Source organism: Microcebus murinus, chromosome 16, assembly GCF_040939455.1.
Source record: "Microcebus murinus isolate Inina chromosome 16, M.murinus_Inina_mat1.0, whole genome shotgun sequence".
In the NCBI taxonomy this organism is placed as follows: domain Eukaryota; kingdom Metazoa; phylum Chordata; class Mammalia; order Primates; family Cheirogaleidae; genus Microcebus; species Microcebus murinus.
In genome coordinates, this window is record NC_134119.1 from 37,180,767 (window position 1) to 37,302,662 (window position 121,896).

General features: G+C 40.5%; 1 protein-coding gene and 1 non-coding gene across 2 annotated transcripts; both read left to right on the forward strand.

Annotated features, from left to right (window-relative positions):
* The first annotated feature begins 21,621 nt into the window (after window positions 1–21,621).
* On the forward strand, window positions 21,622–21,811 carry LOC142861410 (U2 spliceosomal RNA). Its single transcript, XR_012912651.1, has one exon. It is a non-coding gene; the product is annotated as a U2 spliceosomal RNA (small nuclear RNA).
* A 3,593-nt stretch (window positions 21,812–25,404) lies between these two features.
* On the forward strand, window positions 25,405–115,417 carry TOP1 (DNA topoisomerase I). The gene is made up of 21 exons (XM_012754691.3): window positions 25,405–25,720; window positions 26,041–26,065; window positions 55,798–55,900; window positions 69,126–69,249; window positions 70,438–70,493; window positions 72,381–72,476; window positions 73,488–73,563; window positions 76,701–76,801; window positions 84,728–84,843; window positions 88,453–88,574; window positions 89,439–89,561; window positions 91,655–91,842; window positions 92,789–92,933; window positions 104,445–104,588; window positions 105,497–105,682; window positions 107,209–107,277; window positions 107,835–107,949; window positions 109,034–109,161; window positions 112,220–112,314; window positions 112,564–112,713; window positions 114,116–115,417. Exons 1-21 carry the CDS (start codon window positions 25,688–25,690, stop codon window positions 114,216–114,218), a joined length of 2,298 nt encoding a protein of 765 aa, XP_012610145.1. The 5' UTR covers window positions 25,405–25,687; the 3' UTR covers window positions 114,219–115,417.
* The last annotated feature ends 6,479 nt before the right edge of the window (window positions 115,418–121,896 follow it).

Sequence of the window (121,896 nt, forward strand, 5' to 3'; positions counted from 1 at the left end):
CATCTCTACCAAAAAAAAAAAAAAAAATTTAAGGAAAAAAGCTAATATTAACTTATTTTAATGCTTTCTGCATTTTTGCTGTAAAAACCATCTCCAAGGCCAAAGGAATCTGAGAAAGGTGATGAGATAAAAGGCATTGTACAAAAAAATCGCATTGGTTAATACTTCAAACTGCATAGAAACAGACACTTAGACCAATGGAACAGACTAGAGACCAGAAATAAATCCATGTGTCTACAGCCCAACTGATTTTCAACAAAGGTACCAAGAATACACACAATGGGGGAAAGGACAGTCTCTTCAATAAATGGTACTTGAAAAACTGGATGCCCACATGCAGAAGAATGAAACTAGACCCCTCTCTCTCACCATATATAAAAATCAACCCAAAATGGACTAAAGACTTAACTGTAAGACTCAAAACTATGAAACTAGTAAAGGAAGGCACTGGGGAAATGCTCTTGACATTGGTCTGGGCAAAGATCTTTTGATAAGACCTCAAAAGCACCAGCAACAAAACAAAAATAGACAAATGAGATTACATCAAACTAAAAAGCTTTTGCACAGCAAAGGAAACAATCAACAGAGTGAAGAGACAACATACAGAATGGGAGAAAATATCTGCAAATTATACATCTGACAAAGGGTCAATATTCAGACCGTATAAAGAACTCAACTCCATAGCGGAAAAAAACAAAAACAAATAATCTGATTTTTAAATGGGCAGAATGGAAGTTGGCCAGGTCACAGCAAAAAATAAAAAAAAATTTCTTAAATGGGTGAAAGACCTGAATAGACGTTTCTCAAAAGTAGACATGCAAACGGACAACTGATTTATGAAACAATTCTCAATTTTACTAATCATCAGGGAAGTGCAAATCAAAACCATAATGAGATATCACCTCACTCCAGTTAGAATTACTATTATCAAAAAGAAATAAGACTACACGTATTGGCAAGGATGTAGAGAAAAGATAACTCTTATACACTGTCGATGGGAATGTAAATTATTACATACATGATGGAAAACAGTATGGAGGTTCCTTCCAAAATCGAACATAAAACTATCGTATGATTCAGCAATCCCACTACTAGGTGTATATCCAAAGGAAATGAAATCAATGTGTTGAAGAGCTATCTGCACGTCCATGTTTACTGCAGCTACTATTCATGATAGCCAAGATATGGGATCAATCTAAGTGTCTATCAGCAAATGAATGTAGAAAATGTGGAATATATACACAATGGAATACTATTCAGCCATGGAAAAGAATGAACTTCTGTCCTTTGTGACAACAGAGATGAAGCTGGAGAACATTGTGTCAAGTGCAAAGAGCTCAGCACAGAAAGACAAATACCGCACATCTCACTCATGTGGAATTTAAAAGCTTGATCTCATAGAAGTAGAGACTAGAATAGTGGTTACCAGAGGCTGGGGAGGGGAGTGGGAGGATGGGAGGAAGTTGATCAGTGGGTACAAATTTAGCTAGGAGAAATAAGTTCTGGTGTCCTATTGCACAATAGGGTGACTATAGGTAGCGATAATGTATTCAAAATAACTAGAAAAAAGGATTTTGAATGTTCTCGCCACAAAGAAATGATAAATATTTGAGGTGATGGATTTGCTAATTACCCTGATTTTATTATTGCACATCGTAAGCATGTATTGAAACATCACATCATCCCCCCAAAATATGTACAATTGTTGTGTGCCCATTAAGAATAAAATAAGGGCCAGGCGAGGTGGCTCACGCCTGTAATCCTAGCACTCTGGGAGGCCAAGGCGGGTGGATCGCTCAAGGTCAGGAGTTCGAAACCAGCCTGAGGAAGAGTGAGACCCTGTCTCCACTATAAATAGAAAGAAATTAATTGACCAACTAAAAATATACAGAAAAAATTAGCTGGGCATGGTGGTGCATGCCTATAGTCCCAGCTACTGGGGAGGCTGAGGCGGCAGGATTGCTTGAGCCCAGGAGTTTGAGGTTGCTGTGAGCTAGACTGACGTCATGTCAGTCTCAAAAAAAAAAAAAAAAGAATAAAATAAAACTTAAAACTACTACAAACTATATTTTTTTGGAAGGGGATTATTTTATTTTATTCACCTTTTTTTTTATTTCGGCATATTATGGGGGTACAGATTTTAAGGTTTCAACAAATGCCCCTTCACCCCTCCCCCCACAAGTCTGAGTCTCCAGCATGACCATCCCCCAGATGGTGCACATCTCACTCATTATGTATGTATATACTTGCCCCCCTCCTCCTCCCACCTGCCCAACACCCTGTTACTGTAGTACCTATGTGTCCACTTAGGTGCTGCTCAGTTAATACCAGTTACAAACTATATTTTTAATTGAGGCAAAATTCACATAACATAAAATTAACTAAAAGTACAGAGTTCAGTGGTATTGGATACATTTAAAATGTTGTGCAACTTCCACACCCATCAAGTTGCAAAACATTTTTATCACCCTAGAAGGAAACGCCATACCCATTAAGCAATCATTCATCATTCTCCCCATCCCCAGTTCCTGGAAACCCCTAATCTGCTTTCTGTCTGTCTTAATGTACTAATTCTGGATATTTCATATAAATAGAATCATACAATATGTGACCCCTTATTTCAAACTATTTCTAACCACACATTTACTGAGCTCTATTACGTATCAGGCACCAGTTAAGTGCTAGAAGTAAGACATGCTCCCCACCTACATGGGCCTTACTACACAGACATTATTCAAAGAAATACATATGAAGGAAATCAAGGAGGATGATAAAAAAAAGAAAGAATTTAAAATGTATAAATTATAAAAATTAAAAAAGAAATACAAATACTTAGCTATCTAAGTACAAATGTGTAAATGCTGCAGAGTTGAAAAACAGAATCTCTGGGGAAGGGAAAATGAGGGAGAGTGATCCAGTTTGGGGAAGGAGGGACAGCTTCTCCGGAGAGGTGACATTCAAACTGACCTCCAAAGAATGAGTAGGGGTGAGCGTACGGCCATACCACCCTGAACGCACCCCATCTCGTCTGCTCTCAGAAGCTAAGCAGGGTTGGGCCTGGTTAATACTTAGATGGGAGAATGAGTAGGGGTGAAACAGGGGACAGGGAGGGACAAACCTTCTAGGGCAGGTTAGGGGGCCAGCAATGAAAGTAAACAGAGGAGTAATGAAATGATTTGGGCTTTTTTGTTTTTGTCTTTGTGGGGTTTTTTTTTAATCGACTAGAGTTTATAGTTTATATTAAGGTTCATTTTGTTTTGCTTTGTTTTGTTTTGTTTTGCTTTGTTTTGTCTTGTCTTGTTTAGAAATAGGATCTTGCTCTGTCTCCCAGGCTGGAGTGCAGTGGTGCAACCATAGCTCACTATAACCTTGAACCCCTGGGCTCAAGTGGCCCTCCCACCTCAGCCTCCCAAGTAGTTTACACTACAGGCATGCACCACCGTGCCTGATTAACTTCTTTACTTCTTTATTTATTTTTTTACAGATGGAGTCTTACTGTGTTGCCCAGGCTGGTCTCAAACTCCTGGCCTCAAGTAATTCTCCTGCTTGAGTCTCACAAGGCTCCCAGGCTCATGTGCTGGGATTACAGGCATGAGCCACAAGGTTCACTCTTGGTGTTGCACAGTTCACTGGGTTTTGACAATTGTATGATGACATGAATTCATTATTACAGTATCATACAGCATAGTTTCACCGCCTTAAAAATACCCTGTGCTTCCCCTATTCATATCTCCCCTGCCCACCCCCCTTCCCAACACCCACTGCTGGCGACCACTGAACTTTGCGCTATCCTCTGTAGTTTTGCCTTTTCCAGAATGTCATATAGTTGGAGTTATAGAGAATGAAGCTTTTTTGGACTGGTTTCCTTCACTCAGCCATATCTATTTAGGACTCCTCCATGAGTTTTCATAGCTTGAAATCTCATTCCGTGTGTGTGTGATAAAATAAATATAACATGAAATTTACCATTCTAAGTGTACAGTTCAGTGGAATTAAGCGTATTCACATTGCTGTGCAAATATCACCACCACCCATCTCAGAACTTAGCATGTTCCTTTTTACCACTGTCTAATATTCCATTGTATGGCTGAACCACAGTTTGTTTATCCATCCAACGGATGAAGGATGATTTGTTTTTAAATAAGACCACTGGCTGCCATGTGGAGGACAGACTGGAGGAGGTTTAGGAAAGAAGGCAGGGAAGCCAGAGATGTGGCTACAGCTGTCGTCCAGCCAAGAGATGATAGTGGCTTCAACTGGGGAGGTCTCCGTGGACGTGTAGAGAGGTGGGTAAACATAAGAGCATGAGCGGGAAGGCACTGGCAGGCCTTGAGGACAGATTGGACATGGGGCTGAGGGAGAGGAAGGAGTTAAGGATGAGGTGCATCTTTCTGGCTTGGGGGACTAGGTAGATGGATGGTGGTTTTATTGACCAAGATGGGGAAATGTGGAAGGAAGAACATGTTTGGGAGATCAGAAGTTCAGCTTTGGATCTGATGTCCTGAGTTTGAAGTGTCTGAGAGACATCCAAGCGGAAATGGGAAGTGCCCTATTGCACGTCTGGAGCTAGAGCTCAGACCTCTCTCTCTCTATCACTAAACAACCCACCCCCACCTTTATTTCTAGTCCTGAACAGGTCAAGTGTCCTCCAACAGGCGAAGTTTCCCTTTGCCAGAAACCTTTCTTCCCCAGATGGCTGCATGACTAACTAGCTCCTTCTAAACATTCGGGTCTCATGTCAAATATCACCTAACCAGAGAATCCTTCCCAAGACCCAAGCTAAAGTCAATGTACGGAGTGAGCTAGGGATCCACATTGCTCAGATTTTGCTGTGCCAATGTTGCATTAAAAAATAATAATAATAACTTCCAGAAACTCAGTGCTTACAACAGTAAACATTCCCTTCTCACCCAGGGGTTGATGGGTCAGCTGGGCTCAGCAGGGCCCCCCCTGGGCTGAGCTGGGCTGGGCTCCAGGCTGTGGTTGAGCACGTGGCTGACTCACATGTCTTCTCATTCCAAGTCCAGGCTGAAGGAGCCTCCACTGTCTGGTATTTGTGGTTCTCATGACCAGGGACAGTTGCTCAAGAGGGATAGATGGAAACACTCCACCTTGGAGCTAGCCCTGCCACTTCCACGCATATTCTCTTGGCCAGAGCAAGTCACATGGCCAAGTGTACTATCAACAGGGTACGGAAGTCTACTCCTGCCATGGTGGGGAAGGCTGGAGAAAGTAAATATTTGCTGAACAAAAATGCAGTCTACCAAAATGACCTAATTCTTTTTCTCCTAGGTGGCCATGTTTCTTGAGTAATCCCTCTGTACTCTTACAAAATGCCATCGTTTATAAATGAATGAATGAATGAATGAATGAATGAATGGAGGAATGTGCTTTTCAAGGCAGGAAGATTATCCCCACTCTTCAAATGAGGAAGCTGAGGCTCAGAGAAGGGAGTGACTCACCCACGATCATAGAAACCACCTGTGGCAAGCCCAGCCTGTCTAGCTCCTTCAGTTCAATTCCCTATACACAGTGAATAAAGCAGGAAAATGCTATTTTCTGGGCATCGAGGCCATGTCACCCATTCCACCCTTCCACCGAGGCTTGGTTGACAGACACACAATTAGGGGGCAAGTACACCAGAGGCTCTCTGTGCCAGTTCGATTTCAGGTTTCACTCTGAAACCAGGTAGGACCTTGATTTGTCATTTCCTGGTCTCCAAGCCTCAAATGTTAAGTACGTGTTGAGTGAGTCATTGGTACCGTGAAGGTTTTAGTTGCTGATTCAGTGTTCCGTGAATTTTGCATCCTGCCCCAGCTGTGCCTGCCCCTAAGGTACAGACAATCAGTCACCTCTACTTCTTCAGGGACCTGCAATGTTTAACACAGAGTGGGGCACACAGCGGTACTCAAAAATGACATATAGGCATAAGAAAAGTCTAGAAGGACATGCCTCAGATAAACAGTGGCCAACTCTTTGAAGCAGGCTTACTTAGGACTTTAACTCTCTACTTTAGGTCTTTATGTAATATTTGAGCAGATCACAATGAGCACAGGTTGCTTCTGTAGGTATGAGTACAGGTATGCTTCTGATTGCATAAGTTGCCATCAGAGAGGGGGGGAAAAAAAGCATTCTGGAAATATCCTGAAGTTCTTACTAGCACGCAAAAAGCCATTACTTGCTGGATGGTTGGGAAACTCCTGAAAATCATCTTCCTCCAGAATCCTACTCCCACACATTGTTAGAAGCCTGTTTCCAGAAACACTGAGTCAATTCCCAACCACTCCTTAAAGTCAGTGAGCCAGTGAGCACCTACCGCACGCCAAGTGCTGAGTGAGCCACCAGGGTGACAGGTGACAGGCAGGGAAACAGGTGATAGCCAGAGTCAGCAAGGTCCGCATTCACTTCATGGCTGACAGGGATGGAACTAGACCATGGGCCAGACAGTGTGCTAAGTGCTCCACATGGATTATCACGCTTAATCTGCACAACAAGTCCATGAGGTAGGAGCTATTATTATCCTGTTTGACAGCTGCAGAAACTGAATTGCAGAGAGGCGAAGGAACTTGCCCAAGGTCACATAACTAGCAGATGGTGGAACCGACATTTGATTCCAGAGCCCGTGCTCTCTGCAGCTACCCCACGCTGCCTCCCGCTGGGAACTTGCCCAGATTCCACAGGCAGTAAGTGACAGAGTCAAAATTCAAACCAAGAATGGTCCATCAGCCTCCAAAGAATATCCTCTTAGCTGATACGACATCCTTCTCCCTCCCAACCCCGTCCATTTCTGGATCCAACACCAACACCCTGGGTGACCTCGGGTGGCCTCTCCGAGCCTCGGTTGTCATGGCTGCACAATAGAACACTGCTCACCCCGAGGAGCTGCAGAGAGGCTTGGTGAGAAGAAAGTTCCTCCCGTGGAACATGGCTCAGTAAAAATACGTCTGTGTTCTTTCTGCTTTCCAGGAGTTCAGTGCAGTTGGACAAGTGGACACAGGAGCAAGCCTGTCCGATGAGCTCTGTCACTGATGTTGCACTCAGGGCTGGGGGCAGGAAAGGGTGAGAGTCTGGGCACGGGATGAGAGGGCAAGTGTTGCTGTGTGTCCAGAAAACTCAGCTAAAGGAACATTGGAATAAACAACTCCCAGGAGGAGGGAAGTTTGGTTCGTCATCTTTCCTGTTTTCCTAGCCTGGCCCAGGTCCAAAACCTCTTCTTAATCTTGTCAGGGCTCTGGCCCTCTGCCCCGGGAAGGAGCTGCTAGGAGGCTCCAACGTGAGCCAAGTCTTCAAGGAAGTGAGGTCTGTCTTCTGTGGGTCAAGAGAAGACAAGAGAGGAGGGGACAGAAACAGGGAAGGGCCCAGTGGAAAGACCCCTCCTTGAACTAGTGGAGAAACTGAGGCATAGGACAGAGCGAGGTTGATGGATTGTGCTGGTGGTAGAGTTGGGGTGAGTCACCTGTCCTCCTGCCTCCCAGGCCAGAGCCTCTCTGCTGCATGTACCCATCACTCACCCCATTCCTGCTCTAGGACTACCCAGGTGGGGGGAGCTGCTTTCACTCCTCCTTTCCTACAACTGCTTCCAGAAACATCTCCCCCGCCCTGCACTGGATGCACAGATGTGGGTCCCGTGGGCACTGGAGGAGGAAGTAGTAGCTTCAAAGACTTGAGTTGGTTTGGCCATGTGGGAAATGAGGGTGATCGAGCCTCTCAAGGAAAGAACCAATGTTTCCTGAGCACCTACTGTGTGTCTGCACAATGCCAGGCACCTCCAACATGTGACATCATCTAGTCATCACGCTAACTCTGAAAAATAAATTACATCCCCATTTTGCAAATGAGGAACCTGAGGCTTATGGGGGAGATGTTGCCTGCCTAACTCTACCTCCAGCCTCTAACTTTCTTCTGAGCTCCAGACCTGGTTATCCACTTCCTCTTGGGCATCCCCATTTGTATACCCCACGTGCTTCTCAACGTCAGCATGAACGATCCTGAGCTCATCAGCTCCCTCCGCCCCCACAGACTTCTGGTTTCCCATCGTAGCCGCACTGCTGAGAAGCCCAGGTATCAACCTTGACTTGGCTCTCTCCCCATTCCTATCTCCAAGTAGTAGCCTAGAACCAGTGGTCCCACCTCCATTTCCCAGACAGCGGCTTTCCTTGATGCCAAAGTGGGTAGCATAGCCTAGACATTCATCATCTCACTCCCAGATGACTCTGGCAGCTTCTGAAAAGGCCATTCTGCCTCCAATTTAGCCCTCACCATCCATGCCCCACCCAAACATCACGGTAATCTTTCTAAAATGTGAATCTGCCTAGTCTCAAACAACTGAAAACCCTTCAGTGGTTTTTCAATGCCTTTGAGGTTAAACTCTTTACACGGGCTTACTAGGCCCCAGACGTCTTGGCGGTGGCTGCCCTCTCTGCTGTCACACTGGGTCACTACCTGCCCTCTGCCCCACAAGCCTTGGACATTCCGGAATGCTCACAATTCCTCTTTTGCGTCAAGGCCTCGGCACGTGCTGTTTTCTCTGCCTTTGTCTGGCTAACTCGTCTCATCTTTCAGGTCTCAGCTTAGTCACCACTTCCTGACCTCCCCCTCCTAAGCTGCATAAGCCGCCCTTCCCATGAATTCCACAGTCCCCCTGTACTTCCTGCACTGGGTTACCCCCTCACCCTCACACGCCCCTGTCTAGGCCAGCAAAGCCTTCTCCGGCAGCACAGACTTTCCAATGGAAATACAAATTACGCCGTATGCGTAATTATGAATTTTCTAGTAGCCACATTTTAAAAAGTAACTGTAAATAGATGAAATTTACTTTTTAAATTTATTTTAATAATGTATTTTAACTCGATATTTCAAAAATAGTGTTTTAACATATAATCAATATAAAAATTATTATTTTATTTTATTTTTGTACAAAGGCTTTGAAATCTGGTGTGTATTTTACACTCATAGCACATCTCAGTTTGAACTAGCTACATTTCAAAAGTGCTCAATAGCCCCGTGTGCTAGTGGCTACCAGATTAGACAGTACAGTTTTAGAGAATGCTTAAAGCTAACCGGGACATCAATTCTGAGGACTAGGCCGGGCACGGTGGCTCACGCCTGTAATCTTAGCACTCTGGGAGGCTGAGGCAGGAGAATCACTTGAGGTCAGGAGTTCGAGAACAGCCTGAGCAAGAGTGAGACCCTGTCTCCACCAAAAATAGAAAGAAATTAGCTGGACAACTAAAAATAGAAAAAAATTAGCCGGGCGTGGTAGCGCACGCCTACAGTCCCAGCTACTCAGGAGGCTGAGGCAGGAGGGTCACTTCAGCCCAGGAGTTTGAGGTTGCTGAGTCAGGCTGACAAGCCACGACACCAAGACTCTGTCTCACACAAAAAAAAAAAATTCTGAGGACTGTTCATAGTGACTCTGGAAAAAAGGATTCGAAGTCAGAAACATCTTTAAAACATTGACAAAGTGAAACAGGATCTTTGTGCTTCAGGAGCTCTGGAGACTTCTCTGTGGTAATGTGAGATGTGACACAGACCAGAGAGCATGTAGCATTTCCTCAACTTATTTGAGCTCAGAGCTCTATTTTCATAAAGCATTTCTGGGGATTAGTGTCCAGTGTTCTTTGGCAAATGTTGTTTTAGCCACATCCTTAAACTCAGTAGAGTTTAACCCACGACCCCCACCAGAAGAACTTGGGGTTCGGGAAGCCCACCTCAAGTGCCTCGGTATCTGAAACCTGATTACTGAATTGACTAATTAACTAACTCTGGGGGCCACATAGGTCAGGACTAGAATCAGGGAGCAAAAATTGCAGCACAAGTGAGCTCAAACAAGAAGAGTTTTGTGTGTGTGTGTGTGTGTGTGTGTGTGTGTGTGTGTGTGTGTGTGTGTGTGTATAAAAGCTTAAAACCAAATTGCCAGATCTGTCTGGAAAATGCAATGGGTGGCCTTGTGAGATGGTGATTTCTCCTTCACTAGTGATCAAGAAAGGACCAAGGCTGGAGTTCAGTGGCTCTTCCCCAGAGTCTCTCATCTCCCTTTTCCAGAACCTACAAAGGAAGAAGAAAAAAAGCCACAGTGGGCAGAGAACTTGAGTGTCAGAGGAATTAGTCAGACATGTTCTGGGCCCTTTATCAAGAACACACATTGGGATTCTGGAGGTTTCAATGGAGGATGTTTACAGCCCAAACCTCTCTGAGGCTGTAGGTTCTTGGTTCAGTTCAGAGGATTCTTGATCCATTTCATATACAGCCAAAATCCAGTCAATGACTAATTGAATCAATCAACAAAAATGTGTGTCTGTGTGGAAGACAAGAGGATGGTCTGTTTCTTTTAAAATTGCTGATTTTGTGGGACAAAAACCAGGTGAGACCAATCTCTGCTGTTAAAAGTCATCAGGATAGCAGTTACTTGTAGGGGAATGACAGGAAGAATATGGGGGCTTTGGGGGCTTTGGACAATCTTCTATTTCTTATTTTGTGCAGGTTACAGTTCGTGAAAATTCATCAAGCTTCACATTTTTTGATATGTGTGCACTTTTCTGTATGTATATTACATTTTGATAAAAAGTTTCAGAAATTGCTTTCGTGATGATATATTACTTTATCACAATAAGAAAAAAAAAGTGTGACTATGATTAACCTAACCAAAATCATCAGGCAGGTCTGTGATGCACTAGGGAGGAAGAAATGAACCATCAGCCAGGTGCTTTTCTCATATAGCGTCCGAGCTGCATTTGTGCTCGCTCCAAGGGCAGCTAAAGGTTAGCCCTGCAAGAGGCCCCTGGCCATCCAGACAGACAGCAGATGGAATCAGATCCATCATCTTAGAGCCTCCAGGTACCCATCCATAGGATACTTGGAAGTACCTGGAAGCTGAGGCCTTTAAAGGTTGGGCTCTGTGTCTTCGTGCCAAGCCCTTCATGCAGGGCCTGGCACAAAGTAGATGTTCAACTAAGTGTCCCTTTCCTTCCTCACACCTGAATTTCAGATATGGCAGTGCCAGAAATGCCAAGGCCTGCTGTGAGAAGGGACTGGAGTGCCCCATTTAGGCCTGGCAGGGATCACAGAGGCTGGCACAGCTGGGCTGCAAATGGAAGGGGAAATGAAACCCCTGCATAGCTCACATGTGCTCATGCAACTACAAAGAAGCCTGTGTGGTCAGTTTTGAGAGCACATGGGGGAGAAAGAGGGAGCTTCAGAGACGTTGGGGTGGCGGTGAGGAAGATGGGTTTCAGGTGGTGAAGATTGGGGGAGGTCAAAAACACAGCAGTTAATAATAGAGAGCACACCATCCATGGTGCAGAGGAAAACAACCCTGGGCTGGCCAGGCACAGTGGCTCGTGCCTGCAATCTCAGGACTTTGGGAGGCCGAGGTGAGCTTGAAGGAGTCCCGGAGCAGCCTGGGCAACATAGCAGACCCTGTCTCTACAAAAAATAAGAAAAATTAGCCAAGCGTGGTGGTACGCATCTGTAGTCCCAGCTATTCAGAAGGCTGAAACGGGAGGATTGCCTGAGCCCAGGAGTTTGAAGTTTCAGTGAGCTATGATTGCACCACTGCACTCAGCCTGGGTGACAAAGCGAGAACCTGTCTCAAAAGGAAAAAAAAAAAAAGAAAGAAACCCTGGGCTTACAACTTTGTGATATTGGCAGAACACATTACCAAGCAGTTCTCTCATCTGTAAAAGTGGGACAATAATAGTTCCTTCCTCTTGGGGTTGTTGAGAGGGTAAAATCAGTTGATGCGTGAAAAACGTTGTACAAATCTGTTGTTGCTGTTAATAATAACGGTATCGATAATACAGTAGGAAGAAGCTTCTGCTTCCTTCTGAAAAGAGACCAGGTAGACTAATTTGGGAGCCAAAAACAACCAGAAATCTAGGGGGGAAGGGAGAAGGGAACTAGAGACCACCCAGAGAAAAGTTTAATCTAGGTGCATCTGAACTTTTATGCAAAATGCTATGTTTAAGTGTATATGTATTTTTTGGAGGGAGAGGGCCATAGTCCCCCATCAGCTTCTCAGTGGAGTCCATCATACACACACACACACACACACACACACACGCACGCACGCACGCACACACACACACACTCTTTTAGGAATTAACATACCTAGAGAAATGAAGAGCCAAGAGAAGGAGACAGATAAGACAGGAGGCCCACAATCATCCATGCATGGCATGAGCCACCTCCATGCACCTAAGACATGGGGCTGGGGGCTGCGGACAGCATGCAGAACAGAAACAGAAGCAAAGGAGAGTGTTCGCAGGAATGAAGACTTAAAGGAACAAGCTCACTCACAGTGGGCGTGGAGTGGGGCTTAGCCTAGCTATCATGTGGCCCAGATAAGGCTCACAGAGGCTGGGGGGGGGGGGCTGGGTGAGTGGATGGATGGGCGGGCAGGCAGATGGACCCAGCAGCTAAGGATCAGGGAAACTGGAGAGGCACACTGCAGATCAGGAGGGAGGGAATTAGAGAGACCTTGACTGTATGTCTGGGGAACTGTGGAGGGATGGAGTGGAGAAATGCTTTCTGGCATGGTGGGAAAGTGCTGTCAGCCAGCGTATAGTTCTTCCATCTGAAATACTTCTGACTCTACGAGTGAGGATTTGCAAGAAGGCAATCTGTCAGGGAGAGGGACTTGACTGTTGGCTCTGTAACTGTTTTAGGAACACCATGGGCTCAAGTAGTGTGGACAGAGACTTTGCTATTAGACAGTTGTGGGTTTGTACCCTGTCTGGCCATTTCATTCATTCATTCATTCATGCAACAAATAGTTCTTAAGCACCTACTATGGGCCCAGCTTTCTACCAGATGCTGGAGACAAAACAATAAATAACAGGTGGTCTCTGAACTCAAAAGTCTTACATCTAGTTGGGGAAATGAACAATGATAGTGCAATATGATATGTGCTCAGACTGGGGCCATGCACAGATTGCTCTGGGAACAGAGAATAAGAGCACTTATACTTCTCCAAACCTCAGTCTCCTTGTCTGCAAAATAGGAATCATGTCATTCGTTACTAGGAGTCTCCTGGCCCCTGCTTGACACATGTTAGGAGCCCATTGCAGCCCATAATTAATTCATTTATTCAACAAATGTCCATTGAGCACCCTATATGTGCCAGGCACTTTTGTGGATGGTAGAAATTTAGCATTAAAATAAACAGATGAGAATTGCTGCCTTCATCAAAATTACATCCTAGTAGGGGGGAAACAAATGATGAATAAGTAAAATGTTTAGCAGGCTAAATGGTGACATGTACCTTGAAGACAAATAAAGCAGGGATGAAAGGAGGGTAGGAGGTTGTAATTTTAAATAGAGTAGTCAGGACAAGTCTGACTCAAAGGGAGCTATTTCAGCAAGGATCTGAAAGGGGAGAGAGACTAGGCCATGGAGATATCTGGGGAAAGGACGCACCAGGTAGAAAGATCCACAAATGCAAAGCTTGAGGCCGCAGGGTGAGGGACAGGCATTTTACAGCAACCAGGGTGGCTGGAAAGAGATGATCCAGGTGGACAGCACCAGCAGATGCGGTCAAGGGAGGCCTCAGAGGGAAGCAGGTAGGGCAGGGCCTTACAGGCCATTGTGAGACTTCGATTTTACCCTGCATGAGATGGGAGCCACTGGAGAGTGTTGAGCAGAAGAGTGACAGGACCTCACAACTTAAAAGGATCACTCTGTTTTAAAGAATCACTTGTTCTGAGTACATACTACGGGATGACAAGCACAGAGCAGGGGTTACTAGCTAGGAAGCTCCTGTATTAAACCAAGTGGAGATGGTGGAGAGTTGGGCTAAAGTGGAAGCAAAGGGAGTGGTGAGAAATGTTTAATGTCTGAATTTTTTTTTTTTTTTTTTTTTAGAAACAGTCTCGCTCTGTTGCCCAGGCTAGAGTGCCGTGGCATCAGCCTAGCTCACAGCAACCTCAAACTCTCCGGCCCAAGCAATCCTTCTGCCTCAGCCTCCCGAGTAGCTGGGACTATAGGCATGCACTACCATTCCCAGCTAATTTTTTCTATATATTTTTAGTTGGCCAATTAATTTCTATTTTTAGTAGAGACTGGGTCTCGCTCTTGCTCAGGCTGGTTTCAAACTCCAGACCTTGAGGGATCCACCTGCCTCGGCCTCCCAGAGTGCTAGGATTACAGGCACGAGCCACTACGCCTGGCCTAATGTCTGGATTTTTGAGGGTGGTGTCAATTGGATTTGCTGAGAAACTGGATACAGAGGGGAGGCAGGCAAAAAAAGAAAAGAGTCAAGGATAGCTCAAGGTCTTGGTCTGAGCTTTTAACTATGATGGGGAAGACCAAAGGAGAAACAGGTTGGGAGGAAAAATAGAGGGAGGAAAGATAGATAGAGGCACGAAATGTTTAAGAAGCCTGTTGGAAATCCAAGAAGAGGTGTTGGGTAGGCACCTGAATATACATGTCCAAGGCCTGGAGGCAAAGTCCTGATTATAGATGTAAACTTGGGACTTTCCAGTATACAATTGGTATTTAAAGCCACAAGAGAGTATGGGATTTTGGCTGGGCGTGGTGGCTCACGCCTGTAATCCTAGCACTCTGGGAGGCCGAGGCTGGAGGATTGCTCGAAGTCAGGAGTTTGAAACCAGCCTGAGCAAGAGTAAGCCCCCGTCTCTGCTATAAATAGAAAGAAATTAATTGGCCAACTAATATATATAGAAAAAATAGGAACACCATGGGGTCAAGTAGTGTGGGCATTAGCTGGGCATGGTAGCACATGCCTGTAGTCCCAGCTACTCAGGAGGCTGAGGCAGGAGGATTGCTTGAGCCCAGAAGTTTGAGGTTGCTGTGAACTAGGCTGACGCCACGGCACTCACTCTAGCCTGGGCAACAAAGTGAGATTCTGTCTCAAAAAAAAAAAAAAGAGAGAGAGAGAGAGAGTATGGGATTTTATTAATCCCATACACTTTCAATTTGGAGGTTCCCAGGCTAAACTTGAACATTCCATAAGGATTTATGCAAATATTTTCCGTATGTTCTGTCTCCCACTTCTTTTTTTGTTTGTTTGTTTGTTTGGTTTTTTTTTTGAGACAGAGTCTCGCTTGTTGCCCAGGCTAGAGTGAGTGCCGTGGCGTCAGCCTAGCTCACAGCAACCTCAAACTCCTGGGCTCAAGCAATCCTTCTGCCTCAGCCTCCCGAGTAGCTGGGACTACAGGCATGCGCCACCATGCCCGGCTAATTTTATATATATATATATACATTAGTTGGCCAATTAATTTCTTTCTATTTATAGTAGAGACGGGGTCTTGCTCTTGCTCAGGCTGGTTTCGAACTCCTGACCTCGAGCAATCCGCCCGCCTCAGCCTCCCAGAGTGCTAGGATTACAGGCTTGAGCCACCGCGCCCGGCTTGTCTCCCACTTCTGAACACAAATGCTTATTGGGAAGGGAAAAGTCCCCAGAAAAAAAAAATCAATTTAAAATAGATCGTGGCTGGGTATGGTGGCTCACACCTGTAATCCCAGCACTTTGGGAGGCTGAGGTAGGACGATTGCTTGAACCCGGGAGTTTGAGGCTGCAGTGAGCTATGATCATATCACTGCACTCTGCCCAGGTCAACAGAGCAAGACCCTGCCTCAAAAAAAAAAAAAAAAAAAAAAGTAAAATAAAATAGATTGTGATACCATTTCCTTCACAAAACAGGAGGAGAGCCAAGTTCTGAGTCAGTGGGAGGATTTGAAGTCTTCAGCATCATCTTTCTCCCATCAAACCCTTGAGGCTGGGCTCCCACAGAAGAGTCTTCCTGGCTTCCCAGCCCCGAGAGCTCTCCCTCCAGGTCCCAGAACACTGTATTGGAATTGATGGCGTATTTGTCTATTTCCTCTACTGGACAGTGGCCTCCTCCAGATCAAGGCTGTGCTGAATTCATCACATACCTACCAGCGGGGTATGGCACCAAACAGGCATCAGGGACTGTTAGTGGCACTTCAGCGCCTTGCAGAATCTGATAAAGCACATCCACCTGGCTGGGTCCTGAGGGTCTCTGTCCAGCTGCACCTCCAGAGCTGGTGTCAGTGCTGCCAGGCCTCTTTCCTGCCACCCACCGCTGATTCTGGAAAGGTAGAGACAGACCCTGCAGGCCTGGGCTCTGCTCCTGGGGAGAAGAATATCCTCAGGGGCCAGGATAAGCCACCCAGAAAAACTAGTTCTCTCAGTCGATCCTCAAGCTTGAGTCCCAGTGGGAAAGGGCCCGGCCCCTGCAGGTGAGGTTGGAAGCAGCTTAGAGGCAAAGAAGGTGTCTCCTCTGAAGGAACCTCCTCCTTATCTGACTCGGAATTCCTGACACATCAACTGTGCTAGCATGTTGTCAATGGGGTTGGGATGATCCCAAAGGCTCTGAACTAGAAATCACCAGACCCTCTTATTATACATGAGTGTGTCTTGCCCATCGTTAAACAAGCAAACAAAAGCCTTCTCTTAAGCCCAGGCTACTCCAGTTACTGAGTTCTGTTTCTCCTCCTGATTATAGCTAAACTTCTTCAGTGACTTGTCTGAACTTGCTATCTGTATTTCCTGACCTTCTACTCACTTCCTAACTCAGGCCCATCCTTAAAATAAGGCTGTCCTTCCAGGCCCTCCCAAATGACTTCATCTAGTCTAATTACTTCAGGTACCACCTTGATGCTGACAACTTCTAATTCCGCTCCTGAGCTCCAAGCCCATGGATCTAACTGCCAACTAGACATCTCGACTCAGCTAACCCAAGACACTTCACACTCAACATGTATGAGCTGAACTGATCACCTTCTCTCCAAAGCAGGTCATGCCAAGTGCTTCCTCTGTGAATGCACTTTCATCCTCATCCTTGGTTCCTTCCCACTCCCTTTCCCTGATATAAACAATCAACCACTGATATATCAACCCTATGTCACGAATATCCCACGAACACATACACTTCTCTCCAGGCTCATGGCTTTTTGGCTGATCAGAGTCATCATCATCATCACTTGGCCCAGATGGTAACAACTTTCTTAACTGTGGTCTAACAAGCCTCGAGTCTTGATTACTATAAATCTATTTTTTTTTTTTTGAGACAGAATCTTACTCTGTTGCCCAGGCTAGAGTGCCATGGTGTCAGCCTAGCTCACAGCAACCTCAAACTCCTGGGCTCGAGCAATCCTCCTGCCTCAGCCTATCAAGTAGCTAGGATTACAGGCATGTGCCACCATGCCTGGCTGATTTTTCTAAATATATTTTTAGTTGTCCAGCTAATTTCTTTCTATTTTTTTTAGTAGACACGGGGTCTCGCTTTTGCTCAGGCTGGTCTTGAACTCCTGAGCTCAAATGATCTAACTGCCGAGGCCTCCCAGAGTGCTAGGATTACAGGTGTGAGCCACCACACCCAGCCTCCAAATCCATTTTCTATGGTGTGGGTAATATTTTCTAAAATGCATATTACTTATGTTTTGCCATTGTTTAAAATTCAAAGTGACTTCCAGTGCTCTGAAGATAAATTGCAAACTCCTTAACTCAGTTCAAAAGACCCTGCATGAGCTGGGCCTTGCTTGCTCCTCCAGCCGTATGTCTCACTACTCCTCTTCACCCTCTACCCCTCAGCCACACCACATCGCCAATAAACCATACACCCCCCAGCTTCCAACCTTTGCCATCTATTCTCTTGTCCTCTAGTGCTCATTCCCCTCACTTGCCTTCTCTATCCTCCCAAACCTGTATCTGACTGCTTTCTGTTTCCATTTTTGGCCCTAAGCTTAAATTGTCATTTCTATTGGGAACCTAGCCTGACTCCTCAATTCTGGATGGCAGCTCAGCTCTGCTAAAGGGCTCCTACAGCAAACACACTGTACTTTCCCACATTCAGTGACAATTCCTTGTTCCCCTGTCTGTCTCGTCCACCAGGTCTAAGGTCCTTGAGAGCAGGGACTTTGTCTTTCAAGTTCACAGCTGAATTTCTAGTTCTAGGCATCATAGCTGGCTCATAGTTGGTGTGTGTGTGTGTGTGTGTGTGTGTGTGTGTGTGTGTGTGTGTGATGTGGGAAAGCTGGTGAAGGGGCCAGATGCAATGAGAGCCCAGGGATGAGGGGTAGATATTATAGAGGCAGGTCCTGGACAGATTCCATACAGATAGTAGCCATTAATGGGATGAGCAGGGCAGGATCCAGGGTTAACCCAAGAGGATCCAAGTTTTTGAAGCTGAATGACTGGGAGAGGTAGAGCTATCCACTCTGCAGGGGCCCTGAAGGGAAGGGAAATTTCAGGGAAAAGTTGAAATAGGACCAGAGGGATGTGGGATCATTAAGTGGACACAAGCAATAGGCCTAGAGATAAATATGTCTGTAGTTGTAAAAAGAAGACAAGGCTAGAGGCATGCAATTGAGAGGCTACCTATAGAAGTCAATGTAGAATCCATAAAGCTAAGAGGAGAGTGTGCGTAGAGAAGAGAAGATTGATGATGGAACCTTTGGGAATACTTAAATTGTGCTTGGAGAAGAGGAGGAGGCAGACAAATGGCATTTGGAGAAGCAGAAGGAATCCCAGGAGAATTAATGGTCGTGGGGCCAAATGCACAGGATCTAAAGAATGTGCTCATCCCCACCATTGAGTGCTGGAGGAAGGTAGAGGAGTATTGGGCTCCTCTATTTAGGAACTAGGAAGTCCCTGAGAACAGGAGCCGGATGAACAGTGTTTAAGGAATGAGAAATAAAGCAAAATAATAATAATGATGATAATAATAAAACCAGCAAGTGTAGACTGTCCTTCCAAATATTTCAACAAGGGTGAGGGGAACCAGTGACCTAAGGACAATGTGGAAGGCAGGATAGAGGTTCAGAGACTGGGTTCCATAGTCAGACTGTGGGTTCAAATCATGGCCCCACCACTCAATAGCTGCACGACTTTGGGCAAGTTAACTTTCCTAAGCCGCAGCGTCCTTGTCTATAAAATGGTCACTGCAATGATTAAATGAGCTAGTGTATGTGAAGCACTTAGCATCAGGCAGAGCACGTGGGAAGTAATCAGTTAAGTGAGGTATTATTTTTAACAAAGTCAAGGAAGGAAAGTGGGATAGGGGAGAAGTTGCCATGCAGGAGGGAGAGAAGATGCTTGAGCAAGCCATGCTCTGAGGAGGTGCGGGGATGGGATTGAGGGCTTAGAGGGCTTGTTGGGAGGGAGATGGTTTCAAAACTAGGCCTTGGCTAAGCAGTCATTTGCCGATTATTGAGTGAGGCAGCCACTTCTGTTCCATTTTCTTGGGGAGTCAGGCTGAATTGTCTTGGGGTTTCTCTCATTCCTAGAATCTGCTGGTATTCCCCAGAAGCCCTGGTTTCTGCCTCTCTGCCTCCCACTGCCCGCTGGTTCTCCCACTGAAGGCAGCTGGACTTGAGCGGCAGTGGGACGCCCCAGCGGTATACACCATGAGAGGGAGCTTCAGCTGCTTCCTGACTTCTCCTTGGGCTGCACCCTGGACACTGCCCCAAATCCTGCTGTGCCCTTCACAGCGTGCATTTTCACAGTCATTCCACACAACCTGCAATGGTTAACGATGCTTCTGAAACATGTGCAGTGGGCTCCAGGGGCCTCCTAGCTAATCCGCCTGTATCCAGAGTCAGCTCCACCAAATGTCCCCACTCTGCTGCCCATGGTTGTTCTGGTACCTATCCAAAAGCCTGTCATAGCTCTCCCTGTGGTAGCTCTGCTGTCACTGGGAGGGCCTCACTCCCTTCCCAGCCTCATTCTCTGGCACATCTTCACATTTGCCCCCCCCCCCCCACGGCTCCCTCCTGACCACACCTATGGCTTTGCATGCATTGCTTCTCTTCCTGCAATATCTTTCCTTCTCTTCCACAGGGCAGCCCCTCCTCACCTTTGAAGAACGGCATCCAACTGTAAACCTTTCCTAATATTGCCCGCTCCCCCACCGGTCAGTTGGATGTGCTCCCCACTCCAGAGTTCCCATAGCAACTGGTGGCTGGCCACCCCTTCCCTGTTATTCTTTGTACCTTAGAGTAATGGTTGGGGAATATGTCTGTCTCATTATTGAACTAGCAATGCCTCCAGAATGAGGATTAGATCTTATTAATATTTATATCCCTAAGGCGTAGCATTGGACCTATCTACCTCATAGTACCTATTATACCTTCATTCCTCAGGGAAGACTGGTTGAATGAATAATTGTCCTCACCACAGAAGGGATGTCTTCTGGCAGGAAGACAACAGACATACATGAAAGTAGACTCCCTTCCTTGCCCTGAGCCACATGGCCAGGATCCTATATCTTTGTTGCCAGACTGCCTCTCATTCCATAATTCAAGGGTTGCCAGCCTTCCTGTTGGTTCTGTCCTTTTTATTCCACAAATGCCAACCTTTCTGGTTGTTACTGAGATCACCAGCCTGAATCTCCTTTCTGAAGCACCAAGCAAGTTCTTTTCTGAGGGTGTCCAAATCTTGAACGGGCAGCAGACCCTTAGACATGGGCAAAGAGAGCTGCTACAAGACACCATTGCCAAAGAATTGGCAAAGTTGAGAATGTGCCAGCATCAAAGGGTCAAAATGTTGGAGGGGTGCTCAGGTGCAATGACATGAAGGGCCCAGAGTTGGGGCCAAAAGGATAACAGAGGCCTGGCGAGTGCCCACGAATCAAGTGTAGACTAGGACCAAGCCATCAGAGTGCAATTAAGCAAAAGGGGGGGAGACTTTTTTTTTTCAGAAACAGAGTCTTGCTCTGTCACCCCAGCTAGAGTTCAGTGGCATCCTCATAGCTCACAGCAACCTCAAACTCCTGGGCTCAAGCGATCCCCCTGCCTCAGCCTCCCTAGCACCTGAGAATATAGGCATGTACCACCACGCCCAGCTAATTGTTTCTATTTTAGTAGAGACAGGGTTTTGCTCAGGCTGGTCTTGAACTCTGGAGCTCAAGTAATGCTCCTGCCTCAGCCTCCCAGAGTTCTAGGATTACAGGTGTGAGACATCATGCTGGGCCTTTCTTTGAATTCTTATTGTTCTTTCAATTCCTTCCTCAGAATTAAAAAGGAAAGTTCCTAACCTAATCTGTAACTATTTGAAAGCACCAGAACAGGAATGCAACCAGACTTCAGTAGAAAGGAACCAGGGTCTTGAACTTCATCAGTCTTCTATCTTTCATCTCTTCTCCTCCCCCCACCCCGCCTCATTCTCTTCCCATCCCCCACCCTACTCTCTCACTTTCTCTGGCCTTCCTGACGACAAGCACAGCCAGGAGCAGCTCCCTAATCTACATACTATAGATCCATCCACAAGAAGAGAGACCAACCACTCTCTTCTCAATTCTAGAGGCTCAAGGAAGTTAATCTGAGTGGCTCAGCTTGGGTCAAGTGCCCATCCTGGTCCAAACAACTGTAGCCAGAGGGACAGCAGCACATTTGGGCATTTGTGTACCTTGTTCCTCCATAACCTTGCAGTCTGGGGAGAGCATACAGATGGACATGTCCCTGAAAAGCAGCGGTTGTTCAGACAACCATACAGGCATTCAGTTCCAGGAGACAAGAGTTGAGCCAGGTTGATAAGAATAAGCCCAACAGAGTCAGAAGTGAATGGATAAGAACTAGATCCTGGGCAACCACCAAGATCAAGAGTGTCAAGTTCCAGTCTTTTCAAAAAGCCCAAGTCTCATCACTTCTAGGCCTTTTGGCTAAGTTCATGTGTGGTATCTGTTCTTACCAGTTTAATATCTGATGTGTCCTCTAACCAAGAGCAATATAGTAAATGAATTTGGGGAGCAGGGAGATGGAATAGGAGTTTGCCCTGTCCACTCTATGCATCTACCTAGTATTGCAGTACCTCTAGTGCTCTGCTCACCCCCCTTACCCCAAAAGCCCAAGTCTCAAGAAGTAGTCTGGAAAAAAGGGTTTCCAGGCGTACACATGTTTTGGAGACAATGCACACCAAGATCCTCTTTTCAAGAGACACATATGTATTTGTATATTGGAAGACTCTGAGAAGTTCTCTGGGAAAAGACCTGTTGAACTTTAAAACATAACAATATATGTATTTGTGCATGGAGCTCTTCTTTTTGTGGAATATCTATAAATCTCTCCACCTTTCACAATGCATACTTTGGAGACAGGCCCACACCATCAGCTTTCATCTGTTAGTTATTCTTATGGGAGTTGGGAGGGTCCATGAGTGAGCAGTCTTGATTTAAAGCAGTGTTTCCCAAGCCTCATTTATTTGCCCTGTAGAATTTGTCTTATGTGTCCCCTCTGTGCTATTCTTGGATATTTTAAGATAATCAATCAACCACCTTTTTTTTTTTTTAAGCCTCATCCTAAACAGTTGTATCCTGAAAACTATGAATTTGATACAGTGGTTAAACATTTTTTCTCATACATATTGAAATCGATATATATATCTATTAAAATTTAAAAGTTTGTGCATGCATTACCAATAATCTTCTCAAGTACTAGGACCAAGCAAGTGGGGACACTGGCCTGAAGTGGCAGGAATCAGAAAGTGGCCATGTGGGTCTGGGTAAGCCAGTCAACCTCCAAGCACAGCCACTCATGCTGACAGAGAAGTTAGGCCTGTGACAAGACTGCCCAGATACCTGCATGTCTCTCTACAGGGACCACTCTTGGTATGCCATTCTAGAAGTTGTGCTCTGTTTTCATGCCTACCTGGTCTTTCTCAGAGGGACCTAGAAAGCAAATGCAGATTCTCCCTGGGCACTGGGGATTAGGAGTGGAGTAGTGGCAGGAGGCACTGTTATTCCTGAAGGCAGTCCTCAAATTATCCTGACCTAACTGCAGCAAGCAGTGGGGAGCCAGATGCCTCCCCTGCTGGCTGGGATAGATAGATGGGAAGACTATGCAGAGAGACACCAAGAGCAAGGCAGACTGGCTCTGGCCACTTGCTTCAGAGAAACAGCATAGCTTTGGAGTCCGGTAGACTTGAGTTTGAATCCAAGACTCACCACTTAGTAGCTGTGTGCCCTCAAACAATTTTTTTTGACAGTCTATTAAATATCCACAATTATCACCATTGTCCGGATGAGGAAACTGAGACTCAGAGAAGTTAAGCAACTTGCCTGAGGTCACACAGCTAATAAACAGCAGAGCAGAATTCAAACCTAGGTTGTGTGCTGCTAACCTACATTACTCTGCTTCCACTCATTCACTGACTGTGCACCTCTTCTATAGGAGAGCCTGGCTGGGTACTGGGAATCCAGTGCTGGGCAAGGTCCTCACTGGGAGATAGACATTAAACCACAAATTACTCCATTAGTTACTTAATAACAATTGTGATAAGTGTTACAAAGGAGAAGGGCTATGAAAGGCACTTGACCTGCCAGTGGAAGCTGGTTGGGGAGTGTGTGTGGGGAGCACTTTGAGAAAGTGATATTTGGGTGGATCTTGAAGCATTCACAATAACCCCAAAGTGTTTACCACTAGTTGTGATAAAGATGATGGTCCATGGATGAACATTTTTAGTATTTATTTTTAAATGATTTCATGGATATTATTACTTAGGATGGAGGTAAACAGAAAGGGGCTCAATTAAAATGTTATATAATAAGGCCAGGCGTGGTGGCTCACACCTGTAATCCTAGCACTCTGGGAGGCCGAGGCGGGTGGATTGCTCCAGGTCAGGAGTTCAAAACCAGCCTGAGCAAGAGCGAGACCCCGTCTCTACTATAAATAGAAAGAAATTAATTGGCCAACGAATATATATAGAAAAAATGAGCCGGGCATGGTGGCACATGCCTGTAGTCCCAGCTACTCAGGAGGCTGAGGCAGGAGGATCGCTTGAGCCCAGGAGTTTGAGGTTGCTGTGAGCTAGGCTGACGCCACGACACTCACTCTAGCCTGGGCAACAAAGTGAGACTCTGTCTCAAAAAAAAAAAAATGTTATATAATAATAGTGGAAGTGGGCTGGGCGTGGTGGCTCATGCCTGTAATCCTAGCGCTCTGGGAGGCTGAGGCGGGCAAATTGCTTGAGGTCAGGAGTTCAAAACCAGCCTGAACAAGAGAGAGACCCCGTCTCTACTATAAATAGAAAGAAATTAATTGGCCAACTAATATATAGAAAAAATTAGCCGGGCATGGTGGCACATGCCTGTAATCCCAGCTACTCGGGAGGCTGGGGCAGCAGGATTGCTTGAACCCAGAAGTTTGAGGTTGCTGTGAGTTAGGCTGACGCCATGGCACTCACTCTAGCCTGGGCAACAAAGCAAGACTCTGTCTCAATAAATAAATAAATAAATAAATAAATAAATAAATAAATAAATAAATAAAAGTGGAAGTGGTTATAGATGTGGTAAAATTCACAAAGGAGATAATGGTGAGAGTTGTGTGTTGAAAAGATCACTTTGCAACTGCTGGAGGGCATTTTGGGAGCAGGCCAGCATGGAAGCAGGGACCCCATTACGACCATATTATATGAATCCAAGCAAAAGGTAATGCAGACTAACAGGTGTACGGGCAGGGGAGAGAAGTAGATGGATTGAGGAGATGCAATCAGCTGGGCTAATGAGAAATGAGATAGAGGAAGATGTCAGGGTGGAGCTTTTCTAGCTAAAGGGAGATGAGTTTGGCCCTGGAGAAGCTTGTGAGGCATACGAGTGTAGATGTCAGGTAGGTGGTTGTAGGTCACTTATCTTTGAGACAGTTTGACTTTTATAAAATAGGTGACCTTACAGAGCTATTGTGGGAATTCAGAGCTGGATACACAGTAGATGCCCCATAAATGGCAGTTCTCCTCCCCAACTCTTCTCCTCCACCTTCAATAAATAGCATGCCAGGGATGAGCCCTGTGAAGCACCAGGCCGGTTTACCCGGAGGTCCAGTTCCCTTTGGTCTCTTGGGTGCTCAATAAATATTTGCACAATGAACCCATGAACCCAGGCCCTTGTACACAGCTGGAAACTGGGGCTAAACTGAACACTTGGTTGAAAAACTAAAAAAATTTTAAGAAGTGGGCGTGGAATAACGCATAAGTTGCAGGGCCTGGACAAAGGCTGGGGAGGGTGCTCCTCCCGCTGAGCGGCCTCAGGGCCAGGCTCCCGAGTGAGGAGGCGCTGGTGAGAGCTCTGGGGTCCCGGCTGCCACGGCATTTGCAGCTTCGAGGAGACGCGGCCGTGGGACACCAACCCTGCCCTTGCCCCGCTGGGTCCCGCCGTGGCCTTTAAAGGCCCACCACGTGGCCGCGTGGCCAGCCCGGGTCTGGAGGCGGCGTCCGGACGGCGCCTGCGCACTGCCAGGCAGAGGGGTTCAGAGTTCCGAGAAAAGGCTCCGGGAGAGGAAAGGAAGGTTGCTGCGGGTGGGAGGCTGTGGGAGGAGTCGGCTCCTTATGCAAATCACAGCCTCGCGCGCGGGCCGGGGGCGGGGCTTGCGAGGCAAAGCAGGAGTCCGCCTGTGGAAGCACGAGGGGGCGGGCCGCAACCCTCGGCCTCTTTTCGCGAGCGCTGACGTCGCCGACGTCCGGTTTAAAAGCGGCCGCGCAGGCGCAGTGAGCCCAAATGCGAACTTAGGCTGTTATACAACTGCTGGGGTCTGTTCTCGCCGCCCGCCCGGCAGTCAGGCAGCATCCCCGCTACCGTCGCCACCTCAGCGGTTCCAGGGCTCCTCGGCCCGCCGCCGCCGCTTACCCGCGCCTCCGCGAGTCTCCGGAGCCCCGTCCGCCCGTGTGCGTCTCCCCCGCGCCGCCTCGCCGCCCGCCGCGCTTGCCGCTCCGGCCGACATGAGTGGGGACCATCTCCACAACGATTCCCAGGTACGGCCCGGCCTGACCCCGCCGGCCCCGGCCCGCGCCCGGGCCCTCCCGCGACCCCGGCGCAGGCCCCGGTCACGGCCCTGCCTCTTTGACAGGCCAGAGTCCCCTGCGAGGGGCCGCCCGGCGGAGGGTAGCGGCCCGCTAGGCCTCAGACGGAAGCTGTGAAGTTACAGTTTGGGGGGTGGCTGCCCTCTGGGGCCGTTCCCGGACCCCCTCATTCCTGGGGGCGCAGGGTGGGCCAGGCCCCTGGCCGCGCGCGCTCCCCGCCCGCGGGTTAATTCGCCTGATGTTTCATATTTTCCCTCTTTCTCTTTTTCCAGATCGAGGCGGATTTTCGGTTGAATGGTGAGTGTGTCCCCCGCCCCCACCCCGGGCCCCCAGGCCGCCGGCCGCCTCCCCCGCGCCGGGCCGGTGCCGGGCAGAGGACAGACATGGCGTCCCAGAGACTAAGTCCCGGCTCCTCGCTCACCGGCCCCATTGTTCCCATCGGGCCGCCTCTGGGCCCCCTTTCCGGGGACCCCAGCTCCCCCAGATCGCGACCCTCCCAAGAGGGGGCAACTGAGACCCCGCGTCGCCCGCCGCCGGGCCTGGGGCGGCCTTTCCGGGCCGGGATTCCTCCCGGGAAAGTCGCCTTGTCGACGGTCGGGACTTAGTCTCTGCGCCATTTTCTTTTTCTCTCTCCTCTCCTTTCTGTGCCTGTGTCTCTTTCTCTCCCTCCCTCGGCTCTTTCCTTGAGCTGCCCAGAAAGAGCTTTCTGCGGAGCAAAGCCGTATGAATCGCAGACCTCACCAGAGAGGGAAGACGGGCAGACTGAATTATTATTGTTTTTTTCCAAATAGAACTTTATTTTGGGGGTTATTCCTATCCTGCTTCATGTTTGTTTCCTTTTCTGCTTCCAGAATGAAAGATTTCCTTAGGCAACTGTTGATTTTGGGAGGTAGGGGTGGTACGATGTTTAAGATAGGAATTATGGCTCTAAAACTAAAGCCACCCTTTGTGGAGTTCTTCCTGTTTCCAGGTTGTTTTTCCCAAGTTGTGTTCTTTGCGAAGGTAGTAGTAGTACCTCCCTTCCAAAAGTTTGCAAGTTCTCTATGGGTCACCCCGTGTAAACGTTAGGTTACTTGAAAATTAAAGTATTAGTGACAAGAACTTTTCATTGTGCTTAGGTTCCCAAGGCAGTGCTTTTTTAGAAACGCCCAGGTTAGTGTACTTGTCAGGAAGAAAGGTCGTTGAGCATCTTATCCTGGACCTGGTGTGTTGGCCCTTTCTTTTGGGCTGTAGGGAGGAAAAGAAGATATTATTTATTGAAACAAAGAATGGCCAGCACCCACCCCTGCTTCCTGTTCATTCTTTTTCAGAAGCCACTGTTTTTCAGGAATTAAAAGCTAGATCACTTTTCCCACATCTTTCTGTTTTTGAACCCTTTTCAGTCAAATCAAGGCATTTATTCTTTGAGTATTTCCACTTCAGTTACTCAGGGAATATTCCCCCAGTGAAAAGCTTACCCTTGCAGGCTTTTCAACAGTCCTGTTGAGGGAGAAGTTACCCTCTGTACTATGCTGGGAATTCCCACTGATTCTGATGGTACATAATACTGCTCAATTGAGTTTGGGTTCCGGGAATCTCTCCAATGGGAGAAGCTGATGAGTTGGTTTTCTGATGTTGTAATCAGCAGTCCATCGTGTTAGCCTGCTCTACTGAGAGCAACCTTATGTTCACATTTTGAAGTGGGGCATCCAGCAAAAGATGGTACTCAGGCAGGAGAGAATCTGATTAAAGTAATGGCATTTCTTGAGCACCTAGTATGTACCAAGCTCTGTGCTTAGTGCTAGAGCTGAACCTGCAATCATAACACTCCTCTTACTCACAATTCGGTCTATTGAGGGAGACGTAATTAGTTAATTATAAGGTAGATGCTGGGGCATATGTGTACCCAAAATGCTTTGGGAGTATAGATGACTTAATTTTGGTGGTGGTGGTGGTGGGAAAATTTCTCAGAGGAGGTGACTTCTGAGCTGGGTGTTGTACAAGGCTAGGTGTAGAGAATTGTCAGAGATTGGAGTGTTTAAGTATGTTTCACCAACCTGTCAGGATCTTTAAAGAGAGAGGTGAGGCCACTACAGTTTAGAAAACCACAGAGTATATGAATGTTTCTTTGGGATATGGGGGCAAATACAGGATGTAGCAGTGAGGATGTAAGAAATAGTCCCTTTGACCTCTAGAGGAAGGTAGGATCTTAATACAAAAAGTGTTCTTTTGGGATTCAGGCTGGGCTGAGTAAGTTATATATTTAGTGATGAAACAAAGTTTAGCCCTTTCTCATGAGAAAGTTAACTTCAATGGCTTTCATGTAAATTATACAAAGGAACGGTCACATATGTGAATGATTGTGGACTGGGTAGATTATTGGTCGTTATTGGCATTTTTATAGAGGCTGAAGTAAACTGCCTATGTTGATTTTCAGAATACGTTGGTTCACCTTTAATAGCAGTAACAGCTAATATTTATTGAATACTTACTATCTGCCAGGCATGAATCTGTGCTCTTACCATGGGTCATCTAATTTAATTTAATCGTTGGAAAGACCCTTATGAGTTAGTTACTGTTATCTCCATTTTATAGATGAGGAAAATGAAACTTTCAAGTATTTACTAGCTTTACCCAAGGGCAGTGAGTTAGGCACTCCAAAGCCCTCTTGAGCTTATTTAGCCACAATGCAATAGTGATTACTATGATACTAGCATGAAGAAATTAAAAGCCACACATCTCTACTTACAGAACTGAAAAAGAGAGAGGAAAGGAAGGATTTAATAGTTTGCCATTTGCTTTTTATCTAAACCTTCAAGAGAAAAAACGCTTTTGTCTCCTGCTACCATAAGCATCTTACTCTGGAGTAATGATCTTTGTGAATATTGTCTCTAGAAGATGATTAACTGATGATTGATTTATGTAACTATGAAAGACAGTTTTTTTAAAAATAAAAATCAGTGTTTAATTATACTCAGACATGTCATTATTGATCTTTGTATTAAGAGGAGTTTGCTTAAGCATGATTTTAAGCGGACCTAACCCATCTTACAGATTAACAGTACAAGTTCCTATATTAAAATCAAACATCTCTCATTTTGCCTGCCCTTATCCCCTAAGATGTAAAAGTTTTTTCCCCCTTTGGAGCTCATTTGTTACAATATTTAAAATTGTAGCTGTCTGTATGTAATTTAGAACATTGTGGCCCATAGTTAACTGCTGGGAAAATTTGTCATTTGTGAAAATCTATTTATGTTTAAAATATTGACAGTGAGTTAGGAATTTCAGGAGCAAAAACCATAACGTCTCTTTTACCTAAGTGAAAAGACTTCCTTTCTAAGTGTTGCTAGCACTAACTATAGTGGGGCTGAGTCATTTAATGTAATGTACAGGCTGCCTAGGTGTCTGTAGAATTGATAATACCAGATTGGGGTGTTCGTGCTTCTTTTGCTCTTTCAAGGACTTGAAGTTTTTGCCTGTCTACTCTAGAGTTAGGGGGCTTTTCTCCCCCACTCTCCCTCTATAATGACATAAAAAACTTTTGATTCTGTCAGTGTTTATTCTAAGAAATGTTGTAGGGGATCATAGTTTGACATTATCTTGTGTTGATTCTGGTTAGCTTAATGGATTCAAATTGGAGAAGGGGAATTAAATATGAATTATTTCTGATGCTTACAGATAGTTATACTTCTGTGCTATTAGGTATGAGTTGGGGTGGGCAGTGGGAAGACTGATGATATGGCTATCTGAAAGTTTCCATCACATTTTTAAAACCAAAAACTGATGACACCTCCAAATGAAATCTGGAACATTTTTAAACTCAATCAGGAAATACTTAAGCATTGGGTTCCAGTATTGTCTTTTCATACACTGCATCTGGATTCCTTGAGGCACCTTCTTAAAATTTGTGAGCTGCTAGAATCTTTATACAACATTTTTGACATGAAACAAAACAGTTGCTCATCAACAATTTTTTTTTTTTTTTAGATTACCAGCATATCAGACCTCACAAACAAATTCTGGGCTCAAATGTTCCTGGTAAAACAAGAAAATCTAGGATTTACTAAAGGAATCAGAAATACCTCATGGCTTAAAAAGTGAAAACTAGATAATATTGCTAACTGTCACCAACTCCTACTTTTTATTGGTTAAGTAGATAGAGTAAAATGGAAAATAAGAACCTAGGGTCAGTCCCCAAATCTCATTTTAACCAATAGCAGCAAAAAAAGAGAATTGAGTCTGACCTTTTTCTTTGGTGTCATCATAAAGATGGGGAATTCAGAGAGTTTGAAAGAGATTCATTAATTTGTTCTGGGTCATAGCCAATTAATACCCATTTATATGAATGCTAGGAGTTCTTAAATAACACAACTTAAAGCTTGTATTCCAAAATTAAGCTTCGAGGTTTTTTGTTTGCTTGTTGTCAGTGTGTTTGAGGATGAGGAGGTGCAAAAGATGTCTGTTTTTTGAGACTGTAAATATGTTAGACAAAACTTTGTATTGTATATTATAGTAACAGTTGTCCTCTACTGCTAATGATATGGGAAATGATTCTGTTGTACTTTCTGGATGTGTATCATTTTATTAATAGGAATCTTCATATTATGCTGAAATTGTGTCATATTTGTTGGGTGTGAATGCATATGTACATCATGGATCTTTAATAACTCTTGCCATATTTTTAGTGCAGAATAAAACTGATTTTCTTTAAACCCGAAGTCACTTTCCCAGCAGTGTGTTTTGTGAGGGATTCCATCCTTCCCATATAAAACTGTTGAACTCCAATAAAGTTCTAGGTTAACTTGGGAAAATGGATTCAAATGTAGTTACTTTCAGTGAGGCTATGAAATGAGTATTTGATGGGGACCCAGAGGTTAAAAAAACCCCTCTTGAAAGAATAACAGTAGTTGATTGATTGCATTTGAAGGTGAGTCAGTTGAATGAATTTTCTGTGTTCAGTGGTTTCGATTATCTGTCTGTCCCTTAATTATTATGAAACCACTAACTTTGCATAGTAAGGGCACTTGGGCAAACAGTTGAGAATTCGGCTTCTTAAGGTAAAGAGTTTAGGATGGGAGAAGTTCCAAACTTAAGAAATGAATGAGGTATTGTGTTTAAAGGAAGCTTCAGATTGTGTTTAAACTTCAAGTAATAATATTTGGAACAAGCCTTTCTCCCTGTTTCCATGCCTCATAAATCTAAAGTTTTGAGCAGCAGCTCTCTATCCCCATGGCTCCAGGCAAATAGCTGCAATAGGAAATCTAAAATAAAGGCTGTGGGCTTGGAATAATTAGCATTTTGCCGCCACCCCCCCCCCACCCCCCCCCCCGCCCTCCCCTCCATGCATCTATCTAGGTGCAGGCAGTGTGTGTGGTGTTGATAGCATAGGACTGGGCACTGTGGAGGGGGATGAAAAGGGAGGGGAGGATGGCATGATGGGCAAGGCTTGATTAGGTGTGGAAAAGCTTATGGAGGAATATCCGTTAGATATTAATGGTATTTTGGTATTACAGGAAATGTCTAATAGTTTGCTGAAATGATTTAACAGTAAGCAGATATTGTTGAACATGATTTTTATTCTGTGTGTTTGTTTAAGAAAGATGATGATATTTATCTTTTGAACTGGGAGAAAAGTGATGTTGCTGGTATCTCAAGCATATGTCAAGCATCTCTGTGTGTATCTGTCATTTATGTCTCTAAGTAAAGAAAACTCCAAGGGATGATAGGCAATTTAAGTTTTATTTCTTTTTGGTAGGTATTTTAAATTTGTTGTCTTAAGTTTTTAGTTCCACTCACTTATCTTCTTGCCACTTTCATCTTTATGTACTGTACTGGACAATTTTTGTGAGATGTATAGTAAATGTTCTTTATATCTCCCTTCTACCCTCCCCATCAGATTTGGAGTAGGGACGCATCTCTACCAGGCCATTATTTCCCCTCAGGGCCTTTGAAATTAACATCTTTGTTTCTGTGGATTCAAGGAACTTAAGAACTCAGTTCATTATCATTCCTGAGATACACCTAGATAAGCTCCAACAAAAGACTTTAAAGCAATCAGCATTATTAGGGACTTCAGCCTTATTAGGGACTATCTCTGTTGTTATAAGTGCTGTTGTGGAGAACAAATTTAGCAGCTTTGTGGGTATTTTGACATTTTCCTATATTTTAAGAACAAAAACCAGTCAACCCATGGTCCCCTTATTTTTTGTGTGTGTGTGTGTGTGTGTGTGTGTGTGTTTTAAAGAGACTGGGTCTCTCTCCCTCTGTCACCCGGGCTGGAGTGCAGTAAGGAGATGGTGGTTCACTGCAGCCTGGTTCACCGCAGCCTCTGAACTCTTAGCCTCAGGCGATCCTCCTGCCTCAGCCTCCCCGGGAGCAGGGACTACAGGCACAAGGCCACCAAGCCTGGCTTTTTTTTTTTTACTGTGTTACCCAGGCTGGTCTCAAATTCCTGGCCTCAAGCAGTCCTCTTGCCTTGATCTCCCAAAGTGCTGGGATTACAGGGGTGAGCCACTGGCCTGTATTATTATTATTATTTGAGACAGAGTCTCACTTTGTTGCCCGCGCTAGAGTGCAGTGGCGTCAGCCTAGCTCACAGCAACCTCAAACTCCTGGGCTCAAGCAATCCTCCTGCCTCAGCCTCCCAAGTAGCTGGGACTACAGGCATGCGCCACCATGCCCGGCTAATTTTTTCTGTGTATTTTTAGTTGTCCAAGTAATTTCTCTCTGTTTTTAGTAGAGATGGGGTCTTGCTCTTGCTCGGGCTGGTCTCGAACTCTTGAGCTCAAACAATCCACCCGACTCGGCCTCCCAGAGTGCTAGAATTACAGGCATGAGCCACCGTGCCTGGCCTGTATTATTTTTCTTAGCCCAACCTAGCAAAGGTAGGTGCCTAGGAGCTTTCTTGGGGGGAGACATCCTTGGTTGTTTGGAGTTTACAAAAAAAAAAAAAATTCTATGTTGAGAATTAGTCCTATACCAGGACAATGCACCCTTTTGCCACTTAGTAAAAGTCCAAATTTTAACCATGTATGAATACCCAGATTTATAAAGCTTCATGGGCATATTATTGATTGAGTAGGAGACTATAATCTAGTAGGCTTCGGGATCTGTGTCATTTGTGAATCTTATTGGCTAAGACCACTTAACCCAACTCTTACAAGGTAGCCCCTTTATTTCTTTGTGGGCAGCTATCTGAGCTTTTGGTTCAGCAAGTGGAAGGGGAAGTGGGAGGAAGGGAGCTAATTTTGAAAGCTTACTAGGCACCATGTTGTATATGCATTAAATTGGAATTGTATGGGGGTAGTAGATTGCATAGGTAATGAACCAATAGAACCAGAGACCAGGAAAGGAAACATTTTTTCCTTTTTACCCATCCTTATATTCCCCTTTGGTAGCATAGTGCCTTGGTCCAGATTCTAGAAACCCTATTCAGACTGTACAAGTGTTACAGCCCACCCTTAATTATCTGCTAGAAGAGATAGGTTGGACCTCTTGTACTTGGAATGTTAGGTCTACAAGAAATGCTTTGGTGTTAAGGCTGGAAAGGGTAGGGTGTATGTGGTGAACAGGGAAGGTCTGGGGAAGTATGCTCTTGTGGTAAAATGGAAAATTGGATTAGAATTCAGAAAAATCTAGATAAAAGTTACTGCTCTTACTAGGAAACTTGGCCTGGCCACTGAACCTTGTTTTCTCATCTATAAGCAAGGATATTTCTATGCTTTTACACGCTAGTGAGAATTAAATGAGTATATGAAAGTGCTTCTCTGCCTGTGTTGTAAAATTTACACTTTGATCAGACAGCTTCTACTCCCAAATGGATCTTTATCTGGAATGTTAGGTTTGAAATAGTGATGTTAGTGACCTTGTCCTCCACTGATATTCCCTGTTAACTTTTTAAATCTTTCTGACATTTACACAGTGAATTGTGGCACGTAGCTATAGAGTTGTTGAGTCTTTACCTACCTGAACTGCATAGCTTCTGCTTATCTCTTCTAATTATGAAGCAGTCACTGGTAAAATAAAAGGTGTCTCCATATTTAGATTTGGCCTAGTAAGAGCCAAATGTATATCTGGTTCCTTGTTTTCTGAGAATAAGTTTAAGGGAAGGTATTGTTGCTGAAAGAACTTCTAGCAGTAGAGAAGATGGGCTCAGAAACGAAGGAAGTCTATTGATGTGACTAATTTCTCAGCCATTTAGTAGTTTATGGATTTTCTATTAAAGATGCCCAGAACCTTTTAGATGTATTTAATAAGTGAAATGTCAGGTTCATTATTTGTGATTTTTTTTTTAACCACGAAATTCAGTATATCTTGTGTCAGCATATGTTTTCAAAGGCTGTTATTTTACTTCTCTCCAAAACATTTTTAAATCAAGGAGAGAAAGCACTTGAGAATTACCTTAATTTTTCATTTATTCAAATGGCTGTTTAAGCGACCAAGTCAACTTTCTGTGGAGTAGTAATTCTTGAGAATAAGAATACCTTAAATAATAAAGCTAACATATAAAAATTTAGTAGCAAACTCCTTGTAGTCAGTTGTGTGAGAGTATAGGCATTTGGGAGAGTCCATATGAACTCTTATGAAACTTTATATGAAAAAATTGATATAGTCAGCAGAAATTTCAGAAATGGCTCATAAGTCTAATTATTGCTGAATATTGAATTGCCCTGAATTTGTTATTTTGGAAGTGGTACTCAAAGGAAATAAACCAGAGTCATTTAGGAATATGTTCACTAATGTCCATTAGATTAAGCCTTATGGATCTTTGTAGAGATCTTATGCCACTGATCAAAAGGATTATTACAGAAGAATCATAGTAGGCCCAGTCTTCAAAATTAATACTCAGTTAAAAGTAGGCCAGAGAAAATAATTTTGTAGTGTAGAAATTACAGGATAGGATCGAATTTTAAAGAATCTTCAAAGATAAAGTCTTCAAAAGATAAACATTTCAGGAAAGCTGGGTTTAGTGGCTTGTACCTATAATTCCAGCTACTGAGGAGGTAGAGGTGAGAAGATTGCTTGAGTCTAGGATCAAGCTGGACAACACAGTGAGACCCCAATCTCTAAAAAAAAAAAAAAAAAACTGGGTGTGGTGGTGCCCACCTGTAGTCCCAGCTACTTGGGAGGCTAAGAAAGGAGGATCACTTGAGCCCAGGAGTTTGAGGCTGCAGTGGGCTATGATTACATTATTGCATTCCAGCCTAGGTGACAGCAAGACCCTGTCTCAAAAAAAAAAAAAAAAAATCTCAGGAAAATACAGTACTTAAAGTATACAGGGGAAAAAACTTTGAGAAGATGAATGTTAATGCTACATAGTTATATTGCCCTCAAGGAGTGTGTCCACAATATTGAGGTGGTATTTAGAGGTCTTCAAAGCTTGGGCCTCTTTCTCTTCCATTTTTCTGTGTTACAGGATGTGAATAGCCTTTTTGCCCCTGCAGCACACATACAAACATAACAGAGTCAAGAGAATTCAAATTTGAGTTCTTGAGCTTTTGCTCTCAATAGCTAGGTCTTTGATCAAGTTAATACCAGAGCCTTAGTTCTTCACCTGTAAAGTAGGTATAATACTTACCTTACAATATTGAGGATTAAAGAGCATTTGAAATTACTTTATGAAAAGTGAAAGCTTAGAATAGAATTTTTAGTTTTTTGCTAATCTTAAAAAAAAAAAAACCAAAAAACCAACCCAAACACCTTTTTCAGACATGGCTTCATTAGTCTTTTGTACAAATGGAACATTTTTTTTTTTTTTTTTTTTTGAGACAGAGTCTCACTCTGTCGCCCCGGGGGGTAGAGTGCCATGGTGTCAGCCTAGCTCACAGCAACCTCAGACTCTTGGGCTCAAGCAATCCTCCTGCCTCAGACTCCCAGGCAGCTGGGACTACAAGGCATGCGCCACCATGCCTGGCTAATACACACACACACACACACGCACATACACACACACACATACATATTTTAGTTGTCCAGCTAATTTCTTTCTGTTTTTTTTTTTAGTAGAGACAGTGTGTCAATCTTGCTCAGGCTGGTCTTGAACTCCTGAGCTCAGATGATCCACCCGCCTTGGCCTCCCAGAGTGCTAGGATTACAGGCATGAGCCACCACGCCTGGCTGGAACATCTTTAATTTCATTAAAATTGGGGCATATGGTAATATCTGTTATGTGATTTTACCGAAGTGGGAAGGGTCACTAGTGAGGCTTGAGTGTGATACTGTTGCTGTGACTCAGAGCCTGGCTCAGGAGGGTACAGACTTGCCTTACTTCATGGCAACTTCAGTTGTCCAATGACAAGCACCTGCTGTGTACAAACCACTTTGTTTTTCATACCTTAAATTACAGAATCTTTGGCAGTGAATAACTTTCCTCCCTTCACACTTGGGGTGGTACAATATTTATAAATTTCCTTAGGAAGCTAAAAATTTCATGTTTAGTTGTAAGTGAGAAATTTTAAAGTTGCCATATTTATTCACACTAACATTCAGAAAGTGAATTATCTGTAACTACTGGACACAGATGAACAAGAGAAAACCATATGACTCTCAGAATAAACACTTTGAAGTTAGTAAATTATAGGTATGTACACTCAACTTCCTCTGTTGAGATTTTTCATTAGGCCTCACTGTAAAGTTGCCTGTTGTACCAATGTGAATGGGGACTAGAGGTAATTTCTGACAGTTAATATACTTCACTATCAGTTCAAGAAAGTGATGTCTCCCATTTATTCCCAGTCTTAAGACATTTTTTTTCCTTAAGAAATTGTAAACCTGGGACTTTGTATTTCGAAAGATTTCTAAACTCTTAGAACTATTATAGAAAATTGTTTTTTAGTACATCTATGCTCACTAATCCTTTTCACCTGGAATAGGAGAAAAGTTTAAGGTCTGTGTATTTATTTCCCATTTTCTTTTTTTTAATCAAACACCTATTAATATGTTGCATGGATTTTAGAAAAGTAGTTTTTAAGTATCCCTGAACAGGTAGATTGTTGTTAGTGACTATAAATGCTCACATTTTGTGCTAGAGTTCCATGTGACAATAGCTAATTCAAGTATTTGAAAAAATTTAAATCCTGAAAGTGAATTGACTGAGATAAATAATTTGAAATCACTATCTTCACAAATTTGGTGAACTAAAATCTTAGAGATTTGACTTAGTACTTAACGTTCTGGGAAACTAATTTTATGAAATAGTTTAAATATTTATTTATTAGTGCCCCTTCCTTAATTCATGGAGTATTTTGATATGGGCAATATATGAAAGCTGTTAAAACTCCTCACAGGAGGGTGCAGTGTACATAGTGGTATTACTTGTAATGATTTGAATACTAGAAAAGTGATTAAGTGTTAGAGTTACTGTATTTTAGTCTTACATTCAGTGCATTTTTGCAGGAATGGATACAATGTTGGTAGTTCTTGCTATTTAAAATCAGAAGTGAAGAAACAAGAGCCTCCTGAGGAAATGATTGTACCTCAGGGTCTACTTCTTAATTTTTCATGCTTCCACTTAACCAGGAGAGGAAACAAAAGGGAGAGAAGGAACGCAAGCAAGCTGCGAGGAATGCAACTGCTGGCTTGTTGCACTTGATTTCCAAACTGAAAGCTCTCTGAGGCCAAGCACCCAACGCCGAAAAGTAAACTTGAGAAGTATTTATTGAAATTTTGATTAAATTTATTTTCAATTTATTGAAGATCTGATTTTTTAAAACAGGTCTCCTACAGTAACCCTCTTTCCCTATTTTCCAGAAATAAAGTTCAGAGTTTCAGTGTGTGTTCTTGTCCTCCAGTTCTTAAGATCATGTTAGATCCAGCTCAAGCAGTAGTCCAGTCCTTTTACCCTGGAATGAATGAATGCCTCTTAGTCTTTAGAGTTTGGTACGGTTTAGATAGTTACAACCAGTACTTCTCCATTTCACTACATATTTTTGGGAAGACACTGAGTACTATGAACTTCTAGGAGGTTAGAAATATCTCAGAGCCTGCTTCAGTCTCCATTTCCTTTCCAGGGAAGTCTGTCTAAAGTTACCACCTAACTCCAAGCCAGAAGTAACCACTTTTCTCTGGCTTTCAACTGTCCCTTTGTTATTCTCTCTTAACTTTCATTCTAAAGTAGTCTGTAGGAATTATGTGTTTTGCTTACTAAGAAGTGGGCAAGAGCATTGTCGCATCCTATATGATCAATACAGATGCTTTCAGCAGATGGTTTAAGTTGTTAAATGAGAACCTCTCTTTCCCCTAACTCACTGGCTACTTGAAGATCAAGTGAGAAACTTTGAGAGGTTTACAGTAAGTTTTTATTATTCTCAAGCGAATATACATAAGAATAACCTAGGAGTGCTTGGCTAAAATACATATTCCTAGTCCTATTCCTAGAAGTTGACTCTGTAGTGTAGGGTACTAAAAATCTGTATTTTTAGTGTATCTTCAACAATCTCAAATGATTCTGATTAATGCAGGTGGCCCATAGACCTCCTTTAGAGAAACTGATCTATGTGGACTTTACTATCTTATTTGGCTACAATGTGTATTTTGTTTCACTCAATTAAGGTATTCCTTCAGTCAAGTTATAAAGTTTACAGGATATTTTTAAAGGAGCAGAACAGTGTTTTTCAATATATGTTTATAAAAGCTTGATACTTAAACTCTAATTTAAAAAGATAGCTTTTACCTTTCAGTGAGCATTTACTTAAATAGCAGAGATAGTTAACTGTCTTTGCAGCTGATTTACTATGTGTCTCATCAGAATTCTAATCTTTTCTCTTCATGTTTAACAAGCCATTTAATTTTGGTGTCATCTTTTTGGATTGGGTGACTTAGGTGGAAGCAGTAGAAAAGCTTCTTGTATTCTTAAAGAATATGTGTTAGCTCAGTAGAAGTGTGTTCAGGCTTATTCTTTCTACAACTAGTCACCCAGAGAATGGCCCATGCATTTTAAGCATAGTCAACAGGGATGCTTTAGACAAAGAAGGCCTCTTGGTTTAATTAGTAATAGGATACATGAAACAATGTATCAACATACTTGACATCTTTATGACCAGACAAGGTGTGGAATTGGGGGGTGTTTTGAGGCCCCTAGCTGTATTGGAAACAAAGGCAGTTTGGCTGAGCTGTGGATTCCTATGTAGTATAGGCAGGAGATTTGTAGCCACTTTCACTTCTTCCCAAGCATTAAAGGCTCACTTAATAGAAGCAAAGGAGGACAAGCCTGCAGGAATGGGCCTGCCCTAATTGAGCTGGCCCGAGAAGGTACATTTTCAGGTTAGACAACTCCTTTTTCCCTTTTAAGTTCTTCCTGGGAAAGGAGATGTATTTGCAGTGTGGGGATGTCCTTGTGAAAACATGACTCACTGCAGAGGAGTATGTGAAATGCAAGGGCCCATCTTAAGGGTCTTGTGCTGCTTAATTATTTTGGAAGCAAGAGTAAAAAAAATCCAGTGTTAAGTTTTGCATTTAGAGAACAAAGGATGAGATATTAGATATGGGCTATGTTTGCCATATTCCTGAAGCTTAAAATAATTGCTCTATCTAGGTTTGTCTTACACCTTAGTGGACTAATAACTTCATTTGAAATGTTCTCTGAGCAGGCACTTGTTGAGGGTCTTATTCTCCAGAGTCAGTCTGCTTTTGAGATGGCCAGCTTTGCCCGGCAAACTTCTGGCTGACCTTAAGGAACTACACAACATAGTGCAGTGCCATGTAGGGGAAAGGTCCTTGACTGGGCTCCAGCAGGTAGAGTAGAGAGTGCTAGGAAGGAGAGTGTTGAATTGCATTCAAGTTTCTAGATCATTGCTGTCCAATATAACTTTTTGTTATTAATGGAAATGTTGTATATCTGCTGTACAATATGATGGCTGTTGCCATATGAGGCTTTTTTTTTGAGACAGGGTCTCGCTTTGTTGCCCAGGCTAGAGTGAGTGCCGTGGCGTCAGCCTAGCTCACAGCAACCTCAAACTCCTGGGCTCAAGCAATCCTGCTGCCTCAGCCTCCTGAGTAGCTGGGACTACAGGCATGCGCCACCATGCCCGGCTAATTTTTATGTATATTTTTAGTTGGCCGATTAATTTCTTTCTATATATAGTGGAGACGGGGGTCTCGCTCTTGCTCAGGCTGGTTTCGAACTCCTGACCTCGAGCAATCCGCCCACCTCGGCCTCCCAGAGTGCTAGGATTACAGGCATGAGTCACTGCGCCCGGCCCATATGAGTCTTTTGAGCCCTTGAAGTACGGCTACTGTGACCAAAGAGCTTAGTTACAGTATTTCGTTTTACTTAATTTAAATTTAAAATAGCCACAGGTGGCTAGTGGCTACCATATTGGACATTGCAGCTCTAGATGAAACTTAGTTAAGACCCAAGAGATTGAGGTTTAGATTTTTCTTGGAATATGGGTTGGGGCTCTTGGAACTTAAAAAATCCAAAGACACTTGTGACTTTGGTGTGTTATGAGTTTGAATAACAGTCTTCCTTCTGTATGTCCACATAGTCTTATCCTGAATGGCATGCCAAGAAGTTCAGGCAATTGTCAATTTTACTTGACCCCTTTAGTGTTAAACAAAGGTGAAAATTTAAGGTCCTTTGGATGGAAATAAATTCTAATTATATCTCAGCAACTCTATGAGGTAGGTTGTGTTTATTTTATAGTCGACAAAACAAATTAACTTAAGTTTACATACACCTTTATGGATCAGTGTTCTTTAAAATGGTTGGCATTAGCCCACAACTTCACTTGAAATTAGTTAGTTGCCTGCAACAAGAAGTTAATTTACGTTTGGTGAGTTGTAATCAGTAATAAGTGAATGTCTTTAAGTAGTAGAGAATCAAAGATTTTCAGATTACCAAATAGCACCCAAAAGGCTAACTCATGCAAAGTGTTGCTTGTAATAATAAAAGCAGATCAGAACTCGGCTTCTGTACCCCATCTGGGGTCATCTCATGTGCATGCTCATGGCTAGTTAGGCTGCATCTTATTTTTAAGTATTCTGACCCACAGTTAGCTAGACATATATTAATCTGATGGAACAAAGTAGAATTGTAGCCTTGGGCCTCTTTGAGGACCACTGACATATGAGGTCTTAGATAACAACTTCAGCAAATTGCTTAAAGATTAGACATAGATCCAGTTTTCTCCAGGTTTAATTTCAAATTGTGATCAGCTTTTAGGAGGTTGGAGGAGAAAATGAATAGGGGCAAAATAAATAGTTGACAGTTGAACATTTGCTATGTCCCAGGTAGTATCTCAAGTAAGAACATTTGAGTGATTCCTGAGGTGATTAACATTACTATCTCCAGTTTACTTTTGAAGAAACTGAGGCTCAAGAGTTTAAGGTAACTGGCTCAAGGCTGTGTTTGTAGCTAAATCACAGAGCAGGGATGCTAATCTAGGCCTATCTGATGCCACAACCTGTGTTAATTGTGACACAAAACAAGGTAAAGGGGAGCCTTGGCTGAATCAGTTGCCTCCTGGGAATTCTGAGCTGTAGTGGCACTAACCATCAGACTAGGGGCTCTCATCTCTTCATTTATGATGGATCTTTAGCAGACTAATATCAGGCTCTGCTGCATTTTAAATTAATGCATAATTTTTTCCCTATTAAAGAAAGCTTGCCTGCCTATGCAGTAAAGACCCCCAATGGTTTATTTTTTAGCAGTTCAGCTTGTGCTTAGAGCCAGTTATTCCAGAAATCAGTAAAACCTATTTATCTGAATATTCAAGAAAAAGGATCTTTTTGTTAATTAAGGATTAACTAGAAACCCCCTTATTTTATAAGAACCCTGAAGCCTGCTTATTTACTAAGGAATTTCATCAGAAGGGGTTAGCATTTTGTGAACAAGTATGATGATGTTCCCACTTCAAGGAGGATAAATAACATTTAACTAGCTTGCTGCTTAAGAAGCAGAATTAGCAGTGAGCCCAGCAGTGGCCTCCCTTCAGAGTTCTTATTTATGTGACTTATTTTGTCTAGTTTTGCGCAGCAGAGGTAGATTTTAACCACTTTCAAATCAAGTTGATCAGTGGCCATTTGTGGGCTGTTTGAAGGAAGAAGAGCAGTGGGAATGATGAGGCTTAGCATGGACATCGTTTAGCAGAGAGCTTAGGACTTAAAGAAGAGTTGTAGGTAAATGTTGGCAGGGAATGTTCTTCATTTACACAGTGAGCTTTAGAAAGGCGCCTTTCTTCAGGAGACACTGGGGATAGTTTCTGTCACTATGCAGTGTTCTGCAGACTGCATGTGCTTTTGAACAGCCCAGGGCTAAGAATGGTTTTTACTTTTTTAATACAGGAATATGCCACATTTCTATCAACAAGGGACCACATAAACAAGGATGGTTCCAGTTCTCTATGATACATTACCACATTTTTACTGTATCTTTTCTATATTTAGATACACAGATACTTACGATTGTGTTATAGTTGTGTACAGTATTCAGTACACATGCAGTACAGGTTTGTAGCCTAGGAGCAATAAAGCTATACCTGATAGCCTAGGAATATAGGAGCCATACCATCTAGATTTGTGTAAGTATATTCTATAATGTGCACAAAACAACAAAATCACCTAATGATACATTTCTCAGAATGTAATTGGAGAAAAAAATTGAAAGGGGGAGTATTATTTCAAGACACATGAAAATTACATGAAATGCAAATTCCAGTGTCCATAAATAAAATTTTATTGGAATGTGTCCACGCTCATTCATTTACACAAAACCTATGGTTTCTTTTGTGCTACAGTGGCAGAGTTGAGTACTTGCAATGGAGATCGAATGAGTCGCAAGGCCTAAACTGTTTACTACCTGGCACTTTACAGAAAAAGTTTGCTGACCTGAGTGCACTTGTGTATATCACAGGAAGCTCACAGGAGTCTTCACGTTTAGCTTCCAAAGGGATTTGGGTCCCACTAGCAGGACTCAGTTACCCAACTCTAAGCATAGCTCTACCCACTGGTGTCCAAATAGCAAAATGTCTATTTTAAAGAGCCTGATTACCCCACTGCTTACCTAAGTTAGGGGTAGCTGTGTCACCCCTTAAGTCCTCAACATTTTTGGCACCAGGGACCGTTTTCATGGAAGACAATTTTTCTATGGACTGAGGAGGGGGGAATATTTTTGAGATGATTCAAGCGTATTACATTTATCGTGCATTTTATTACTATTATTATTACATTGTAATATATAATGAAATAATTATACAACTCACCATAGGTTGGGGACTCCTGCCTTAAGTAGTTCTTCTTTCTTCCTCTCAAACGGGTTGGAAGAGTATCAGGTGAGAATAACATCTTTCTTCCTCAATTGTAGAGACAAAGTAGTCTCAGTGGTGAATTAAAAAAAAAATCGCTGGGGGCTGACTCAGTACCGGTCTGCCTGCCTTTTAAAGGAACAGAGAGACCCAACTGAATTAGCAACTGAAAATAAAATCAGTAGCATGTTCACTTTTGCCTGTGACTGGCATTTGGTATTAATTATTACTCAGAGTTCTTGGGGACCAAGAAATAATCAGGGTTTTCCAAAATATAATTGTATATTATAGTCACCTGGAGACTATGATGTATTTGTGTTAAAATATATCTGGGGATGAGTCCAAGTACTAGAGCTCATACACAGGAAAGTTTGAGAACCATTGCTCTCAAGCATTTAGAATTTTTCCTTTTACCTAAATCCATTTGGACCAAAATAATTTTTAAAGTTCAAAGAATTTTTGAGAATGGAAGTGTAAGGGATTAGTAGAGGTCATTTTACAGATTAGAAAACTGAGACCCAAAGCTAAGAAGTAAGTTACCTAAAACCCCACCAGGACATTGCATTAAAAGAATGGGAGTTCTAGGGATGTCTTATTACTGTTAGAAAGTGGATTTGACTTTTAAAATCTGTCATTTAGTCCTTGGTATAATGCAACAGTGGAACAGTCTGTTCTAGCTCTAATTGTGTCTAGAATCTCCAGATCAGAAGAACACCTCATAGGTTATAAGGTAACATATACTTTTTTGACAGACAGTTTTGTCCATCACTTAAGTCTGAATTCTTTTTTTGATTTTTAAATACAATTAATTGATCCCTGGAAACAAGAACCAGAGGAAGAAAAGAAGATGAACTTGAATTTAAAGAGCATAAAGGAAGGGGTAGAATGGAAGAGAATGTTGTAAAATAAGTGAAAATAGGACGCATAGACAGGAAGGGGCTGCCAACAGACAGATTTAAGGTAATTGTAGTGTTGTTGTAAAAGCATAAAAGGAGTCAAAGAAATTTAAGTGCAGAAGCTCACTGGAAGAGAAAACATCCTCTGACCATTTAACCTTTTTTTGTCTCAATTTGAGGCATAAAGCTGACAATAGGCTGCTTCATGTGTGTCTTTTCCATGGCAAGGCCCCTAAAGATAATAGCTGCCCATTAAGCTTACACAGCTGCTGTTGTTGAAGAACGTAAGTAGATTCTCTTAAGTGTTTTTAAGTCAGTTTGTGGGATTTCTTCTGACCATGCACGCACTTTGGAAATAGTGATAGGTTTTAGAAATTTGAAATTGTGTTGCAGAGCTAATAAAAACAAAATTGAAAATGCTGGGAGTTTGAGCAACAATGAGTTTTTTAATGCAGTGTACTTCTAAGTTTCTGATGATTTCAGAAGTTTCCCAAGTATTGTATATTGAGGAGAAAGACTTATGCACTTTGTAAAATAACTGTAATAAGTTTAACTTGGCCTCTATAATTTCTTATGAGGGTCTTTTTGAGCTATAATATTAGAGTCTGATTTCTGGAACTTGAGGGAGGAGGCAAGTCTAGTGAAACTTGGACAGTTATGGAGATCCTTTTTTCTCCCTTCCTTTTCAGTCACTCTAACAGCTGCTACTGTTGGGAAGGGTTTGGGCAGGTATTTATGCTTTTTATAAAACTTTATGAGGGCTAACTCAGCTTTGTTCCCGAGCTGTGTAGTCCCTCCCATACCTAGAACAATGCCTGACACAGAGTTAGCACTCAAATATTTGAGCAAATGAATATTGCAAATCCCAACTTCCTTAAGGAGAGAAAAATAATTACTTCTGTCTGCCATCTTCTCAGCTGGAGATGGGTTTTTGTTGTATTAGCTTGAGAGTACTAGGTCCCTAACAGGGGAACCCTGTTAGTTTCAATAATGAACATGTCTGTCCATGACCTTTTGTGCAGCACACATTTGGGGACAACAAATAATAATTTGGACTTTAAATATCAGAAGTTTCTAGTCTTTTCTCTCATTCTTGACTTTTTAAGGAGTTTTCTTTAGAGCTGAATCCTCCCAACATTTCTGTTTCCTTTCAAATTCCAGAGCTCCTTGAGCTTTTAGCCAGGAACAGCCTCTGTCTTGCTTACTTTGAAAGGCTATTATTAACTATGCACTGGAATTTTGGAAATGTTCTTATTGAGAATTGCTGTAATATAGTGATAAGGACTCTTCTGTGGGGCTACAAATTAAAATCAGGCACCATTAAGATGGATCACAGACTGCATTTCCTGGATTGAAACTGAACCAACATTGGTAAAGTCTGAATTTAGACAGCTGTTGGGGAGAGAGAAGGGCAGAATTCTTTTCACTCCTCAACCCGTTCCTCCTTTAATGGTGACAAGTTCTCAGGCTTCCTGACTGCTTTGAGTTTGTCATTAAGTTCCTGGGGAGATTCACACACCCTGATAATGACCGCACTCCTGGGTGCCTGTCTTTATCACTGGAGACCAGCTTGTTATCTGCCCTAGACAAAAACAGTCTTCTTTTAAAATTATTAGAATGTACTGGGTGTAGAGTGTTAAGTAGAAATGCTGATTTTGTTTAAGCTCCAGCTTCTGGGGATGGTAATATCCGAAGGTTTGATAGGAAGGAAGGAAAAGATGCAAGGATTTTTACCCCAGGAGAAGAGTTTTAATAATGAGGTGATAAATATTCTCTTTAAATGTTTAATTTCTTCACCAGTGTGTTGACTCAAATGGTTCCGGTGTTCCCTTTCCTAATGTACTGGTTGTATATTTGTATGTCAGAGAGGAACACAGATTATCTTTGACAAAGGTTGTGTTGTGTGTGAGTGCCTTTTTCGGAAAGGCAGCTTTAACTCTATTCCTCACCTCTATCCACCAAAACTTGACTTGATGAATGTCTTTGGTAGAGGAGTATATCATATTATACAGCTGTTTTAGTCTCAAAATCTGTCATCAAAAGGCAGCGTAAAGGAGTCTGGCTCAACACATGCGGAGAGCCTCCTTTATGCCAGAAAGCTCTCTGTCTTTGTTGATAAGAAAGCAAAGGACTCTTTACTCCTGCCTTGATCTGATTATGCTAAAAGCTTTAAGGTCATGCAATAGTTGATAAAATGATCAGTATACTTTACTGATTCCTTAGTCTTTCTCTCTTAAGAAAGTGTAAATGTTTGTGCTTGGATTGAGTTTAGAGACCCTAGGTAGAATAAAACTGGCCACACTGTTGGCCCACCTACTGATTGCAGCTAAACTAATGCAAATGTGCTTCTGCTAGGAGGATGGTAACTGGTGTTAGCATCCCTTAAAACCTGTAAGTTCTTTAGGCTCCCAGAGTAGGCTAAAGCTTTACTTTCTTCTTTGAAAGTGCTTTTCTTTCCTGGGTCTGAGTACAGGAAAGAAAATCAGACAGCATCTTATTCATCCTTGGCTGGTTGGGCAAGGTCAGTAGGCATGGTTGCTACCTCAAATGCATATGTAGTACCTGAACTCTTAAGTTGTATGAAATGATTGATTAGGCTCAATTAGTTCTATGTAAATTAATCACGAGGAAGGTTAACAAATGGTTGTACCTCATTGATAAAAGTCAACTTGTTTATAATTTCGTGGAGATTAGCCAGTAATTCTCTTACCACTGTATACAAAAATTGAATGATTTCTAAAATAAAATTTTTTAAGATCAGTTAAATTTTGTGACCCAGTTTCTTCATCTGTAAGAGAGGTGAATTTACTAAGGGCGCAGGTATCTAGTAGATGATGAGCAGAAATTTAATGCTCTTAACCACTGGTCTTTGCTGCCTTTTTATAGATCTAGTAGTTAATTGACTTTTCCCAAGGTCTCGCACTAAGCGACAGAACAAGGATTTCATGTCAGATCTTTTTCAATGTTGTACCAGTCTGCTTTTCCCGCTTCTTTCAGAGATCCCTTCAATTCTGCACTGCTGTATGATGTCTCTAATCACATTAGGGTTAGGCCATGATCTTTTGTGTTCTACCTCATCATGGGTGAAGATGTTTAACAAAGTGTTTCATGGGTTTGGCTACTTTGCCCCCATGTAATTTGTGTATGTGTTTCGTTTCCCTATGGAGAGTGAACTTTTCATCTTTATGCCTGGTTTGACACTAATTTGGCCACTTGGGGTTGACCCTGTCTGTACTTGGTTTCTTAAGCCTGCAGCTTCATTGTCATCTTGGGATTAGACCAGCTAGCAGGGATTTTTTTAACAGTTAGATTTTATACCTAGGTATTTTGTTTCCATTCTATCCAGTGGATTAGGACTCCAAAGGTACAAAGAAGTATTAATAGTATATCTATAACTTTAAAAAATGGCTTGGGGGACACATGGCTTTAGGGAGGTAAATTATTTTTTAATATACTCCTGAGAAGAATCAACTCCACTATTTCCTGGCTGGCAGAAGTGTTATCTCACTTAATTTTGCTGAGTCGTGAGAGGATGAATATTTCAATAATGACAATAATAGCTAGTTGGCTTTTGTGGCTTCTCTTTCTCTTATTTTAAAAGTTTATAGTAAATATTTATTTTTAGAGACAGAGTCTTGCTGTGTTGCCCAGGCTGTTCTGAAACTTCTGAGCTTGAGCGATCCTCTTGCCTCAGCCTCTCCATTACTGGGACAATAGGCACGAGCCACGGTACTTGGCTAATTTTTTTTTTTTTTCCAAGAGATGAGGTATCCCTATATTGCCCAGGCTAGTCTTGAACACTATTTCTTACTGCAGTGTGGCCCATGTACCAAGAATACCCTTTCACCTTCCTCTGCCTTGCTAATTCTCTCTTAGCTTTTAGCAAGACTTAGCTCATCCTGCCTCCTCCAGGAAGCCTATGTTGTCTCCTTGCTGTCTCTCCTGGATCCAGGGTCTTTATTTCCTCTTCTTCGCTGACGGAACCGGGCTCTTTCACCTCATTATATTACTCTTCACTTGAAAGCAAAAGAGGTAGTTAGATTCAGTATTGTTACCCCTAAAGCTTTCTCTTCAAATGCATAAATTAGCTACTATCTTACTGAAAAATAACAGCAGGCCAGAAAATTTTGCCATCATGTGAAAGATTTGGAGGTAATGGCACCCACATGCTTCATGTATAGACATTTGGGAAAGTGTCTATTACGTTTATAAAAAGTTTGCATAGTTTCTAAATATAGGAGCATCATGATATAATACAAACACTGTTACTTTAATGTCAGTCATTTGACATTTGAGATTTTAAGGGGAGGAAAATGATTTTAATCCAATTTAGCAAGTCTAAGATAGAAAGAGGGGTTCTTCCCTGCTGATTTAGTTTTTTATGCCATCGTGTGTGTGCGCGCGTGCACGCGTGTGTACACACATATATACCAGCATAACTTTTCTGCCCTTTTTATTGTAAAAGTAATGCTTATTTAAAACATTTACATAGTCAGTACGTTTACAGATGTGTCTCTGAAAGTTGAGAATACAAACATTCTGTTAGAATTCTTCAAAATATTCTCATTTTCCTAGAAATATTTTTCCTTAACCCTTTTGTATTCCCTTAATCTACCATTCTGCATTCTGACTCATTTCTTTCCCTGTCACTTGTCCTCAAAAGTACTGCCTCTTATTTCACCATCCACTCATTCTTCCAGACACACCTTGGAGGTATATTTGCAGGCTAAATTCCCAGACATGGGATAGATAGGTTAATAGAGAGAGTGTATGAGTTATTTTTGTTAGATACTGCCAAATTCCCCCTCCATAGAGGTTGTATCAACTAGAGGCAAAATGTTTTTTAGATTTGATGGATTCAGTAACATCCAGAGTTATGAAAGTTAGAGGTGATATATGTAATACTGCTTTGCATAGAATACACATTTATAAAAGATAGCTATTATTATCTTTTGTGAAATGAAGATATTTCCCTAAGAGTGGTAAGAAAATTGAGTAAGACAGTGTTTGTAAGTACCCTAGCATGGTGCTGGCACTTGTATTAGTACCCTTTTCTCCTGTGTACCTTGGGCAGTGGCTGTTTGAGTTCATATTTTAATTACCTTATTGGATTGTAAACTCCTTGAGGGCAGAGTTCATGTCTAATGAGTCTTTAGCTTTGGACTTACAGATATATTTGATGGTTATAAATTGAATTAGCCCTCAGAATATAATTCTGAATACAGTAGTAAGAGGATTCCTTGCCTTTTGTACATTAACCATCAGGTATGCTACCCATCAACTGTTCCTACAGTGGGAAAAGATAACACTTTTCCATTTGTCATTTAGAAGTTTCTTTACTTAAAAGCTGTTTTAACCCTGGGGAACACTGTAGATAATAACAAAAGATGTTGATTCCTGTTTTCTCTATTCATTTGCTTATCTATCCTTATGGAGTAATTCTAGTTAAGTTATAGTGAAAGTTGTGAAAAGTCTTCCGTTTTCTTAAGGCTGCCTTATTTCAGGGGTCTTCCTCCCATGTCTTCATCTAAAATTTTCAAATGCTAGGAATTGAAACCGTTGTTATCAGAAGCCATAAGGTGACCTGAATTCACAATGAATGAAGTTTTCTGATTTAATATGCAGTGGTTTATATCTTTGATTTCTTACCTATCAGTCAAGTTCAATACAGTTCTTTTTGCATTTAACAGATGCTTGAAGTGGCAGGATCCTTTCTCCAAAACATTTTAAATAACAATATCTATTAGATGAATTCCAAGGGGAAAAGATATGTACTAAAAGTAATCTTCAAGGCCATTAGTATGCTCTCTACAAACAAATATTTTCACCATGAGCGATATATTAATAGATCTGTGTGCCCTTACTGGCTTCCCTTCTTCACTTACTGGCTTCTCTTCTGACCAGCATCTTTAATCAGATGTCCTACGGTTACCTTAGATACAATGTGACTTTAATTAGGCTCATCATTTTTCCAGTCTTTTTCCTTTTCTGTATCTTTATTCTGCACAGCCTTCCTGTTTTTGCCAAGGCCCCTTGTTCTCCCAGTCACCTGGACACAGAGACATTGAGGGTTCTTTGATTTTCCCCTGCATTAATTGTACTTAGCAGTGAGTTCCTGGAACTGAGTTCTATTTCTGTTTTCCTAAACATGCTTTTACATTTTTTCTTCCTTCTTAGTCCCTTTGCCGTCACTTTTCTGTAGATTGCTTTAAAAACTTCTAGTTTAGTTATTTAGCTTTTTACCTTTCTGCACACAGTGCCCTTCAATTAATCTTCCATAAGTATTGCTTTTATTTTTATTCCTTCTTGTTGTGGCTCCTTGTCATCCTTAGAGTAGAACACCCTGACTCTTAGGTTAATTTTATCTTTTAAACTTTATCTTTTACTGCTCCTTAACACAAATCTTCTCTCAGAGCTGGGCTAGTTGTCTTGCTGTATCCTCATATGATAACAAAAAATAAAGGACTGGAAGGGAGGGAGCTTAGAGATAATGTTTAATTTTTTATTATGGAAAGTTTCAAGCATACATATCAGTAAAGAGAGTAATGTACTGAACTCCCTATGTATCTATCACACAACTTCAATAACTACCAACCTTTTGTCAATCTTGTTTTATCTATCCCCGTATCCCCGTATCCCCCCTCAAACCCCACTCCTTGTATTTTGGAGCAAATCCAGACATCATTTACCCTGAAGTACTTCAGTATTCATCTTTAGGGTTTATTTAATCTATTAATTTACACAGTGCAGATTATCTCTACAGTTTCCCCGTCACTGGGTTATTTAGTATGCTTAAATGCTTTTGTTTTTCAGGAAACACCCTATTCTGTTTGTGGGGGTAGTTTTACTTTTGTACTGACCCAAATTTGCCTTGCTACCATTTCTCCTTAGAAGTGCCAGGCTGCCATGTGGAGTGGTATTGAGTAAATTTATATAATATAATAACAGTTTAGATATTTGAAGAAGTTGCCATGTATTATACTTTTTGGTACCTGTCACTGCATATGTAGCACGTGTAATAACTTCTTTTTAAATAGGAACACCTAGGGTTCAGATCTTTCACCTAGCTCTTATTTATATCAGTGGGCTTATTCAGCCATAACTCTTAAGTTTCTTACCAGACATTTTGGTTTTACATATTTTTAGATAGCAATTGCTTTAAAAGACTTGGGGACCTGGTTTTAAAATCAATTTTGAGCCAGGCAGAGTGATGTACCTGTAGTACCAGCCGCTCATGAGTCTGAGGTGGGAGGATCCCTTGAGCCCAGGAATTTGAGACCAGCCTGGGCAACAGAGTGAGACCCCATCTCTAGTTTTTAAAAAAATCAGTTTTGAAGTTCTATACATTAAAAAAAAATACTAAATGTTACTGGCAGCTTGGTTATCTGAAACCTACCTGGATTTACTTTCAATTTATCTTTTACTTAGTTTGTTTTTCTTTAAATTTAGTACTTTTCAGTGACCTAAGCTACGTTTCCCTTATGTACACTAGTATTGCCTAAATTTTTAAAGGTTGGTAGTCTTTAAAAATAATATCTTTTATTGTAAAAGCAATTTGTTGTGGGGAAAAAATTGGAAAGCAAGATAAAATATATCCACAAAAACTCAAGTTGCACATAAACTTACCCAAATTTAACTACTTTTAATATTTAAATTTCTGTATTCTGGTCTTTTCCATATGTATTTATGTGTTTGTTGAATTATGCACAGAGTAATTTTTTTTAAATATTATGTTCCTGCCATACACGAGGGCCATGTTGATTCAGCATTTTAAAATTATAGATTTGAGACTTTTAGAAGTTGGAGGGTTATGTTACTGCATGAATTCTGTACACTGCATGGAAGACAGGGTTCAAATCTTATTTCTGACACCATGTAATTTTGTTTTTCACATCTCTATGTGACAGGAATTTCCTATAGCCAGGGGTATGTTCATGAAAGCTTTTATTTCCCCAGGGCCTGGGGTAGACTAGATTCTCAACAGATTATTCCAAATGTGGCTTATTTTGCTGTGAGCTAGGAATGGGATGAATATGCATATCGCCTGCACATTATTGGTTATCTATTGCTATAAAAAATGTTAGTTACCTCACAATTTAGTAGCTTAAAACAGCAAATGCTTATTTTCTCACATAGTTTCTGTGAGTCAGTTATCCAGGAGCAGTTTAGCTGGATGATTTTGGCTTTGGGTCTGTCATAAAAGTACAGTCAACACATTAGCCAGGGCTGCAGTCATCTGAAGGCTTACTTGAGGCTACAGGAGACACTACCACGATAGTTCATTCACATGACTGTTGGCAGGAAGCTTCAGTTTCTCAACACATAGGCCTTTCCGTAGGGCTCTTGAGGGTACATAGATGGTTTCTTCCTCTTTCCCAGAGGAAGATCTGATGTCTGATGCCTTTTATGACCTAGTCAGAAGTTGCATACTGACATTTCCACTTAATCCTATTTGTTAGAAGTGAGTCACTAAGTCCAGGGGAAGGGAATTAGGCCCTACCTCTTGAAAGGAGGAGTATCAAGGAAACTGTGGGACGTATTTTAAAACTACCACACATGTTGGATACTTAGGCTTCCAGTTGATTCATATTCAATATTGGGGTGACTTGACTCCAGTGAGCTACATTTTTAATAGGCCTTTGGGGTAATTTTGATATACCCTAAAGTTTGAGAGTTGCTGACCTAAATAAGTGGAGAGCTACCATGTTCATGTATCAAAAGATAATTGTTTTTTTTTTTTTTTTGAGACAGAGTCTCACTTTGTTGCCCAGGCTAGAGTGAGTGCCATGGCGTCAGCGTAGCTCATAGGCATGTACCACCATGCCCGGCTAATTTTTTCTATGTATATTAGTTGGCCAATTAATTTCTTTTTTATTTATAGTAGAGACGAGGTCTCGCTCTTGCTCAGGTTGGTTTCCAACTCCTGACCTTGAGCAATCCGCCTGCCTCGGCCTCCCAGAGTGCTAGGATTACAGACGTGAGCCACCGCGCCTGGCCTACAATATTGTTTTGATGTCTTTTCTTTCCAAATTGTCCTATGAACACAAACTCCAACTGGCTTTTTTTTTTTTTTAAGGAAATTGACAAGCTATACCTAAACCTTATGTGGAAATGCAGAAGACATAGAATAGCCAAAACAATTTTGAAAAAGAGCAGAGTTAAAGTCTTTATATTACCTATTTCAGAACTTATTATAAAGCTGCAGTAGTCCAGACAGTGTGCATTTGTGTAAGGGTAGAATAGAGTCAAGAAAATAGACCTGTGTTATATGGTCACTTGATTTTCAGTAAAGAGGTCAAGGCAATTCATTGGAGAAAGGACCATCTTAAAAAAAACAATAGTGCTAGAACAACCATATATCTTCATAGATAAAACAGTGAACTGTGGCCCTCACCTCTGTAAAACTACTAGGGAAAAAAAACAAGATGATAGAAGCTGAAGCAGGAGAATCACATGGGCCCAGGAGTTTGAGACCAGCCTGAGCAGCATAGTAAGACCCTGTCTCACGAGAAAAACCAGGGAAAGAGAAAAAATCTGTGTGACTTTTGGTTAGATTTCTTAGGGCATAAAACATATAAACCATAATAGTAAAGATTGATAAAATGGACTTCATCAAAACTTAAAACTTCTATTCTTTGAAAGACACCATTAAGAAATTATTAAAAGGCAAGCCAATGACTGGGGGAAAATATTCACAATACATGTAGTAAACAAAATTTGTAGGGCAAATGCAATGACTCATGCCTGTAATTCTAGCACTCTGGGAGGCCAGGGTGGGAGGATTGCTTGAGCTTGTGAGTTTGAGACCAGCCTGAGTGAGAACGAGATGCCCCTCCCTACTAAAACTAGAAAAATTAGCCAGGCATCATGGTACACACCTGTAGTCCCAGCTGCTCAGAAGGCTGAGGCAAGAGGATTGCTTGAGCCCAGGAGTTTGAGGTTGCAGTGAGCTACAATGATACCAGTGCACTCTACCCAAGGCTATAGAGTGAGACTGTCTCAAAAAGAAAAAAAAGGCCGGGCGCTGTGGCTCACGCCTGTAATCCTAGCTCTTGGGAGGCCGAGGCGGGCGGATTGCTCAAGGTCAGGAGTTCAAAACCAGCCTGAGCAAGAGCGAGACCCCGTCTCTACTATAAATAGAAAGAAATTAATTGGCCAACTGATATATATATAAAAAATTAGCCGGGCATGGTGGCGCATGCCTGTAGTCCCAGCTACTCGGGAGGCTGAGGCAGAAGGATCACTCAAGCCCAGGAGTTTGAGGTTGCTGTGAGCTAGGCTGACGCCACGGCACTCACTCTAGCCTGGACAACAAAGTGAGACTCTGTCTCAAAAAAAAAAAAAAAAAAAAAAAGAAAAAAGAAAAAAAAAGTTGTAATCCAGAACTCTTAACAGCTTAGTGATAAGAAGACCAAAAAATTTTTCTTTAATGGGGGAAAGATTTAAGCATATACTTCACCAAAGAAGATATGAGTGGCCAAGAAGCACATGAAAAGATGTTCATGATTAAACATCATTCATCTAATCCTCAGAAAAATGAGAATTAAAACCACAGTGAGGGCTGGGCGCTGTGGCTCACGCCTGTAATCCTAGCACTCTGGGAGGCCGAGGTGGGCGGATTGCTCAAGGTCAGGAGTTCGAAACCACCCTGAGCAAGAGCGAGACCCCGTCTCTACTATAAATAGAAACAAATTAATTGGCCAACTAATATATATATATGGGCATGGTGGCGCATGCCTGTAGTCCCAGCTACTAGGGAGGCTGAGGCAGGAGGATTGCTTGAGCCCAGGAGTTTGAGGTTGCTGTGAGCTAGGCTGACGCCATGGCACTCACTCTAGCCTGGGCAACAAAGCGAGACTCTGTCTCAAAAAAAAACCACAGTGAGATAGCACTACATACCTGCTAGAATGGCTAAAATGAAAGACTGATAATACCTGATGATGGTGAGAATTTGTAGCAGTTGGAACTCCATAGAGTTTTTGATGGAGATATATAATGGTATAATGACTTTAGAATAGTTTGGCAGTTTCCTATAAAGTTAAACTTACACTTTTCATATTACTAAGCAATTTCACTCATAAGTATGTATGTACCCAAGAGAAAGGAAAACATATCTATAGAAATTTGTGTATGAATGTTCATTGCAGATTTATTCATGATAACCAATGAATGGAGAGACAACTCAAGTGTCCATCAGCAGATGAATGGATACAGTATATCTGTATAATGGAATACAACTTAGTAAATGGAACCAACTATTGATATACCCAACAACATGGATGAATGTCAAAAATGTTTTTCTGAGTAAAAGAAATCAGACACAAAACAGTAAATTCTGTATTATTCTATTCATTAGAAATTGTAGAAATCTGTACAAATCTGATCTAGAGCACTATCAGATCAGTACTTGCTTTGGGCAAGAGGTAGAAAATGGGAACTGACTGGGAAGGGACATCAGGGAACTTTCTGGGGTGATGGACTTGTTCTAAATTTTAATTGTGGTGAGGATTGCACCTGTGTATATGTTTGTCAGACTTATCCCACTATCTCTGAGATGTATATACAGTTGCCCCTCTGTGAGGCATTCAAGACTTACCACTTTGTATCATTTATAGGTTATGCTTGATAGTACAAGGTCTAAGGTGAAGAATGCCAAACTGTGGCTTCCTTTCACGGTAGAATTGGCTCTAATTCCTTCATTCCCCCACGTGTTAGTAACACATGTCTTGGTTTTAGAGGCAGGGTAATGGGATGCCTTATCTGGCCTTTGTGAAATCTTCCCTTCCAGTGGAATGTGCTATTATGGCTACCATGCCATCTGGATCATGCCATTTGCTTTTTGACCAACTTGTCAAGGTAGGTGGGCAGAAGACAATTCATGACTCCTTAACTGACTCTTCTCTTATGGTTGCAGATTCTCATAAACACAAAGATAAACATAAAGACCGAGAACACCGGCACAAAGAGCACAAGAAGGACAAGGAGAAGGACCGAGAAAAATCCAAGCATAGCAACAGGTAAGGGTTGAGTCAGCAAGTTCCTCATTCAGTGCATTGCCCATTTCTTGGCTTACGTGGAATAGGCCTTAACTTGAGCCACAGGTAGATAGTATGGATAGCAAAGTAAGCAGAGCCTGCATTTGATTCTAGAGTTGCTAAGAGGATGACCTTGATAATTCAGGCCTTACTTGGGATGGCATTGATAAGATAAAGATGTACAAAGCAAGTATGGTAGATTTCCTTCTGATATATACCTTATTAAAACTATAGTTTTTCACTAAGTCACCGAAGGATTCATTGTTACATATGATGGCATTTGATCACATGTCCAACAAGCTTACCTTGATAAAAGGTGACTGAATTGGTGACCTTATCTTCTTTCTTCTTTTTGTATTTTAAGGGATATACATTAAAAATCCTTAACTTGGACTTCCATGGTCTGTGAGCCCCTGAAACTGTATGCAAAAGGTTGAGTATATGAGATTTTCCTGGAGAGAGCACTCCCAGCTTTCATCAGGTTATCAGAGGGCTCAGCTTCCACAGCTCCCACAAAAGCCAATGATCACCAATATAAATGAAATTCAGTAGTGCTGCCTTCTGAGATCCAAGCCCCAGAAAGATGTTTTTCTTGTTCATTTTGCCCCCATTTTTTGGCACAGGAAGCAAGTGGTTAAAACCAGTCATTGAAAATGAGGACTTATACTTCCATTTTGATTTAAAGATGGTGAGAAAGCCTTATGGTGTATTCCTATTCCCATAGTGGCCTGAGCTTTGTTAGGAGGGAATAAATGTCTCCATCCTAGAGTTCCTTATGACTACTTTATTAGCTTATCTTATTGTCTGTAGACAATTTAAAGTGAGAATTGTTTTCTAAGTCTGTTCTTTTTATGAATCATTAAAAAATTTTAAATACTTTTGATGAATTCTGTTTATGAATCATTAGAATAAATCAGAATAATCAGATTGATTTTCTTTAGTTTAATGGGAACATTTCTTCAGGAATCATCTACCATGCCTGTGGTCTTTTTTTCCCCAACATTCACTCATGTCTTATCACTTGATCATCTAGTTTCCATCTTTATTACTCTAGTGCAGGAGTCCTCAAACTACGGCCCACGGGCCACATGCGGCCCTCCTAGGACATTTATCTGGCCCGCTGGGTGTTTTTGCCACCGCTGCCTGTCCTGCTTGGCAGCTGACTTGTCCTGGGCCCACAGTGCGCATGTGGAATGTGCACCACACTTTCCAACGGCCCTCCAGTCTGAGGGACAGTGAACTGGCCCCCTGTTTAAAAAGTTTGAGGACCCCTGCTCTAGTGAGTTTAATCTCAGTAGTTGAATCCAGTCTGCATCTTTTCTAGTTTACAGTTGTCTATCCCATATTAATATCTACCAAAGTAGATTTGAAAGCAAAGAATATTGTGAAGGATAAATAAGTCCAATTCATAATGATAAAAAGGAACAATCAGGAGTATATAGCAGTTATAAATGTTTATACACTAATATCACAGCCTCAAAATACATGAAGCAAAAACTGATAGAACTGCAAAGAGAAGTAGACATTCATAATTATAGTCAGAGATTTTACTACTCCTTTCTTAATAATTGTTAGTGCAAGTAGAAAATCACTAAGGATATGGAAAACTTGAACAACATCAACCAGCTTGATCTAGTTGACATTTAGATTTATTCTACCCCAAACCATTAGAGTACACATTCTTTTCTTTTTTATTTTTTTTGAGACAGAGTCTTGCTCTGTTGCGTGGGCTAGAGTGCCGTGGTGTCAGCCTAGCTCACAGTAACCTCAAACTCCTGGGTTCAAGCGATCCTCCTGCCTCAGACTCCCAGGTAGCTGGGACTACAAGTGCACACCACCATGCCTGGCTAATTTTTTCAATTTTTAGTTGTCTGGCTAATTTTATTTTTTATTTTTTTAATAGAGACGGGATCTTGCTCTTGCTGAGGTTGGTCTTGAACTTCTGAGCTCAAGTGATCCTCCCACCTCGGTCTCCCAGAGTGCTAGGATTATAGGTGTGAGCCACCAGGCCCGGCCCATATTTTTTTCAAGTACACATGAAACATGTGCCAAGATAGATCATATTCAGGGACCTACCTTCCTTCTTAAAACCCACTTCCCTTGGCTTTTATGCCTCCATGCCTTTCCATCATTCTGGCCACCTTTTTCATCTCTTTGTGATGCACACAATGATTCTCTAAGTCTTTGACTCTCTTCATCTGCTACCCCTTTTGCCCTTTTACCCTATTTCACATCCCATATCCCATCTTGTGAACTTCTTTTCAGTTCCTCAAACAAAGCATGCTTTATTAATATCCCTGGACCTTACAATATGCTGTTGCTGGTTCTGGAATACTTGGTTGCTGTCTTCATAGCATTCTTTTAGTTGCAACTTAGACTTGACTTCTTCCAGGTATCCTTTCTGCCCACCTCCTCATATTAAAGGCCACTCTGTGTGGTCTCTGGCACCCTGAGTATGTCATAGTAGTTACCAAGTTGTGTTCATGTTGTAATTATCTCTTTAATTTTCTGTTTGCCCTACTGGGACTCTAAGATCCCAGAGAGTGGAGTTGGGGTTTTTGTATTCATTTTACATCTTTAAGGCTTAGTATGGTACCTGGTAGATAGCTGTAACTTAACTAGTATATATTTATTGAATCAGTGAGTAGATGACCTATGGGTATACCAATTCCCATGTTCTCCCTTCTTCCTTCTCACATATTCTTAATCTTCTGTAGGATAGTTATCAGTTTACTCTAGTTTATCCCATTTTTCAAATAATTTTGTGTGTGTGTGGTAAAATATATATAAAATAAAATTTACCAATTTTAAATAGCATTAAGTATATTGACAATAATGTACAACTTTCCATTTCCAGATCTTTTTTTGTCCCAGTCTCTGAATCCACTACACAATAACTCCTCTTTCTCTCCTCCCCCATTCTAATTTCTTTTCTACTTTCTTTTTCTTCCTTCTTTATTTACTATCTTTATTAATTTGTTCTATTCTAGGTATGTCATATACGTAGAATCTATTTGTCCTTTTTGTGTTTGGCTTATTTCCCTTAGCATAATTTTTTAAAGATTCATCCATGTTGTAGCATATCAGAATTTCATTCATTTTTTATGACAGAATTATTCCATTGCATATCTGTATCATATTTTAAAAAATCCATCTGTTGGCCTGGTGCGGTGGCTCACGCCTGTAATCCTAGCACTCTGGGAGGCCAAGGTGGGCGGATCGTTCAAGGTCAGGAGTTCAAAATCAGCCTGAGCAAGAATGAGACCCCGTCTCCACTAAAAATAGAAAGAAATTAATTGGCCAGCTAAAAATTTATAGAAAAAATTAGCCGGGCATGGTGGCACATGTCTGTAGTCCCAGCTGCTTGGGAGACTGAGGCAGAAGGATTACTTGAGCCCAGGAGTTTGAGATTGCTGTGAGCTAGGCCGATGCCATGGCACTCTAGTCCGGGTAACAGAGCGAGACTGTCTCCCCCCCAAAAAATCCATCTATTGGTGGATACTTGAGTTATTTCCACTGTTTGGCTTTTGTGAATAATGGTGCTATGAGTATTAGTGTATAAGTATCTGTTTGGATCCTTGTTTTCAATTCTCTGGGGTATGTATCTAGGAGTGGGATTGCTAGATCATGTTAAAACAATTATTATTCTTCTGCTTGCTATGTTTAAACTGTGCTTAGTTGATGTGACATGTGAAAAAACATACGATAATCTTCGACCATAAAGAACTTCATCTGAGGAGGGGAAAGACATGCTTACAGATCCGATGTAGAAATGCTGATTTTTATGTTCCGATTATGGTGGAGGGAAAGAGATGTTAAAAGTGGCAAGGGCTCTGGGACATAAGTTTGTCCCTGCCCTGTTTTATCAACATCTTCTCTTTAAAAAAGAAAAAAAACAAAAAAACAATGTGATTTTGGTATAGGTCCTCATCCTAGTCTGTCCACTTAATTCTTATGATCTTGGCTAGGTTACCTAATCTTCCATAACTCAGCTTCCTCATCTTCATCTTGATACATGTTTCAGAGGGCAGCCATGGGAATCAATAAATACAAGAGCTCTTTAATTGTGAACTACTCTACAAATGTGAGGAGATAATGTTATACATCTATTAAAAGCATCCTTTCCAAGATTATAGCAAATTGAAGAATTTAGTGTATGTACTTTTATGTCTTTACATATTATCTTCATTTCTAAACACAGTATTTGAGAAAATAATAGTCCATTTGCCAAGAGGCATTGAAAAACCTAGCCTACATTTCTGTTTACATATGACTAAATCTAGCTCTGGATCTGTAATTCACATGTGAGTAAGTTTACCAATTTAACTAGATGATGTGTTGTAAACGAACTTTCAAGTACTTCCTGTTTTGACCTACTGACACAGTACCCTCTCACAACAAAAAGCAAGTATATTGGTTATATTCCAGCAAAATCTTACATATTGTGATCCTTTTTGAATAACTTCTTGATCTTTCTAACCAAGCCTAGCTAATTTTGTGGTCATCTGTTACGAGAAAACAAGTGTTTCTCATGTGTTTCTGTGTCCCTCCCTTCTCTACTAGATATTTGTCAATCATTTATCATCAGGTTACACTCAGGACCCAAGTCCAGGAGGCATCTTAGTCTTCTGTGCAGTAGCAGTACGGCAGACTTGGAGAGTCAGCAAATGGGAGAACAACAGCCTTTCTGCCAAGACAGAATGGGGCTATGGACCTACCTCCCAGGAGATCCCATGTTATTAATTTGTTTTCCCCTTTACTATCCTATTCAAGTGCAAAATAAAGGAGATGAGCTCATTTCATTTTGTCTCCTCTTTGTGAGGACGGGAGTCTGAGGTACGTGCCCAAAGTCACACAGCAACGTGATAGCAGAAAGAGGATGATAGACCAGGGCTCCTGAGTCCCTGTTACATTATTTCGTCCAGTAAAAAAGAAAAAAAAAAGTCTCCATCTGTAAGGAAAGTTAGTTGTGTAGCCAAACTATCTTTTTAAATATAAGCACCCTCCCTCTAGTATGCATGTGGTAGGATATTCACATTAAAAAAAGTCAGCATCTTAGGCACTGCCTCTGTTTCATCCGGCCCCAGCTCTGTAAAATTTTTGGCATGGAAAGTATTAATCTCATCAAATTCTGACCCTGTGAAAACCCTGTCTCTTGACTTCCTCCTGTTTGGCCTATAACACCACAGGAAGAACTTACACCAGTGTCAAAGATAATTTCTTCAATTATCATTTATCTTTGACACTGCTTTCTGTTAGCATTAATACTTCACACTTCAGATCTTTTTAAAAAATATATAAATACTCTCAAAAGAAACAAAAGAAGTACTCTTCTAGATGCCAAGGAATTACTGGGCTTGTAGGATCTCACCAGATAACCTCTGTTAAAGGGTTGCGTACTTAGTCATAAATTATCTTTAGATTTGTTATATAAAAACATTAAAAGCAATTTGGAGAAGGGGGGCTTGATTTTAGATAATAAGAGATTATCATGTGAAAAATGGGATTCCTCCTTCTAGTGTTTGACTGTATCTCTTGCCAGTTTTAAACCTGGCACTCAGACTGGAGTGACAAATTTGTGGAAAGCAAGAAAAGACAGAACACTACTGCTGTGAAATAGCTAGGAGAGTACTTTTCCAGCCATATTGGCAGTGCTAATCTTTACTGTCAGCATGAGAAACATCTGAGAATAAGGATGCTTTTGGCTTCTGCTTTCCCTTCAGCTCCAAATCCTACCTGAATTAAAATTCAGAGAATGTAGTAATTTAGGAATATGCATTTGAATAAAGCATTCAATTTCTCAGATTAGGGGAGAATTTTTTTGAAAGAAATCACATTTAAAAGATGTGTTTGCTCTTTTCCTTGTGAGTAGTGTGCCAAACCTCTCCATTTGTCTACATGTCCTAATAATTAGCTTGTCCTGGGAGAAATGAACAATTAACATTAGCAGGCAGAGAAAGTTGAGTAGTTTAGAAGTAAGGGAACTGCATACCACCACCATTCACATGGGAGTCAGTGTGATGTATTGAAAACAGAAGTTGAGAGGCCAGGTTCTGTCATTTACAAGCTAGGGGCCCTACCTAATCCAAACTACTTAACTTCTCTAAGTCTCATTTTTTGTTTTGCTCAAGTGTTGACAACAGTACCTGCCCTGTCAAGCTTTCAGGCTTGTTCATGTGCATGATAGCACATTGGAAACTACTAAAATACTAAATAATTGAGATAATGATGGTCATGATTATCACAAAACCTGATAGAGTATCATGCAGATAAATTGGAACTTTTGATTTTGGTAGTTGAGTCTAATTCAGTGGTTAGTTATTGATTGCAAATATGTTGGGGCCATGACATTTTCAATTATATCTAGCCTTATTATAGTGAACCATAATCATTGTTTTTAAGATTTCCTGGTGGAGACAGCATTGAGCTAGCCATTGAAAGATGGTTAAGATCTTGACAAGGGAGGGTGATAGTTAGAAAGAGGGGCATTCCAGAAAGTGAGAAAAGCATAAGCAAAACATAGAGGCATTTTATAGTATATGCTTTTGTTCAGGTGGATGCCTATTATACACAGGGTGTGATAGTAGAAAATGAGGCCTAAAAAAGTGGCTTGAGGCAAAAATATTAAATGCTAGTTCAAGAAATTGGGACTTGATTCCCAAGGGAGCAAGAAGCCATTGGAAATGACTGAGAAAAGAGGATATAGGACTTAGCCACAAATGACATGACAGGGTCTAAGAAAAAGGGTTCCTATTTTGGATAACTGGGTGGCTGTTTATGTTATTAATAGAGATAAGGAACTTAGGGGAGGAATGGGAGCTCAGAATTTGTATTGTTTTTGGCATCTGTGGGCACATCCTTTTATCCTCTCTGGCCTGAAAACAAAGATTAAATAATTTCTAAGATTCCACTCAGTTTTGATAATTCTATAAAACTCCAGAGTCATTGTGATTTTTGTTTAGTTACCCTATAATGATGATGGACATTAAGAAACCTTCATTTCTTCAAACCTTTCAGGAGTTGTACGCTTTTCCTAGAGTACAAGGCAAACTTGTAGTTATCTAGAATTTTTAATTTAACAAACATTTACGCTTTAACTGCTTTCATTGAAAGAGCCATTGATTTCCCTCCTTCTATAGCTTTGAAGCTCTCTGCTCTCTCAGGAATCTCTTGTGATCCAACCAGCTGTGACTTGTAGGGTCTGCTGCCTTGAGTGGGTAACAGGGCTGTTAATGGCCAAGTCCTAGTCTCAGAAGATAAGGAGCCTCCTTCTAACCCCTTCTTTTTTACTTTATTTGGGTCAGGTACGTGACTCTGGAGCCAGACTGCCTGGGTTTGAATCCTGTTTCTCTCTTGTTACTTAACCTTTCTGTGCCTCAGTTTCCACAACTGGAAATACCAATTTTGTTATGGGGATTAAATGTGCTTAGATGAGAGTACCTGGCACTTGGTGCTATTCAAGTATCTGCGAAATACTTTTATTAGTGATAGAGAACAGATTTAACACATTAACTGCCATGTGAGTTGTATTTCCCTCATGCTAGTTTTGAGCTCAGGGTCTCGTGAAGCATATAATTCATGTCTCTTCACCTTGGGAGCCATGAGAACTATTTTTCAAGTTGCATATAACTCATGCACAGAAAACAATGAAAAATAACAGATTTTCATTAAATTAGAAAGGATCGTTTTGTTTTCAAATTATTTATTCTATTTTTGTAATAGTGGCCCCAAGGAAAAAATTTTTTTTCTGGTGTGGCAGTCAATGTATTAAATGGTTTCCCATAGCCAACATTCTAGCTTCTCAGAATATCAGACATGGGTTTGTTTGTTTTCTTTTTTCCTAACGAAACAATAAATGCTTTGCCAGGGCAGAAGGGAAGTACTTCCTGGCTTCTTGCTGCCATCTCCCTCCTGTACCTTTCTTCCACTCTCCTGCCTAAGTGCCTTAGAGAGACCCTGGTCAGTGTTTTCTGTTACCTGCTTATCTCCAATGAGAGTCACAGATCAAAGGTTTTATCATCATCACTTTAAAAATAGTGTGAGTTACTTTTTCCTTAGTGGAATTTAGCTAATAGAAGCACATTTCAGGCATGAACACTCTAGAAAGAAAGATGGCTTTGAATCTTTTCCATTTGTACTCTTCAGGGAATCTTATTCCCCAAAACTCTGAACCAAGGAGTCAGCATTTATGCATAGCTAATAATTGGGTGTTTTCTCTCTTAGAGTTCTTAATGCCTGTGGACTAAATTCATATTTCATCCAAAAGTGTGTCTATGACAGATGTTTCAGGAATGCTACCATCTATGTTTTGGCCTTCAGCATATCCCAGACTATACTTGTTCTTAAAATGTATGTCCAATCTTTGGGCTCCTTCCTATGGTTTTACTAATAAGCCTTTCTTCCATGTTGTTATTCTTATTTAGCCCCACTAAAGTTTCTTTAGTATGCAGTTAGCTGTTCTCCAGCCTCTGAACTAGCCAGCATTGATTGCTTCAGTGGTATTTTAAGCTTATTTTGTGACTTTGACATAATGTGTATGGAAAAGTAGCAGAACCAGTGTAAAGACAAGGGCTGGGCACATTGGTTCATGCCTGCAGTTCAAGTTCTTTTGGAGGCCTAGGCAGAAGGATCACTTGAGCCCAGGGTTGAGACCAGCCTGGGCAACATAGTGAACCTTCTCTCTACAAAAAATAAAAAATTAACCAGGCATGGTGGTGCGCACCTTTAGTTCCTCACCTGAGCCTAGGAGTTTGAGGCCACAGTGAGCTGTGATTACACCACTACACTCCAGCCTGGGTAGCAGAACAAGACCGTATCTCAACGAAACAAGAAGAAGAAGAAAAAATCTATAAAGACAAGAGTAATGTCTTTTGAACCAAACAGTCAACAACACGAAATTCTTTTATGCACTGGTCAGAATTTCCATCATCTCACTATCAATGGAAAAGATGCAGCTCTTTAAGCCACCATGAAGGTCAAACTCATCTTAAGCCTTTTGGAAAAAGACTTACATGTTAGAAAATCTCTAATGATGAGTCAGCCTAACTGACCCCACATTGGCTCCATTTTCTACAATGGCCAAATCCTGTTTCTGACTTTTATGGCACAACCTTGGACACACTTCTGTATCATAGGACTTTGTTTGTCCCCCCGTGCCTCTGTTACTTCTTTCAGATAGATTTTCAGATAGATTTCTAGGAAAGAGTAGCAGTGGGGCTTCCTGTTTGCCAGTGCTCCTGCCAGTTTGGAGGTTATGGGTGAGGGTTGGATTCCTGGGTACTTTGCTTTCTATTTCTGGAGGCAGGGACAGTTACAGTACCTGAGAAGTAGAGATGTTAACATTGTGTTCAGAGTCCTGGTAGGGCTTTAGAAACCCAAATTTCTAACAGTCTTCCATATAATGCCTGGTACCACAAACTGTCGTTAACCCTAAGTCACCTGAGTTCAGCTAGTATAAAAATCTAAACCTGCTCTCTTAGGCCTAAACAATTGGGAGTGGAGGAGAGTTTGATTTGGTTTCCTTTGGAAAGTCAGGATGATAGCTCACATTATGGACTTTGTGATTTATTACGACCTACAAAGGGAGTTACTACGCTAGCAGGAACTTTGAATTTCCTGTATAGATTTCCCTCTCGTTAGTAGGCAGAGGAAGTATCATTGACTTTTTTGGCTTTCCTGAAAAGGCCTGGATACTGTCTTGTTGCCTTGTCATTTGTTTTCTTTTCTTTTTTTTTGAGACAGAGTCTCGCTTTGTTGCCCAGGCTAGAGTGAGTGCCGTGGCGTCAGCCTAGCTCACAACAACCTCAAACTTCTGGGCTCAGGCAATCCTACTGCCTCAGCCTCCCAAGTAGCTGGGACTACAGGCATGCACAACCATGTCCAGCTAATTTTTTCTATATATATTAGTTGGCCAATTAATTTCTTTCTATTTTTTATATAGTAGGGATGAGGTCTCGCTCTTGCTCAGGCTGGTTTCAAACTCCTGACCTTGAGCAATCCTCCCGCCTCGGCCTCCCAGAGTGCTAGGATTACAGGCGTGAGCCACCGCGCCCGGCTGCCTTGTCATTTGTTGATTCCTTTCCCCTGATCTCTGTTTGGTGTAGTAATGAACAGCAAAGCTAAAAATTGGAAGGCTATTGTAGTTGACCGTGCTGTGATTGCCAAAAGACCAGAAAGCCAGTTTTCTAGTGAAACAGACACTAATAATGTCCTAAGAATTGCTTTCATTGAGAAAGAGAATAAAGGAGGTGGTGGGTGTGGAACGGAAAGGAAGATGGAATGTTCCTGAACTTAGATCACTGAATTAGCCATTTATAGTTTAATGGGGAGGCAAATGAAAAAAAGAAAAAGAAAAGCAATCTTCAAGATTTTATTCTTTCAAGTATCCAGGGTCTCTATTCTGGAAAGTTTCTACTTGATGGTACAATACAGTTACGACAAAAATACATCAAATCTCAAACTCACCGTGCACTTGTCTGTAACACCAGTCAACCTTAAGTGGTAGGTATCAATTTAGTGGAAATGTAATGGTGTCAAAGTAGTGCAAGTTACTCTGAACTTGGAGATGGAAATACTAAATTTAAATCCCAACTTTACTTTTCTCTCACATTGTAACTTTGAATAAGTCTTTCAACCACTGTCTCCTCTGTTTGTAAGTCTGTATACGGGGATATCAGAAGTGTTGTGAGTATTGATTGAAATAATGTATGTGAAGACATCAGGTACAATGCTTGCTTAGAGAGAGTAGGGTTGTTTATTTTCATATTTGGTGGGAGGTATATATATTCATCCATCAATATTCTGGATTTAATTATTCCCTGATTTTTTGCTTTTAGGCAAAAACTTATATAGATGAATATTAATTTGCCTTAGAGTTTATTTTAACAAAACAAAACAAAACTGAAGTGCTTTTATAATGGAATAGTAAGCTTAAACATTTTGCTGGTAATATCCAAACCATTGTACCTATGATACATATGTGTAAACTCCTGAATAATCAATTGCAATCTCAGCAGCCTTGCTATTTCATCGTTCATTCTAAAGCAGGAAAAATTAATGAGAACTGGTAGTGAGAGTGCTAATGCAATTGGGAGACTTTTTTTGAAAACTAAAGAATACATTTTTTGGTAAAACATTGCATTTTGGTATTAATATAAACACAGATTTTGGGAACACATGGAGTAGAATGACATCATACTGATGCCAGGAACAAAAAGCATGGTGGGAAAACTTGGTTACCACATGCATCCAGGATGCTCTGGCCTCTTGAGTTTTAGTTCAGTCATATAGAAACTTGCTATTTAAATGTGTGGCACAGCTTAACAAGAGCAATATAGAGAGAGGAATTTGTAAATAAGGGTAAGTGAGCATTGTTTTTTTTTTTTTTCCTTCCATCTTTGCCAGTACCTGGATCTTTCCTAAACCTGTGTCCTGTTTTCTACTAGACCCTCTGTACTCCTGGCTAGATTTCTTAAGAGTTTCAGCTTATTTGTAATCCAAATGCTTGTTTCAAGTTGCAGCTACTTTTGTGTACACTGTGTGACTGCAGATGTTCTCTTGTTGTGGATTCTGTGGCTCTGCCCATCTGGGTGCCATCATTTGTTTCTCCTTCTTTGATCTTCTGTATAGCCAGCCAGGTATCCGTTTAGAGCAAACTTCATGGGATGGATATAGCCTAATGAGCTTATTGCTGATAAAGGCTTACTTCTCCTCTGCGTTGGTTAGTGCAGCAAGCAAGGCTCCTTAACTGCCAGCTCCAGGGCACTGAAGGAAACTGTTCTCCCTTAAGTTACAGCTTGTGGTTTTGCTTATTGCTTTTTAGTCTTTGTCCACATGCATGTTTTTTATATATTCATATTTGCAGTCATTTTTATATACTCTTATTTACATCTGTGTCATAAACATTTTCCATGTATATTTGTAGTACTCAAGAATTATAGCATAATAGTTACATAATTTGATATATTACAATTTCCCCTCCTGTTAGTCATTTAGGTTATATCTACTTTCTTGCTTTTTGTTTGTTTTTGTCTTTGGTTATTAAGGGAAGCACCAAAATGAACATCTTTATATGTAATGGTATTTTCCTAAGAGAAGTTTCTAGGAGCTAGATCTCAGGGTAAGAAGGTATGAATATTTTAATGGATCATGCCTGATAATGTCATATATTGCTTTCCAAAAAAGCAATGTCTTTTCACAGTGCTACCAGTATACCTGTACACTCCTCTAGAAGTGAGGTGGTGGCTCACACTTGTAATCCTAACTCTTTGGGAAGCTGAGTCAGGAGGATCGCTTGAGAACAAGAGTTTGAGACTAGCCTGGGCAACAGTGACATTCTGTATTTACAAAAAATGGAAAAATTACCCAGGTGCACTGCGTGCCTATAAGTCCCTGCTTCTCAGGAGGCTGAGGCAAAAGGATCACTTGAACCCGAGAGTTTGAGATTGCAGTGAGCTGTAATGACACCAGTGCACTCTACTCTATAGCCCAGGCAACAGAGCAAGACCCTGTCTCAATATATATATACGTTTACACACACACACACACATACACACACACACACACACACACACACACACACATAAATGAAATAAATAATAACCTTTAACAAAGAGTGTGCCCATACTTTTGCTTTCAGGTGGCTTTTATTATGAGGAAAGGACTTACCAGGATTTATAAGCCCCACCTGGAAGTGACTAGTTTTTCCTAGTTAAAATTAGAAGGAAGCATCCACTGTTTTGGGCTGTTTACTCCACAAAGCCCTGGCTTGGCTACATACGTGCTATGTCTCAAGTCTGGCACAGAGCCACCAAGAACATTTTTGGTGAATTGGCTTTAACCCCTTTACATCAGATGTGAATGATGTGAAAGCTTCAGGTTGGAGCTTTCATTGTATTTTTTAGCTGGCAGAGTGTTGTAGACGTACACTGGGCCTACCATGTATTTTTAGTCACTTTTTTAGAATGTGCTAGTGTGTTTTGAACGACTGTTTCTCTGTTTAGTTTCTTCGCAAAAATAAAAATATCAAACAAAATAAAGTCTGATGTAGACAAGAGCCTCTGCTTGAACTTTCTGTTAGGACTGTTTGTTTAAAACACTATAAGTTTCCATGGTTCATGTTATCTTAGTGTATCTTGTCAGTTGATCTTGTGAAATGAACTCTGTGGTCCCTCCTCTGGGCTAACCATTTGTGTATTACTTTTCACAGTGAACATAAAGATTCTGAAAAGAAACACAAAGAGAAAGAGAAAACCAAACACAAAGATGGAAGCTCAGAGAAGCATAAAGACAAACACAAAGACAGAGACAAGGAAAAACGAAAGGAGGAAAAGGTACAGAACTTTCCACTAGGGGAGGAAAGGATGTAGGATGTACTTTTATTTTGTTCACCTTTAAAAGTACCTTTATTGCATAGTAAGATCTTTTGGCCTTAGAGTGAAAAGGTCTCTGTCAGGAGACTTTAGAGCCAATCTTACTTCTATAAAAAACTATGAAAACCAAGCCCTTTACCACCATATTTGTCACAGTAGCAAATCTATCCATATTATTATTATTATTTACTCTATATTGCCAATGAATAAATTGAGGATGTAGAGTTTTTAGAAATGGCGATTTTCTTTATTAGGGAAAATGAATTTTTTTGGGGGGAGAAGGCTTACTGCCTTGTTGGTCTTCTGTTGATTGAAGTTTCTTCCTGAGTGAAAATGTGGTAATGCTGGTGCCTTTTGTGGCTTTTGGTTCCAGCGTAACCATTCCAAGCCTTCTCGAAATGGCTAGGCTCACCTGACTGGGAATGATTAGTACTGTGTGTGTACTCTTCAAAAAAGATTGTTTTTAGTTTTTAAAAAAGTAAGGTTGGTACTTGGTAAATTCAGACATTATCAAATACAGAATATGGTGAAGAAGACATCTCCCTTTTACCCCTGACTCACTGTCCCCGCTCCTTCCTAGAGGCAACCACTATATGATTATGTTTTGTAGCCTTCCAGAGGTACTCTGAGTGTGTGTGTGTGCGCACGTGCACACACGCGGCACATATGCATATATATGAAGATCTTTGGAAAGACCTAGAGTTTCTGACAAGTCTAGAAAGTAGGAAGTTGAAGGAGAAGGGGAAAATGAGTATACTTTGCCCAAATGAGAGAAGGCAGGAGATAGTAGACTATTCTTTCTTTTTTAGTGTTTTTGTTTCTCCTCTGCACTGCCAGTGGCAGATCCCTGAGTAGTGGAATATATTTATTGCAGAAAGGGCACCTGTCATCATTTTACGGTAAAAAGCCACCATTTTAAAGGGAACCCTTTCTCAGTCAGTTGGACAGTTTCATCCTGAAGAATGGTCAAAAACGAATCTTGAAAAAATGTGAAGACCTTTAGTTCATCCATTTAGTTTTGCTAACACGAAGAGCCAATCTGGGATCAAGATGCCCCAAGAGTTTATGCTACATATTCTCAAATAAGAGAGAAGTTTCTTCAAATTTAGTCTTTTTAAGGTACTAATCAGTTACTGTTTTACTTTGCAGATTAGAGCCTCTGGGGATGCAAAAATAAAGAAGGAGAAGGAAAATGGCTTCTCTAGGTAAGACTCCCACTACGTTGGCATCCCTTTCTCTGTGCACCCAGTAGGCCAGCTGTCTGTATTGTCTGAGCTTACCCAGAACACACTGACTTGGCCACCGTGGTGGTTCACAGGAAGTCATAAGTCAGAGGACTTGGTCTGAGCCAACTTAGCATTTCTAGGGTACCAGTTTAGCAAGACTGACCAGCACATTTTCCAGAAGGTTATTGTGAGTGGAAAAGGTTGACAGGAAGAGAATTTAAAATATTGGGATATAATTTCCATACTACAAAATTTGTCTTTTTAAGGTATATAGTTTTGGTTTTTAGTATATTCACAAAGTAGTGCAACCTCCTCACTGTCTAATTTCAGAATATTTTGTCACTCTAATAAGAAATTGCATACTCGGTAGTAATTATGGGGTTTCCTGAAAAATCATCTTTGAATTCCTCTTTAGTAATATTATGAAGCTCACATATTGAAGCTTACATGACCCACATTTTAGGAATGGGTGTAGGTTGGGTAAAAATACGTTATCTCTTCTAGAAGGAGAGACAAATGTGCAACTATCTAGAGGTCACTTCCTGTAATAATTTTGCTTTTATGATTTTGTTTTCCTCATCATCCTCAATTCCCTAAAATAAGTCCAAAGGTCTCCTCTAGTTTCAAGAAATTGGATATTACAGTCATATAATCTTACTATCTCCACTGAAAGAATGGATTTATTATTTGTTGGAAGTATATGTATTATTGACTAGGACAAAACGTTTTGGAAATTTTGCTTACTTGCAACTTTGAACTTATCAGTTTCATTTGATAAAGTTTTTAAAAATTGTGCCATGTATTCTGGGTTATTTCGACAAGGAGAAGCAAGTGCCCTCTTCAGGCATGTTTTATAACTGTTCTGGGAATGCAGAATAATAAAATTCCGGAAGCATTAGAGCTGCGAGCTGCCTTAGGAATTCTGATTTCTGAGATAGTGTTTGAGGCATAGGGTGGTTAATCTCTGCCAAGAGACTTCTTAGGCCATTTGCTAAACTAATACTAAAATCTGAATAGACTCTTTGGACTTGGTGTGTAGTCATGGTTCATATTCAGACCTTCTGGGTTAGGTTAGGAACACAGCCTTCTTTGACATTTTTCTGAACTGTTCACTAGCTTGTGTGTATGGCTTTGTAAAGAATCTAGATGCTTTACTGGAACACAGTTTTCTGGTAAATTGTTTTAGGACTTCTTCCTGTCCGGCTTAGAAACCCTTCCCACATGTTTTTATCTTCACCTGTGACAATCTTAGGATCTACCATTTATTTAACTAGCTGAGTAAGGGGCATTTTTTTTTCCTTTTGGACCCTTAGGGTTGTGTCAGTGATTTGAGGGGGAGAAGGAACAGCTGTAGAAGTTAGCATTTGGGAAGTGTGATAAAATAAGGAGAGCTAAACTCTTTAAACATTCAAATTCTACCATAAGAGGATCCAGCATGCTTTTTGATGGTGGTATGCATTGTCTACTCTTGAAACCCTGTGGAATATACTTTGCAGCTGAGTCTGGATGCTTATCCCTTGGACCCCTTCACCGATGGCAGCTTTGTGTAGGGAGGCCATTCCCTGTGATGGTTTGGGTCATCCTCACAAAGGCAGTTAAGATATGATGGGAAAGAATACTGACTTGAAATAAGGAGTCCTAATCCCGACTCCTGATATTGCTTGTTCATCTGTAAAATGAGGACAATACTATCTATTTCACAGGGTTGTAGTGATAATTAAATGAAAAAAGTGCTCATGGAAAATCTTTATATGTATGTTGTATCCTAATACTAGCTTCTTTTCAGTGAGATGATATATCCCTATTTTGTATTTATTAATATAGATGTTCTAGCACTCATTGACTAGCAATTTTTTTTTTCTTTAGTCCACCACAAGTTAAAGATGAACCTGAAGATGATGGCTATTTTGTTCCTCCTAAAGAGGATATAAAGCCATTGAAGAGACCTCGAGATGATGACGAGTGAGTATTTCTTAATACTTTGACTTTGGGGAAAAAAAAAAGAAATTGTTAAGAGAATATATATGATGTATTTTTATATAGTACACAGAGAAACTATTAATTGGCTTTTATTCATTTGGAATTATACACAGAGAAACTGTATTAAATGGCTTTTACTTATTTGGAATTTGTAATTAATGGACTGGGTGATTGATTTCTCTTTGAATTACATGATATGGAGTTTGCTAAGCAAATGAGTAATGTGCCTGAAGCTTACATAAAGAATATATAAATTTTTCTTATTAAAACAGCAATGCATATTTTTTGTAGAAATTTTAAATAATACAGAATTTATGAAGAATATTTAAGTTATTTTATCATTGCCTGCCACCGGTAAATTTCTCCTAGAGTCTGTTCTTGTCACTATATTCTGAGTGAAGTTTCAATGTATAGAAGTAATAAAACTGCTCTTAAAATGGTTATCTGAGACTTACATGTACCTCTTTTCTAGATTCAATTAGTGAGATTAAATTCTATTCATTATTTTCAGTCTTATACAGCTTTATTATGCTCTAGAAATCTACAAAACACTTATGGTAGAAAGTGGGTGAAATGGAAAAGGGACGTACTTAGCAAACTCACATTTGTATTCATGCATTATAGAATTTCTTTCTTCCCTTTCCCGCATATTATTACTGTGTGGTAGCCATTGTGCTATGCATTTGGTTCCCAGACTTCCATCTTATAATGGTGTTTATTTCTGTATATATATTCCTCCACCCGACTTTGCTTCCAAGCCTATGTGTTGTATAAGTGGTTTGTTTTGTTCTGTGTAAAGCTATGACTCTTGGTGCTTGTACTGGCCTTCTTTGTCTACTTCTGTTACTCTTGATCATACAAGGCCAGACAAGAATATATAACAGCAATCACTCCTACCATGGAGGCTTCCAGGAGTTTGGAGGTCCTAATCCTATGGGTGAGAACTTCTGAATCATAATTGTGTTAACTGCATATTCATGTTCCCCTTTCTAGTGCTGATTATAAACCTAAGAAAATTAAAACAGAAGATAGCAAGAAGGAGAAGAAAAGAAAACTAGAGGAAGAAGAGGTTAGTAAAGAGACCTAAGCCCCTTGGGCTTATTTGAAAGTGGAGTTTTCCATAAAACAACTTTTGAAGACATGAGTTTTAGGAATTTATTGGTTTGTTGTAGTATTAACATTGGGGAAAAAATTTGCACACAAGTGGTGGCTGTGGCACTGTTAGGATTAAGATCTCTCTGAGTCTCCAATGTGTCTTAAGTTAACCACAACCAGCAATTATTCCACTTGTAACATTTCTGGGTGTCTGTCTACCCATAGCTAAACTGGCAACTGATGTTCTTGGAGAAACTTTGCTGTCTTTATATATACAGAGGAAATGTTAACAAGAAGCCACATGTTGGCTTATAACCCTGAAAGAATTTTCCTAAGGATTTTTTTTGAAAGTGCTCTCAATATCTATACTCATCACTTACTTTGGATGACTATCCCTATTTAAATAAAGTCCTTTAATGGGTGCCCCTTGGACATAGGATGAAACTCAAGATCTTTACCACAGCTCCTCCCATTCTGGCCCCTGCATCTTGTGGCTCTCTTCATCTCATGCCTCCTGTTTAGTTCACCTTGTACCGGTCACACTGGCCTCCTTTGTTTCTTTCCCACAACATTCTTTCATGCTTCAGTGCTTTATGAAGCACATGCTCTTCCCTCTTGTCTGGAATACATGCTCTTCTTTCTCCTCCTGGCCTATAACCTTACTTAAAATCCCAGTTCGATTTAAGTACCTAAGGGTTCTCTTTGATGCTTGGGGCAGATTTAAAATAGAATGATAAGGGCCGGGCACAGTGGCTTATGCCGGTAATCCCAGCACTTTGGGAGGCCAAGATGGGAGGATCGCTTGAGGCCAGGAGTTTGAGACCAGCCTGGGCAACGTGGTGAGATCCTGTCTCTCTACAAAAACAAAACAAAATTAGCTTAGTGTGGTGGTGCCTGCTTGTAGTCCAACTGAGGATTGCTTGAGCCTGGGAGTTTGAGGTTCCAGTGAGCTATGATTGTGCCACTGCACTCCAGCCTGGGCAACAGAGCAAAACCTGGTGTCTAAAAATAAATAAATAAATAAATAAATAAAATGAAAATAAAATAGAATAATATGGTTCCTCCTTTTGACACTTTCAAGTTCTCATACTAAATGGTCATTAGCAAGTAATTCAAGAAAAGATGTCAGAAATTCACAGGAGTCTTAAATCTTGCACTCTTCTAAGAGAAGAATGGGTTGAGTGAATTCTTAGCTCTTAGCCCCTGGTGTGGGCAAATGGGGCCCTCAAATGTAAAGGGGATAGCTTGAAGTACCAGCAATAAGAAAAGAATGATAGTAAGGAGCAGAATGTCATAAAAGCATAATTTATCATAGTAGTAAGAATAATAGTAATAATCACAGTTAAACGTATAGATGTTCCCCGTGTGCCAAGCACTATTCTGCATGCTTTCTAGATGTATCATTTCATTTAACCCCTTAACGACCCTCAGAGAGAAATATCCCTACTATTATCTCCATTTTGCGGAAGCAGAAAGCGTATAGAGAGATTGAATCATTTGTCTGGGCCCATGTAGCAACTAAGTGGTAAAGCCAGAATTTGATCCCATGCAGTCTGATATCAGAGCCAGCACACCAGCTACCGTAGTATCCTGCCCTCTGGGACTTTGCTGATACTTTAGTTCCACAAGGAGGGAGAAAAAAGATCTTTAATGAAATCATATTACTAATATTAATGATTTAGGTTAACCATAGAGAGATGATCAAGGTCCTGAATTTAGAAAATTGTAGTTTTTCTGACTACTGGTTTATTCATGGTAGAAGTTCAAGTTAATGAGGGCTAATTAAGAAATTGAGAGTGAAATGTTGAGTAGTGATTATACTAGCCAGTCCACTCCACTTTCATGTAGTCAGTACAGACTAGTTAATAAAGAATTATAAAACTTGAGTTCTCCATGTGTTCTATTACTTTTGTGTTTATGGTACACTTATCCAAAAAAATACCTTTTCTCTGAGTTTGTTAAACCATTGGGGAAAAAGAATGGTTGACTTCAATTTTTGACTGTTCTACTTAGCAACCCTTCCCCTACTGGGGGGGTGGGGAAGCTGGCTGAAAGACTTTGCAAATTAATGCACAGTGTTACTGTGGCAGGGACCCCAGATGGCAGAATCCGCCATTAAACTTCACTCACCAACTATGGTTTTTTTTTTTTTTTTTTCCATTTCTGGGAATTGTTCTGAAGTCTCTTGGTGACTGATTATCCCAATTTGAGGCTTGAAAACATACAATGTAGCCAGCAGTTTCCTGATGGGGCTATCTGCATGCCTGTTCAGAAGCTGTTCAGAGAATGGCTTAACTGAAAAACATTTCCCTTTCCTGTGGCGTGTTTTAGCATAAATAGTAAACATACATGAATTGATATGATCCTTTAAGTACCTTCTCTTCACAAACATACTTACACATTTATATTCTCCATGCCTATTTTACGATATGGGTGGTACTGCACACATTCTTCTTCCCTCCTACCTTAAAAGTCATTCGGTTATAGACCTTGTGTTTATTCCTATCTTGATTGCCATCCTATCATGAGGTCTAGAGTGTTTATTTCAGTCATTCTGGAGTCACATTCTGTTTATTTTTACTCATTTAGGTGCTCATTGTAGTTAATAGTAGCTATATGACCTTGATAAGGGACAAAACCTCTGTTTCAAAGCTGTCTTGATTGTAACCAGAGGTCAAACCAACCTACCGGTACAGTGCTTTCTAGCTCTGCCATTCTGTAATTGATTTTGAGATGGTGAAACCACCCTTCATTGCTTTATAAAACTTGCTGAATAACAACTTAAATGATATTGAATAGGTAGGACAAAGGAAAATGAAGAGTTCACAAACTCCTCTGAGGTTATAGAACAGTTTGCCAGGCTCTTCCTTGCAAAGCGAGTGTTTTAAATTAATTTTTCTGATAGTCAGTTGTCAGGAAGTTTTGGGAAATACTGCTCTAGAGCAAACTATCAGTAAGTTTTTATTCATGGATCAAATAAGATGGACCTAAGATGATCTGCAGTTCTAATACTCTATAATTATAGTTTTTGGTTCTAATGGGCCCCAGAAACTATCTCCAGAAGTGTGATTAGTCCTTTTTTAAGTATTTTCTCATGATGTTTCTTTGTAGGATGGTAAATTGAAAAAACCCAAGAATAAAGATAAAAAAGTTCCTGAGCCAGATAACAAGAAAAAGAAGCCGAAGAAAGAAGAGGAGCAGAAGTGGAAATGGTAACATCTCAGCACTGGATTAAAATATCACCTCTTTTCTTGCAGTTTAATGAGACAAGAGTATTGAATTATTAAAATTAATAGCCTGATATTTGGGGGAAAATAAAGATTCTCTCTAGAATAACATTCTGAAATAAGTTTTGCAGGTCCTATTAAAATCATTAACTGGCTCTAAATCTATTGGGTCTCAAAACTAGGTTCTACCACCCTAAACATAATGGACTGTAGAAGCAGACCTATGTATAGATGAGAATTTAGCATATGGAGAAAGTGTAAATACCCTTAAAATTAGGAAAAGAATGGATTATTCTATAACTCACGTTGGGAAAACTGCCTCTTTGTTAAAATAACAGCAGAAACCTCCACAAAAAAGCTAGAGTGAATAGTAATTATAGAATAGAGAAGATGTTCTGAAGGAAGACATAATTAGAGCCATAAGTGAAGGATTTATAAATTTGTCACATCAAAATTGAAATTTTCTGTATGGCAGACAGACAGTTTCATGCCATTAAAAAAAAAAATCCTGGCTGGCTGCAGTGGCTTACACAATTACTTTGGGAGGCCTAAGTGAGAGTATCACTTGAGCCAGGAGTTTGAGATCAGCTTGGGCAACATAGTGAGACCCTGTCTCTACAAAAAATTTAAAAATTAGCAAGGCATGGTGTGCACATCTGTAGTCCCAGCTACGTAGAGGCAGGAAGATTGTTTGAGTTCAGGAATTTGAGGCTGCAGTGAGCTTCACTGCACTCCAGCCTGGGTGACAGATCAAGACCCTGTCTCTTAAAAAAAAAAAAAATCCTAAGGCAAAATATTTGCAATAGAAAGGGCTAATATTCCTATTGTGAAAAAAAAGTCCTTATAAAAAACAAATATGAAAGGAGCAGTCTAATGGAAAAGTAAGGAACAGGCAATTTATTAAAGATGGTAAATAGTTAATAAACATCTGAAAATGTGGTCAACCTCACAAGCAATCAAAGATGCAAAGAAAAATAACAAATGATAATCTTTGTGTTTAATGTCTCTCAGATTGGAGAAAGATTAATAAATGAAAATATCTCAGGTTGTGAATATGAGAAAACAGGCATTCTCCTTCCCTGTGGGAGTGAAGATTCATACAGTCTTTATGAAGGACAATTTAGCCATAACAGAGGTTACTTTTGAAAAGCATGTTTAGATGGGGAACTTTTATTTTCTACTTTTGGTGTTTAGGATTTTAAAATAAACATGTATTTTTTAATACTTCAGTTAAAATTTTCTACCATTTTCCTATACCAGTTTATGATGAAAAATTTTAAATGATGAAGAGATTTATGAGTTAGAATAAAAATGAAAGTCCCTCTTACCTGTTTTTCTCCCATTCCCATTTACCTTTCCTGCCTTGAGGTAACCACTATTCATAGTTTGGTATGTCACCTTCCAGACCCATTTGCGTGCATTTATTCTCTGACTTTTATAATTGAACACACGGATGTCCCCAGCATCTCTGAGGAAAGGGGAATGAGTAGGGACCAGAGAGGTGGCAAAAATGTGGCTACACAGCTGTGCGATTGGCGTGTTGGTGTGACATCATGGGATTAAAGGGGAAGTGTAGAAAAGGAAGATCACAGAACGGAGGATTCCTGGACCTTTCCAGAAGTCATAGAAAACAAAAGAATATGTGGTTTTATTTTCCTTGTTTTTATTTCATTTTTCTTTGGACCTAATCAAACATTTGCATTTTTAGTGATCTTTCTCAGCATTTGTTCATAAACTATCAAAAGGATTTTATGTTTTTTTGAAAAAGTGACATTTCTTTTTTAATAAAGTGTAAATTAGGAGTTTTTATTGGGAGTCAGGAGAATGGAGAGTTAATAATTCATCAGTCTGTTAGATCTCAGTGTTCTTGGTGCTTAAAAAATGCTTGTTAAATGAACAAATTATATTAGGTTATTAAGTATGAAATGTCCAATTTCCTTAAGTACTAACTTTGACAATCGATGTCTCAGACATTTCACTTTGACACTTCTTGTGAAGGCACACTCTCAGTCTTTCAAATGCACGTTTTGGCTTCTGATTATCTCTCAAAAAAATTTTTAGAGCAATTTTTATGAAACCATGGATAAGTCAAAAATTCGTGCTATTTTTTTAATATGAGTTCCATCATGGAACCAATGCAGGGCAGATAGCTTGAAATACCATCAAAGTGTTTTGGAACACTGTGGCTAATGAAGGCATAGTATGTCAATGGTTTGAGAAGTTCCATTCTGGTGATTTTAATTTTGAAAGTGAGCCACGTGGGTGACCTGAGACCAAGGTGGATAATGATGAGCTGAAAGCTGTAGTGGAAGCGAATCCATCTCAGACTGTGTGAATTTGCAGCAAGGTTTAACATTACTATTCCAACAACACCGGACCATCTGAAACAAATTGGCAAGGTACAGAATCTGGACAGATGGATACCACATGAATTAAATGAGCATCAAAAGAGAAATCATCTCGAAGCTTTGCTGTCACAGCATAAAGGCAAATCATTTCTACACTGTATTGTCATTCCCTCCCCTCCCCCGCCCCCGCCTGGCCTAGTTTTTGTAAGAAATCTACACCGTGTTGTTACATGTGATAAAAAATAGATTCTTTTTGACAATTGCAAACATTCAGCACGATGGTTGGATAAAGATGAAGTGCCAAAACATAGTCCAAAACCAAATATTCATCAAAAAAAGCTAATGGTGTCTGTTTGGTCCAGTGCTGATATTATCCTCTACAGCTTCATGAAACCTGGTCAGTTGATTACAGTGGATGTCTACGGCAACCAACTGGACAAAATAATGAAGATGCTTGCAATTAAGGAGCCCAAGATTGGTCAGTAGAGATAGGCCAATCCTCTTGCAAGACAACACCCAACCACATATTGCACAAACAGCTCTGCTCAAACTATGGAGGCTGGATTTGGGAACTCTCTGTCATCCACCATATTCACCAGACCTTGCACCAACTGACTACCACTTCTTCTAGTCTTTGAACCACTTCTTGCAAGGAAAAATATTCAATTCTCAACAAGCTGTGCAAAACGCCATTTGTGATTTCATTGCCAGTCGCTCTCCAGGCTTCTTCGCTGCTGGCATAAACAAACTACTGTTAAGATGGTAAAACTGTGTTGGTAGTTTAGGCGCATACTTTGATTAATTGTACTGCTTCTTGTTTGAGATATAATAAACTACACTTTGGATTCAAAATCAGACAGTTCATATTTAATGACCTAATAGTTTCCTTGTCATCAGGAACTCTCTGCTGTCTCCCCTCTTCTTTTGGAGCTTTGGCTTTTGTTTGGCCCAAGGTAGATGTACCCTTCTCCTAGCCTAGCCTTGTGTGTGTAGAATTAAGTGTCCTTGAGGGGTCTGGTAGCCTAATTTTGCTTTTGTGGTTGAAATCCTTATCAGTGTTGTCACACATTATTTCTGAGAGACCATGACTATTGGGTTTTATTCTTTCTTTTGTGTAAAGGGGACCCTGGCTAGTTTTCAAGATGGTTCATTTGGGGATGAGCAGTCTTTGCTACAGTTTCTAATGTATGCTTCTTTCAAGTCTGACTATTAAACTTTGCACATTCTTTTCAAGCACAATGTTTAATGGCACACTGTAAGTTTTTAGAAATGGAAAATAAGAATTAATGAACAAGCGGCTTCTTAACTGATAACTAGAGGCTGCCTGTTGTATTCTGAGATTAGTGGTCCAGTCCCCAGTGACTGGCACTGATGGCCTTGTCAGGGAACTTAAGTGGCAGATAATATTATTTTTAGTATTCCTCTTGCTATACCACTAAAAAAGAATTACGGACTTTACTACCAGTTTGGCAAATGTGCAAATCTTTTTTGCTTCCCCCCATAGTCTGCAGACATGTTCATCTTGACCAAAGAAAAAAATACTTTGATCATTATCTCCCTCTCTTTGCTAGTTGTGGGGATGGGAAACTGTTTTCTTTAATATATCATATTTTCCCCATGGAAACAGTGTGTTAAAAGTGGTGGCAGTATGCTCAGGCTCATCCATGAAAACCTATTTATCCCAGATGTCCTGATTTTTAACTGTCGCTCATTCTAGCTTTATAGGATTTCAGCACTGTGTTGGGTTAACTATACTTTTGTGTTAAGGCCTACCTGTTAGACCGTAAGTCCCAAGTTAATTCTTAACAGATGATTCTTCAAAAAGATGTAGAAACTAAGGAGTTTATTACTGGTGTTAGGTGTGACTTTAAATGGAGTTTGGAGTCTGTTAAAAGGTAAATGTAACGAGTTAGGACTATAATGTTGTAAGGAAGTAATGTTGAAAGATCAGGACTCATAAATACAGTTAATAATAAATATATGGAATACAGATTATTGACATTCTCCTCAAACCAGAAAAATTGCCCTTAATTTCAGAGATTAGCTTGTAGAAAGCTCTAGTATGTAACCTTTCTTTCTGAATTTTTAAAAATTAAATAGCAGTTTTACATTGTACTTTAGGGACTCATTAACTTCAAGGGAACTTGATTTTGAATAGCATGTGGAGTTTACTTTCCTATGTTACACATATTTCTAGCATTTTTCTACCTTCCCCTTTTCAAGCAAATTTTATTGTAAAATTTTGATACTCAAAATTTATAAGTCAAGCCGCCAAAGAGAAGTTTTGATGCCTAAGTACATGATTTTATTAATAAATTCTAAGGGGGAACATTAGCACTAATGGGAGGGGGGCTAAAAGGCCAATTCTGTTTGGTTTTGTTTTGTTTTTGAGACAGAGTCTCACTCTGTTGCCCAGACTAGAGTGCCATTGTGTCAGCCTAGCTAACAGCAACCTCAAACTCCTGGGCTCAAGTGATCCTCCTGCCTCAGCCTGCTGAGTAGCTGGGACTACAGGCATGTGCCACCATGCCCAGCTAATTTGTTCTATGTATTTTTAGTTGGCCAATTAATTTCTTTCTATTTTTAGTAGAGACAGACTTTTGTTCTCCCTCAGGCTGGTTTTGAAATCCTGACCTTGAGTGATCCGCCCACCTTGGCCTCCCAGAGTGCTAGGATTACAGGCATGAGCCACTGCGCCCGGCCCCAATACTGTTTTTATTTGAACATTAATAACTTTAAATCCATTAACATCAGGTTATTGGAAGATATGTTCTACCTTTCTGTTTAAACTGAGATTTAGTGTTGAGTCCGTCACTGAATATCTTAGTTTGCTTAAATGGTAAAGAAGTTGCTATGGGTCCTCAAGATACACATGTTACAATAAGAATTGTATAAACAGCTTGGAGTCCTAGCTTAAAAACACTGGAGTTGGTGAGAAGAATGATGGCAAGTGCCAGGATAAGGGAAAAAATGGTATTCTCTATCCCTTCACATTTAATCTGTGACTGCCGCAGATAGGATCCTTATAAATGCTCTCATGTACATACATATATACATGTATGTATTTTCTCTGATTTGGAGAGTTACAGACCCTAGGATTGGCTGGGTTCCTGTGTGCAGGCCTTTGCATGTTAATGACTAGTTGGGAGGTCCTACCAATTTCATACCTGTAAAATGATAGGTTGGTTAGAGAGGATCTTTAATGCTCCTTCTAGTTCTAAGATTTTACTAAATTTTGACTTTCATTTTTTAAAAATTATTTTAATTGTGATAAAATATATATGACATAAAATTTACTATCTTAACTGTTTTTAAATGTACAGTCAATGGCATTAAGTACATTGTTGTGCAGTCATCACCAATTGCTGATTATTTTCATCCTACAAAACTAAAACTCTTTACCCATTAAACAATAACTCTTCACACTCCTCATCCCCTTGTCTCTAGTACCTCATATAAGGAGAATCATACAATATTTATGACTAGCTTATTTCACTTAACAAAATATCCTCAAGATTCATCGATGATGTAGCATGTGTCAGAATTTTCTTCCTTTTTAATGCTAAATAACATTTCGTTGTGTATAGCACATTTGATTTATCCATTCATCTGTTGATGTACACTTGGGTTGTTTCCACCTTTGGGTGTTATGAATAGAGCTGCTATGAACATTCGTGTACAAGTATGTGCTAGAATATTGTGTGTATACCCGGGAATGGGATTGTTTGGTCATATGGTGATTCTATGTTTAACTTTTTGAGGAACAGCCTTACTGTTTTCTACAGTGACTGTACCATTTTATATTCTCACCAGGATTACACAAGGTAATCCATATCCTCACCAATACTCGTTATTTTTTGTTTTACTGCCTTCCTGTTGAGTGTCAGTGGTATCTCGTTGTGATTTTGATTTGCATGATTAGTGATGATGAATATCTTTTCATTCGCTTATTGATGGTTTGTATATCTTCTCTGGAGAAATGTCCAGTCAGGTCCCTTTTCCATTTTTTAAGTGGGTTGTTTTGTTATTGAGTATTAGGAGTTCTTTTTATATTCTGGATATTAACATCTTATCAGATGTATAATTTGCAGATATTTTCTCTCGTTTTGTGGGTTACCTTTCATTCTCTTGAATGTGTCCTTTGATGCACAGAGGTTTTCAAGTTTTATGTAGTCCAGTTTATTTGTTTTTCTTTTTGTCACCTGTGCTTTTGGTATCATATCCAAGAAATCATTGCCAGATCCGATGTTGTGAAACTTTTCCCCATGTTTTCTTGTAAGAGTTTTGTATTTTTACTCTTATCTTTAGGTCTTTAGTCTGTTTTGAATTAATTTGTATATATAGTATAAGATAAGGGCCCAGTTTTTTTCTTTTGCCACCACCTCTGTTGAAAAGATTGATGGACACTTGGGTTGCTTCCACCTTTGGCCATTTCCCTATTGAATGGTCTTAAGCACCCTTGTTGAAAGTCATTTGACCATATTATGTTGACTTTGATTTTATAGTAATGCTGTTGTTACAGTTTGATATATGTAATTTTTATTTGATGTTTCTGAACTTTGTGTAAAATATTGGTCTTGGAAAGTGAATGTGAGGATGGTGAGAAGGTCTATCTATTTCAGAGGAAAAGAGACTTGAGAGATATCAACCAGTTCCAGTACCTGATCCTTAATTGGGTCCTGGTGTATAAAACACATTTTAGATATAGTTGGGAAGTGCTTAAAATGGATTGGGAAAGTAGTAATTTTATTAGATGTGATAAAAGTATTTATTACAGTTATATGGGGAAATATGAGTTTCATAGAAATGCTTGCTGAAATATTTAGTGGTGAGGTATCAAAACTACAGTTAACTTTGAAATAGTTCAGCCAAAATAGAGAATTTAGCAAAATATTAATAATTGTTGAATATAGAGGTGGTAGGTATGTTGTATTCATTGTTATTCATTGGTTTTTGTGACCATTTTTAATATAAAATGTTTTCTTAAAAAGTTGTTTCCACTGAACTTTAGGTTCACTTATCAGTGTCTGCTAGAGAGTTCCAGATAACCCATAAGTACTTTAAACTCATTATGCCCCAATTGAACTATTATTTCCTACTCTTCTTGTTCTATTATGTACTTTCAATAGGGTTATTTTCCTCTATACCTTTATCTGACATCTCCATTCTCAGGAGGCCTTTTCCTGCATATCAGCAACATAAATATTGTCATATGTGCCTTTGTGATATGTATGCTGTTACAGCATTGTGGCAATACATCTGTTTCCATTTTCATATTCCTCACTTGTTGCTGAGCTCCTTCAGTGTCGATCTCTTATATGCAGTATTTTTGAACTGAACTGTTGAAATGTATTTTCCTCTGCTGGAGTATTCATCTTACTTGTGAGTGTTGGCTTTTTCAAAGTGGAGGACACTGGTTTTTTTGATCCAGGCTTTGAATGTGGGGCCCAGAAGTCATTCTAGAGGACTAATCAATTGAGCAGATATTTTGGCATTTCATAGGCGATGATCTCTGTATTAGGCAAGGTGATCACTAAATGAGGCTGTGCCTTGTCTTTTAAAGGTGGGAAGAAGAGCGCTATCCTGAAGGCATCAAATGGAAATTCCTAGAACATAAAGGTCCTGTATTTGCTCCACCATATGAGCCTCTTCCAGAGAGTGTCAAGTTTTACTATGATGGTGAGTTGTTTCAAGGTTTTCTGAATCTTGGCTAAGAAAAGAGTTTGCTTCTATTTAGGGATAGAAAACGAGGAAGGATCCTATGGTGGATAATCATTTTTGTTTATTTTATTTGGTTTCATTGTCATTGTGTGGTTTTGAGGAAGGGGCATCATGTGTTTACTTAACTCTTAAAGGCCCATTCTTTGGCTGAAAAAGTGCCATGAGAAAGGACATATTAATGTCTCATCTACACAGTCCACAAAAGGTCCATCTACATGGCTCACATCACATGGTCCACAATGTGTGAATGTTTTTATCTGAATTTCATTTCTGGGGAGCTACCTTTTGCAAAAGAGTTATTAGAAAAACCTTACTTGAATGGTAGTACCTTACCTTTTAGTGATATAACACAGACTGACAAAGCTACTCATCACTAGAAATAGTACTAGTATTTAGTTGAGGATTAGTCTGCCATCAACCTCTAGATAGGGCTGGTAGGCATCTGTCACTCACTCTACATAGCAAAAACACGATGCCTTTGATATATGTACAGTCAAGTGTGATGAGTTGCTTTAAAGAAATGCCCTCTTGGGTCTCTTAGAACTTCAGAATTATCCATTAACTGTCATTGGTATTTCTATCCTTGGGTTGAAAGATTTGAGGGTAGTTTTTGATATGCCTTCTGTTGGTGATGTAGCAATATGTAGATGGCAATGCTCAGCTGATTGCCCTTATTCCAGTTCTATCCAGAAATGGCTAGAGCATTGCTCCTTAAGCCCTTGTGTACTTATGATTCATCAGGGTGGATCTGGGCCCATTTAATAGTTGTGGGGTAGTGGGATTGGGTACTTTGTTAACCAAACTTTGAGAAATGCTGGGCAGGAGAACAGCTGAAAAGCATAAGTGGTGAATACTCAGAGTTTTGATGCATCCCTACCCACGAGCAGTGGCGTCAGGGTCACCAACACTAGGTCTAGGTAGTAGTTAATACTGAAGGGTTTGGTCTACAAATGAGGAAAGTGTCAACCTTGATAAGCTGAAATTTGTTTTTTTAAAACTATATATTTATTGACTGTTCCTGTGTTCAGATACCAAAACCCAGCTTAATCCCTGGGTTAATCCCTGATTTGGGGGAGTTTGCAGCCCAGGAGCACCTCATAGTCTCAATGGCAAATGCTTATATTATGTACATTTTGACCTATGTTGACCAGAGAGCATAAGAGTTCTTTCAGTGCTCACACTGGGTCATTCCTGGAGACTCTGAAGTATGACTCAAACTTTTAGTGAAGAGAAAGGGCCTAGGACCTGGAAGAGGAACATCTTAAAAGTACAAGTATTCTGTAGCTTTAGTCTGGGCTCAACAGGAGCTTTGGAAAGCTCAACTGGTAAAGCCTCACTTTGAGATTCAAAGCGATTGGAGGAAAAGCTAGATTCCCTAGTCTTGGGGTTGCTCTTATTACTTTTCAAAATGGAAAGCAGAGGCCTGGACTAGTCTACTGGTCACCACGGTCCTTTTCTCCCATTCTGGCCCAGTCCTCCTTTTATAGGAGCTCAAACTCCAAGGCTCTATCATTTTCTCAGTTGGCCTTCCCTCTTGGATTTCTTTCCTTTGATTGTATAACTCCCACTGTGCAATAAGTCAATAAGCATTTGACTTATTAGTCCAAACTGATACTATAAGTGCTGCCTACTCTCTGGGGAGAATTCTCAGACTCCTTTAGAACCTGCCAGAGAGGTGGGGCATGGGCTGGTTGAAGGAGTGAATTGTTGCCTCTGCTAAGAACCTTCAGTTTTTAGCTTTGACTCAGCAGTTTCCTTTTCCTGGAGCTCAGTCTTGTCCACAAAGTGTTAGTGTTGCCAGGAACCTTCAAGTCATTTTCCCACCACTCTGCTGTTATTTCATCTTTTGACAGCTCATCTAAAAGAGAAGGAATCACAATTGCTTCCTCTGTTGGGACAGAATTCAGTAAAATAGCCAAAAGAATCTCAAATTCTTTTTCAAATACTGTTAGTTTATACCAAACACACCTGAGAACAGTTTACATTTTTTCTTGCCATTTATTTTATTTCATTTATTTTATTCTTAGTGACATAATGTTTTTCTTTATATTGAAAGCATGTTACAGTTTTACTGGCAACTCTGATTCAGACCTCAGTGGGGGGGAGTTCTGAAGAAGTGCAGAAAATCTTTTAAGCCAACCTATCCTCCCCAAAGTGTCTTCCTTTCAAAGCAGAAGCTTTATGGGGGTCGGGAGTTGAATGTGTGGGGGGAAGCTGTGCCATCTTTTGGCTTTTTAAGTTATAGCTTCCAAGTAAGTTCTTTCTACTGTGACAGTTTAAATTTTGTGCTACATACAGTTCCCTATATCCCTACAATCAGGGATAACTTCCCAACCATCATAAGATGAGATGCCTTCTGTGTTTTGAAATGAATGGATTTCTGGTTAAGCTTTAGTTTCCTATAATGAATGTGGACCTCCGTAGTGAATTAATGCCTATATAATAGTAAGGCAGTGGAATTACATTTAGCCCTATTTTAAGAATAGCTAAATGCTGTTATTACGGCATAGATTAGTTCCAGATGGTGTTGTAAAGTTGGCTTTTGAAGAAAAAAATGGAAATTAGCCCTAAGAGTATTGTTAAAAAATACTCTATTTGAAAAATAAATTAAACTCCCAAGTGCTTTTCTTTTATTGCTTTATTAACTAATTCAGGTACATAAAATCTCTAGGCCTTATTCAGATTTTCTTTACCATTTCATTGTGAAACATAAGGGTTGCATTAGAACAGCTTTTACCTAAATACTTGCATACTGCCACCAACCCCAGTCATCCCTCTTGTGCTGTGGATGCATCCTGTTTCCCTGAAAGAGGCAGCTTCATAGTATCTGTGTTCCAGAGCAGTGCATTGCAAACTCTAGTGTGCTTATAAGTTTTATTAAAATGCAATTTCTGATTCAGTAGGTCTAGGGTGGAGCCTGGGATTTAGCATTTCTAACAAACTCCCATGTGATACCAGCATTGCTGGTCTGTGGACCACACTTTGGGTAGCAAGGGTCTAGAGGAAGGTCTTATTTATTTAGGCTTTTCGTTTGGGAAATCTGGGCTTGCCTGCTATGGATATATATTTTTATTCTATTCCACCCACCTAACTTTGAAGAAGAAAGATGCCTATTTCTTTTCCCCACAATTCCTTTCTTCCACTCCCTGCCCTATCCCTTCCTCCCCTTCTTGAACAGAGGCTGCTTAGCTTAGCAGGGGCAGGAGTCCCTCTGAGGATTTGATTTTTAAAAACCATTGAAGAGGTGTAAAGAACCCTGCTGAAAGGAAAAGGAAGAGTGACTGGGCCTCCCCCAGGTCATCCCTGTCCTGAGCAGGCACCTGGGAACAATTAACTGGCATAGTCTCCAGAGAATGACCCAGGTAAATATCTGCTAAAGAGAAGGAGAATTTATATAAGTAGATATAAATCAGTATGTTGTTTTGTTATTGTTGTTCTTACTATGTGTCACTAGACCTTTATATACCATGGGAAGGCAAACCATTAATAAAGAAGACATCTCCAGTGCTCAGTATTTATAGAACATGAATAATACACCTCACATTTTGGAACCACTTTTTCCTCTAGGTAAAGTCATGAAGCTGAGCCCCAAAGCAGAAGAAGTAGCTACATTCTTTGCAAAAATGCTCGACCATGAATATACTACTAAGGAAATATTTAGGAAAAATTTCTTTAAAGACTGGAGAAAGGTATTGTAGCCCATGTATTAATATCCTAGTACCTTAAAAATACATTGATCAAGTACTAAGTAATAAATTATGATTTTACAAAAAATTCCCTGATGTAAAATTTGAGTTTTATGAATTTTGTTACAAATGTCTAATTACTTGCTATATTGTATGGCATTCCTATCCAACAAGAATACTTCCATTTCTTTCTTCTGTCAGCTCTCATGACTGAGGAGGAGGTTGATCAGATTAGGCCAACTGCAGTAGGGCAAAGGAAAGTTTGTCTCCGCAGGACTGCCCTTTGTTTGCTGTTGCAAAGAGAAATGTTAATCTGATTTCCCATTCCCTCTTGATTCTTCCTCATTTGCTTTGGGTACTTTCTCCTCTTGAAACCACATATATCTGCCTTGGTGATTTAAAAAATCTCTATTCTGAGTTTGGATAATGTGGACAGAGGCAGAACTGAAATTTACCTCCTGAATTGGCTCTGAAAATCAGATTTAATACATGAATAAAGAAGGGGCAATGTTTCTAAGGGAGAATGAGTATGGAAATACTTCTCTTATTACTAAATGACATACATGTTTCTCAAACTAGTATTTGCTGTATGCCTCGGGATTTGTGGCAGTGTGCCAAGAAGCCCAAGAAACTACATATGAGTTAATCTTTTGCAATAATAAATCACTTAAAACATTTTTATATTAAATACATATTTTATAATAGAACAAAGTAATAGAATTATGTATTCTCTATAAAATTCACTAATTTAGATTGGCCACCGCTTCAGACACTGACTGAAAAAATGGTGCTTTACTATAATCGCAAAGAAGCCCAGGGACTTATTAGTGTATATGTTCTTTTTCTTCTGCCTTTTCTTTTGAGTAGGAAATGACTAATGAAGAGAAGAATATTATCACCAATCTAAGCAAATGTGATTTTACCCAGATGAGCCAGTATTTCAAAGCCCAGTCGGAAGCTCGGAAACAAATGAACAAGGAAGAGAAACTGGTACTACGGAATTTATTAAACCTCTGGAGAATTTTGGAATAATGATTAGTTCATCTCATTTTCTTCTTGGTTCTAGTGACACAACATTGACTTCAGTCATTTCACATCATTCTATGCTAACGATTTAGAATTCTAAGCCTTAACAAAGTCTAAATTTTCTCAAGGACTTAGACTGAAAATTGTGAATAAGCACTTTGTTCAATAGCTCAGTATAAGAGTATTCCACTGGTATTCCACTGACCTAAAAATCATTCAGTAAACTCCAATAATATAGTATTTAAGAATGAGCAGACCTGTCCCACAATAGCTACTGGATATTAAGGATTTAAGACAGGTGAGATAATATTGGCCATGTACCTCCCTGTTTTTTGATCTGTTTTACTCTGAAATCTAGCCATGCTCATCCATCTCCATCTTCTAGTCTTGGCCATGCTCATTGCTGAATGATCTTTCTAGTTTCCAGTTGGGATGTTATTTTCTTCTACATGCTGCCTGTTCTTATAAATAAAGTTCTATTAGAACACATACCCCTACTTATCTACATTTTATCTATGTCTGCTTTTATGCAACAGTGGCAGAAATGAATAGTTGTAACAGAGATTGTATGGCCCTCAAGCCTAAAATATTTTCTATTTAGAAAAAGGTTGCCAGTCCCTGAACTGGAGGATTCCAGACTAGCATTTCATTTTTTCCAATCAGAAGTCCAGAAATTAAGGATTTTTAGAAATTCTCTGTACTTCAAAGCCCTATAGTTTCAGTACTTTAAAGGATTTGCATGTTTATATAATTTAAGCAATTGCATTTATGTAACTCATTGTTTGATAGTACTCATTTGCCTGTTGGTTTAAAAATTAATGAGGGGTGTGGTGGCCCACACCTGTAATCCCAGCAATTTGGGAGGCAGAGGCCAGGAATTTGAGACCAGCCTGGTCAACAAAGCAAGACCGTGGTTCTACAAAAAAATTAAAAAGTGGGAGGATCGTTTGAGGTCAGGAGTTCAAGACTAGTCTGAGCAAGAACGAGCCTCTGTCTCTATTAAAAATAGAAAAAATCAGCCGGGCGTGGTGGCATGTGCCTATAGTCCCAGCTACTTGAGAGGCTGACGCAGGAGGATCACTTGAGCTCAGGAGTTTGAGGTTGAGGTGAGCAGTGATGACATTGCACTCTAGCCAAAGTGGCAGAGCAAGAGTTTGTCTAAATAAATGAATGAATGAAGCAAAGCTCTGTCCATGGATGGATGGATGGATGGATGGATGGATGGATGGATGGATGGGTTACTGTAAGAATGATAATTGTATCAGACTTATCAGTCTCAGGTTAACCTTATTCTCATTCCAAATTAGTGAAATTTTAGTATAATTATTTATTTCAGGGGTGTTTTTAAACTTACAGATCACTTTGGAGCTTTGTTCTTGGAATAGTAATCCAAAGATAGAGAGGTTTTATAAACATCCCCTTGTCAGAGCCCCTGCCAAGGACACCTGTTGCCAGCGACTTGAGTCTTTTTCCACCCACAAGGCAGCAGGATTAAGTTAAATTGAATCACCAAATATAAATATAAGGTAGTGAAGAGTCAATAGAGGGTAAAGAGACTCAAAATCCTCCTGCCCTTCTCCACATCCTACTTTTTTGGAGCAAAGATATAGAGTGCATATATCTATATACTTAAAGAATCCATGGCAGATTTGTCTGGGCTTAAAACCCCATGTGAAAGGCTAGTCAGGTAAGTGGCCACAGGGCTGTTCTTTCATGAGGCCCATCAGATACTTCATCTCCTGTTTTGACATTACTCAACAAAACAATATGAATATTTAAAATACATTTAAAAACCCCCAAACAACACTCATAAACACACATCCTTTAGGGTACAAGAATCAGTTTCAAATGTAGTTGAAGTCAACCTTTACAGGCAGATCTTTGGGGGGAATTTTATTGTATTTAGCAGAGAAATGCATTAGAGATTTTCTTTCATTTGAATTCATTTTTTACTGATTTTTAGACTTTTCTCTACCATGACCTGTTTTCCCATGAGAAATAAAAATGATAGAACAGTAGTTTGAACCCATTTTTAGTACTTCCTTGTTATCTTCCAGAAAATCAAAGAGGAGAATGAAAAATTATTGAAGGAATATGGCTTCTGTATTATGGATAACCACAAAGAGAGGATTGCCAACTTCAAGATAGAGCCTCCTGGGCTTTTCCGTGGCCGTGGCAACCACCCCAAGATGGGCATGCTGAAGAGACGAATCATGCCTGAGGATATAATTATCAACTGTAGCAAGTGAGCATATAGTTCATCCTTTGGGCCAAAAATGAGGTGCAGGGCTTTTTTTGTTTTAAGTAGTTGGGAATATTTCCAAAGTTACAGAGGACTGTTTGGGAAGGAAATATTTAAAAGCAACATGGTATTTCCATGTATAGGTCTCCAAATGTTTTTTAGGTACAGTAGTCTCCCCTTAAATATGGGGGATACATTCTATGACACCCTACCTGGTAGATGCCTAAAACCATGAATAGTACCAAACTTGATTACCATCAATTGGAATACATTTCTGTTCATGTCTTCCACCCACAAATTTAATTTCTCTTCTGTCTTAACTAAGCACTGATCATACACAGTGGCTGTAATCTTTATAGTTTCAGGTGCAATAGTAAAACTAGGCATGATTTATTTTTGGCTTCTTCACAGGTTCACAGATAGATTTGTTCTTACTGTAGATTTTTGATTTTTTGTTTTTCTTTAGTAAGTCAAGAACTTTCACCTTTCCACTTGCAGTACTTTCTGAATTGGCACTAGCAATTTGTACTTTGTACTTCTTAAGTAAAATAAGGGTTACTTGAACATTGCACTGCAAAACTGTGACAACTAATCTGATAACTGAGATGGCTACTAAATGGCTAGCAGACAGGGTATGTACAGCATGGACATGCTGGACAAGGGAATGCTTTGCATCCTGAGTAGAGTGGCGAGAGACTTCATCATGCTACTCAGAATGCTGTGCAACTTAAAACTTATGAATTGTTTATTTCTGGAATTTTTCATTTAATATTTTCTAATTATGATTGGCCATGAGTAACTAAAACTGCAGATGAGGAGGGACTACTGTATTGAGTGATGAGGAGGAAACTTGGAAATATATGCTCAGCAGATATGTCCACTTTGGGTCATGAAAGGTAAAATTGTCCCTCACTTCTCATTTCACTGTCCTCTTCCTTTGTTTCGACAGAGATTCCAAGGTTCCTTCTCCTCCTCCAGGACATAAGTGGAAAGAGGTCCGGCATGATAATAAGGTTACTTGGCTGGTCTCCTGGACAGAGAACATCCAAGGTTCCATTAAATACATCATGCTTAACCCCAGTTCGCGAATAAAGGTAAGGGAATAGCTAAGGGCTACACTGCTTAGTGGGGCTGACGATCTCTGTCTTTTTGTTGAAATGTGAAGATCCTACTATCTACAATCACTTCGACAAAGGAAAAACTCTCCCCACTGAAAGAAGGCAAATACTGTCATGGTTAGCAATATCTGGTGACCTCCCTAAGGTGTCTCTTTTTTATATCACATCATAACCTTATCCACTTATTAATTCACAAATATTTATTGAAATCCCAATATGTGCCACGTACAGTGGATGTGTGGTGCTAGAATTGTATTGGTAAACAAGACAGACACAGGCTCTGCCTTCATATTGCTTACTGTCCAGTTGTCAGAATGTGATGAAGAGTATGGTAAATGTATATTGATCTCTACCGCTTTCTTCCCTTTCCTCACCTTTCTTGGCTCTGAGGAAGGGAATGTAATTGCTCTGAATCCCAAAATAAGTTGTAAAATCCATCGTCTTATGCACTTCTGGCTTCCCAAGGTCGCATCTGGGTAGATTCCACCAGCACCAGATGGAATGATACATGTGAAGAAAGCACATTCATAAGCTATGTTATATACCTGTGTTATTATTTACCATTACTGTTATTAACAGGCAAAAACTGTCTTGCAAGGAATCAGTTCTCATTAGCCAGCTAACTGTATATACTGTGCTTTGGAGAGTCCTACAAACTTTCTCCAACATACTATGGAAATGAGAACAGCAACCTAAAAGAGAGATAAGCTTCATAAAAAAACAAGTCAAGGAATTGGTTCTTTGTAGACTGTGACTGTTTTACATGTAGGAGACTGGGACTTAACAACATTATTGATTTTGGTTTATAGATTGTTGAACCACCTGTTAATATATGAAAGCTACAGTTCAAAAGGCTATATGAATTATCAAGACTAAAATTCACATTTTTAGCTTATAGCCTTGTGTTCTTCTATGTATCACTATTCTAATGAAAAATGCCCATCTATATATTTTCTTCAATTCAAAATATACTTTTCCTAATATAGAGTAATTATGGAATTAGAAAGAGAACCTTCGTGGTGAGCAAAAGTCAAGTCATTTAAAGAACTGTGCTGTAGTCCTCTTTTGAAATAGTACAAACTTGTGTGGCTATAGAGGTGGATAAACTGTGGTTTTAGCCCTCACAGAATTTGTAGGTTGGTGACTACACTGGGTGAGAATTCAGTTGTATTAGAAGAAAGGTAAACTGTTAAAGGCATTATACATAAATAGAGTGGTTATTCTCAGCTATTACAGATCAAGAACAACTTTATGAAGGAAATTAAGTTACAGTTAGGTCTTAAAAGAGGTATTCCAAACACAGAGAACTATGCCATTTTGGACAGAGGGAGGGTAAGCACAGAGGTGTAGGGAATGTGAAAAGGAGTGACAAAAAGAAGTCTCCAATAGTGATAGTTGCACAACATTATAAATGTATTAAATGTTACTAATGATAAATTTATGCCATATGCATTTTACTCAACTTAAAAAGTATCAAGATGATAGATACTGTGTTACTATTAAAAAGCATTTTCACATTAGTTGACATTTGGTTCTCCTAACCATATCAGATATATATTAATATCACCATTTTATGAATGAGTAAATTAGTTGCTGGGAGGCCCCCAAAACTTACCCAAGATTCAATAGCTGGTAACTCTTAGATCTTCTTAAACTTCTTAACTTCTTAGATCTTCATTCTCCTCAGGCTTTCCTGTTACAAACTATGGACAGCCTCATTTAATTGTCATTCTGAAGAGACCAGAACATTAAAGGACTTTGAACATAAGAGTGGCTTGGGCCGGGCGCGGTGGCTCACGCCTGTAATCCTAGCTCTCTGGGAGGCCGAGGCGGGCGGATTGCTCGAGGTCGGGAGTTCGAAACCAGCCTGAGCAAGAGCGAGACCCTGTCTCTACCATAAATAGAAAGAAACTAATTGGCCAACTAATATATATAGAAAAAATTAGCCGGGCATGGTGGCTCATGCCTGTAGTCCCAGCTACTTGGGAGGCTGAGGCAGGAGGATTGCTTGAGCCCAGGAGTTTGAGGTTGCTGTGAGCTAGGCTGACGCCATGGCACTCACTCTAGCCTAGGCAACAAAGCGAGACTCTGTCTCAAAAAAAAAAAAAAAAAAAAAGAGTGGCTTGAACATAGCTTTACTTCAGCAAGATTTATAGGCATTACACATAAATCACACTAATACATATAAACTGTTATAAATGTGGCAGAAAAGTACAGAGTACTGTTTGAGAGTACAACAGGGTGGGTGATCTGGCCTCTGGGGTTCAGCGAAGGCCTTTCTGAGAAGGTAACGTTTAAGATGAGATTTATAGGATGAATAGGATTTTATCCCTGGAAAGGATAGGGAAATGGGTGTTTCAGACAGGAAAAATAAAATAGCCTTTGAAATCCCTGAAGTAAGAAAGAGCTCAGTAGTTTTCAGGGCAAAAAGAAGGCCAGCATAGTTGGAGTACAGTGAACAAGAATCAGGAGGGGAGGCTATAGAGGAAGGCCAGCCATATTTTCAGATCCTTTGAAATTTTTTACATTATCCTAAGTCCAAAAGGAAGCCACTGAGCTGGGTTTTAAACAGGGAAATAATGCCAGATTTGTATTTTAGAAACTTGTTAAGTAATTGGTCGTTCTGACCTCTGTTCTATGGAGCGTGGATTAGATGCAAATAGGAAGTAGACCAATAGGAGGCTGTTTTAGTACTCCAGGCAAGAAATGGTTATGACTTAGACATATGATGGCAATGGGAATGGAAATAGGTAAACAGAGTCCAAATATCTGTACTCTGAGTACTTGTACAGGCAAGGATTAGAGTTGATTGTAATCTCTGAAGGTTGAAATCCTTGTTAGATAGGCCAGGTGGGCACTTTAAGAGCAGAGAGCCAGCCAGTTTTATTCCAGACAATATCTGGATAACTGCTTTTACACAGTAGGCATTTGTGTAGGTTTCTGGATGATGATTATGGTGGCAAACCTAGACGTCACCCAGAGTTAGGCCCTGCCTAGAACCTTATACCCAGGACAGAGTATCTGATTTCAGTCAACTGGAACGGGATCCCAACAACAGGCATTAAAGTCTTGGATAAGTGCTACCATTGTGGGAAGGAGAAATGTGATTTCTTAAGCTTGCTCTTGATCTTCTCTTAGGCTGTCTCCCACTCAGGAGAACAGTGAGATCTTCAGAGGTTGAGGTTTGACAGCACCTTGAACAGTTCTTAATTTTGCATTGCTCCAGGAGAAGCATTCTCTTTTTAGATACCAAAAAATAAAAATAAAAAAAGAAACATACAAGCATTGGGGGTTTTATTTTTAGTGAAATATTTCAGTTATACAATAGATAATAATGTAATGAGCTCACCATCTGGCTTGTCAACTCTTAACATTATGTCCTATGTGTTCAATTACTTTATTCCATAAAATAATTCTGATAAACATAACTGGAGCCACCTGTATACCATTACCTCTTTCCCTGCAGATTACTATGACAGACTCTATGTTTTTATTTGTGTGTGTTTTATTTTTTAAGAGGTAGGGTCTTGCTCTTTTGCCCAGGCTAGATTGCAGTGTCACAATCGTTGCTCACTGCAACCTTGAATTCTTGGGCTCAGATGATGCTCCTGCCTCAGCCTCTTGAGTAGCTGGGACTACAGGTGTGTACCACCATGCCCAGCTAATTCTTTCTTTTCTTTTTTCTTTTTTTGGTGGAGACAGGGTCTCACTATGTTGACTAGGCTGGTCTTAAACTCCTGACCTCAAGTGATCCTCCTACTTCAGCTTCCCAAAGTGTTGGGATTATAGGCATGAACTACCGCTCCAGGCCTACTTTTTGCATTTTTATAGTATATTTATGTGTGCATAAACATGTAATATTGTTTTGCAAGTTTTATTAATAGTTCTAAATTAGGTATGTTGTTAAAACATACCTAATGCTGCAGTTTGTTTATTTCACTCCAGCTTTGGTAATTTTAGTATCTTGACATAACTTTTAATTTATCCATTTTATTTGCTACATGGTATTCTATTATAAAAACTGGTCTGTTCTCTTCTTAGGCAGTTGCCATTGTTATACACTTTTTTGCTATTATAAACTGGTGGAATAAACACATTTTTCTTATGCATGTGGATGAAAATTCTTTTATTAGATATTTCCAAATTATTCTCTGAAGTACTTCAATTTATATCTCCACCATTCCTTCCCACCACCGATGTGTACAAGTTCTTTTTCTTGTTAGAACAAGTGTTAGTTAATACTTGCTAATATTTCTGAAGTTTTGCTTTGTGTATGGTATGAGATTGAGATCTAATACATTTCCAAATAACCTGTTGTCCCAGAACTATTTAGTTGTATTACCTCCTTTGTCATATAACACATTTCTACATATATGTCAGACTGTTTCTGGGCTCTCTGTCCTGTTTAATTTGTGTGTCTATTTCTACATCAATAGCATACTTTCTTTACTGTAGCTTTATAGAGTCTACTGAGTAGGAAATATTTTTTTCATCGTATTCTTAATTGTCTTGGTTATTCTTGGCCTTCTGCTGTTTCATATTAATTTTGAAGTAAGCCTGTCAAGTTCTGATGAAAACTGTTGAGATTTTTATTGGAATTGCATTAAATTTATAGATTAATAGAGGAACGATACTGACAATATGTTTTTGTGTTTCCAGTCTATGAACATGTTATACTTCTCTATTAACTCATGCCTTTTGAAGATATCCTCCAATGTGGCTTTGTAATTTTCTTATAGAGATTTCACACATTTTTTAAAACTTGAATTTTTATAGACCTTACAGTTTTTATTGATAATGTGAATGAGATTTTTTTCTATTACATTTCTGTTGGTTACTACTAGATTGGTAATGCTTTTGATTTTTGGAGGTTGATCTTATTTATGTAGCAATAGATAACGATGGGTACTAAGTTAAGAGTTGCTGAACTCTTATTAGTTTTAAAATCCATAAAACCCTAACATTTTCCCTAGTCAGTAGTGACCACAGTCAGATATTTAATTTCTGTACTCTGCATTTCTTATATCTCATACTTTCTGGGTTTTCTTGAATGAAGATGCAGCAGTGGCAAACACCTACCCTTGTTTACCTGAAAAATGTCTTTATTTTCATCTTAACTTATAACCTGTCTTTTCTTTAATACAGAATGTATCTTTACCATAGATAGGCTGTGGTTTTACTATGCTGTATCTAGGTATAGGTACTTGAACTTACAATCTGAGGACTAATGTATATTTATTCTTGAAAATTGTCAGCCATTATTTCTAATGTGGCTTTTACACCATTCCATTTCTCTCTCTCTTTTTTTTTTTTTTTTTTTTTGAGACAGAGTCTCACTCTGTTGCCTGGGCTAGAGTGCTATGGCATCAGCCTGGCTCACAGCAACCTCAACCATTTCTTTTTTAGAGTCCTATTAGATGAATATTGGAGCCTCTCAATCTACACACAATCATTTTAAACTGTTTTCGTATTCTTTATTGTATTTAGTCTAAAGTTTATTCCATCTATAATTTACTACCTTTTATTTTCAGAATTTCATTTCATATCTGATTTTATTTCATCTGTTCTTACTATAATATCATTTTTAGATTTTACATCTTTTTCTCTTTATGCATACTAAACATACTTATTTGAAAGTCCTTTTAAGATTGTTATATAAAATGTTACCTGAAATGAATTCACGTGCTAATTGTTTTACTTGCAGTTTTCTGAGTGTCTTTTGAAATTTCTGTTCATAAGCCCTTTTAACTGGCAAGTGCGTTTTGTCTGTGTATTGTTCCCTTTTCTTTTCCTCCTCTTGCCTCTCCACTTGTCCGCTCATTCCTTCCCACCACTTGTCCGCTCATTCCTTCCCGTCTTAGAGGAAATCTCCTAGGTCAGCTCAGCCCAAGCTAATACAGGTCCCCCCTTGCATGGAACACTTTTGTTACTATATGTTTGGAGCAAAAGGATGATTAAAGTATGATTTCACTGACTTATCATGACCCAGCAGTTTTTTGTGGTAGAGTGGTAAATGGTGGTTGTACTTCATGAAGGACTTTAGGCCTAAGATATGGAAGGCTACCTACCATCATGGTACTTTTGTTCAATACATTTCTGCTCAGCCTCCGAAGATGTCTCCCATTCTAAGACACTTTGCCTATTCTTGTATCTATATTTTACTCATTCACATTCCCCATGTAATATTATTGTACCATTCTATCCCATCTCTGTTCTATCAAGACATTTAGTACAAGCATGATGTGAATTACAGATTTTTGACAATTTGAAAAGTTGGAGCATTCAAGGGTAAAAGAACACAAAAGTGTAGCAGCTGCAGTGTTTCCCCTTGATATAACCTGTCCTTACCCCCTGTCTGGAAACTTGGATTGGGCTACCTGCAATAGGTTACACTATTTTCAGCCTCAAAGGTCATTGAAAAGATCGGGATTTTAGGGAGCCTCAATAACACATGCTCCAGGTACTAAAAATGTTTTCCTGAACTCATTCACATTTTCTACATTCATCCTGGTTTGTTCTGCTTTTCCTCCCAGAATTTCCATTTTACAGACATCTTCTTGCAAGTATTTTCATTCCCTTTCTCTCCTACCCTGTGCCTAGTGCCTATAAAATCTGAAATAGCATTGGAATGACAGCCAGCCTCTGGAACCTGTAATTTCAACTAAGGAAGCACTCTGATCCCAGATAACACAGAAGTTTTTGATCCCAGATAATCTAGGAGTTTACAGAAGGACTGCTTGTAGGTACTCACTGTTAAATACAACCTACTGCCAAGTTTGCAAGTATTATCTGCTCTCATAACCTGGGAAAGCAGACCTTAGTAAAAATAAGGCTATTCAGACTAGTTTACAAGTAGAGTTCATCATCATGATTTTTCTTTAAAATGAAGAACAGTACTTCAGGATCAATGTTAACATCACATTGCATTTACTCTTACTAAAATATTCTCAGTGCCAAATGCACACTTCTGCCTTGTTTTCTCTTTAGAACGTGTAATTCTATGGGGTTTCAAAAATGTATGTGCCTACAGCCTTTTAAATGTAACCACCTAGTGATTAAAGGGCTAGATGTGCAGGAAAACATTTTTACAAAACTCATAGTCTTGGAAAGCTCTGATTTTGCAGAGTTTTACTAGAAAGAGAAAATAAGTTACAGGCTTATTTTTTTTAACAATAAAAGATATAATTCATAAAATGGACTTCATTAAAATTATAAACTTCTACAAAACACTGTTAAAATACAAGGTACAGACTTGGGTAAAATATTTGCACCATGTTTATCTGAAAAGGACTTACATCCAGAATATACAAATAATTCCTATAGCTCCATAGTAAAAAGACAAACATCTCCATAAAAGAGAACAGAAGATTTGAACATATACTTTACAGAAGATATAGGAATAGTCAATAAATAATAAGTACATGAAAGTGTGTTCAACATCACTTAATTTCAGTGGAATGAAGATTTAAACCACAATAAGATACTAAGTCCAGTTCTAGGTATTTTACCTCAAGTGAAATGAAAATATATATCCACAAAAAAACTTGTAGAAGAGTGTTCATAACAGCACTATATTCATAAGAGTCCCAATCTAGAAACATCCCAGGACAATAAGGTATAGTCCTAGAACATACCGTATTTATTGGAAGTTAAAAGGAGTGAACTACTGATATATTGAACGGCATGGATGAATCTTAAAAACATGTTGAAAAGTCAAACACAAAAGTCTATACCGTATGATTCTATTTTTTTTTTTTTTTTTTTTTTTTTAATTATTTTTTTTTATTTTGGCATATTATGGGGGTACAGATTTTAAGGTTTCAATAAATGCCCATTTCCCCCCCTCCCCCCAAAAGTCTGAGTCTCCATCATGACCATCCCCCAGATGGTGCACATCTCACTCACTATGTATGTATATACCCGCCCCCCTCCCCCCTCCCACCTGCCCAATACCCTATTACTGTAGCACCTATGTGTCCACTTAGGTGCTACTCAGTTAATACCAGTTTGCTGGAGAATATATCTGGTGCTTGTTTTTCCATTCTTGGGATACTTCACTTAGTAGTATGGGTTCCAGCTCTAACCAGGAAAATATAAGGTGTGCTATATCACCATTGTTTCTTAGAGCTGAATAGTACTCCATGGTGTACATATACCACATTTTATTAATCCATTCTTTGATTGATGGGCACTTGGGCTGTTTCCACAGCCTTGCAATTATGAATTGTGCTGCTATAAACATTCGAGTGCAGGTGTCTTTTTTGTAGAGTGTCACTGGATCATTTGGGTAGATGCCCAGCAATGGAATTGCTGGATCAAATGGTAGATTCACTTGTATCGCTTTAAGGTATCTCCATATTGCTTTCCACAGAGCGTATGATTCTATTTATATAATATTCTAGACTAGGCAAAACTAATATATGATGACAGAAATCAGATTAAAGATCAGTGGTGGTTTGGTGGGAGGTTGACTGGAAAGGGGCAGGTGGGAATATTCTGGAATGGTAGAAATATTCTCTATCTTCATAGGGGTGTAGATTTCCCTGGGTTATGAATTGTCATAACTGATCAAACTGTAAACTAATCTGTATATCTATGTAACATATAAAGACTTTAAAAAATTTATTCAGGCCGGGTGCGGTGGCTCACACATGTAATCCTAGCACTCTGGGAGGCCAAGGCGGGCGGATCACTCAAGGTCAGGAGTTCAAAACCAGCCTGAGCAAGAGCAAGACCCTATCTCTACTAAAAATAGAGAGAAATTAATTGGCCAACTAAAAATATATATAAAAATTAGCCGGGCATGGTGGCGTGTGCCTGTAGTCCCAGCTACTCGAGAGGCTAAGGTAGTAGGATTGCTTGAACTCAGGAGTTTGAGGTTGATGTGAGCTAAGCTGACGCCACAGCACTCTAGCCTGGGCAGCAAAGTGAGACTCTGTCTCAAAAAAAAAAAAAAATTCAAAATGAAAGGTGACTAATTGAGGTTTTAAAAAGAGAAAAAAAACTGTTGGAAGAAAATTTGTAGTCGACTAATGATATTTGATAGAGGACTTGTATCCAGATAGTATGTTTAAAAATGGGCATGCATAGAAAGTGTGTCGGGTTTTATCTTTAATCATGGCATACATACATAGAGCCAGTTTGTTGTGTCTTTTATGTAAATGACGAATGTTTGGGGTTCAGAGTACTATTCACCCTTTGGTGCTCTACACAATGGCAAACTCACATAGGGATCACCAGCCTAGGGAAAAGTAAAGAGCCATGTATGGATATTGGCAAATGTGGTCTTCCCCAACACAAGTCTCTCAGAAAGTATTAGAGAATTGGGTCTAGTTTGCCTCCTTTCCTCCCACTTTGCAATTTTGAATCTAGGTCCTGATCCCACTTAACCACTCTGCAGAATGGATAAGCAGCTATATTAAAAAGAAAAAATGTTGTGGGCCCGCTAGTTTTAAAAAGACACCCAGCTGGGCACAGTGGCTAACACCCAGAATCCCACCACTTTGGGAGGCCAAGGCTGGTGGATCACTTGAAGCCAGGAATTCAAGATCAGCCTGGACAATATAGTGAGACTTTGAGATAGGCTGGTTGGCCTGTGTGCATTAGAGTGAGGGGAAAGAAGCCATTCTTAAGCTGGATACTGTACTCTTGAAGATGAATCTTTCATGTCCAGTTTTTTCTATGTATGTGTGAGAACGATTGTCATGGAGATTTAATGCTGACTTGTGCATGAGAACAGTGTGTATCACACCTTTTCTTATTCACCCTCTTAAAATGTCAAAATGTACTGAGAAACATCAGTGAGAAATTTTCAGCTCCCCAGAAACTAAGGCTTAGGTATTTCTTTCTGCGTCACCAACTACTAAGTCACCCACCCACAATAGTGAGTCGTTACTGAACCTCTTGCTTTGTAGTCAAACAAGTACATCCAACTAGTATACACATGATTGTGGGAGAGTGCTGATGAGAGTGCTTAGCATACCCGTATAAGCTTTAATTTCTGAGCATTTTTTAGGATGTAGAAGTGAAAGACATTTCTTGCTGCATGTACCCCACGCCTCTGCACACTCAGAAGGCTGGTTACCTTGACCACAGTTCTTCTGCCTCAAGGACCACATTTTCATGTCATAGGCAGGAACTAGGCATATCTGGGTAGAAATCACTACCCCAACTTTTGTTGTGAGTGGGGTAATCAAAAGCAAAGACTATTGGATTTTTAAATTCCTTTGTATTCATGTCATGTAGTCTGTTTTGTGTTTTTTTTTTTTTTTTTTAAGAGAGATGGGGGGGTCTTGCTCTGTCTCTCAGGCTAGAGTACTGTGGCAGTGATCATAGCTCACTGCGGCCTCAAACTCCTGAGCTCAAGTGATCCTCTCACTTCAGCTTCCTGAATAGCTGTGACTATAAGTATGTACCACCATTCCTGGCTAATTTTTTTTTTTATTACTTTTTGTAGAGGCAGGGTCTCACAATGTTATTCATCTTGGTCGCGAACTCCTGGCCTCAAGTGGTCCTCCCTAAGTGTGGGGATTACAGGCGTGAGGCACCATACCTGGCCCCCAAAGTTCTAATTTTTCCTAAAAATAAAAAATCTTTCCAGAAACATTGTTTGTCTCAGTCAACTCAAGGAGCACTTTTAAATGCAGAACCTGGAAATCATTGTGTTTCTCAGTAATTACATGATGTATTGATTGGTTCTGCCTCTTTGACAGCTTCACTAAACTGTGAGTGGTTGTCTTAAGTTTAATGGAATTCAGTCTTAGCAGAAAACTGCTATTGGGCCACAGATCTGGCAGCAAGACTGTGGTGCTGAAGTGGGAATGGAGGTGTTTATACCCTTTATGTTGACAGAATTCAGTTTTTGGCACGTGCCATGTGGGCCTCCCCAAGAACATAAACAAAATAAAAGCTAGAAGCTTTTGTCCGGGTGCAGTGGCTCATGCCTGTAATCCTAGCACTCTGGGAGGCTGAGGCGGGCAGATTGCTTGAGGTCAGGAGTTCGAAACCTGCCTGAGCAAGAGCGAGACTCCGTCTCTACTATAAATAGAAAGAAATTAAATGCCTGACTAATATATATAGAAAAAATTATCTGGGCATGGTGGCATATGCCTGTAGTCCCAGCTACTTGGGAGGCTGAGGCAGCAGGATTGCTTGAGCCTAGGAGTTTGAGGTTGCTGTGAGCTAGGCTGACGTCACGGCACTCACCCTAGCCTGGGCAACAAAGTGAGACTCTGTCTCAAAAAAAAAAAAAAAAAGCTAGAAGCTTTCTTAGTGGGTAGACAAGGAGCCAGTTGTGCTTGACAGTGAGATGGGACAGCATGTGTTCTCATCAGCTTAAATGCCTCAGACATTCTCATCAGTACTATTCTTTTTCAGTTTCGTTTAAGTTCAGGCACCTGCTCTTTGGTTCAGAGCTCTGAACTTTGATATACAAAGTTTGTCTTTACCATCCCTAAGCTATCCACCTTTGGGGTTGGATCTTTGCAGGGTGAGAAAGACTGGCAGAAATATGAGATTGCTCGGCGGCTAAAGAAATGTGTGGACAAGATCCGGAACCAATATCGAGAAGACTGGAAGTCCAAAGAGATGAAAGTCCGGCAGAGAGCTGTAGCCCTGTACTTCATTGACAAGGTGAGAGCATCTTCTCGTTAGCATGTGTGTAGTGTTCAGCTTAACAAAGGCCCTGTGCCAAGTACTAGAGAGACAGTGACACCCTGACACCCACCATCTTGCCACAGATCTGATCCACTCAGTAAGGCAGAAGTGGACAGAGGCATGCACAGTGTGTCTGCTGCTGTATGAATACATCCTGCCTAATAGGAGGATTTGTGTGAATCTGAATGTGTCAGGGATACTGTGACATTTTCAAACTCTTTGACCATGACCCACAATAAATTTTTTATATCATAACTCAACATGCATATAAATGTGTTTGTGTGTAACTGAATCAAAAGTTGCATAAAATGTTGCTTAGCTATACGAACAGTGGATTCTTTTTTTTTTTTTTTTAACACTCTATTTCATTCTTTTAGAAAAAGATGGTTATAACACATAAAATTGGTTAAGGAAACCATGCTTATATCACAACCACAATTTTAAAGACAGTGCTCTAGAGGAGCTCAATTCTTTGTGCTCATGAGAAGAATAAGATTTCATGTTTTTTCCCCCAATCGTGTACTGCTTGTATTTGGCATAAGTTCTGAATTGTCTCAAAATTCAAACACTAGCTTTTTGAGTCTGATTGCCCAGAATAGCATCACTCCCTCATTTGCTGCCTTGTTCTTAAAAATTGTTTTTCTTCCTCTTCTCCATCCCCATTTCAGAGGACAAAGTAGAGAAAAGAGAAGTTTGAATCTTTATTATAGCCCCATAGCTTTCATAGGGGGAAGAGGTAACAGTGCAGAACACAGAGTTCCCAGGCCATGCAGACTGTCCCCAAAGAGAATTGAGAGGCTTCTATTTGTGGTTTCCTAAAGATCCTAGGAGGGTCACATCTTTTCATTCATGCTCACCTATTTTCTCTTTCTCTCTCTGGGTAGCTTGCTTTGAGAGCAGGCAATGAGAAGGAGGAAGGAGAAACTGCGGACACCGTGGGTTGCTGCTCACTCCGTGTGGAACACATCAATCTGCACCCAGAGCTGGATGGTCAGGAATATGTGGTAGAGTTTGACTTCCCTGGGAAGGACTCAATCAGATACTATAACAAGGTCCCTGTTGAAAAACGAGTAAGTTAATGTGGCCTGTACTCCCTGGGTTGTTTTTCTTTCATTCAACAAACATTTACTGAGTCCTTTTCATGTGCTCTACACTTTGCTGGGCACTAGCAAAAGTGACTTGAGCTAGGTGTGGTGGCGCAAACCTGTAGTTCAGCTACTTGGGAGGCTGAGGTGGGAGGATCACTTGAGGCCAAAACTTTGAGTGCCACAGTAGTATCTGAATAGCCACTGCACTCCAGCCTGGGAAACATGGCGAGACCCTGTCTCTAAAAAATAAATAAAAATAAATGGCTTGAAAGAGAGGGGAGAGGTATTGTTGTACTATATACCTCCTTTTAGTCCTTGTCCCCCACTCTGTGCTATCTTCCTGGGAATGAAGGGCCATCTCCCTAGCAGTAGTCAACAGAGCATGTTGTAGAGAGTTGGCCCTCACAGCAAACATAATGTTTGACCCTACCGCTTTGTTTTAATCTTTTAACCACATCTCAGTATCTGCTGGTCACATTGCACGTTGATCACTTTGCATCTTAGCTCAGCCTCTCCCTAACTCCTGACTGAGTGAAAGGTTAACCCTTTAGTCCCATATTGCTGAGCCCATCATTGAAGAGGATACATAATCTCAGCCTAATGGTTCCCAAATTATTGGGCTTGAACCATAGACCTGCAGAGCTTGGAAGCCCAGTAATCCAGCCCATCAGCATTCTGATCTGTATTCAGTCATTAGGCTTTGCTGACTATGTAAATGCTCCAGGTTAAAGGAGACCAAAGAGGACCTGACAATTAAATGTAATATCTGATCTTAGATTAGATTTTGTACTGGCATCATTAGTTCAACTGACAAAATTAGATTATGGACAGTAAATTAGATAACAATATGTATCAATGTAAATTTATGAAGCTGATAAGTACTATGTAAATGTAAAGGAAATATACACTAAAATGTTTAGAGCTAAAGGGCCATAACATATATGGCTCAGAACAAATAATTTGTATACACCTATGTAAATACCTACATGGAGAGAGTGAACAGATACGTGCACTTTACAAATAATAAATAGGGTAAAATGTTAACAGTAAATCTGTGTAAAGGATACATGGGGTGTTCCTTGTGCCTTTTCTTTTTTTCTGCAAGTTTTTGTAATTTTGGAATTATTTCTAAAGTAAAAGTTTTTAAAAAAATAATAATTAGGGCCGGGCGCGGTGGCTCACGCCTGTAATCCTAGCACTCTAGGAGGCTGAGGCGGGAGGATCACTCAACGTCAGGAGCTCAAAACCAGCCTGAGCAAGAGCGAGACCCCGTCTCTACTAAAAATAGAAAGAAATTGGACAATTAAAAATATATAGAACAAATTAGCCGGGCATGGTGGCACATGCTTGTAGTCCCAGCTACTTGGGAGGCTGAGGCAGAAGGATTGCTTGAGCCCAGGAGTTTGAGGTTGCTGTGAGCTAGGCTGATGCCACACAACTCTAACTAGGGCAACAGAGTGAGACTGTAAAAAAAAAAGTAATAATTAGGCTTTATCTGTTTCTTTTAGGTTTTTAAGAACCTACAACTATTTATGGAGAACAAGCAGCCTGAAGATGATCTTTTCGATAGACTCAATGTAAGTAGACAAAGTGTGCTGGGTTGAAGGGAGTCCCAGGCAGCCTCACAAGCTTCTAAGAGAAAATAGTTACCAAGGGGTGACTTAAGCTGTCCCTTCAGCCTAGCCTGTCTTGTGGCGTCCTATACACTCTTCCTCCTTCTGTGTACACTGAATCCATGGCCAGAAGCAGATACCTCTCTGCTGTAGAACAGCTGCCAAAAAGCCTTGAGGCAGGGGGTTAGTTGAACCCTGCCTTTTATCCTCCCCTGGCTCCTACAGAGCCCTACCTTGGCTGGATGCCCAGCAACCTCTGCTGGAGACCTAAAACCTGTCCCTGATACCTTAATAGGGAAGGACAGATTTGCTTTATTGGCTTGTTTAAGATTGAAATATTTCATAAGAAGGCATAATGTAAGTCTCTATGCTGGAATTCTTTTCTGTCTTTTCCTAACTTCCTGCTTGCAATAAATTTGACAAGATTGTGACTGCTCTGGCATAAATGACTCTAGAAGGGGCAGGGTGATACAGCTTTTACCTAAATTCCAATATCTTCTCTGTTGGTTCGTCTCCTCCAGACTGGTATTCTAAATAAGCATCTTCAGGATCTCATGGAGGGCTTGACAGCCAAGGTATTCCGTACATACAATGCCTCCATCACGCTACAGCAACAGCTAAAAGAACTCACAGTCCGTAAGTATTGCTTGTCCACACAGGGCCTACACTCCTATTAATGGTGTCCAGTGTCCTTGCTTAGCTAAGTCAGTTCTACTTTTTCTATTTACCATTGTGACTGGAAACTTTCCCTTCAGATCTCTAATAGAGAGCCAAGGCTTACTGTATAAACATAGGATCAGTGCTATTTCCCCCACTCCCACCTCAGCTTTCTAGATTAATCTCATGGGATACTGACCCATGAGCTTTCTACCTGCTATGAAAATGCCTGTATTTTGTGTTTTGTATATGTTATTTAAAACCTCACAGGGTGAAGATATAGTTGTGTGATCTTCTGTTAAATTGGAGAGAGTAAAGTTGTCATGGTTACTGGAAAAATAGAGGAGCACGTCTTTTCCTTGAAGTTTCTGTCACTTTTTCCCCCATAAGAAAGTAGGTAATAGTCTAAAAACTAGCTACAGAAGGTATCACCAAGTCCACAGGCTTTTTTTCCTAGAGCCCAGTCACTACTAAATTTCCACTGCCCTTTAAATATGTCAAATGGCCTCAGAATATGAGCCAGAAAAGCAGAGGTGGGTGTTGAGGGATTAGTCAGTATTTAGGGATGAAGAATATCACATGGTACAAGTAAAGAATTTCTTTGGAGGACATTTATAATTTTTCTTTTTAAATAATATACTACCTTACAGCTTAAAAATATAAAACATAAAGTCCCTTTTGTCTCACCCTGTTCTATATACTTTTTCTGTCCAAATTCCACATTTTCTTCAGCTACATTGGATGGGGAGGGAGGTATGGGGGGAGTGAGGCAAGCAGATGAAGAGTCCCTGGCCACACTCCCTGAAAGGTATAGATTGTAGTATTACTGACACTCAGAATTTCTCTCACGATGGGAATTTTACTCAGGCTAAGCTTACATATAAACTTTCTGCTGTCTTTACTTACAACTGTTGACTCAAATTTTGACCTTTTGCCTTGGGGGAAACTTGAATTGATCATCTCTGAGTGAGATAAGGGCAGTAAAATCCTGGGTAGAACACATAGTGTGTGTACTCTTGGTATACGAACTGACTCCCTTACTGTCACGTGTCTGTCTTTACAGCGGATGAGAACACCCCAGCAAAGATCCTTTCTTATAACCGTGCCAATCGAGCTGTTGCAATTCTTTGTAACCATCAGAGGGCACCACCAAAAACCTTTGAGAAGTCTATGATGAACTTGCAGTCGAAGGTATCTTGTATAAAATAAAGGGAACCAACCGTGTTTGGTGTGGGCGGATCATCTGAAAATGAGAGGCTTTTATAATCCAGCCTTTTGGGCTGGGATAGCAGGCCAGTTCTGGGTCTATTCTGGAAAAAAGGTCCATGGTAAAGATAAACAAATGTAAATATGCAGGAATCAGGGTACCCCTTGTTCAGGACATCTTTATCGACACAAATTCTACATTGGCCACTTCCTATTTTGAAAAGCTAACTTTGATGTTCCCTCTAATTACTAATTATTGTCTTTATTGTACATAAGGAAAATGAATATAAAGAGTCTTCACAATTCCTTACCACAGCCCAGAAATACAACTATTTCCAAATTAGATTGTTTCAAATTAAAAAGATGATGAAACAATGATATTTAAGCTCTTCCTAATCCTAGCACAACTATTTTTATTTGTACACATTCCACAGGAATCACATTTTTATATAGTTCATCATCAAACATTTGTTGAATGCTGGCTGTGTGCCAGGCAGAGTTGCCGCCCTAGTGAGAAAGACTGGTATACAAACAAGTAGATGCTGTTCCTCTTCCATGTGCCTCTCTCCCTCCGACTCTGCCTGGTACTGAGCTTTTAAACCACAAGGCACTTAACATTTGAAAATGAGCATTTTTGTATTAATAAGGGCTACATAACTAATCCATCCTAATTTGCTAACCCACAGTGAGAATTTGCAGGTATTTCACTATAGAACAGATAACATAGATTTACAAGGGAAACCTATTATTGAAATACAGTTATCAAAATATATTTTAAAGTCTATGATAGAGAAATAGGTGTGCCTTATTAGCTTAAGGTTTGAGGTGGTTCTAATAACTCCTATATATTTCAGGGTAGAATGAATATAAATACTTTAAGATTCTGCAACAATTCTAATATGATATCTGTAACATTTTTTTTTTTTTTAAGAGACAGGGTCTTGCTCTTGCTCAGGTTAGTCTCAAACTCCTGAGCTCAAATGATCCTCCTGCCTTGGCCTCCTTGAGAGTTAGGATTACAGGCATGAGCCACCATGCCCAGCTAATAACTGTAACATAATATTTACCGATAAAGTCATAGATAGTACTATGGTTTGCCTACATTCATAATTGAAGAAATACTAAATTTCAACTAGAGATTGATGAAATTACATATATCATGTTTTTCCATTTAAGTTCCTGGCATTCTATGCTTGGACAACTGAAATTTAAAAACTGCTGTGGAATGAGACTACACATTGTCAGACCCACATTCAGGATGTTGAGATTTATTCGAGATAAATACCTAGGAGTAGTACACCTAGGTCAAAAGGCACATACAACCTATAGTTTATGCTACAGATGCCAGCTGGCTTTTCTGAAGGGATGTATACACCCACAGTGAATGAATATATATCCACAGACCTCTCAAATCCTTGGATCATATGGTTGGCAAGCAAAGAACCCTACAGACCACCTAACTAGTAGCTTCTGTTTGCTGCCACTCTGTTAAATGATGGTCATCTGGAATTGTTTACTCTCCTCCTGTTATTATTCCAAGCCAGAAATAAAAGCATTAATATTCAGGTGCTTTTACCTAGTTCAAGAGACCCCTCCCAGAAGCATGAGGAGGTCTTTTGTTGCTCTCATTCTGGAACCACTGTTTGGGCAGCCCAGGCTGCCTGCCAAATGAGCCCTCTAAGCCCAGGAACCCACTCCTGTGTGCCCACAAAGCAAACACACGCCCCTGTTTGCCAAGTGAATCAATGGAGCTTTTGATGCTTTAAGAGAATTTGACATAGCCTGCCAATTTAGCATTTACAGAAATGGTTAAAAGATTGTGGTTCGCTGTATTTCTAGCCTAAAAAGAATCTGGCTGGTGGTGTCTGTAATACTTTTGTATATATTAAATAGAATCAGTTCCCTCAGTTTGGCTTTGGACAACATAGACATTGGAAGTAAGCCGAGCCATTCATAGTAAAACATATTTAATGATTCTCTCACAATGGTGGCCTCTGTTTCCAATCTTGGGCTGTGTGAGTGTGTCTAACAAACAATTCTAGGCTCAGAGAGCAGCAGCCCAGTGTGTATGAGTCAAGCGTGTATTTACACTGGAGGTTCTCTTGACCTTAGGTCAGCAAGATGACTGCAGGTCTGGGGTTCTGCCCCAAGCAGTGTGGGCTTTAACCTCATGCTGTTACCCACTGCTGTTGCTAAGCAGGAATCTAAGAACTTAGATTCTCTAGAAGTGCTTTAGGGTTTTAATAAGCAAGAAAAGCTGAAAGTGCCCTTGTCTCTTCCTTTATGTAATACATAGGGATTCTATAAGATTGAGGGTGGGGGTAAGAAGCCCATAGCTAAAAACATTTTCATACCCATTTTGACTGGTAACTTCCTTGCCACCTCAGACCTCTCTCCTTTTTAAAACAATGCCAAAGCCAGGCCATAGTGTGTCGTGTATTGGTTTGGGACAGACTGGCTGAGATGTTTGGCTTCCTGGGTACCTTTTAATTGCCATTTTTTAGTCCCTTGGATATTCTCTTCAGTGCATTCTTTTTTTCTTGAGAAGTTGGCAATTCCTTCCCAGAGCACTGGCAGGATCTGAGGAATGAGCTGGGTTTGCTCAGTGTATGCAAAGTATCCTGCCTCAGCTTCCTAAAGATGAAGATTAAAATCTGGCACAGGGTTTATTTTATAAACAGCTGTCATTTGTAGCCCACCTCCCAGATGTTTAAAGCCAAATTGTTCTCTGAAAGTTTAGCACCCAGATTCCTAGTCCCAGTGATTCCTTTCCCCAAGCCCCAGGTTATTGCCCTATAAAACTGGCATTTCTTGAAGGATCACTGAAGATCATAAATGAACAACTAGCAGTTGAATTAAGCAGTCACTGTGCATCTCCTCTTTGCTTTCATGAAGCCACCCTTGGTGTTTTTACCTGGCAGACCACTGGAGAAAGACAGCTGCCTGGTAGAGATAACGTCTAAGTTGCACCTTCTCTGGTGGAGCTCTCTTTTCTCTTTGGCTCATTTTGATCCTAACCTTACTGCTATTCTTCCCTACCTAGATTGATGCCAAGAAGGAACAGCTAGCAGATGCCCGGAGAGACCTGAAAAGTGCCAAGGCTGATGCCAAGGTCATGAAGGATGCAAAAACCAAGAAGTATGTACCTGGAATTGTGGAAAAAGTTGGGGGTTAGTTGAGAGAGAGAAGTGTGTGCAGTATCAGTTGGAGGCCCTGGTGCCCCAGCTTTCCTAGGGTTTCTGAGTGATATCTTTTGGAAATCTCCACACTTGGACATCTCCACACGTGTGGGGCCTTTATTGCCCCAGAACAGCATGGTAGGGTTGCAGTATATATACACTTATTCAGAGGCTAAGCCTAATTCTTGATGACTCTGCCGTTCTTTAGGGTAGTAGAGTCAAAGAAGAAGGCTGTGCAGAGACTGGAGGAACAGTTGATGAAACTGGAAGTTCTGGCCACAGACCGAGAGGAGAATAAACAAATTGCCTTGGGAACCTCCAAACTCAATTATCTGGACCCTAGGATCACTGTGGCTTGGTAAGTGTTGAGCCCTTCTTGAGGTTCTGTTGCTGCTCAAGAAAGGTAGAGGGGGTTTCAAAAGCCTTGTTGGCCTTCATATTGCCATTCCTAAGATGCATACTTCTAATCCTCTGGGGAACCTGCTGGCTTCAGCTGTGTACCGTGGCAGGGGTGGGGAACCTGCGGCCTTCTGATTTCAAGATTGTTCTTTTTAAGCACCAAAGGAGGCAAGAAAAGCTTCATTTTTCTCTGTTGTACCCATTTTAATAAAAGGATTTGTTCTGTAAAATTTGGATTCAGTCAAAAGGCTGTACTTAAGGACCTAGAAGTATGGTGGGTAAATACATATATAATGAGTGAGATGTGCACCATCTGGGGGATGGTCATGCTGGAGACTCAGACTTGTGGGGGGAGGGGGGAAAATGGGCATTTATTGAAACCTTAAAATCTGTACCCCCATAATATGCCGAAATAAAAAAAAATAATAAAAAAATTAAAAAAAAAAAAAGACCTAGAAGTCCACATGTGACCTTAAGGCCGCAAATTCCCCACCCCGTATGGTCCTAAATGGCCAATGTTGTTACTGCCTTGGTGTTTATGTTCTATTTTTAAAAGGCAGGTGTGGTCTCTATACCTTATGGTGTTTTAGGACAGGAATAGAAACTCTTAGCTCTTATTGAAGGAAAAATACAAGAGCTCATCCATCTACACTTTAACAAAACTTGTCAGTGAAATTTTTGTAAGTGAAGGAAGAAAGGTAGGTAGGAACAAGATAAAACAAAAATGAGAATACAGATCTGAGCAACCTATACAAAGAGGTTTTTAACAAAGGCAGATAAATCCTCTATTGTGTGTTCTCTTTCACTCTCATACACATACAGTGCCATATAACATCCAAAACACGTGGATTTTTTTGAAGATGTTTAATTAGCTGTTAAACATCTGGGCAGAGGTGGAGGTATATTATCCCCTGTGGCACCTATCCACTGAGCCAGAGGTTCCACCCAGCTATTGTGCTGGTTTTTTTTTGGCCTCCTTTGGTGCTAGAAGTTTGGTTAGCTGTTGAGGGGCAATATAGCACAGTGGTTAAGAGCATGAAGCCAAGCTGCTTGGGTTCAAATTTCAGCTCTATCACTTACTAGCTACATAAGAATATAAGTAAAATACTTAACATCTCTGCCCTGGTTTTTTCATCTGTACTTTTTCATTTGTACATCTGTAGAAGGACCTACTTTAGAGATCACTGCCAAGGCTAAATGAATTGATCACATAAAGCCTGTAGAACTGCTTGTACACCAGTGATTCACATCCTTACCAGACAGATGGGAAGGAGAAGGTGGCACATTTGAGTCTGGGGCCCAGGTCTGGGCCATTGCTCCCTAAGTTGCACTAATCCCTTATCTTTCTCCCTCGTTTGCAGGTGCAAGAAGTGGGGAGTCCCGATTGAGAAAATTTACAACAAAACCCAGCGGGAAAAGTTTGCCTGGGCCATCGACATGGCCGATGAAGACTTTGAGTTTTAGCCAGTCTCAGGGGGCAGGGTTCTGTGAAAAGGAACAGTATGGTTTGGGGAAGATGGATAAACTGAACCTCGCTTGCCCTCGTACCTGAGGGAGAGAGGCAGCAAGTCTTAACAAACCAACATCTTTGCGAAAAGATAAACCTGAAGATATTATAAGGGAGAGCTGAGCCAGTTGTCCTATGGACAACTTATTTAAAAATATTTCAGATATCAAAATTCTAGCTGTATGATTTGTTTTGAATTTTTTTTTTTTTTTTTTTTAATTTTCAAGAGGGCAAGTGGATAGTAATTTGTCAGCATTCTGCCAGGCAAATTCACTGTTTCACTGAAGCGTTTGGATTCTCTTAGCTACTGTATGCGATGTCCGATTATATTGGTGCGTTTTTACAGTTAGGGTTTTGCAATAACTTCTATATTTTAATAGAAATGAATTCCTAAATCCTATTCCCTCTCCCTCATTTCAGGAATTTAAAATTAAGTAGAACAAAAACCCAGCGCACCTGTTAAAGTCGTCACTCTCTATTGTCATGGGAATCAACTTTCATTAAACTTGAAGCAGTCTGACATCGGCAGTGTTTTGGTTCAGACACCTGTTCACAGAAAAGCATGATGGGAAAATATTTCCTGACTTGAGTGTTCCTTTTTAAATGTGAATTTTTATTTCTTTTTAATTATTTTAAAATATTTAAACCTTTTTCTTGATCTTAAAGATCGTGTAGATTGGGGTTGGGGAGGGATGAAGGGTGAGTGCGTCTAAGGATAATGAAATAATCAGTGACTGAAACCATTTTCCCATCATCCTTTGTTCTGAGCATTCTCTGTACCCTTTAAGATATCCATCTTTTCTTTTTATACCCCAGTCTTTCACTTGAAAGATTTTATTGTATAAAAAGTTCCACAGGTCAGTAAATTTAGAGGAAAATGAGTATTTGGTCCAAAAAAAGGAAAAATAATCAAGATTTTAGGGCTTTTATTTTTTTCTTTTGTAATTGTGTAAAAAATGGAAAAAAACATAAAAAGCAGAATTTTAATGTGAAAACATTTTTTGCTATAATCATTAGTTTTAGAGGCATTGTTAGTTTAGCGTGTGTGCAGAGTCCATTTCCCACATCTTTCCTCAAGTATCTTCTATTTTTATCATGAATTCCCTTTTAATCAACTGTAGGTTATTTAAAATAAATTCCTACAACTTAACGGAAACTTAAGTGTCTGCCTTATTGTTAGCAAGGGCCCCAAGCCAGAAGTTCGAGTTCTGGGGCTGGGAGGTAGTATGGGATGTGGTCTACCATTCTGGTCAGCAAGGCTGTGTTGTCCTCAGGAGCAGATGGGTCAGGGCAGAGCCTGGCCTGGAAGGGTGTGGGTGTGGGTTACAGGGGATCCAAAGTCCACATCCCTAGATAAAGACAGGCGCAGAAAGGAAGGAAGGGTGTAGAAATCCACAAGAACAGGTGGGGTGCAAGAACTGTATCTGAGGCCTAGTGTAGGTAATGTTTATTGAGCAGGATGGAGCAGGTATATTTGGGAGGCAGATTTTTGGAGAGCTTTCTGTGTATACTGGCCAGAAGCAGAGGGCTTCTTTGGGTTTGCTTATGTGGCTAAGTCAGGATGGGGAGAATTAATTAAGGCTACAAAGCCAATCAGAAGCCCCTTCCCAGGTGGAATGTTGACTTCTCCCTGCATTGATTTGGTTAAATTGAGAGAGGGAGTGGTCTTTGACCACTTCCCAGTGCTCCAGGTACCCTAGCTGGCCATGGTCTCTACAAAAATTATTTCTCTTCTAGGTTACAGCTGTCTGGAATTCAAGATGAAAGGTGAGGTCTCTAGGTCAAATGGAGCAGGGACCAGGAAGGCCAGAGGGGTAAGAGCCATTCACTTAATGGAAGGGATCTGGGCCCTCAGCTTGTTAGCACAGGCAGGAATCTTCAGGGAGACAAGCTATCTTCTTAATGGTCTCTGTTCTCTCTGGGGCTAGAGGCAGGGCTGGTACTGGGCTCACAGCAGAAAATCCTAGAGGTCCTTGGCAGCCTGTATTTTTATAGGCCAGTGAGAAAGGCAACATTCACCCCAGGGAATAAAGGGAGTTATGCAGCCATCATTGCTTTGAAGCAAGAGACTGCAGCAGGTACTTTTGAATTCTGTGGTATTAAGGTAGCTGGACCATTGACTGTAGGAATAGCAACAGAGAGGCTCTTACAGTGCCCAATTAATATACTATGGCTAGTGGGTAGGTGATGATTAAGTAGATCTAAGGTTTGGGACTTGGGCAGGAACCTTGATCCACAACTAGAAAGCAGGGATAGGAAGCCTTACAGGCAGAAGACCCTGCTGATGGGCAGGCAGTAGTGCCTACCACTCTGGCAAGGACCTCCCTTGCAAGACTTCTGAGGGCAGGTTCAGGGCAACTAGATGCTGCTGGTCAAGACACTGGGAAAAGCATCCCAGGCAGTGGCAAGAGGCTTGGGAGAACAAAGCCAGAGAATGGGAAGCTGATCTAGCCACAGGGGATGAGAGAAGAAGCTGAAAAGGTAGGCTGGGGCCAGATGTAAAAGGCCTTGGAGGATGCTTGAGCCTAGAGTCAGAGGTAAGCCCTACCCCCCCTTGCCTAATCCTGTATGTCTCACTTCTAGCCATGTCCAAGAACAGAGGCCAGATGGGCAGGGTCTGAAAAACTCCCTCCTGTCAGACCCTCCTATGATGCCTGAGTCCAGCTGTGGGCAAAGGGAATGTCTTCCACATGCTACCCACGCCAGACATCTGGGTGCTGACTTGGCTCCTCTCTCCCTTGTCCCCGTAACCTGGTCAGCAAGTTCTGTCTTCCTCCCTGCCAAAAGTTGTCAAATTGCTTTACGCCTCTGCCACATTAAAAACTGAAAAACTTAACAATCCTCAGTCCTCTTCAGCCACTAACTCTCCCTTGTTTCCCAAACAAGCACCTACAGTGAGTCAGCCACACTGCCCACCCATGGCTCGGAGCTTCTGTCCCATCTGCCCCCCATTCTTCCTTCTCTCTGACCACCATCACTAGTGACTAAGTGACCGAACAAATAAATGGGCTCTTCATTTTGCATTAAGCTCTTTGTGGCACTGGACACTGTTGGGCATTGTTGACCACTCCTTCCACCATTTCAAGTGCACAATGATTTTTAGTAACTATACTGATTGGTGCAGCCAACACTATAAATCAGTTTTAGAACATTTTCATCCCCCTTGTAAGACCCCCTCATGCCCATTTATTTATAGTTAATCCACATCCCACACCCGGCACTAATCTATCTCTAAATTGTATTCTGGACATTGCATGTAAATCGAATCATGCATGTGACCCCTCTGTTCTAAAAACACTTCTGTGGTTTTCTGGATGCCACCCTCTCCTGGTTTTACTCCTATCAGGCTGTGGCTAAGTCACCTCTATCAGGTCCTTAAGTGCCATGTTCGTCTTACTCAGGCTAGCTGATTTCATTCACACCAAAGGGTGATGACTTCTGTGTTTCTATCTCCAACCTAGACCCCCTTTCTGAGCTCCAGACATACGCTGCCAACTACATCTCTGTAGGGGATGTCCACAGGCACCTCAATCTCAACATCTCTGGAACCGAGCTCAGTACCTACTACTCCAGGCCTGTTGAGCCTGGGTTTCCCATCTCAGTGAAGGGTACCATGTCTGCTCTGTCCCAGCTCAGAAACTATGGTAGCCACCATCCTTAATTCCTTTCTTTCTCTCATTTCCACATCCAGTAAATTACTGACTCTAAAATCACCTCCTAAATACCATATATGGTACATAAATAGGTATTTCCCTGCAGACAAAATTTTTTTTTGTCTAAGAGTTGACTTACATTTTAGTTTTTACAGATTCCTCAAATAATGAGACACTCTTGACTTGTTTTGAACCAAAGAGCAGTTTTTGGAGAAAACACATTACCCTGAAATGACCTCAGTCAAGCTAGTATTGGATGCTTGTAAGTAGTCTCCTGACAAAACCAGTAAACAAGGAGACAAGTTTAACACAGAGTTAGCAATTATTTCTCACAATCTCAAGTATTCCTTGTAAGTATTCCATGTAAACGAGCCTCTTAAAGATCACTAATAGCAAGACTGATTTTTTTTTAAGCTTTGATAATGATACTGCGATTATATATATTTTTAAAAGGTTCTTTTAGAAAAACTGAAACATTAATAGTAACGGATAACATGACAGAGTTGAGATTTGTATCAAAACAATATGGGAGGAGTTAGTGGGTAGAGTTTGGCATGACACCAGAGGGGCCACCAATTCATTGTTGAAGTGGGATGAGTTCCTGGGGGGAGTTCACCATACTATCCTGTCTACACATAGAAACTTTTGAGATTTTTCATGAAATGTTTAAAGCAATATGATAACAGGTTATTATGAAGATCATTAAGAGAAATAAAGAGAAACCCAATCTGTTTTAATGTTATACTAAAAGGCAATTATGCTTAGGTTAAAATTTCCAGTGATAGCATCACATGCTAATTCATAAAGTATTCTCTCAGTAACATGGATGAATTTCAAAACATGCTTAACGTAGATACAAGAGTACATACTTTGTTTCCATTTATGTGAAATTCTAGAATAGGCAAAACTAATCTGTAGAAACAGAAAGTAAATCAGTGATTGCCAGATGGGGAAAGGGGAGACTGACTGCAAAGGGACATGAGGAAACTTTCTGGGTGATGGAAATGTTCTGTCTTGATTGGCTGGAGGCTAGTAGCCTTTTATTAAAAGGATTTGTTCCGTACAATTTGGATTCAGTCAAAAGGCTACACTCCAGGGCCTAGAAGTCCACATGTGGCCTTTAGGCCTCAGGTTTCCCGCCCCTGGAAGCTCAAACTTTACACTTAAAGTGGGTGCATTTTATTACATTTAAGTTATTCCTCAACAAAATTGATATTTGCAAAGTGCTCTCTCTCAAACAATTTAGAAGGCAGGGAAGGTGATGTGGTTTGAGAAACAGATGACTCAGAACATATCTCTCATGGTGAAAAAAACATAGAAATCAAAGATTTATGTAAAGAGTTGAACATAATTTATTACCGGAAATGTGAGAAAAATCAATATTCATGAATATATTGTTTTAAAATGTGATTTTATGTATGTGTAACTAAATATTATACATAATGTATCATATATATAACATGTATATTGTATATCATATGTATGTCCACTGTTATATGTGGACATTGGAATCATTTATTTCTAAAAATGTTTATATTTTAATTGCAAAAATACCCCACAAAACACCCTGGAGTGACCCTATCATGAAAACAAGTGTTCACCCTATATTTGTAGCAGCTATATCTTCAGGCATTTATACTATCTCACTTTACTGTATCCCTACAGCAACCAACAGGCCTAGATAAGGCCAGGTGTTCCTTCTTAGTGCTCTAGGGGCCCTTATCGCACTGAATCATCATGGTCTGCTGGCATGTCTATATTCACTGCTGTAGTGGGAACTTGGTCTGATTCAGCTTTGCTGTCTCAGTGCTCTAGAGGAGGCATCAGGGATGTTTGCTGGAGAAAGAGAAAAAAAACAGGTCTGTCCTGGCCGGGGCCAGTGGCTAGCAAGGGCTTTCCCCTTCTCTTTTTTCAGTGCCACACTTCACCTCAGTGAAGCCATGACAGTAGTAGCCCACCTCCCCCCACCCCCAGCTGGAAAGCCTCAACATCTGGGGCCTATTCTGGGGGCCAATCAGGGAGGTGGCAAGGTCTATGGAGAGAGCAAAGTCCCTGGGAGTGGCGGAGCAAGGTGTGATTTTGCCTCCAGTGAGCGAAACCCACTTGAGTCTTGAAGGACTGAAAATATATCCCAGGTGAAGAGGAAAGCAGGTGGACGGACATAACCTAAGACATGTGAGGCCCAACAACAAAACTGGAGCCCTACATAGATTTGGGGGCCAGAGGTCAAGAGCCTAGACAGTAAGTTGTGGGTGGCGCTCAAAGTGCACTGAGCTGAGTACTTAGGAAGCACTGGCTGTGTGCTGAGGAGCAGGCTAGCTCACCAACCCAGAGGGGGCTGCTCAGACAGTTAACAGGAAACTGAGTACTAATTAAGAACAATTTAGAGAAAAGGGCAAAGTTCTATGCATCAATCAAATTAGACACTACGAGACTATAAATTCTCCCTTTGAGTGTGCAAGGGGCTTGTCTTCTATATTCATTCAAGGTCATTACAAGGAGCAAAGGAAAACCACATCAGCACTTTCTAATAATCTGTTAAGAACATGTTCCACTATTTCAATCAAATAACTGTAAGAAACTTCTTTTATAATTTAAACCCAGGAACGTTTTCTCCCCTAGGGAGGCAGTTATCAGAATAGAGTTATTGCTTTGGCTACCAGGAAGCTCAGCCACATATGAATATAATTCAAAGCAATAACTCTTTCCCAACCACAGCAGCTACATTAACCCATAAAGCATGTTATGGTCCTCTTTATGATCTCAAATCCCATTTCAATAGTACAATACTTTTGTTTTTTTGTTTTGAAGTACTCAAAACTTCTTTTAAAGGGCTAGAGAAGAGTACATTTGTGGTGGGTGTTGCAATGTGCCACCCAGATCCCCTTCAAGGAAGGACTTGTTACTCCAACTATTGGGAGAGCTGTCAGCAGAAAACCTTCAGCTGTCAGCCCCTGAAAGATCACCACAGCTGCACAGAACCATCTGGCCAACACTGGGCCAGAGGCTGGGCTGCTCCCCAGACAACCCACATCCATTTCAGGCCAGTGCCGGACAACAGAGCCCCCTGGGGGTTGGCTGAGATGGTCATCAAGCCTGCATTGCAGTGTTTTGTTTTGTTTTGAGACAGTCTCCCTCTGTTGCCCTTGGTAGAGTGCAGGGGCATCACTGTAGCTCATAGCAACTTCAAACTCCTGGGCTCAAGCAATCCTCTTACCTCAGCCTACTGAGTATCTGGGACTACAGGTGCATGCCACGATGTCCGGCTAATTTTTCTATTTTTAGTAGAGACGGGGTCTCACTCTTGCTCAGGCTGGTCTCAAACTCCTGGAGCTCAAGTAATCCTCCCACCTCAGCCTCCCAAGTGCTAGGATTACAGGTGTGAACCACTCTTCATTGTAGTTTAATTTTTCTGGAAGCCCACTTGTTTCCTTCCTGTCCCTTCCATGGTGTTGATCCCAGAGGCACTCCCTACTAAACACTAGCCTGTCACAGAGCCTGCTTCCCAAACAACACAACCTGTGACAACACTGAACAAGTATTTTGGAAAGGGATGAGGATACACAACAAGTGTTCATACAATACATGGGAGGCAAAACAGCACTCACCCTGGAGCCAGACTGCCTGGGTTAGTATCTTGTCTCTGCTACCTGTTAGCTATGTGACCATGGGCAAGTCTCTAATCTCTCTGTATCTCAGTTTTCTCATCTGTAAAGTGGGGATAATATGAGTACTTATCTCATAGGGCTGTAATGAGGAAAAAATGAGCCAATATGGATAAGCAGTTACACAGTGTTTACTATATGCCAACCACTGTTCTAAGCGGTTATTAATTAAATACAATAAACAGCTGTGAAGCCAAGCACACAAGGGCATTTGGGCTGGGACTCTCCTCAAACAGGAGGCACTCATCTCTCCAGGCACAGGCATTTTATAGGCCAGGGCATGCTGAAACATGCACGCACACGGAAATAGGCCCAAA

Excerpts from the sequence above, each read along its gene's own strand:
- TOP1 (XM_012754691.3), top strand. The coding sequence starts at position 25,688 with ATGAGTGGGGACCATCTCCACAACGATTCCCAG. Across the intron at positions 91,843-92,788 it reads ATAATTATCAACTGTAGCAA|AGATTCCAAGGTTCCTTCTC; the intron begins GTGAGCATATAG and ends TTGTTTCGACAG. Across the intron at positions 105,683-107,208 it reads AGGTCCCTGTTGAAAAACGA|GTTTTTAAGAACCTACAACT; the intron begins GTAAGTTAATGT and ends TGTTTCTTTTAG.